Source organism: Phocoena phocoena, chromosome 19, assembly GCF_963924675.1.
Source record: "Phocoena phocoena chromosome 19, mPhoPho1.1, whole genome shotgun sequence".
Lineage (NCBI taxonomy): Eukaryota > Metazoa > Chordata > Mammalia > Artiodactyla > Phocoenidae > Phocoena > Phocoena phocoena.
Genome location: NC_089237.1, coordinates 20,648,098 through 20,784,638, shown reverse-complemented (window position 1 = coordinate 20,784,638; position 136,541 = coordinate 20,648,098). Strand labels below are relative to the sequence as shown.

The window sequence follows — 136,541 nt, the reverse complement described above, 5'->3', positions numbered from 1 at the left end:
GTGGACAGGAAAAAAAAGATCATGCTCACCAACCTATACATATTTTTTATAGACGTGGAGTTGTATCATAGCTGATGTAAAATATATAGCTACAGTCTGAAAAACTAATTTTGCTAATTATTTAACAACTAATCATTTTTCCCATCATCTGCCTTTATTTCCTGTAATTAAAGAACCATTTGTTAATGCTTATTAATAGTTGATTATATGCTTGTATACAGTGTAGATAGCACCACAAATGTACATCAGAGGCTTGATTTAAATTTCATTTGACTTTCATGCGTATCATTTACGCATTACGTATCAGTGCAAATATTAATGCACTGAGGATTAATACATATAAAAATTTATATTCTGGGCTTCCCTGGTGGCGCAGTGGTTGAGAGTCCGCCTGCCGATGCAGAGGACACGGGTCGTGCACACGGTCCGGGAAGAATCCCACATGCCGTGGAGCGGCTGGGCCCGTGAGCCATGGCCGCTGAGCCTGTGCTCTGCAACAGGAGAGGCCACAACAGTGAGAAGTCCGCGTACGGCAAAAAAATAAAAAATAAAAGAATTTAAAAATAATAAAAATTTATATTCTGACCTAAAAAATAAAACTTTTAACCAAGGCTTTGAAAATACTAAAAATTTATAAGTGTGACATGAGTAAGATGGTGGCTCTGCAGTGGTAAATTTTTTCGCTGTGCTTACTTGCCTTGTAAAATTGTTCAGATGTGCCAAATATTCTGTTATGTCAATAGTCTCTCAAATAGGTAATACTTTGCAAATAAACTGATAGTGCTGTGAGACAGAACTCAAGTTAGTAAAGTGTGTTATGCTCAACTTTAAGAAGCAGCACATTTGTTGTGAAGAAACAGTTTACTGTAGGAATTGCAGTGCTTCACTGTAACACTGCAGAGAATGTAGCAAAATTTTTAAAACAAACACCAAAAGTTAGATTTCACTACATCATTTTGCCCAGAGTAGAGCCAATATTGGATTAGAAAAAGATAACAGTGTTCATACTGTGGGATTTATCCAACATTCCAAACTCTTCTATCAACCTTTAACAGCACCTCTGACGAATTAACCAGCAAAATTAACTAGTTTCCATGTCACTATTTTCTTCACTATCTTTACCATAAAGCTGAACAAATAAATAGTCAAATGACCAAACACACAGGCAACCTCATTCATTAATTTATTCAATAAATATGACTACAGTCCTACTATGTGCTAGGGACCAGGCTGGGTACTAGTTATCACTGGTGATAAAAAGATCCTACACTTTGGAACTTCACAGTCTAGATGGGGCTATAGGTGTACTAATGACCAAAATAAGCAAGAAACCTAGATAAATAATCCCTTAGATAATTAAGAGTTAAGAGTAGAAAATACTGTTACGTGCTATTTCATCAGTGATGCTATTGGAAGTGTTTTCCATTTCTCTTATTTTACAAAAGTTTCTTTTATAAACCTACAAATAACCTGATGTGCAAAAATGTCATCTCTAAGAACACCTGTTAATAAATACAATTTGTGATATGCTGCCAGGTAAGCTGATTCTGAATTTTGACAATGAGTAAAAAGTACTGCTCCCAAAATGCTTTTATTCTGTTTCATATCCCTTATTAAACACTTAGTTTTTTTATATTTCCTAGATGGAACACATATCCAATATAATATGGTATCAACTCCAAATTATTTCGATTTACCCTACACCACTCTGGACTCTAAGAACTTTAATTTTGGACGCAAAAAGCAGATTTCAATTAAGGCTGAAAAAATGATCTCATTCAGGATCACTGGGGATTAAAATATTTTGATAGATTATATAGCAATAATAATTAATAGTTATATATAGATCACTTTTCAAATAATCCACATATAACAGAAATATGATTATTGTTTCATCATTTCATCCTTTTTAAAAAGTGATTCAAAAGGCCTTAGGGTCATCCTTATGATTTCTAATTACTATGAATGTACCAGTTAATGAGAGAGCTGTGTTTTTAAAAGGCTTGATAGCAGAGTATACTCTGTGTCCTTGTGATGTTTAGAGTCTCTTTTCACAATAATTAATGAGTATTTAGCACACCCAAGAAGCATTTCTTGGGCACTTACTACAGGCCGGTTTCTGTGTTAATCACTCAGCTCTTCTCATACACGGTCTAGAACTACAGCTTGAGTCAGCAGCCTATTAATATTGGGTGTCTGATAAAAGATCTACCAATAATCTTTTAGTCCTAAGTAAGTGTAAATATATACATTTATACACTGATGACAAGCTTATAACAATGTATTAAAAAAGGTATCACTGGAAAAGTGTATGCTAATTTTATAGCACCATCTATATATCTTATTGATTGAGAAAGAAAGTTTCCCCTCATATTTGATCCATATTCTAATGGACTAATATGTGATCCTGAAACCGGCCGATGTAAAGATAAGATTTAGCATTAAGTGATATTCTAGCCTAAAAACCAATAACATTTTTTTTCTAAGTTTTCTCTTTTTGTTATACCACTTAAGTACTTTAAAATTTTTCTGAGTTCTAACAAAGAATTGCTAGCACCAATCCCTTACTCACAAAAATTAATTAAATAAAAGGCATCACAATAAACATGAAAATTACTTTTCAGCACCATTTTAAAACCTGAATGCAACAAACTCTGAAGGTCTTTTATGAACCAGAAACTGTTCTTAGCACTGAGCATACAAAAATAAGACACAGTTTCTGCCCTCAGAAGCTTAAAGACCAGTGGGGGAATAAACACTTAAATTAATAAATAATTTCAATACAATTGGCTGAAGTATGCACAGTAAGGAAAGGTCCTTAACCTAGCTGGAGGGAGGTGACGGGACTGAGTAGAATGACCACCAGAAGAAGTGGTGACCACTTTTCAAAAAAATGACCACCAGGGAAAGTCATGAGAAGGAGGTCCTTCACAGTGATAATGCCTCAGAAGAGTCTCGAAAGATGAGTAGGCATAACTAGGTAAAGAATGGGGTGAAATTTTTAGCAAAGACATGGAAGTGTGAAATAGCATATTGGATTATAGGAAGCACAAATGGGAATTTTCTAAAATTATGTTCTACGTGGACCCCATGGCCTTTCTGGGGCTTTTGTTCCTTTGAATTTTACCATTTCAACGTTCACATGTTCATAATACAGGGCTAGTAAACTCTACCATCTGGAGGCTATATTTCTGTAAATCCCAACCATCCAGGACATAGAAAGAAACCCAGAAATGAAAAATGGCTACCACGAAAGTCATGTGGTGAGAAGCTGACATCAAGAAGGAAACAAAAATTACACAATAACCTGGGAATATTTAGTGTAGGGGCATTCAGCTCTACACAGTTCAAAACCCCGTGAGAAAATACTATAGAACAATACATTACCTGATGGTCAAAATAGTGAGCATGGGTCACCAAGATAAAGTTTTCTCTTGTGGACCTTGTTTACAAAGCAGGGGGCTGTGTAATAAATACTCTTAGAAAGACTTCTATCCAATATTGTTGAAATAAAAGGTCACATATTAAATGAGAAATATGCCAATACCTGTAAAATTCATTATTTGTGAACCACCCATTTCTCAACCATATCAGACAGAAGGGATATTATTGCAGCACAAATAACAAAATTTAGTAACATAAAGAATCTCTGGATAGAAAATATTTAGGATCACAAATTGTGAGAAAAGAAAAAAATTATAGTTTTTGATTTATTATATGCATTGTCTTTTCATTTTTACATGACAAGCTTTCTATTTCAAAAGCTTATTTCATCTGACATCTTCACACATAGAAACTCTCAATAAATGTCTGGTAATGAATGAAAAAATGAATGAATTTTTAAAAAGGATTTTATATGCTGAAGGAATGACTGACTATATAGCCTCACATTTCACAATAAACTATAGCATATTAATTTGACCCCCAAATTAGGCAGAAAATAAAAGTATTCCATAAAGTGCTCTACTTGCTTATATTGCCAAGAAATGAGAGGTATACACTATAGGTCAAATTCTAGATTAAGACCAAAATATCAAGATAATATGAAAGTACTTTATTTAAGTATCAAATACATGAGCCAGATTAGCCAATCTTGGGTGGCTATAATGAACCAGATATTTTGCTACATCAAATACTCTGGTCCTCAAGGACCTGATTAGAACAGCCAAATTCACATCACTAACCTTTTTGTTAATTTTATTTTTTGATTTGTGTTGAAGTTTTTGCATTAAGCATACCATATAACATCTATCTGTATGGACCTATTAATATAATCTCCTCATCTAAACTCACAACTTATCACTGATCCAATTCTATATTCTACATATTTCCATTTATAGTCTGTTCATTTCAAATCAAATTCTACACAAGTTTTCACTCCCTTCTTATTCTGACTTATCTAAAAGCCTTTGTTAGGGCTTTAATATCTTAAATTATGCTATTTAGTTAATAATTTCTTTATTTCACATTAAATAAATGAATTCTGAAGTCTTAACATTTACAGAGAAACATTCCAGTTTCCACTGTCTTACAGTATTCTGTATGTTATTCTTGAGAAGTGAAATGATTAAGACTAGGAAAAAATAGTGTTAAAGTATTGATCTATAACTTCACAAAAACAAATTCAGCAATTCATTTGTAATAATTAAAGCATGAGAATTTTTAAAATTATTTTTTCATACTGTACAGCAACCTAATTTTTTTCCTGTTCTTGGCCAATGAAATCTTTACAGGTTAAAAATTACACATCATAAACCATTTTTCAAATAGTCAAAGTGCAAATTTTTCAGAGTTATTTTCAAACCTTGATAATTTTTAAAAACTTAAAACAGAGAGAGTTTTGCATAAGAGAAAACACGAAGTATTATTCAATAATGGCCATTTAAAATTTTCTACATACATACTGTTCATTGACTTATCATTTGGCATTCTACTTAGAGGGGAAAAAAAATGTACATAAGGGCCAAGTCAGTTTTAAAAAATTATAAACATACCCACGTGCAAATTGAGGATTTAAGACCACAGTATTGCACTCAATTATACTGTGAAACAAAATTTATCTCATGTCCTAAAGCATTCAGTCAAGTTTTAATAACTTCATATACCCTAGACCTAAAGCTGCCAAAGATGAAGGTTCATTGGCAATAAGAGAGCCTTCGATTATTATGAAGAAAATGTCCATGCTATTCGTAATATTTATCAAGTTAACATTTTAATCACGTGTCAGTATCTCATTTATTAATAGAATGAATACATTTCTCACAAATTCTGACTTTCTGTTACCACCTCCCCCCAACTTGAGATGCGTCTGCCATTTTCAAGGTTTTAGAAACACTTGTTGAAAAGACAGACCACTGGAAAGTTTACTATAGTAGTGTGAAATTTTAATTATCCCAAGGAAGTACATAGTGAATAATTTTTAAGAAGCGAGGATAGTTTTATGACTTTCAAAATTAATTCAAATGAAACAACGTGAGCCTGATTTTTGCTTTGAGTAAAGAAGTTATCATTAGAAGATCGAGTTCCAAGGGAACCACAAGCGCCAACACTGTAAAATTTACCTTCCCATATGACAGCCTTTACCCTTAGAAGAAAAAAGTCACCTTTCATTCTAAAGAAGTTACTCAGGTTAGCCTAGTTCCAATAGACAGTGAAACCATGGACGAAAAAATCATGCAAAAGGATTAGTTATTCCAACTCAGGTTTGCTGCCATTTCAGGGACACCCCATAAGTACTCTTCCTCTGCAGACTTAGAGTTGACCCCTGACAACCCCTAAGAAATAAAATTGTGGAGAAGTTATCACTGTCCAAAGCTGGGGGGTGGGGGAAGGGGAGCAAATGAGAGATGTATGAGAACCGACACGCTTTGCCCTCCGAAATGCCTCATATTTACTTTTGACAAAAGAAATAAATAGAAGCAAAACCGAGATTCAGAAGGAACTCTCTCTGCTGCGTGCACCGGTAGAGCATTTTAAAGACCCTTTAGAAAAGAAGCGGGCTGGAGGCTCACCTTCCATCTCGCCGCGGGGCTGGGCTGGAGCTGCCGGTCTGGCTACCCGGCCTCTCCACGTGCTCCTGCAGTCGCCGGGACGCAGCGCGCAGCTGGCGGGAGATTCCCAGCGCGGGGAGTCCCCGGGATCCGGCCGCCGCTTCGGCGCAGATTGAAAGGGACAGGAGCCGGCGACCGGCCGGTGCGCGGGGTTACAGCGGCGCTGGCTGGCGGCGGCTTTAAAGGACGCTCACCGCGGAGCGCCGGAGGTACCTACCGTGCCTCCAGCCTCCTTTTGAATGTCAAAGCCAAGAACCCCGATAGGATGGAAACGGTGCGACTGTAAATTGTCTCAGAATGTCTATTTTGGAAGGATAATGGATGGGAGAGTAATATCACGTGGCGGAAGGGAGGATCTGGATTGATTCCTTTCAAGTATAAAAGAGGTTTGTCTTAAATTGAGCAAAATCTGGAACTTTGGGTCTAGATTCAGGGATGATAGCCATGAGTGCCATCGATGAGAATTCACTTCATTCGATGTATTATGTTTTACTTTTTCAGTTTTTCATTTCACATAATAAAAGTTCTTGGTCCAAGTTTTCAGAAACTTCTGAGACAGTTCCGGAGTATTTTGGCACTTTCATCAGCTCAACGTTTTCATTTTTGGAAGCAATTCTCTCACTTTGTTTTCCCTTCTGGGAACTGCTTGGTTTATTTGCCACCACTCACAAAATACTACACACTCTATTTATGTGTGTTTATTTTCTGCTACCTTGCCTTCCTCCAAATAGGATCTGAAACAGCTTACAAAACTACGTATATAATGTATCAGTGCTAAGGGGTTGGGGTTGGGGAGACACAATAAGAGTAAAATTAACTCAAAGATGTTAGTACACATCTTTTCCCAACATCCTTCCCACTTTATAGAGGTCAAGCACGCACTTGACTATAGGGAGAGGAAAGGGAAGTGACCACATAATTTTTCAAAACAGAATTTTTCTTCACACTGAGGTCGAAGGGACATTGTTCAGGTGAGTCCTCAAAGTTACCCAGTGTGCTGAACTGGACAACATGTAAATGATCCTCAGAAAGACCACTTTCACCCTTGTTAGAAACTTACGTTGTTGATATATATAAATATATTTGAGACTTAAGGTTGGGAGTTTGTGCATCAGCAGGCCATATCAGAATAAACCCACACTTACCAGTTAAAGAACGCATGTTGTAATTTTATGAATTTTAGTTTATTTTAAATATGCCTTGGTATAGGAGATACGTATAGATATAGATATAGGTATATAATTTTTAAATGAGTTAATAACTTGTATTGGCTTTGTTTTAAGATCATGGCACCGCGATAGCATCTCTATAGCTTGTATGGGTTGGAGTTTTACAGGATAATATCAATTTCAGAGAAATACTCTAAACACTAGGTCTAATTTTAGTATTGAAAGGGGAAATTTGTTGTTTGTTAGTTTCTAAAAGCAAAAATAGCACATCAAAAGTAGCAGAAGAGGAACTGTAAATTTTCACAGGGATGGTGTAAGGATGAATAGTTATTTGGTTATTAAAGAGTTTTAGAAAACGTTTAGTTTCCATTACAATGTTCTTTATGCTTAGCAATGGAATGTGTTACTACTTGGTAAATAATTAGTTCAGTATTGAGTATTTCAGACTCAAGAGAATGACACTTAACGGGATAGATAAAAAGTAAACAGGTAAAATAATTTATGCAGCTATTTTGCCCTCAAGGAGGTGGAGCATAAATCCCCACTCCTCAAGTGTGGGATTCACGTCTGGGAGTTCCCTGGTGGCCTAGTGGTTAGGATTCTGGGCTTTCACTGCTGTGGCCTGGATTCAATCCCTGGTCGGGGAAATGAGATCCTGCAAGTCACGTGGCGTGGCCAAAAAAAAAAGATTAAAAAAAGTGGGATTCACACATAGTGACATCCTTCCAAAGAGTACAGTATGAAAAAGGAGAGGGCGGAGAGTAACTTTATATTACAGAAACCAGACAAACACTACCTCAGCCAGGTGATCAAGGTAACATCCACAATGATATAAGGCATGCTGATAGTTTGTACCTTGATACAGTGTGGTGAGTATGGCACTTCACCTCTGTAGTTTTCCACCCATAAACCTGTAGCCCCAGTCTAATAATGAAAAAAGAAAAGCAGAAAAAGTCCAATAGACAGGCATTCTGCAAAGTGTCTGACCAGTTAAGGTCAGGTCAATGTCATAAAAACTAACTGTCAAGGTCATCAAAACTAAGAAATGTCTGAGGAACTGTCACAGCCAAGAGGAACCTAAGGAGACTTGACTAAACGTAATGTGGGATCCTGACTGGGATCCTGGAGCAGAAAAAGGCCATTAGGTAAAAGCTAAGGAAATCTGAATCAAGTATGGACTTTATTTAGTAAGGTATCAGTATTGGTTCATTAACTGTGAGAAATGTACAATAACTAATGTAAGATGTTAATAGCAAGGAAATAGGTGGGTGTATGTGAGAACTCTTTGTACTATCTTCACAGTTTTCCTTAAATCTAAAACTATTCTAAAAGAGTGGATGGATACTTTGAACAAATTACTACTCACTTCCTTAGGTGTCTTCTCATAGTATTCAAAGTTGATCACACAGCGTTTACAAGGATCAATTACTTATAACTGGGAAGGTAATAAAACACTGTGGATTTATAATGTACTTTGACTAAAACTTCCAGGGAATCAGAGATGATGCCTAAATTTGTCTTCATTATCATCACTTTAAGAAGGGTACAGTTGAGACTAAACCATGAATCTAGACACGGTAACTGACATGGGTGGATCTGACTCACCGAATCACATTTCATGGCTTATGCTATGTAGGTAAAATTAACAGTGACTAAAACTGAAATCACTGACAAAGGTTGCTCCCAGACCATCTGAGATAGCCCAAGTACTGACTCGGCTCAAAGGAAATAAAACTGAAAACTCTTGATCTCAGCCCAAATAATCATTCTGCACCCTGTCTGAACCTTGGGCTCTCTACCCACCAGCCTACTCAAAACCACAACTGAGGGTGTCCCGCTGCTAAGAAACAGACAACACACAGGGCATTCCAGGCCATCAAATTAGGAGCCAAGAAGGAACCATCAAAGACGCTGGCATGGTCCCCTTGGGAGCTCGCTCATCTTGACTTAGCATCCCTCCCCTCAGGAAAAGCATTTGGGGATCTCGCCTTTCAATTGGGCCCTTTCTTTAAAACAGTCTTACTTCACAACCCTGGACACATCTGCAAGTGGGGTCTCTCAATGCCGTGTGATACTCGAAGTTGAAGATGAAGATTAAACGTTCCTCTAGAGTGTGAAGGCCTGGAGATGCCTTATTGGTGCACTAGCGGTTCTTCATTTTGTGGGTAGAACACAGTTGGGTAAAAATCGGGTGTTAAGAGTTTGAAAAAGACTGTGCACACAGTTTCAGACAGTTCATGAGAAGAAAGGCATAGGAAATTACCACGTGGGGCTCTCTGCTTCCTGTGAAGTGTAAATTTTCACAAGCTTCTCCCTCCTCAGGTCCTCATGTAATCGCATTCCTACCCACCCTATCCCACTGGGACCACCATGTTCCTCTCGTCGATCTCTTCAGCCCCTAGACTAAGGAAGTGACCGAAACGCGAAGCCTTACGTTCTTTCTTCTTCTACTCTTTTCTTCTCTCAGGGATTGCCCAGAGAAAACCGAGCCACCGACAGCGCGGGGGAACGGCGCCAGACTCGAGGCGCGAAGCATCAGAACCATCCGCATGACGGCAGCCGCGTGCGCGCGAGGGGGCGGGGCGCTCGCTTCCCGCGCACCTGCCCAAGGCCCTGCCCTCTGCCCGCGCCCCGCCCCCAGCCCCGCCCAGGCGCCCAGCTCGGCCCACGCGCGCGAGGCTCCGGTTCACGCGAGCGTTCTCCTGCGCGTCCGCTCCCGCTGTAGCGTCGGACAGTTAGGGGAGTCGACCCCCGTCGGTTTGCTCCTCTCGGTGGAGGAGAGATGGGGAGGCGTTGCGCTGGGGCTGAGGTAGGAAGGAGCCCGCTCCTCGACGCTAGCCCCTGAGCCGTGATGCGAGCGTGGGTCCTGCTCTCCGCGGTGCTCTGGTACCTCACAGGAGGTGGGGATCCTCCCGCCAGGTCCCCTGGCCTCTCCCATCTTCTCCGTCCTGCCTCCTCCGCCCCGCCCCGCCCCACTCTGAGCCCTGGCTTCTCTTCTACGTAAAAAGTCAGTGGTTTCTTTCCTCCGCAGTTGGATGGCAGCGTAATTCCGAGCGCACTGAGAAAGGCTTCATTTATGGCAAGCCGGGACACCCAGGTAATAAGGACCTCTTCACTCCTAGAGTCTGCCCAAAGAGCCGGGGTTCCGTGGCTCTGCTAAGGTTCTTCCCGAGGAGGGAAATGGAACAAACATGTATTGAACGTATACTGTGTGCTCTGCACTTCCCGTAGGTTGTTGCATCGTTTCATCCTTACAGCGACGCCACTACGCGTCAGTTGAATCACCTTACCTAAAGCTGCATAGCTCGGTAGGAGCTAAGATTCCATTCAGATCTCTTTCTCCGATGCCACCTCACTTCCAGGTGTCCCCGCTGCTTTGCAACATGCGAGGCCCCCTCAGAGGAGTGATTTCCGGGGCTGGAAGTCCCTCTGTTTGGAATGCCCTTATCCCTTCCCTTGTTAACTAGAACTCCTACATATCCTTTACGGCTCAGCTCAAATGTCATTTGTCACTGTGATGAAACTTTCTCACACTCGCCAAGGAAAATTAGTCACAAGGCTCATTTTAGATAACTTTGGGCCGGTTCATAGCATTGGTCTGCTTTGGAATCTCTCCGTGTTTGGCGGCCCTCCCCTTCCCTGCCACCACCAAATTGTAGGACACTGTCTTCTTTATATGTTCAGAGCCTGGCATTCAGTAGGCTTTAAAATTAATATCTTGTGGGACTGTATTTGTTCCAAGCACATTGTTGCTGCTTCCATCAAATCCGAAACAGAATAGGTACTGCAGAAAATCTTCCTTGTCTGTCCCATTTAATTATTGTTCCTAACAGAGGAAATTTATAGTTAAATATCATGTTTGCCTTGCGGATGACAACGATCATCTTTAAAATAGTTTTGCAACCAAAAGATCCTTTTCTGATCTTTAATTTGATTCCACTAACCCTTCAAATTTTTTTTATTCTAGTTAGTTCTGAATGCGTACATCAAGATGTATTATGTACATTTTAGCAACTAAGACGTGGCACAGCCAAAATAAATAAATAAATTGATAAATATTAAAAAAATAAAATGTATTATGTACATTTTTATAAACAACACTATAATATCACAGAAAAAAAAATATCGACTCTGTAGCAGTCTAGAGTTTTAAGATCTATGAGAAGCAGAACGGACTTTAGCATTCCAAATGTTATAATGATATGCTGATTTTTAAAATAGTGAAATCCAGAAAGAACTAATCAAAGTAACTTTGGGAAAAAATGGTAGGAAGTGTGTTTCTTAATTTTGCTATATAATGTAGTTATATATTGTTTTATTTTTGTCACAGTGAAATTATATGTAAAATTACATCACAATAGCCCAATCCTTGTCTGTATGGATTTGAAATGCGCTGAAAAAGAAACAGTGGACCCCACCTACTTATGGGTTGGGCCTAATGAAAAGCCATTAACAGGTAAGTTATTCGATTTTAATATCTTCTTTTCTTAATGATGCAAACATTTTTTAAGAAAAGCGCTGTCATTTATTGGAATGAACAAATTGAAATTTAATTTTAACTACAGATTCACTTACTCCATATTTAGACAATCATATTATATCTTGGTCTGTGCCTTATTTTCTCCTTAGGCAAAAACTGAAGCAGTAATTTTTGTACCTTACTTCCCAAAGCTGTATTAGTTCAGAAGTTCTTATAAAACCTAAAATTTATCCTTGCAGCACCTGTTATAGGAGATGAGGTAACTAATAATGTAATTTTTCACGATGTTAGGAGGGTGTCTTATAATATGAGCATTGTTAAATTTCTGTCTTATGTGAAGAAATTGCATAGAACTATAAGGCAGTGTGATCTCACTTACACAATTACTGGCATAAATCAATTGAAATTAGATGCCAAGAAATGAATTAAAGAAAACCAAAATATATTTCAAAAGTGTACTTATCTCATGTGGTTTTCCATTGAGTAATATGACAGAGTTACGATTTTGTTGAATTCTTGAAGTTAAAATAGTCCATTAATTTTTAAATTTTTGTATTTATTTGTAACCCCAAGTTTACTAAATACTGTTTGAATTGTTACATGTTAAATACCAAGCAATTTACTCTTTCTGTTTAGGAAATAATAAAATAAATATAACCAAAACAGGAAAGCTGATGGTGAAAGACTTTCTGGAGCCTTTGTCTGGACTTTACACATGCACTCTTTCTTATAAGACTGTCCAAGCAGAAACCCAAGAAGAAAAGGTAGTAAAGCAGAGATATGACTTTATGATCTTTGGTAAGAATATAGGCACATTTTAACTTAAACATTTAATATGGATCAGAATTAAGTATATGGTTTCTTCATTTAGTGAAAATGAGTCTTATATATAATCATTATGACTTATAGAGTATTTTGGGTGTATTTGACTAGGCAAACTCTTAAACTGACATCAAAATAGTGTGTCCTAAATAATCCTTTTTCAGCCTCCCACTTCCCACTGTAGGTATGCAGGCACAATCTACATTATCACAACTTTGCCAGGTAATTTAAAAACTTATGTTTAATTCCATAAAAGCAAATTAATGATCCTTTTCACTGGACTGTGCTGACAGCAACACTTCTGTAAATTAAGACCCTCACCATCAAAATCTTATTTTTTTCTTGAACCTTTTAACTTACATATATAGCCAGCCCACAGAAACCATACAATCTCTTGTACTGAGTGGGTAATATATCAGATGAAAATAACCTTTTTCATTAAAGTTATTCGTTTTATATCTTTTTGTGAGGACAAACTGTTAAAACATTTTATTAGAAAAAATAAAATACCCCCAAAAAACCCATTTTATTAGATAAATTAAGTTTCTGTGCTGGTTTGCAAGATTGATGGGATTAACTATTACATGTTATTTGGAAATTAATGCTAGGCACAATTGTTTTATTCTCATCTTTTTTAAAGCCTACCGGGAACCTGACTATTCATATCAGATGGCTGTACGTTTTACCACAAAATCTTGTGTAGGGAAGCATAATGATCTGCTTTTTAGACTGCTGAAGAAAATCTTGGATAATTTAATCTCTGATTTGTCATGCCATATCGTAGAACCATCATATAAATGCCATTTTGTTAAAGTCCCAAAACATGGCCTCATTCCTGAGCTATTTATAGCCTTTCAAGGTAAAAAAAGTTTTAATATTTCTTTCGTTTTATGTGTTTAATCTTAATTACACAATTAATTGCCATATTATTATAGAAAGCTTATAAATAGTAGGCCTTAAATGTTTGTTAAGCACTAAAGTATGTTGTTGGTCGTAACCTGGTTGTGGTTTTAAAAATTAACACATTATTTGCCTTCAGCTATGATATATTGTTGCCTGTCTTTTAGAACTTACTATCATTTTATAAATATGGGCTTTAATTATGCAGCTAATATTTAACTTATAACTTCTTATAGAATTTTAAATTGTATGTTTGAGAACTTAACAAAAGGGAGAAACCAAACCAAACCAACCCAGAATTATTACTATTCATTTTAAAGCCTTGTAGTTACCTCCATTAGCCCCCAGATGGAGTGAAATCATAATGTATAAATCATTCAAATTGTGCACCTTTACTTTATTACTAGAATTACATAGATGAAACACATGCACACATGCATACTGAATTCAGCATTTGGAGCTTTATTGGAATGTTTGGAACTTTTTGGAATCTTTCTGTGAAAATGTTATTTTTCCCCCTCCAGTTAATCCTTTTGCACCAGGGTGGAAAGGTAAATGCAATGAGTCTGTTGACTGTCAAGATAACACTAACCATAATATCCTCCAGGTGAGAATTTCAGTGTAAGGGGAAAGTATTTGAATAGTATACAAAGCTATTTAAAAACTGAAATATGAAGTATTATTGATTTTTGGTTTCAGTTTAATAAACTGAGATTGTTGCAATCTTGGCTATTTTAAAATGTTTTGTTGTGGAAGAGTACATCTGGAATGTTATATAGCTCCCCAGGTTAATATTATGTATTTTTCCTATGACAGAAGGATGGATCACTGGTCTTTGTTCGCCAAATGTAACTAAGCAGCAGCTTGAAGAACCACCTTACAATCATGTCAACCTAGGTTAAAACAGTGGTTCTTCCAAAATTGTATCTGTACTGATCAAAATAGTTGCTCTCTCCTCTGCCTCCTTAGAGGCTAAGGACATAGTCTAAAAAATCCTTTCACTCTCCCCCTCTATCCCTGAGCGCATACCCTTAATATTGTGCATGGTTTGTGGGTTATTATTAGTTATTATTTAAGCCCCATGCTCAAAAAATAAAACAAAATTTACACCATTAGCCTGTAATGCTGATTAGAGAAAAGTTTTGGTTTCCATTTTGCTTGGCTTTTTTTTTTTTTTAATTTTATTTATTTATTTTTGGTTGTGTTGGGTCCTAATTGCTGCGCGTGGTCTTTCTTTAGTTGCGATGAGCGGGGGCTACTCTTTGTTGTAGTGTGCGGGCTTATCATTGCGGTGGCTTCTCTTGCTGCGGAGCACAGGCTCTAGGTGCGTGGGCTTCAGTAGTTGGGGCACGCGGGCTCTAGAGCACAGGCTCAGTAGACGTGGCACACGGGCTTAGTTGCTCCGCGGCATGTGGGATCTTCCCAGACCAGGGCTCGAACCCGTGTCCCCTGCATTGGCAGGCGGATTCTTAAGCACTGCGCCACCAGGGAAGCCCCTTGCGTGGCTTTTTGGAATTAGAAATAATGAACTCCCGGTTATCTACATATGGAATAGACATGATGCAAATAATTCAAAACAAGTGCTTTTTAACCTCAATTTAGTTTTTCTTAACTGTTGTGCATAAAAATTGACAATAATCGATAAGGTCAAGGCTAAACTAATTTTAGTATTAACATGCAACTTTTCGGGAATTCATCTGTTGTGTAAAGCAATGGCATGTTTGTATTACGTTTCATTGCCTCTGATACAGGAGGAGAAATTTGGTTCATAGTTTAGTAATTGTACTTCTCTCTGGTGTTTTTAAATCTTAGGCAAGAAATCGAATAGAAGAATTTTTCCGGAGCCAAGCATATATTTTCAACCATAATTTTAATAACACTCTACCAGCTATGCATTTTGTGGACCACAGTTTTCAGATAGTACGAATAGATAGCTGTCATCCAGGCTTTGGAAAAAATGAAGGTCTCCACAGCAATTGCGCTACCTGTTGTGGTAATTATAAAATATAAATATCTAATTATTTAGGTTATATAGTCAGAATTCACTTAGCATAATTCAGTTGAATATTTTTAGTGGTTCTCTTTACCAAAAGAATATGTTTAGTTGAAGGGAAGTAAAAATTCAAAGCCCAAATTTCTAAATATACTTATCTTCATGTATATGAATTCTGCTAATGTAATCTTTTGTATTACAAAATATTTCTGTAGTTTTTTTTTTTTTTTTTTTTGGCTGCGTTGGGTCTTCGTTGCTGCGTGCAGGCTTTCTCTAGTTGTGGTGCGTGGGGGCTACTCTTTGTTGCGGTGCGCGGACTTCTCATTGCAGTGGCTTCTCTTGTTGTGGAGCACGGGCTCTAGGTGTGGGCTTCAGTAGTTGTGGTGCATGGGCTCAGTAGTTGTGGCTCGCGGGCTCAGTAGTTGTGGCGCACGGACTTAGTTGCTCCACAGCATGTGGGATCTTCCCAGACCAGGGCTCGAACCCGTGTCCCCTGTATTGGCAGGTGGATTCTTAACCACTGCGCCACCAAGGAAGCCCTTCTGACTTAAGCTACTATACTATGAAAGAAAACAAAATGGTCCTGCCTAGAAATTGTAAATAGGAACTAGAAAACAAGAAATAGGAACTCATAAATGAAGCAATGCAGAAGACACTGTAAAATGCTGATGCTAAAGGAAAAAGATAAGATTCTAACTCTTTTCTGTCTTTAAGATGATCAGACAACAATGTCTAAAACTTATAAATGGGGAGTTCCCTGGCGGTCCTGTGGTTAGGACTCTGCGCTTTCACTTCCGTGAAATCCTGGGTTCAATCCCTGGTTAGGGAGCTAAGATCCTGCAACACGCTCAGTGCAGCCAAGGAAAAAACCTCATAATAATCTTCCACACCTTAACTGGCTGAACATTACTCATAGTATAACATAGATATAGAATGTCAATGGTGTGACATTAATGGCAATTTGTATTATTGGTATAAGATACCTCTAACTGAAATTATAATAATCTACTCCATTGTGTTTTCCTCTGCAGTGGTTTGTGGTCCTGGGACTTTTAGTCCTGATGTTGATGTTACATGTCAGACCTGCGTTTCTATCCAAATCTACGGAGCTAAATCTTGCCCATAAAACTTCAAACAAAAACTGCAACGTGAAGACTAGAGGTGAAAGCATTGTTACTTGCTTGTGGAGGTGGCGAACATAAGATGATTTGTTCACATCCCAGAGTGTCATAGATAGTTCCAGTAAGTAAGATCAGTAAGACCAAAACATTGGAAAACATACCTTTTAGAAACCCTAAAAAGATAGTTGACATGGCATTTCTAAGAAGGCATTTAATATCTCCAGTGTGCAAAGGAAAGTGTAAGTATGAGTGGATGAGTTTTATTGAAATATGTTTTGTTGTTTACAAACAATCTGTTTCCGTGTACCTAAGACTATATTAAGGTAAAGAAAAGTAGCAAAGTATAATATAATAAAAACGTTGTACTTTCCATGTATTATTTTGTTTGATATCACTCTTATATAAAGGCATATATATTACCTTTATAATTAGAACCAAAAAAGTTATTTCTTTTGGTGTCTTTGCTTTCAGTTTGTTTTTAGAATAATAGAATTTATTAGTATAGTTTTAGGTTTACAGAATAATTGAGCAGATATTATACAGGATTCCATATACCCACTCCAGCCCACACCCTCATCCCTCCCCAGTTTCCCCTATTAACATCTTGCATTAGTGTGATGCGTTTGTTACAATTAATGAACCAATGTTGATACATTATTATCAACTATAGTTCATAGTTTATATTAAGGTTCATTCTTTGTGTTCTGCAGTTCTATGGGTTTTGACAACTGCATAATGACATGTGTCCACCCTTAAAGTTTCATACAGAATAGTTTCACCACCCTTAAAATGCCCTATGCTTCACCTATTCATCTCTCTCCCTTACCCCAGAGCCATTGACAACCAGTAATCTTTTTACTGCCTCTATAGTTTTGCCTTTTCCAAAGTGTCATAAACTTGGAATTGTACAGTATGTAGACTTTCCAGACTGGCTTCTTTCACTTACCAATATTCATTTAAGTTTCCTCCATGTCTTTTTGTGACTTAATAGATCATTTTTTATTGCTGAATAATATTCCATCATATGGGTGTGTCAAGGACATCTTGGTTGCTTCCAGTTTTTGGTGATTATGAATAAAGTTGCTATAAATATTTGTGTACAGGTTTTTGTATGGGCCTAAGTTTTCAAGTCAATTGCGTAAATACGAAGGAGCATGTCTGCTGGATTGTATAGTAAAATTATGTTTAGTTTTGTAAGAAATTGCCAAACCGTGTCCCCACTTGGTCTCCCATTTTATATTTCCACCAGCAATGGATGTGTTTCTTCTTGTTCCTCATCCTCACCAGCTTTTGGTATTTTCAGTGTTTTTGATTTTGGCCGTTCTAACAGGTATATAGTGATATTTCATTGTCATTTTAGTTTTAAATCCCCTAATGACATCTGGTCTGAGCATCTTTTCATATGTTATTTGTCATGTGTATATCTACTGTTCAGATCTTTCTCCATTTTTTTTATTGGATTAGTCATTCTTATTGTTGAGTTCTAAGAGTTCTCTGTATATTTTAGATACAAGTTCTTTATCGGATATGTGTTTTGCAAATATTTTCTCCCATTTTGTGGCTTGTCTCTTTATTCTTCTCACAATGTCTTTCACTAAGCAGAAGTTTTTAATTTTAGTAAAATTCAATTTACCAATTTTTTCCCCATGGATCATGCTTTTGGTGTCATACCTAAAAACTCATTACCAAGCCCAAGGTCATCTAGGTTTGCTCCTGTTGTATTCTAGAAATTATATAGTTTCGTGTTCTTTGCATATGGATGGTTCCAGCGCCATTTGTTGAAAAGACTATCCTTCCTCCATTGAATTGCCTTTGCTCCTTTGTCAAAAATCAGTTGACCGGGCTCCCCTGGTGGCGCAGTGGTTGAGAGTCCGCCTGTCGAAGCAGGGGACGCAGGTTCGTGCCCCGGTCCGGGAAGATCCCACATGCCGCGGAGCAGCTGGGCCTGTGAGCCATGGCCGCTGAGCCTGTACGTCCGGAGCCTGTGCTCCGCAACAGGAGAGGCCACAACAGTGAGAGGCCCGCGTACCGCAAAAAAAAAAAAAAAAAAAGTCCACATCAAAAAAAAAATCTTAAAAAAAAACAATAAATAAAATAAAATTAATAAATCAAGGGACTTCCCTCATGGTCCAGTGGTAAAGATCCACCTTCCAATGCAGGGGACTCAGGTTCCATCCCTGCTCGGGGAACTAAGATCCCACATGCCGTGGGGCAACTTAGCCCGTGTGCCACAACTACAGAGCCCACGTGCCCTGGAGCCCACACACCACAACTAGATAGAGAAAACCTGCACACCACAACTAGAGAGAAGCCCGCATGACACAACGAAAGATCCCGCATGCCTCAAGGAAGATCCTGCATGCCGCAACTAAGACCTGATGCAGGGAATTCCCTGATGGTGCAGTGGTTAAGAATCCGCCTGCTAATGCAGGGGACACGGGTTTGATCCCTGGTCCAGGAAGATCTCACATGCCATGGAGCAACTAAGCCCGCGAGCCACAACTACTGAGCCTGCACGCCACAACTACTGGAGCCCGCACGCTGCAACTGCTGAGCCTGCGTGCCACAACTACTGAAGCCCACGCACCTAGAGCCTGTGCTCTGCGACAAGAGAAGCCATGGCAAGGAGAAGCCTGCACACCACAACGAAGAGTAGCCCCCACTCGCTGCAACTAGAGAAAGCCCACGTGCAGCAACAAAGACCCAACACAGCCAAAAAACAAAATTTTTTTTTTACGTCTTTATTGGAGTATAATTGCTTTACAATGGTGTGTTAGTTTCTGCTTTACAACAAAATGAATCAGTTATATATATACATATGTTCCCATATCTCTTCCCTCTTGCGTCTCCCTCCCTCCCACCCTCCCTATCCCACCCCTGCAGGGGGTCACAAAGCACCAAGCTGATCTCCCTGTGCTGTGCGGCTGCTTCCCACTAGCTATCTACCTTATGTCAAAAAACAAATTTTAAAAAATTAAAGGGCTTCCCTGGTGGTGCAGTGGTTGAGAGTACGTCTGCCAATGCAGGGGACACGGGTTCACGCCCTGGTCCGGGAAGATCCCACATGCCGCGGAGCGGCTGGGCCCGTGAGCCATGGCCGCTGGGCCTGCGTGTCCGGAGCCTGTGCTTCGCGGCGGGAGGGGCCACAACAGTGAGAGGCCTGCTTACCGCAAAAAATAAAAAAAAAATTAAAAAATTAAAAAAAGACCCAATGCAACCAAAAAAAGAAAAAAAAACCTTTAAAAAATAAATAAAATTAATAAATCAAGAATAAATATAAGAATATCATGTTTAGTTGTAATAAAAACTAAAACTGTTAATATGGGTGTCTCAAGGAAGTGGGACTAGGTTATAGGGTTCAGGGGTTTGAAAGGAAACTTAATTAGTTTATATTCTTCTGTACTGTTCAAATATGTCCTCACATGCATATATTATGTTTTTAAAGTTTTTATTGAGATAAAAACTCACAGTAAAGTGCGCAGATCTTAAGTGTTTAGCTTAATAAAGGTTTACACATGTAAACGTGGTTACACATCCATGTAACCACTATCCAGATCAAGATATAAAATATGTCCAGTGCCCCAGAAAATTCCCTCATGCCCCTTGCCAGGCAATACTGCACCCACTGAGATAACCACTATTTTTTTTTTCTTTTTTTTTGGCTGCACTGGGTCTTAGTTGTGGCAGGCAGGCTCCTTAGTTGCAGCTCGAGGGCTCCTTAGTTACGGCATGTGGACTCCTTATTTGTGGCATGTGAACTCTTGGCTGCAGCATGCATGTGGGATCTAGTTCCCTGACCAGGGATCAAACCTGGGCCCCCAGCATTGAGAGCACAGAGTCTTAACTACTGTGCCACCAGGGAAGCCCCAGAGATAACCACTATTCTGACATCTACCACCATCATGTAGTTTTGCTTGTTTTTCACTTCATTTACATGGAGTTATATACTGTGTGTTTTTTTAAGACTTTTATTGGTGTATTGAATATAATACACTTACAGTAACATATACTGATCTTAAATGTTAGCTCAGTGAATCTTGATATATTTCCAGCACTCCAGAAGATTCCCTCATGCCCCTTCCCAGTCACTACTGTCCCCACTAAGATAACCACTATTGTGACTTCTACCCCTATTGCTTGCTTTTGCCTGTTCTTGAGCCTCATATAAATGGAATCATACAGTATTGTAGTGGCCACGGAGGGTACCACCCGGATTTTCTTTAGGAGAACCTGCTGTGGGAAGCAGAGTTGACCGAGAACCTCTAGCTTACCCCGCTGCAGATCTGTCTTCTGAGCCCCAGCTCCCCGGGGCTACATCCAGCCACAAGCTGAGTATGAGGTACTGGAGCCTGGCCCTTCTGCCTTGATGGGGGGCCCTCCGGCAGACCACCTTTGCTCAGGTTGGCTTGGCTGAGACCCTCAGACTGTGCTGCCACCTGAGACCCTTCCTACTTAGTCTTTCCCTCCTCCTCTCCATTCCCAAGTTTTAGACCTTCATTGTGATTTGAAGGTTTGCCATGCCGATTCCTGCTCCCTCCCTTTATTCTTCACGGGCTTTCCCCCTATTAAGTCCCTTGCATATCTGATTCCATTTTGGCACCTACTTCTCGGAAGACCCATGTGTTTTTGTGTTGGCTTCACTTGCTCAGCATTCTGTCTGTGAGAACCATCCATGTTGTTATGTGTAGCAGTAATTTGTTCTCTTTTACTGCATAAGTGTACCTCAGTATATGTATCCATACTAATATTATTGGACATTTGAATCGTTTTCAGCTTGGGGCTCTTATTTTAACGTTTCTGTGCATGCAATCTTATGGTGAAAACGTGCATTCATTTCTCTTGGGTATATGCCAAGGAAGTGGAGTTGCTGAGTCATAGGTATATGTTTAGCTTTAGTAGATACTGGTAAACAGTTTTCCAAAGTGGTGGACCAAGCTACACTCCGACAGCACTTATGAGAGTTCCTGTTGCATATAATATTTTTACAAATTTAAATGTGAAAGTGACTAGTTCAAAAGATAGATACAAAACAAATGTATGCTATATCATTCCTAGTTTAATGTTTAAGTTACCATTTTTAAAACTGCTCCATAGAAAAAATGTTCACATACCCCAAAGTGTTAATGGTGGTTATATTAAAGGGAGAAGGGAGATCACAGGGTGCCTTCACCTTGGGACTTTGAGAAATATCTGAAATGCTTTACAACAAATATATATTTCTTTTGCTTTTAATTACATTGTCTTGAAAAATGTTACATAGAACTAAAAGGCTTATGATGAAAACCAGCAGTCTCCTCCTACACTCCTACGCATCCCTCAGTCCCGTGTCTCCTAGCTTACACTCCTATAATTGCTTCCTTCTTCCAAAGATGTGTTGAAATCCCTTATCTGCTGCCTAATTCTCTTTATTCTGTGGGTTTCTATCTTTTCCATTGCTTTATTTTCATTTAGTGAGATTTCAAGAGGGAGAGGAAATTAATATGATCAATCTGCCACTTTTAATCATACAATCCAGGCTGATTTTTGGACGTTATCATGGTAAATGGGATGTATCAAAAAATAGCGGCTTGTTTTAAAGACATCATTCTGGTGATTGGGAATAGGGATGGTGAGAATGGACTGGGGAGGGCAGCACCCAGAGGCTTGTGGGGAGAATGCTTAAAGAGCTGACAGGAGGGACTTCCCTGGTGGCACAGTGGTTAAGAATCCGCCTGCCAATGCAGGGGACACGGGTTCGAGCCCTGGTCTGGATCTTTCCCACATGCCGCGGAGCAACTAAGCCCGTGCGCCACAACTACTGAGCCTGCGCCCTAGAGCCCGCGAGCCACAACTACTGAGCCCGTGTGCCACAACTACTGAAGCCTGCACGTCTAGAGCCCGTGCTTCGCAACAAGAGAAGCCACCACAGTGAGAAGCTCGTGCACCGCAAAGAAGGGTAGCCCCCGCTCGCACCAACTAAAGAAAGCCCGCGCACAGCAACAAAGACCCAACGTAGCCAAAAATAAATAATAAATAAATAAAGTTATTTTTAAAAAAAGAGCTGACATGGTATTAGGAAGACACAGAGGTAGAATTCTCACCCAGCTGCAGCAGGATGGAGACAACAACGTAGAGGGCACGGAGAGTCCATGCCTCAGGGTCACAGCCCACGTCACGGGGCTGCTCACCCTGGTTCTGCTCCAGGATAGGCTCCACCTGGAAGGAAACCCACCAGACTGTAAAATCTAGAAACAAGGAAATATGCCAGAAATGGCAAATATTTGGCTGCACTCCTCAATCCTGAGCCCATGGCAGACGTAGCAATCCACCACGGCACTCTTGCCTGGAGACCCTCAAACTCGCAACATAGTGACCGGCACTGCTGATCAGTCAAGGTGGGGCCAACTGCCCTCCTGGGACTAACAGTTTTCCAACCCCCTTTCTTGCCCATAGGCAAGCAACAGAGCCTAAAAAGCCCATCCTAAGTTGTCCTGGAAACTATATATCCGGGGAATTGCCACAAACCAGCTGCACAGACAGCTGGCAGAGGACTATGAAGTAGGAAGGGACTCGTCACTGGGACTTCTGGATCCTTGAGAGCACAGGCATTCACTTCCACTAGGACCTGGGCCCTCAGCCCAGGCTGTCTTACCTTGTCCTTCAAAAAGGGCAGGGTCCCCTTAACTAGGGCCTCAGCAACAAGCCGCCCCTCCTCAGACAGCTCAGGGGGCAAAAAGGAGGGTGGCTGGTAGAGAGGCGAGGCACATAGTGGGACGGGGCTTCACTGTCTGGTGAGAGCTGGGACAAGCATCAGAAGTTCCAGAGAGCCCCAAGGAGTGCTAGATGGAGGTTCTTCCAAAGGGCTCCTGCTTTCCTCTTAGCCTGCAGGAGGTCGTAGGGGAAGAGGAGGCTGTCCCTCAATCCCTGGCCTGGGAAAGATGGCCAGTGTCTGAAGTGTGAAGTTCTATGCCTCACAAAATGTAAAAGGCAGTGTATACCCTCTTCCTCCCAAGATTTGATTCCCCACAGGCCCCTCTGCTCAGCATTTCCTCCACACCAGCTTACATCCAAACCCCTCCTCACCCATCAAGTCATCCAAGAAATCCGAAACGGCTTCTGTGTGCTCCTCTATCAAGATCCCAGCAGCGTATATACAATGGAATATTACTCAGCCATAAAAAGGAACGAAATTGGGTCATTTGTAGAGACGTGGATGGACCTAGAGACTGTCATACAGAGTGAAGTAAGTCAGAAAGAGAAAAACAAATATCGTATATTAACGCATAAATGTGGAATCTAGAAAAATGGTACAGATGAACCTGTTTGCAAGGCAGAAATCAAGACACAGACGTAGAGAACAAACATATGGACACCAAGAGGGGAAAGCGGGGGTGGGGGGGTGGGGGGATGAATTGGGAGATCGGGATTGACATGTATACACTAATATGTATAAAGTAGATAACCAATAAGAAACCGCTGTATAAAAAAAATAAAATTCATTGTTTCAAAAAAAAAAAAAGATCCCAGCAGCGTTAAAAAGGCTGCATGACAGAACCTGCTGGGCCTTCCATCTGTAGCTCCCCGGAGCGCCGGACCTCAGACACCTAGGACCAGGAGATGGGGGAGATAAGCCCACTCCCATTATAGCAGGTTGTCTCCGCACTGGCTCCTCCCTCTCTCTGCCCCAGTTCTTCCTTGGGCCTCTTACTCTTCGCTCTAGATCCTGCAGCTCTTCATCCTTGCTGAGGCACTTGGTGAAGCAGCTTAGCACCTCTTTTCGCTCCTCAGTCGGATTCTGGAGGACTCGCACCATGTCCTGCATCCTCTCCTTCACGCTTGGGAAATCCTCCAAACTCAAGGACTTCCCAGTAGAGGCAGAAATTAAGAACCCCACCCACCTAGCCTAGCAATCTCCATTACCAAGGCCCCCCAGACGCCATTCTTTATCTATCTTTCTTCTGGAGACCACCTCTCTGTATATTCCCTTCTTCTAGTCTTTCCCTGTTAAAACATCCTTCTTCCCAGACGCCCACCAGCATTGCCTCCCGCTGACCCCACTTCCACCTCCCCAACTCACCCTCAGTCTTATACCAACCCCCAATTCTTCTCCATCTGCAGGAAATCAAAGCTTATGCTGTCCTTTCCATTCAAAGTGCAAGCTTTGGGCCCCAGCAGGAGTAGTGAGGATTTAGAGGAAGTTAGAGCAGTGGTTCTCAGCCTCGACTGTGCATGAGAATCCCCTGGGGAGTGCCCAGACCCGATGCCCAGACCAGGCCACACCCCCAGATCACTTAAGTCAGAATTTCTAGAGGTGGGACTCAGGTATCACTACTTTTAAAGTTCCCCCCAGGTATTGTCTACAACCCATGAGAATCACTGTGTTTAGAGGAGACAGATGCACTCTCCAGACTGAAGTTGAAACCTGCTTTGGGCACTGTCCTACCCTTCTCCTCCCAATGAGCTCCACTGCCACACACACGTATGCACACACACTCACACGCACTCAGCTGCCCCACTTGAGCTGCGCTTCTTGAGGCCAGAGGGCTCAAGAGTGAGGAGCGCAGCTACCCTGAACACAGCTGGCTTCCATCCTTACCTAACCAAGATGAACCGCCATCTTTCTCTGCAGAGAGGAAGAATAGTCTCAGAGAGTCTTCAGGTCACCTCAACCCACCTGTGGACCTTCTTGTCCCAGTGGTGGAAGTTTTCAATTCTGGACTCTGAGCCCTCACTGCCCATGCCAGGGAGCCTGCATCCTCATCGTGTGTAAATGACAAAGCACTGTATTTACAGACCCCTTCCTACACCCTCAGAGACAGCAGGCGTAGGATTACGCCTAGATGATTGAAGGAGAAATGGAAGCCCAGAGAGGGCCGCTCAGCAAGTTTGGATCAGGGCAGGAACTGGAATCTATCCCCTGACTCCTCTGTTATGGCACTTTAGTCTCTTTTGAGCTAGCAAGACCTTGCCAGGACTGAAACTGCAACTTCTACAACTTCCAGAAAATTTTTCTTGAATTTTCTGCTCCATCTAGACTTCTCTCTACTCCTTCACAAGGCCTTTTAGGCAGTAACAACCCTTACTGGATTCAGGGAAAGACTCTGAAATTCCAGAGGAAGCCACGCGGTACGTGGGCCTCTCACTGCTGCGGCCTCTCCCACCGCAGAGCACAGGCTCCGGACGCGCAGGCTCAGCGGCCACGGCTCACGGGCCCAGCCGCTCCGCGGCATGTGGGACCTTCCCAGACCAGGGCATGAACCCGTGTCCCCTGCATCGGCAGGCGGACTCTCAACCACTGCGCCACCAGGGAAGCCCCCTAGTTCATTTTAACGTCAGCATAACCGTGGCTCAGGAGGCTGTAGAGCTAGTGAGTGGCAGAGCCAGGACTAGGCCCTGAGACCGTCTGACTCCTAGTCCAGTGCTCCTTTCAGTGCTAGTGCTATTGTGTGAGAACTGGCCAGGCAATTCAAGTGTGCTTCCTAGGCCAGTAACCCTTCAGTAAGGGCTGTGAGCCCAGGATCCAGCACACTGACCTGCACAGAGCAAGTCAGAGTTGGCGGAGCCTGGAAACCCTAGGTCAACATGCAATCCAACCTACTTCTCCAACAGGCAGATTTTTCTCCTGCCCTTACCACAGTTCCCACCTGGGTGCATCCTATTACATTCTTAGCACTAAGAACTCTATAATCCCAGGCCATTTGTTATCCTCTTTGTAAAAATAGTATCCTTGCCCATTCTGGAATGATGAACAGGAGGCCCAGAAGCTCACTCACCTTCTGGAAAGGATTTTTCTTTTCTGCCCGAGAAAACCTAATACCTAAACCAGTTTGTAAAAAGAGAAAGAGAGAAAGACCAGTTATCAAAAAGCTCCGTTCTGGGACTTCCCCGGTGGCACAGTGGTTAAGAATCCACCTGCCAATGCAGGGGACACAGGTTCGTAACACTGGTCTGGGAGGATCCCACCTGCCGCAGAGCAACTAAGCCCCATGCACCACAACTACTGAGCCTGCGCTCTAGAGCCACGAGCCACAACTACTGGGGCCCCCATGCCTAGAGCCTGTGATCTGTAATAAGAGGCTCACGCACCGCAACGAAGAGCAGCCCCCGCTCTCAGCAACTAGAGAGGGCCCACGTGCAGCAATGAAGACCCAGTGCAGCCAAAAATAATTTAAAAAATTAAATTAAAAAATAAAAAATTAAAAAAAAGGAAAAAAAAAAATAAATAAAAAATTGTTTTTAAAAAAAGAAAGCTCAGTTCTCTTTCTGTAAGGTCCTCTTTCTCCCCAACCTTCCCACCCTGCCCTCCAACAGAAAAAAAAAAATACTGGGAGAGAGATGGGAGTTAACACCTTCTAGGGAAGAATTAGTGTCATGCTGGGGCAAACCCTGGGTCAGTGGTGTCTGAGCAAGGACCCTTCATCACCCTTCTTCTCATTCCCTGGAACTTCCCCCCACCTTCCAGCTCACCAGGGCCCCTCCAGGCTGACATAGACCCCAGCTGAATCAACCCCCACCCTACTCATGTGTTCAGGCTCCCCCATCCACCCCGCCCCACTAGGCCTTGCTTACCCATAATCTCTGCGTTGGGGAAGACTAGCTGCTTTACTCGATAGCCCAGGACCTTCTCAGGGGTGATGGTCACTTCCGTTTGGTGCTAGGAAAAACGAGCTCAGGTTGATTGATCCGTAAGTGCTTGACATAGTTATCTTGCCTGATCTCCCAAACAATCCTGGGAGGTAGACATTTTTATCCTCATTTTACAGATGAGAGAACCGAGGCTCTGAGAGGGTCAGCAGATGAGCCCGTTTCACAGCCAGTATAGCTGAAATTTGAACCCGCATCTGACCCCAAAACTCATGTTGTTTCCACTTCATTCAACAAATATTTATGGGGAATTCCCTGGCCATCCAGTGGTTAGGACCTGGCGCTTTCACTGCCAGGGGCCCGGGTTCGATCCCTGGTCAGAGAACTAAGATCCTGCAAGCTGCGTGGCGTGGCCAAAAAAAAAAAAAAACTTATAGAGGACAAAACATGCCCGTTTTGTTCCAGGCATCGTGGCTCCTGCCCTCCTGCCTCCCGGAAAGCGAGGAAGACAATGAACAAGCAAAAAACACCCGAGTAACTATGAACCGTGGGAAGCGCTATGAAGCAAATGAAGACAGAGCACCACTAGAGAGTAACAGGGGAGAGGCTGAGTGATGCCACACAGACTTTGTTGGGGCAAGAAGAGAAGTCGTAAGAAGGCCAAGGAGCAGGCAAGACTGCTCAGAGAGGTCTAAAGGAAGAGCTGAAGAGTGTGGCGGCTGGAAGGCAGCCCCTGACCTGCAGTGGGTGAGCCGAGCTGGCTCTCCCACAGTCCCCACCTCCCAGGACCCTAACCTCGTGTTCATATCGGGGGCCAAAACATTTCACGGGGTCCCAAAAAATATATTGCTTTTCACTTTTCAGGATTACAGTCTTTGTCGCCTTCAGAGTTTCCATCACTAGATAAAGGTCTTCTCTCATCGCCTGGACTGATTGGAACGTAGGGGGCTCTTTACTCCTCTTCAGCTTTCTGGAGGGAGTAGAGGGGCAATGAGAGGGGCCCCACCTCCCAGGGACATTTCTCCCTCTCCAGCAGCTCGTTTCTATTTGAGATTAAGTGCCTCTGAGGCCGGAAGACCACAGCACCCCCGTCCCAGTTCACTTTACCCACTGTGGGCGGGAACGGGGTGCAAAGTGGGAAGGGAACCCGCTAGCATTTCTGGAAGGTTACAGCGTACCAGCACTGTGAGATACTTCACGCGTCATTTCATTTAACCCTCACCGCCCCGCTATGATGTAGGCAGGATTGCATCCGTTTTTCATATGACGAAATTGAGGCTTAGAGACAGGTCGTGAATGGTCCAAGTTCACACAGCTAATAAGTGTATAACTGGGATACAAACCCCAGTCTGTATGAGTCCAAAGCTTGTGCCCTTCCCATGGCACTGAGATAGGTATCTGCCCAGTCCACAATACCCCCTTCTCTGAGAAGGGGCTCCAGCTCCCTGCACTGGTCTCTGGGGCCTGGTTGAATTGTCTACCCTTGGGGGTCCATGAGGCATCTCTGATTCCACAAAGAAATTCATTTGGTGACTTAAAACAGCCTGATGGAGGACTTCCCTGGTGGTCCAGCAGTTAAGACTCCACGCTCCCAATGCAGGGGGCCCGGGTTCAATCCCTGGTCAGGGAACTAGATCCCGCATGCATGCCGCAACTAGACCCCAAGCGGCCAAATATAAATGTATGTATAAACCTCCCTCCCTCCCTACCTGATGGAACTTCTGGTATTCGCAACCAAAAGACCCCCAAGAAAGTCCTACATCCTTGCCTGAGCAGATCTTCCTCTACCTACCCTCCCCCCCACAACTCTATTTACACATTCCACATAGCTTCACTCTAGAAACAACAGGCTTGCTAGAAAAATTGAGTTCCCTCAGAAAAACTGCAGAAGCCCCCTCCCTAGCAATACCGTGATGGGTAGGGGTAGATCAAAGGACCAGTACAATTTCACTGCAAGGCTTTCAGTTTTTAATTAAAGAGGAAAAACAAAAGGCATCCACCGTGCTCAGGGAGGGCTAGCCCAGGAGAGCGGTGGGGCCCCTTCCCCCGACCCATCCACACTTTCCAACAATTGCAGCTAGGGAAGAAGACACCGATACCGACCACAACATGACTGCTGAGGAGGAAGGCTGGTGATATCCCTCTAAGTCTCTTGGAAGGACCATGCCCTCAGCTATCAGAACTTCTGTGGCACTTGATTGGTGCCACCCTGGTGGGGTGGGCCGGTGGCACTTCCTGTGCAGGAAATGTTCAACGGGGGTGCTTTGATTTCACTGGGCTTCACTTCAGCTCTCTTACCAAGTACTTACCATGTGCTGGGGATAAACAGAGAGGTTAGTAAAGTCAGTCCCTGGTCACAAGTGGTTCTGAGTGCAGTGAGGGGAGGGAACATGGAAACCACGGGCTTGCCGCAAGGCAGAGTGAAACAGGAACAAAACACAGATTTGAGCAGCACAGTATAGGAAAACAGAGGACAGTGGCCTCTTGAAAGCAGCCAGTTTTGGTCCAAGCCCAAGAAATCAATCACCCCGGAGGACAGCAGGGAAATGAGTGAATTGAGGACCTCAGAAGAAGGGCTCCTGGAGGCTGATCCTGGAAGAATGAGAAGGCTTCCTGAGGGTGGAGAAGAGGAGGGCATGCTTGAGTGAAGGAGTGGGACGGGGAGAGCTGGGAGTAGGGAGTGGGAGGCTGCACCAGCCAGGGGCCCCCCACCTCAGATGCTCTTGGTGCCCAAAATGGGCTTCTCCCTCCCTCCCTCCCCCTTGCTGCCCGCATCCAGCCTCACTTGTTCTTAATGGAATCCAGGAATTTCTGGAGTATCCGGGTCTTTGATAACTCGATGCCCTGCTCCAGGGACCTGGAGAATGTTATTCCCACGTCAAGTGTTTTTTCTTTGGGTAATTTCACTGTCAAACTTCCCTTTGAGTCTACGCTGTCCATAACTTGGGACTTAACCTCTTGACCTGGAAAGAGAAAGGTAAACGTCACACTGAGGCTGACCCCAAAAGATCTCTCTCTAGAAAATCCTCCCTGGTGCATCCCGTCCTGGGCTCCCCTCCACGATCCCCTTCCCTTCTGAGGAATTCTTCCAGCTGTGGCTCTCCAGCCAATGCTGTTCTCACCAGAAGTCATCATGCCTGGAGCCCACTCTGCCACCTTCTTACCAAATGACCTTGGATAAGTCACATCACCTCTGAATCTGTTTCCTCATCTATAGAAGGAGAATTTTTTTTTTGTTTTGGCTACGGCCTGCGGCATGTGGGACCTTAGTTCCCCAACCAGGGATCGAACCCGTGCCCCCTGCAATGGAAGCTCGTTGTCTTAACCACTGGACCACCAGGGAAGTCTCTATAGAAGGAGAATTATTAATAGTACCTACTTCCCGTGCTTGAGGAAATTAATAAACTAATGCAGTTAAGCACTTAACAAAGTGCCTGGCACACATACTAAATGTTCAGTAAATGTGAGCTAGTCCTATATAACTATTTGAGAGGCTGAAATGAGACAAGGAAAAGTAAAGTGAAAGAATTAGGAGGCCCTGACCTTTGGGAAATAAAAGTTAAGCAGAGTTCAGTCTCTGTGTTTGTGTGCACTGTGCAGGTGTGAAGTGAGGCAAGTCTGGAAAGTTGCCCACCCAGGTGGACTCTGCCCAGCCTTGCATAAGGCCTTGCATAAGCGCGTGGACTCCAAGTCAGTTGCTGCCCTGGAGCTAGTGGAGCATATGTGGAGATGCTGCCAGGCTGCGTGTCCTTCTCTCAGACCTCCCAGTTCTGAGCCTACAGAGCAGGGAGAACTTCTACTGCTGGATTTGGGGGGCAGGGCCAGATTTACAGAGAAGAAATGCATTTTGAAACCGGTGGAACTATGACAGACCTAGAAATAGTGCCTGAAATCAGTCCTGTGTGTGGGACGCTAATGTCTCAGGGCCCAATTGCTTCTTGAGTAACGTAAAAGTTTGTGGGTACTTTATCAGAGAGAAAGAAAAATCAAACCTTATGCACACAAAGAATACAGTATGGGGGAATTCCCTGGCGGTCCAGTTGTTAGGACTCTGGGCTTCCACTGCAGGGGGCATGGGTTCAATCCTTGGGTCAGGGAACTAAGATCCTGCAAGCCACACGGTGCAGCAATCAATCAACCAATCAATGAAACAGTATGGAGGAGGAGCAGGGGGAAAGAGTAACTTGACAGTGGAGAAACCTGACAGGCAGTACCTAGGCCAGCTGACCAAGGTCAACATCAACAGTGAGAAGTCATGTTGATAGTACATAACCCTGATATGATGTGATGGGGACAGCACTTTACCTCTGCAGTCTTCCTCCCCCAAACCCATTACCTAGGTCTATCCATAAGAAAAAAATCAGACAAATTCCAATCAGAGGGGTGTCCTACTATATGCCTGACCACTACTGCTCAAAACTGTCAAGGCGGCTTCCCTGGTGGCGCAGTGGTTGAGAGTCTGCCTGCCGATGCAGGGGACGCGGGTTCGCGCCCCGGTCCGGGAAGATCCCACATGCCGTGGAGCGGCTGGGCCCGTGAGCCATGGCCGCTGAGCCTGCGCGTCCGCAGCCTGTGCTCCACAACGGGAGAGGCCACAACAGTGAGAGGCCCGCGTACCGCAAAAAAAAAAAAAACTGTCAAGGCCATCCAAAACAAGGCAAGTCAAAGAGGAGCCAAAGGAGACGTGACAACTACATGTAACATGATGCCCTGGATGGGATCCTGGAACAGAAAAGGAACACAACATAAAAACCAAGGAAATCTGAATAAAGTATGGACTTTAGTTAATTAAAAACAACAACGATGTACACCATCTACACCATCTAGTTAAAAAAATAATAATCTGTTTGAAAAGGGAGCAGGCCAAGTTGCTGAAAATCAATTTAAATGACCAGTTCATCTGATTCTTAAGGACTTTTTTAGTTTGGTTTCATCTCTCCCTCTGAATTTTTTTATGCAAACAGACAGACTTTCCCTTAAAGCAAGTTAACTGACTTAGTCAAATTTTTTTTTCCATAATTAAACTTGCCCCTGCCCCCTGGGGAGTAAGATGATCATTGCAAAACATTCTAGTCCTGCTTTAAAGTTTTCTTCTGTTTCCAGTGAACTTGTCTTTTTTTTTTTTTTTTTTTTTTGAGAATTAGCTTTTAGTAAATTGACTCTTGGCAATTCTCGTTTCAGAGATTTGACTCAGAGTCTTTGAAAAATACTAATCTGAAAATTTCCTAAAGTCCCTTGCTTACTTAAACCCCACTTGTGGAAAAGCCCACCACCTCAGAGTATTCTGTGCACTGCTCTTGGTCACATAACAGCAGTACCAGGCACGTGGCAGGTGCTCTAAAACTATACACTGGTGTCGTTAGAATTCTTTTCCATCTCTTGGTGAGATCCAAATGGGCTTTGGCAGAGATGTCTGAGCTGTAAAACTCCTCACCATGAGGCGTGAGATGCTGCAATAAGTCTCCAAGTGAGGGTTCATCAACACCTATCCTGGGGCTTCTGAAACCCAAGAAACCCCAGGAGTTGCTGAGCTTGGAAGCAGGGGGATGGAACAGACTTCTCTACTAAGGCCTTTGAGCCCTTAAGGGAGTTCTGCTCACCAGCAACTTCCCATTCAGCCATGATCTCCAGGAACAGGAAGGGATAATAATAATAACCGCCACCAGTAGAATGATTGAGGCGAACTTTTATTGAATGCTCCTTCTTGCATGCACTGTGGTAAATGATTTATGTAATTTATCTCTTTTGATTCTTGCAACAGTCTTCTTGAGTTGATAGACGAGGAAACAAACTTAGATAAAACCACTTGTCCAGAGGTCACCCAGCTGGTAAGTGTGGCAGAGCCAGGTTTCGAAGGCAGATGCCCCCAATTCTAAAGCCTGAGTCCTTTCCTAACCACTAAGCTAACTGCCTCCATTTAATTATCCGTTTAAATGATAAACATTATAAACACACAAGAAGACCTCGGCTAATTTAAAAGCGAATTATTTACAAAGGAAAAAAATAGGAAAGACGACTATTAAAGAAGAGTTTCCAATAAAAATAAATTTCCATTTCCCCTATTCCCTTCTCCCCATGCAGCTCTCCCGTACATTTCTTTAATTGAGGTGTATGGACGTGTACATACAAATACCACGGTTCCTTTTTTGACTGGCTGACCTCATTGATAGCAATGGGGTGTTGACAGTGGGGTAGCGTAGGCGTAGACAAAGTCTCTCACCCACCTCATACGGACCTTGGAGCCCAGGAACCAGCTTATCAAACAGCCCTTCACCCTTGTCCATCTCCAGGATGTCCTACAGGGTGAGGTCTCTCTTATATTGGTATCCAAAGAAACGTCTCCTCTCCTTCACCAGATAGAAGCAGTGGAATCTGTCAGCATCAATGAGGCTTCTGACAGCGATCATATCCCCACCAGTGTCCATGTGTTTGACCACAGCTCTTGCGATTTTCTCAAATACCACGAGCATGGTACCTGGACCAACTGGGAAAAGGAAGCCCATTGCAGTTTGGGGGAAGGAAATATTGGTTCAGGTTTTTAAATCTTCTACCTTTGGCAGCTTGGGGTCAAGAAAGATCCAAAAGTTCTAGGCCAACCAGAACGGTTTGCCTTCCCTGTTTCCAGAAGGTGTGGTGGTCACTACACACTAAGGTGGGATGGCCATCACAAATGCTGGATTCTCCTCTGCCCCTTGTGGAAACTTTCTGGAGGAAAGCTGGAGTGGTGATTGCCCAGAAGGAAAGCGAGATCTGTTTTCTGCATCTCCCACAGCAGAGTTGCCCCTTGTTCAGAGGGGCCTGATGGGTGGGAAGGTAGGCTCACCATCCCCAGCCAGACCCTCACCAGTGCTGATGAAGAGGACCCAGGAAGAGATGAGGGGCATGACTGCCAGACCTCACATTACCAACCGCAACAGATGACTCGCTTCGCTCTGACCCCTGGGCCACCCCCACTTTCCTGTTCTGCAAGGCAGTTGGATGGTTGCCCCTACCAACCATTTCCCAGTGAGATGGTCATAAACTGGCCTCAGAAGGAAACAAAAGAGAAAAGGTAGTACTCTACCTTTGTACTCAAGAGTGGCTTGGAGCTAGGTGCTCTGGACAGCCCCTCACCCCCAAGTCCTGTCTCCTCAGTTTCTGGTCAACTTCTGAAGGGTCCCCTTATACTTGGTAAAATAAAATGAATCCCAAAACCCCACCTGGGGCATCTCCCTCCACCCACTCTCCCCTTCACCCTCTCCTGGTCTACTTTTGTCTCCATCTTGCCTGCCCTGCGGGACCCTCCACGGGCCCACCACAGGGCCAGCCTGACACAGCTGCTCCTCCCCCATTTCAGTTCAGCAGCAGCTCTTGTGTCCCCACCACATTGGACCCTTCGGGCTCTCTTTCCTCCAAATCCTTCTTACTCTTTCCCCTTCCATCAATCATTCCACATCTCCTTCCCTTTCTTCAGGCTCCTCTGTCACCCTCCTGAGGCCAGATCACCCCTCACAGTCTTCCTGGCCACCTTCCCCTAAGTCCCTTCTGGCTAGCCCAGGCACCTACTCACCCATGCTCCCTTCTCTGCCCCTGCCCCCATCATGGTGGCCAACTCTCCACTCACTCCCCACCTAGGAATTCATCTGGTTATATGGAAAGGCTGTGCCCAAGGCCCACAGTCCATCTCAGGGGCCACCCACCTCTTTTTTTGTCCTCAGCTACTCACCAAAAATGGAGGTTGAAAGAGTCCCCTCTGTGTAAGATCTCTGCACGGTTCCTGGCCACTGTGTCTCAGGAAATTATAATACAGGAATTGAAAAAAAAAACAAAAAACCCCAAAAAAACTGGAAAGCTAAGTGCCCCACCTCTCAGGCTTTTAGATAAGCCACATTATAGCTAGGGTGGAGGCAGACAGGCCAAAGGTAAGAAACCAACCCTTCCCTCCTCCTGGACCCAGGGAGCAGGTGGGAGATAGATGACAGACATACACAGATGATAGATATACACAGATGACAGATATACAGATGACAGACATACACAGATGATAGATATACACAGATGACAGATATACAGATGACAGATATACACAGATGATAGATATACACAGATGACAGATACACAGATGACAGATATACACAGATGATTGACAGATATACACAGATGACAGATATACAGATGACACTGCACTGAATGTGCTGTAAAGACTCCTCCCTCTCCTGGTCATGTGAGCCTCAGTAAGTCCTATTCCCTCCCACTCATGCTTATGGTGGGGAGAAGGAAGCAGGAAGATTCCTCTGAAGACACAAAGGCCAGGAGGAGATGCAGCCCTCCAAGGCAAGGAAGAGAAGTGAAACAGGGCAGGAATTCAGAGGAAAGGACTGGGCACCCCTTGGGGCTCTGCCTTCTACATGAAGCCATTGCTGAACTGACCTCCTCCCTGGCCGTGTCACAAGCTAAGCCCAGAGGTGTAAGTTCTGTCTGAGGACCAGCCAGGCGAAGTCCCAGAGCAAAATGCTGCTCTCTGGCCGGCTTACTGCCTCTGCCAGTTCCCCGCCAGCCCCTCCAGCTTGCTCTGCTGGAGGCAGCAGGAAAAGCAGAGGTCCCAGGGGCCCTCCCACCATCCAGGCAGAGGGTCAGACTGATGCTCCACACTGGCCCGTCTCCGCCCCCTCCAGGAAGCAGAGGCCAAACTCAGGGGAAATAGGAACACACTGTCCTTTATTTGTGTTTCTCAGAATACTGTACAAAGGGAGTAAAAATCCTATTCACACACTTTGCTTAGAAAGATTTTGAGGTCAAAGTTCCTTATGATACGTGGGGCGGGGGTTGGGGGGACCAGGATGCAGAAAACAGGGCCAGTGACGCCACCACCGCCGCTGCCACCGCTCCCTCAGCGCCCTGGCACCCACACCTTCTCAGAAGTAACACGGACCCCAGTCAGGCTGGGGAGGGGAGAAGGCGGCTCCTTCCCGCCCCTGCAGGTCACTCCCTGCGCCTGCCGCTGTCCCGCTTGAGAGGGACCATGCGGGACTCTGCAGCCCACCAAACCCCTTTGGAGGTGGCCTGATGGCCCCAAAGGTGCATGCCACACGAGAGGCCCCGCCCCAGCACAGTCTGCACAAGGAGGTTACCGGGTGAAGGGCTGCAGAAGGGCCCCACCATTCATCATGTCTGTCCCACGTCCCCGCGGCCCTCACACCACCGCAGAGACGGGCGTCAAACTGGACCTGTGCTTACAATGACGCACAGGCCCCTTCCACCCATCTCCACCCCCTCATGCCAACGCAGGAGCTTCAAACCCATAGCAGCCTCCCTTCCCGTTACCCCCACCACGCTGTGGGTAAGTGACCCTCCAAGACTGCCCCCTTCCCTGACCACTTCCCAAAGAATGAGGTTGGGTCTGTTCCCCCCCACCACCCCACCCCGCATCTTACACGAATCCCCGCTGCTCTGCGGCCCCGTTGTTTTCAGTCTCAATTCACCCTCCCCACCCCTGCCCCCAGCCCCCTCCCCAACTCCACCAGGGCCAGAAGGCTGCAGCCCTGGCCCCCCACCTCTGGGACCAGGCCATGCACACTCAGCCCCGTCCCCCCACATCTCCTTACCCTCCCCACCCGCACCTAGTACCCCGGGGGCGCTGCACGGGAGCTGTCTGACTTGAATTAGACAATTCTCTACCCAGAGGGACGAGGCACTCTCACACAACTGTTTCGTGTGTGCAAGTACACGCTAAGCGTCATCCTAAAGACTCAAGAATTAAAGTGAAACAAACTAGAAGCTGTACCGTTCCCTCTGCCCTGCTCACGGGGGTTAAAGTGCTTTAGCAGGTCAAGGATGCGCGAGCGAGCAGGGGGCTTCCCTGGCCTCTTTTCCCAACCTCATAGGTCTGTGTTCAGCCCTGGAGCCCAGCCCATTCCAGGAGCACCCCCATGAGGCAAAAGGAAAAGATCAAAAGAATCAGGAGGGGTCAGAGCCCCGGAGGGGGGGCCCACCCCAAACTACTTCAAGTCTGCTACTGTGGGAAGTGAGGGGGAAACTAGGGCCCAGAGGCTCAACCCCCAGCTCCGGAGGTACCCGGCGGCTCCTTCTGTCTTCAGCGTCACAGCACAGGCTTCTACCCCTCCCCTGCCATCCCACGCAGGGGAAGGGGCTGCACCCTCAGTACTTATTGATTCCAAAAATCCGGACTCCATGGAGCTGCGGCAGCTTGGGGATGAGCACGCTCATCAAGGACACAGTGTTGAGGATGAAATGGATCTGATCGTACTTGGTGTAGAAGCTGGTGAGGAAGTACCTGGGTGGGGAAGGTTGGGGGCAGGTATAAGACGCTGTTTGGAAGATGCCTTTCTCCCTCACTCCCTGGTCGGGGGAGGCAGATTCCTGACAGCCAAGGAGTTATGGGAAAGACCCCCCCCAGAACAGAAGTAGGGTGGCAAGATCCGCGCAGCTGAAGAAGCCCCTGCTGACCCAGTCCCCTTGCTCTACCCCAAGCCCATGGGCCAAACTCACTGGCAGGAAGAAAGCCCCAACCGAGGAAAGACAGGACCAGGGAGGCAAACCTGAGCCCAGTGTGAGACCCAGGCACACCCCAACCTTCCTTCCTTTGCTCATTCCTATGCCAAGAGCCACAGCTGGCGAGGGGTTTAAGCCTTGCAGGGCCCCAGGGTCCCCCAGGCCTTGGCCTTCCTGCTGGCGTCCCCCTCTCCCTAAGGCACTCACAGCACGATGGGTGTGATGGTCAGGAATTTCCGAGATGCCGTGAACTGGACTCCATAGTCCATCTGCTCCCAGTGGGTTAGCAGCCTCGCCTTGCCCTGGTCTGGGGTCTCAAAGGGGGTCCCCTTCACCGTGTGCAGGAAGATGTACATGCCCTGGAGGGAGGGGCCTTTGTTAGAGGATGCAAAAGGCCAAAGGCCCTCCAGCTCAGCTCCTCCGCCCCAGTCACAGACGTGGGCTCCTGGTGATCTGGAACCCCCTCCGCTGGGCAGGGGGATGCGGGCTGGAGGTCAGGTGGGAGGAGCTGGGAGCCTGGCCAGAAAATAAGGGGACCCACCAGATGAGAGGGCAAGCCTGGCATGAGGAGAACTCCCGGGGAGGTGTCAGCCACAGAACCAGCATGGAGACGCCACCCCTCCAGCCCAGGGCTAGGCTCCCTGTGCCTGCCAGCTGGCAGGGGGCAAGCAGATGAGAAGGAACGAGGCCCCTGCTTGCCCACCGGATACCAGGGAGCAAGCAGGTAGCAAGGGAGCAGAGAGGGGCAAGAGGAAAAGATGCTCTGAGATCCTAACTCGGGAAAGAGGCATTTCTGCCCCAGACTAGGACCTGGGTCCCCTGGACTCTTTAGGGCCCTTAGTTCAGCTCTCCGTGGCCCATCTTCCAGGTCCACAAGTCACCACATCCTAGAAGAGTGGACATATCTGCAGATTTTATTCCAATAAAGAGGAGTGGGGCAGAAAGAAGAGGGTGGGCGTCTGGGCTCTGGTGACACGTGCCGTCAGCACGTCACCCTGACGTCTGGCCCATGTCTGGCGGGCTCCCATCCTCCCCAGCCCCACCAAAGGCAGGCAGCAACAGGTCCTCACCATGTTGTGGATGAGGTTGGTGAGGGTCCAGACGACGGGGACGCTCACAAAGGGAATGCTGAGCAGCACGACGTGGAGGAGCCCGATGGCCAGCACGTAGGAGAGCCAGATGCCGCGGCTGTTCATCACCCGCGTGTTGGGGTTCACCTCGCTGTGTGCTGTTCCCACATTCATCCTGCTGCCCCTCTCCTGCCACTGTTCTGCAAACAAGCAGCACAGGTAAGACAGGTCACACCACTTTCCCTGCCCTCTCACACCCTCCAAATCCTGCAGGGAAGGAGGCTCTGCTGTCCCCAAGAACTCCAAGCAGGTCTACCATTCTGATTCTCAAGCGAGAAGGCCAGAGAAAGTCCATGCAGACTTAACTCTATTCATTTCTCACTGCTGGGCTGGGATAAACGCCAGGCTGCTCCGCACACAGTCCAATCAGGACAGTGCCCTTCCAGGCACTGGGACTGCCTGGGTGGATAGGTCACCAAGAGGCATGGAGCCCCAGAGTAAAGAAACCACTGCCCATCCCGCAATCTCACCCTCCAGAGGGTCCTCTTCCCACGAAGCCCAGGGGAGGGGAGAAGAGGCCTGTGCCCTAAGAATCACTCAGCATAACCCCTGCTGGACTCCGTCTTGCTGAGGGTCTGATATAAGACACCTCCACCCCTGAGCCCCCCGCCCTCCCGTTACAAGGAATAAAAGGAGATGAGAACAGTCAGTAGTGGATAAAATGTTTGGGGGTCATTGCTTCTACCCATCTCCCCTAATTCTCCAATCCTGGGTATGACTGGCAGGGTAGAAAGAGAGGGAAAGGGAAGAAAAGAGAAAACAGACTAGAGACAAACTTTGCCCAGACCTGGAAGCTGCCTTCTTGGTGACACAGAACAACCTATCCAGATGTTTTATCCATTTGGCAGCCACTCAGGCTAACCCTCGTGATGCCACCCATTTTGCTGCCAAACTACCAGGGCCCTTTTCCCCACCAGAGGAGAGGCAAGGATAGAGAACATAGCCAACATCTACAGCTCCCACGGGTGGCTGGAGCCCACATCAACATACCTCTCCCAGGGATACAAAACCACACCTGTGGCCTCTCTCCTACCCCCCCCCCCCTTTTCTCTCTGCCCACCCATCGTCACCTGGGCCTCCTTTCCCAGCACCTGTTTCCAGGTGTAAGTTAGCACCATGCCTTCCCCTGCCCAGCTCTAAGGGCAGAAGCCCTGCAGCAGGAGGAACCAGGAGGGCTGCCCTTGATGCTCATGAAACAATGCAGCCCAGCTGCATTCCTGGATGCAGGTAAGGAGGGGAACGAGCAGCCCCATGTCCAGAGCTGAGCTGTCCCCAGATCCCTGAGGGCCCTGTGACCAGCAGGAGGTGGGGACAGATGGCACCTTTGTACTGGCTCTCCTCCCTAGCTGAAGGAAGATCCTGCCTGATAAAGACCCTAAGGTCATCACCATGATAACAGCCCCATCTTTCCTGGGGATACAGATGAGGGCATCCTGGAAGTGCCCAGAAGGTCACCTCCCTCACCCTGCTGCAACAAACCCCCTCAGAATCGGTTGCCCTCTATCTCTGGCTAGGATCACAGAGTCTGCAAAGGAGCCGATTCTCAAGAATCAGTTCCCTACTTCCAGGATAATGGGAACAAGTTTCCTCCTTTCAGATGGCTCCAAGCTTAAAGACCTCAGGGGAAATGTGACCCACAACACACTTTCCCAACATACAAACACACGAGATGGCCCAGGGTGCATCCAAAAGTAGCGATGCTCCTGGGGCCCACCAGCTCAACCCATTAGGCTGGATCACTGGACCTAAGAGAAACCCAAGGAACTAGAAAACCAGGAGTGGCTCAGGTGTTTACCTTCCCAGGGCCTTAGGGCTTCAGTTACCCTAACAGAGCTCCTGGGACACCTACTGCACAAAAGCCTCCACCTGGTGGACAGGGTGGTCGGGGAGACTTGGCTAGGAAGTGAGGGCTCTGAAGAACTTCATTACTGACGAAGGAGAGAGAAAGAATTCCCCAAGTTGACCAGAAACTGCTAACCCCTCCCCACTTCTCCCTAACCTAGACCCTCAAGGGTGTAGCAGTAGCTAGACCTCTAGCCCTCCCTAGTGTTTTGTCCAGGAGTGCTAAGAGCCTTGCTGAGTTCCAGATCATCCTACACTCCTTTCTGGCTGTATCAGGGCATCCAACGAAGCCTGATGAGTCTAGGAGGGGCCCAGACCTATGACTTAAATGACACCCTGGGAAGCTTCTTCCTGCCTGAACACTAAGTGCCCTGAGAACAAAACATCTCAGGAGCCCACCCCCCCAAAAGAGGCCCCCCCAAAAAAAGAAAAAAACAGAAGAGGTCAATAAACTAAGAAAAAGACTGGAAGCAAGAAGCACTCTTGAGACTTTTGTGTGACTAAGGGTACATATCACCACTGCTAGTGAAATAACCAACTGCCCCTGGCCCAGAAGGGGAGAAATGGAGACAAGAAGCTGTTGGAGATAGAGTAGGCGCACAGCCGCTGAGCCTGAAAAGTTCTGCTGCCACCGCTGGCAGCTGGCAGGTGGCTGCCTGTGTCAGTCCCTGATGTGGTTTCACAACCTGCCTCAAACCAGAGCCTGCAGCAACTTTGTTCTGTTAACTACTTTCTTGCTGGTAACTCTTTCCTACTAATTCCCTCCCTTCCCCTCTGGCTCCGCATACAAATATCTCTGCCTAGCCAGTCTGTCAGACACCTAAGCCGAGACCACAGTGCCAGCAGCCAGGTGAGCGCTTCCTAATCTCTCCCCCAAGTAAGGGCAGCAAATCTTTCGCCTTCTGGGTTGAGGAGCACAAAGCCTGCAACCTGGACGCCAACGGGGAGTCCCTGGCAGCACGCCACAATACCATTTTCATTCCGCCCAGCCCGCAACCCGCAGGGCCACAGTCGTTCACCTCGCAGCTCCGGCTCTGCCTCCCGGACTCGGGGTGGCGGTGGGAATGGAAAACCGGCGAGTACAGGAGGGAACCCACACTAGCACGGGGAGAGGGTGAAGCGAGGAGGCGGAGTTTTCACTATTGTTGGGGTTTTCTGAGTGGGATTTCAAGCCGAAGTGGGGAGCCTCCGCTCCGTTCCCCAGCCTGGGACCTTGCACTCGGAGCCTGGCCCGGTCCGGAGCCCCACCCCCACCCCCACGCGTTCACCCAGCCCTGGAAGCGAACAAACCTTTATCCCCGAAGCCCAGCCTCTCCCCGCCCCCCACCCCCAGACCGAGCACTCCTCCTCTACGCCCCATCCCGGGCCTCCGCCCGCACTTTCCCCTTTGGGCATCCCTTCGACTGATGCACGCCCCCCCACGCCCCCCGCTCGGCTGACGCACCCCCTCCACCTCCGCTCACCCTGTCCCGGTCCCCTCCAGCCACGGGCGCCTCCCCAGCAGCCCCCACCTCCTTTCCCGTCCCGCCTCTAGCCCCAGGAGGTTCCCGGTTTGGCCACTCCGAAGCCGCCCGTCCGAACTCACCGTGCGCGGCCGGAGCTCGAGGCCCGGGAGGGGTGCCCGGGGGCGAGGGCCGCTGCTGCTCCAGCAGCTGTAATAAGCCGCGGCGGCAGCCACCCCGCTGGCAGCCCCGGCCGAATCAGCGAACCGCGCCGGCCCCCATTACGTCACCGCCCAGCGCCGGCCCGCCCGCCGCCTCCTGGGAGTTGTAGTTTTTTTTTTTAACCCCTGCTCCAGCCCAGGCCTCGCTGGGGCCGCACGGAGCTTTCAATAGCAAGAGAAACAAAGATCAGATGGTATCGCTTTGGCGCATAGCAATACCTGTTTCGGCGTCTGCGCGCTGCTTGTGGGGTTTACTCTTGCCGGTTTTGCTGGCGAGGAAACTTGGAGTTTTAAGTAGCTTGCCACAACCCCCGGCTGGGTCCCCCCCCAGAAATAATGACCTCAAGTCAGAGTTTTTCATCTACACCTCGCTGCCTCTGCCCTGGCCCTCCAGAAATCGACTGGTTCAGCCGGTGCTGGGCCCTCCTGGAAGCGGGTTTTTCACAACGTTGCTTAGGATGAGAGTCTGGAGGGCAGAGAATGCAGTCCACAGCCTGTCTGCTCCTCAGTTACACCTGACCCAGGCTGGCCTGGGCCAGGTCACATCCTCGGCCTCCCCACATTAGAAGTTGGAAGAGGACTTGGGAAGGCGACCTGATGAATAGCCAAGACCCTGAGTCCAGCCCCTGGTCAGCTGTTTGGCTTTGGGTGGGAGGCTCTCGGATCTGCACTTTCCACCTCTGCAGGCTCTAAAGGCAAGGGCACAGATTTTCCTGTCAGGTAGACTTAGCAGGCACTGCTTCACCAGCAGTGTCACCCTGGGCAAATAACTTGTCTTAATCTCCAATTCCATACCTGTGAAAACCTACCTCCGAGGTTGTGGGAATTCAGAAGAATGTATGTATAGCAACTGTTGCGTGGTAGGAAGCTGTTGCTGTAGGAGGTTGAACTAAACGACTCTTGAGGTCTCCTGGGTCACTCCCACTCTCCGTGTCACCAAAAGTGCCTTGTTTGAGGAGTTTCCAATTCCCCGACCCAGGTTCTAAGTCCACTCTATGCACAACAGGGCTGGAATAGCAGCGGGTCAGGTGATGTCATGACACGCCAATCTGACTGGCTGTAAACACACACTGAAGGTGAGAGGACAAAAAGGAGAATGCTGGCCCAGCGAACCTGGGGAGCACTCCTCTGCGACCTCACCCACCCCTCCCCAAGGGAGCTTCCAGGGAACAGCTGTCACAAAGCAGGAGTGGGGCCCCCAGAGGCACCTAGTGGGCACAAAGCAGGTGGGTATCTGAACCACTCAGAGCAGAACAGGCAGCTTCTCGAATATTTCCAGGGCCAGTAGCCCAAGAGCACTCAGCCCAAGACCTAAATGGTCACCCCAGAGTCTGAAAAATTTTTGCTGTGTCTTACAGAAGTTCCTACTGGTAGGGAGAGGCCCCTTTCCTTACAGTCAGCCTTGTGAAGAAATAAGCAAAAACTGAGTTGTCCTTTCCTTAGAAGCCTCCCCGGTATTGAGGCAAAAAAAAAAATCTCTTGGGCTTCCCTGGTGGCGCAATGGTTGAGAGTTTGCCTGCCGATGTAGGGGACACGGGTTTGTGCCCCGGTCCGGGAAGATCCCACATGCCACGGAGCGGCTGGGCCTGTGAGCCATGGCCGCTGAGCCTGCGTGTCCAGAGCCTGTGCTCCGCAACGGCAGAGGCCACAATAGTGAGGCCCGCGTACAGCAAAAAAAAAAAAAAAAAAAGTCTCTTATTTTTCCCAAAGTGAGCCTACTTGTCTCCTTCGACTTTTCTCTGGGATTCTTCCGTCTTCCCCGAAGTTGATCAAGCTCTCTGATCTTTGCCAGTTTCCTCACTCTCTGTGAAGTTCAGTGACCCAGACTGGATCCATGTCTCAAATAAGGGTCTGACTAATGCATAGTCTTAACAGAAAGATTATTGGACATGCCATGCCCTATTAATAGCTCCTGTTATCAAGGGTTTGTTGTTTTTTATTTTTCACAACAGGAATGAACAGAGTACTGACTCACTCTAGGTTTGTGGTAAATTGTAGATCACTTTCTGTTTGATTTAGCCTGAGTCCCTGTCATCATCTTTCTCCTCTAGCTCTCTGCCTTCTTAATTATCATGTCTTCACCAAACATCCTTCAGCCTTGAATAGGCCTAAGTACTTAGAATGAGTGACAGCACTCTTGTGTGGTGCTGGGGATGCATAATCCCTTGGACAAACACTTGGCGATCTGTGCCAAGAGGCTGAACGATTGTTCAGGCCTCAGAGCCATGATTCCATTTCTGGTAGCATATCCTAAGGAAGTACGTACCATGCACTATGCGTGAAGATCTTTAGTCCAACGTTAGTTATAACAATGGAAAACTGAAAGCAGCCCGAATGCCCAAGAAAAAAATAATCGTACTATATCCATTGGGTGACATAGTAGGAAGCCATATAATAAGCAGTATAGGAAAATGTTTGCTAAGTTAGATGAAAAGATCAGGATACAAAATAGCATGAGCTGGGAGTTCCCTGGCGGCCCAGTGTTTAGGACTTGGGGCTGTCACTGCCGTGGGCCCGGGTTCAATCCCTGGTCAGGGAACCAAGATCCCACAAGCCCTGCCCCACAGCACGGCCAAAAAAATATATATGTATATAACCTGAGCATTCTCCAGGGGTGCAGTCAGCAAAACAAACACAATTCCCTCATTAACAAATAAATTGGAAGAAAAAAAGGAAAGGGAGAGACTTACACTTAAAAGAAATTAAGAAATCTGTCAACCAAAAGCCTTATCTGGGTCCTCATTCAAGCAAACCAACTTTTAAAAATATATATATTTTATTAAATTATTGAGGAAATTTGAATACTAACTATTCAAATTGATGATCTTAATGAAATATACATTTTAAGGCATGATATGGTACTGTGGTAATTTTTTCCATAAAAAACCTCGGGCTTCCCTGGTGGCGTAGTGGTTAAGAGTCCGCCTGCCAGTGCAGGGGACACGGGTTTTAGCCCTGGTCCGGGAAGATCCCACATGCCGCAGAGCAACTAAGCCCGTGAGCCACAGCTACTGAGCCCGCGTGCCACACTGCTGAAGCCCCCGTGCTTAGAGCCCGTGCTCCGCAACAAGGGAAGCCACCACGATGAGCAGCCTGCACACCACAACGAAGAGCGGCGCCCGCTCGCCACAACTGGAGAGAGCCTGCGCACAGCAGCAGAGACCCAATGCAGTCAAAAATAAAATAAATACATTAAAAAATAATAATAATAAAATAAATAAATAACCTCCTTATCTTTTGGAGATAAATACTAAAATATGTGTGGATGAAATGATATGATGACTGGATTTGCTTCAAAATCATCCGGGCTGGGGATGGGGGAAGGGAATAAAAGAAACAAGTTGGGCCATGAGGTGATAATTATTGAAACTGGGGGAGGGGAACATGAGATTCTGTTTGAAATTGTCCATAATAAGTTTTTATAAACCTGCATATGCATTAACGATTATGATGAGACAAAATAGAGTAACACTGGTAAGATCCTGGCCCCAGACTGCCAGGGTTCAACTCCCATCTCCTGTAGTTACCACCTGTGTGACCTTAGGCAAGTCACCGAACCTCTCTGTGCTGCAGTTCCTAAAAATGAAGGATGTTGATGATCATGGTGATACCCACCTCATGTTGTTGTGAAGATCAAATGGGTCATTAAGTGTGAAGCATTTAGAACAATTCCTGGCACATAGTGAGTACTCTATATATGTATCAACTTTTGTTAATCCGTTCCACATTTGAGTGATATCTGAGCATTTACTTTACTAGGCTGTGGAAATTCAATAAAATAAAAACAGATCTTGTGTTAGGATGGAGGGTTTGGGGGTGATCTTTTTCATTCTCTAGTTTCAAACTTTGTGTAATGTGAGATTATTCGTTTTAAATTTTTTATGAAAACTGTTTGTGTTTTTAAAACAGAGTGAGTCACCTTTGCAGGCTCTCCCTGTCCTCTGGGAGCTCCTTAGTCTGCTCAAGTAGACGTGTTCCCAGCCTTGGGGTATTTCCATCTGGCAGGGTGGTGTGGCCTCTGCTTGCCACAGATACACTGTGTGGGCCAAGATAGCAAACACGGGCAGGGTAATAAGCTGGGAGTACATTCCTGGGGTGATGGTAGTGGTGGGAAGTGAGGAGGTGGGGCATCAAGAAACAGAGCCCCTTCTTCTGACTCCTGGGGGAATGAATGGCACCCCTCCATTCTTACCACCTCCTACTCCGCTCCAATTCATTCCTGCTACCCTCCGGCTCCCCCCACCTCACCTCCCCACTTCCCGAAGGGGAGGTTTTGAGGTCACACCCAGAGCAAGTGCGATGAAGCAAGGAGCTGTTTATTTCATTGGCAGTTGTTTTTCTTTGGGTGGGGGTACCATGGGCGTGTAGTGGCGGCGGAAGGGAGGGGGCAGTGATGCTGAGCAGACAGAGCACTGAGAGTTACCAAGCTGATGAGAAACAGGAGGAGGTGCCGGGACGGGCAGCATTGCCAGTGGGCACTCCGCTCTCCTCCCCTCGCCCAGCCCTGTGGTTAGCTATTTTGGGCTGCAGAGGGAAAGAGTCAAGCCTGCCAGGGCCTCCAGGGCCAGAGCCAAGGCCAGAGAACCAGAACCTCCCTCTGGGAACCAAGAGCGGCCTGTTCTTTAGGAACCCCTCAATCTGCATATTCTCTGATACAGACAAATGAGATTTTCTCTCATGAAATAAAACCAGTTTAGAAAACTGTAAATATTACAGATCAAAAGGGCAATGGATATAAAAACAGTAGCTTCAGGAAAAGCTCCCCTCACATCCTTCCAATCGCATTTCCACCTTTAGCAGGCCTCACCTCTTTAGAAATTCTGGGCGGTCACTGCCCCAGATCAGCTTCCTCCTCTTCCTAACACAGCTCCTCCTTCAGTGACAATCACAGCCAACATTATGAGCGTTTGCTGTGTTCCAGGCACTGGGCAAAGGCTTTTACGTACCTAAGCTCTCTTAATCTTTAAAACGGCCCTGCAAAGTAAGTATTTTTATTGTCTCCACTTTACAAATGAGGAAACTGCCGCACAGTGAGTTTAAATATTTTGCCGAGGGTCACACAAAAAGCAGTGGCATTTCTCCCCAAAGTCAATCCTGGACACAAACACTCCTCCAACCATGAGTCCCTCATGTTTCCACAGGTGCCTCGTAAAGACTTCTCTCCTGGGCTTCCCTGGTGGCGCAGTGGTTGAGAATCTGCCTGCTAATGCGGGGGACACGGGTTCGAGCCCTGGTCTGGGAGGAGCCCACATGCCGCGGAGCAACTGGGCCCATGAGCCGCAACTAGTGAGCCTGCGCGTCTGGAACCTGGGCTCCGCAACAAGAGAGGCCGCGATAGTGAGAGGCCCGTGCACCGCGATGAAGAGTGGCCCCCACTCGCCCCAACTAGAGAAAGCCCTCGCGCAGAATCGAAGACCCAACACAGTCAAAAATTTAAAAAAATAAGTAAATAAATAAATAATATTTTTTTAAAAAGACTTCTCTCCTACACTGAGGGTGCTGTATTCAAGTTACCTGTTACACATCCGCTTCCCCTGGAGGCTGCCTGCTTCATATTTCTTACTCATATTTGCATTTCCTGCATATACTGAGTCCTCAGTGAACATTAGCTGAGGGAGGTAATAAACCCATACATCCCAAACTACAGTCACACCAAGCCCCTAACCATTCTCAGAACACACCTTACCCTTTCTTGCTTGTGTCTCAGCCTACAATGCCTTTGTCCATCTGGTAGACTCCTACTTGTCCCGCAAGGCCACCCCTCACTTGTCACCTTCTCTGTGAAGCCTTCTCCAACTGTCCAAACAGAATCCACTGCTTCTCCTCTAGGCTCCTCTGACGCCTGCAAACACCTCAACTAGGACCCACCCTAGGCTATCAGGGGGCTGTGTTTGTGCCCACATCCATCTTCACCATTGTCTGGGGGCTGTTCTACTTCTCTCGGCATCCCCAATGCCTAAGAAGCCCAGGAGGTGTGTGTTGAACAAATGAGAGAGTACATTAGAGGATGGGAGCAGGAGGTGTATACAGCTTTGTCAGTTTCCACAAGGAACACGAATGGCAGAGGCCTTTGCTGCCCCTCCAGTCCACACTGCCTAGGACACTGGCGTTAGATGGGTCCCTGGCTGACATGATGGGTAAAGTAGCCAGCCCTCCTGCTTTCCTTTTGACACCCCTCTACCCATGCTGGATCTGGGAGCTTCCAACATCAGGCAGATAGGGTCCTAGAAGCCTGCTGAACTTCCTTCCAAGGTCACATCTTTGGGGCATGGAGTTACTCCCCTTGGAGGAAGGAGTTGTGACTCAGTCGCCCCAGGGTGGGGGCCTGAAGGACCTACTTTCTGGGACCCTGAACTTGGGAGCCAGGCCCTGACGGTGCCTCAGCCTCTTCCCTGTCCCACCATCATAGACACATTGAACATCAGGCTGGCAGGGATCTCAGAGGCCATGAGGTCCAGAGAATCGAAGGCCCAAGGGAATTGGGAAGGGATGTGCCCAGTGGCACAAATGTCTGATGATCTTGGGCTCCACCAGGCATAGCTCCTTCAGTCCCATGCTCTGGCGTCCACCCAGGCCCTCATCACCTCCCACCTGGACTGTTGCAGTAACTGGTCTCTCTTCCACCAATACATCCCTCACACAGCCAGCAACGCGATCCAAGTGTCAAAGGTAATTTTAAAAGCCTTCAATCGGGCTTCCCTGGTGGCGCAGAGCCCATGCTCTGCAGCGGGAGAAGCCACCGCAGTGAGAAGCCTGCACGCAGCAACAAAGACCCAATGCAGTCAAAGATAAATAAATAAATTTATTTAAAAAAAATAGCTGTCAATCCATCAGCCATAGAACCAAGTCCTAAATCTTACATGGTGTATAAGGCCACAAGGACCTGGTCCCTTCCCACTCTAACTGCAGCCTTTGACACCACCCCTTCTGCTCTACTGTCTAGGAGAAGCCAAGCCTTCTCACGCTCCCTTGACCCTGCACATACTCTGCTCCTTCATCTGATGAACCGAGCCTTAAAGACCCAGCTCAAATGCTACTCCTTGGTAAAGCCGTCCCTAACATCCTGGAAAAGTTAGTGTATCAGGTAGGAATGCTCTCAGTTAAAAGCAACAGAAAACCCAAGCAAAGGAATTTTTGTGACCCTAGGTTGCCATCAGAATCTCTTAAGGATCTTTAAAAAGTCCCATCACTGTACACATGCCACATCAAATTAATCAGAATCTCTGAGGCGGACCCAGGCATCCGTAATTTTCAAAACCTCCCGTATTCGAATGCGCAGCCAAGTTGAGAAGCACTGAAAGAAGCAGGAGATTGTTTTTCTCACATAGTGAGTCCAGAGGTGGGCAGCTGCCTGTGTCGGCTGAGCAGCCCAGCAATATCCAGGCCAATGTCTCAGTGATACGCTTCACCTTTCCTTTCGGCTTTGCTGCCTCAAGGTCACAAAAGACTGTAGCTGACCCTTCATGTTCAAAGCCTGAAGAAAGCTGTACGGAGAAGGGGAGGGCCCAAACCACCCTCTTTTATGAGCCAATCAAAGACTGTCCTAGAAACCCCTTTAACAGACTTCTGTTTAGACGTCATTGATCACAGTGGACCACGCCCAGCTGCCAAGGTGTCTGGGAAAGTGGACGAGATTTCTGACAAACTGAGAGGACCAATCAATCAGCTCTGTCATGAGGGACGGAGCACATTGCTACTCCCAAAACAGTGTGTGTTATCAAGGAAGGAGCTTGAGAATGGATACTGAAGGGTGGCAGAATACACCACCCCAGGGGCTTCCCTGGCGGTGCAGTGGTTAAGAAGCCGCCTGCCAATGCAGGGGACACGGGTTCGAGCCGTGGTCGGGGAAGATCCCATACCCCGCGGAGCAACTAAACCCGTGCGCTACAACTACTGCAAGCCCACGCACCTAGAGCCCGTGCTCCACAACAAGAGAAGCCACTGCAGTGAGAAGCCCACGCGCAGCAACAAAGAGTAGCCCCCGATCGCCGTAACTAGAGAAAAGCCCACGTGCAGCAACGAAGACCCAACACAGCCAAAAATAAAATAAATTTATAAAAAAAAAAATACACCACCTCAAAATATGCCACTTAGGCTTAAGGATTATTTTGAGCAGATGCAAGAAGAGCATTCTAATCTCCCCTTTTCTTCCAGAAAACAGGAGACCAAACCCCCATGTGAAAGATGCCCTCCCCGTATGGGGAGAAAAGAAACATTTTTCAATGGAGAATCAAAGCCAAGAGAATTCTGTACAAACAGGTCTTGTTAAAATAGTTTTTCCCTTCCTTTAAGCTCCCTGTATATTTTAGTCACTTCGCTATAATCACTGCTCTTTATTCAACCTAGTATAAAAGTATTAATGTTTTACCACTTCCCTAGGTCTTCATTTCCTTATGAGGGCTCCCGTGTCATTAATATAAATTTTTTTTAAATGTTTTAATTGAAGTATAGTTGATTTATTTTGGGGGGGGGCTGCACCACACACCTTGCAGGATCTTAGTTCCCCGACCAGGGATCGAACCCGGGCCCCCCTGCAGTGGAAACACAGAGTCCTAACCACTGGACCACCAGGGAAGTCCCATTGAAGTCAAGTTGATTTACAGTGTTCCAGGTGCACAGCAAAGTGAATCAGTTACACACACAGTAGGACTTTACGGTAGGACCTTGTTGTTTATCTTTTTTGTATATAGTAATGTATATCTGTTAATCCCAAATCCCCAATTTATCCCTCCCCCTCCAAGACATATAAATGTGTACACTTTTCTACTGTTCACCTATTTTATGATACTTTAATTCCCAAGCCCACCTGAAAAGCCCTAATTGGGTAGAGGTTAAAATGTCGCCCCCCCCTCCCCCGACAACACCAGCAGATTCTGCCACAGTGACTTAACCTCTCTCTGGGCTTCATAGCTCTGGGCTTCACACGTTGGTTCTGGCAGACATCACATTAAAGGCACTGTGCAGACGTGTGTCCACACGTCCATGTCTCCCTCTAGACTGGCAGTTCTTTTTTTTTTTATTCTTTCAAAATGGCACCACACTGTTTTATTTCAGCCCTCAAACAACATAAAGAGGTAACAACTTCTGATGCCATGCAACTAACAAAAAAATATTTTATTTTTTTATTGGAGTATAATTGCTTTACAATGTTGTGTTAGATTCTGCTGTAGAACAAAGTGAATCAGCTATATATATATCCCCTCCCTCTTGGACCTCCCTCCTCCCATCCCACACCTCTAGGTCATCGCAGAGCACCAAGCTGAGCTCCCTGTGCTATACAGCAGTTTCCCACTAGCTATCTATTTTACACATGGTAGTGTATATATGTCAATGCTACTCCCTCAATTCGTCCCACCCTCACCATCACCCCCTGTGTCCACAAGTCCGTTCTCTACATCTGCATCTCTTTTCCTGCCCCGCAAATAGGTTCATTGGTACCATTTTTCTAGGTTCCACATCTATGCGTTAATAGACGATATTTGTTTTTCTCTTTCTGACTTACTGCACTCTGTATGACAGACTCTAGATTCATCCACATCGCTACAAATGACCCAACTTCGTTCCTTTCTATGGCTGAGTAGTAAGGGAACGAAAAACATATTAGCAACAAAAACACAGTCTTTGAAAGGCTGCTCACAGCAGTAGGTTGGCAGCAGTGGCAAGTATTCCTGGCCAATGGCTTCCAACAAGAGGGGTCTGAACGAACCCCCTCATCTCAGCAAAAGAGCTCCCACATTTTCCCTCGATAGTTTACATACTCTGCGTCACGAGTGCCACGCCACTACACTCACCAGACTTTTGGAATTCACATCTTAAAACATGTTGTGTGTAATCGCAACAAAAACTGAAAACAGAAGTGTGGCAGAAAAGTAAACAAATCCAGTGTTTCCAGTAAGGCATCAGGGAATCACTGCTGGCTGCGCCCTTCATTTCACCAGTTTAAAGAAAAGTTTGATTTACATGTCTCAGCAAACCCAGTATTCAGAAGCTTAACCAGCAGCCTCAAGTTAAAAGTTTAAAAGACAGTCCTCCTTTCTTTTGGTAAATGGTCCATATACAACATGAAATCAAGTTCTACTTTATAAAAAAACTGAGTATTTTTAACAGCAAAAATATATATGTTTGTATTTCTCTTTTTAAAAAAGACATTTAATAACAATAACTCAGAGGACAGGATTTAACCCTCAACCCCCCACCCTGCCAAGCTGTCTACATGGCACAGATACTTTAAGGCAAAGGCTCCTGGAGAGGCATGTCCGCCTCGGCGGTGGCCTGGGGACGTGAGGGGAACACACTCCGCTCTTGCAGGGCCACTTTAGAAAGGCTTCTCCCTCATGTTCACCGAGCCGTCCTGCTTCCCAAAGTAGACTCTCTCCGCCATGCTGATGAACAGGCCCGTGTCCACCACACCTGGGATCATTTTGATAGCTGTGTTCCCTTCACTCCACTTGTGGACCCCGTCAAACTTCCAGTCCAGGATAAAATTCCCATTACTGTAAGTGCCCTACATACGAACCTTCAAGTTGCGAACTTTCAAAGATGCGAACGTGCGTTCACGTGTCCAGTCACACAAGCTGGTTCACGTGTCTGGCGCACATTGTCACGTGCGTGCATCCTCTGTGCTTTTGCGTACTTTACTGTACAGCACTGTTGCTATGCAACATGAGGAGCTCACTCACGAAGACCTGGTGGAATTGGAGGCCCAGAGAAAGGACAAAGAGAGACAAGAGGAAGAAGTACCTAAAGAACCGAAGAGAGTCGGGATGCAAGAAATGGCAAGGGGTTTTTTTTTTATTTGAGGAGGCACTGTTAGTTTTGAAGCACGGGACCCGAACGTAGGAAGGTTCACGAAGGTTGCAGCTGCCGTTCAGGATGCAATCCAGTGCTACCATGTCATCTATGATGAGAGAAAAAGAGCTACTACCCAGACATCACTGGATCATTTTTTCAAGAGGGTAGATAGAATTGAATCCAGCAAGGAATCAGAACCTGTGCCATCGACATCAGGCATGAGTGGAATTGCAGCTTGCCCTCCGTCTCCTATTGTTGACGATCCTTCAGCTCTACCGTCTCCCACCTCCTCTCCCTCCTCCAGTCAGTAACTCTCCTTGCCTGTTCACTCGATGCAGCCCCTGTATGCCAGCTGTTGTGCTGTACCGCTGTACTTTTCAAGGTCCTGTACTGTAAGATTAAAAACGTTTTAATTTTTGTGTTTGTTTCTTATGTATTATTTGTATGAAAGTACTATAAACCTATTACAGTACAGTACTATACAGCCGATTGTGTTAATTGGTACCTAGGCTAACTTTGTTGGACTTATGAACAAATTGGACATATGAATGCGTTCTCAGAACGGAACTCATCCATATGAGTTCTGTTCCTATGGATAACAGGGGACTCACTGTTATCCATCACCAAGGGATCTGCCTTGTTGATGGCCATTCGAAGTTCAATCACGCCCCCAAACTTCTGGGTCACAGCTCGGCTCACTGGGACATAGGCCATCGGGATGACCTTGATGGGGGTTCCCCTTGTGCTACTGATTCCCTGAGGTTCTTTGAATCTTTCCTGAAATTGGTGAGCACGATGAAGCAACTGGCATTGCCAGCCACAATTTTCTCCTGAGTCAGGCAGCCTCTACTGCCCTTGATGAGATTGAGATCAACATCTACTTCATCAGCACCATCCATGGTGAGGTCAGTCTCTGGGTGTCGGTCCAGGTCACCGAGAGTTCAGCCATACTGCAGGATGAGCTGACGGGCCTGGAAGGAAGTGGGAATACAGACGGGGTTCAGATTCTCTTGTTTCACCCTTCCAGCTATGTACTGCACAGCGTGGACAACAGTAGAACCATTCCCAATTCCCAGCACTTGGTTATTCCTCACGTGGTTCTCCACCGCTGCACGGCCTGCCAGCTTCTCGGCCTCCTCAGCCTTGGACGTGACAGAGGGGGCCAGGCAGATGCTGTTAGTGTCCCCGCCAACAGTACTTGTCTAGACCGGCAGTTCTTAACGTAGGCTGCACGTTAGAAATACCTGGGGAGCTTTTTAAAATGCACCAGGGCCTAGACCCCACCCACAGAGATTTTAACTAAGTTGGTCCAGGTAAACCCAAGCATAACTAATTTCAGAAGCTCCCCCAAGTGATTCTCATGTGCAGACTGGGTGAACCACTGGGTTAACCACAGCCATCTGAGACCCTCAGAACAGGGGCTGAATCTTGAGCACGGTACCACTTATAACATGGGGCTCACAGGAAACCCTCACTGAACGAATGGATGAATGAATGAATGGCAGGGAAGAACTTCTGCTCCGACCTTGTCAACCCCCAGTCTGCACTGTGCACCGTCCTGAGTGTGGTTCCTCCCTCCTCTCTGTTCTCCCTTCTCTACTGAGCACTGCACTGAACCACCCTCAGTGTACCACGTCCATGAGCCAGCTGGACCTTCCTAGGTGAGCAGACTTCCTACTTCTCCAGCAGCTGCTGTGCTGGAAACCCCAGTCCCACCCTTTCCTCGTAGCTGGCCTAGTCGGAGAAGGAGATAACTCACCTCTTGTGCCTTAGTTAAAGCCCCTGCCCAGTGTGACGCGAGAGCAGTGGGAGGGGTAGGCTTCCGTGTGCTTCCTCTTCTGCTTTCAGGCCCAATCCCAAAATGGACTCCCAAGTATTCAGTGGCAGAGTCCCTGGCCTAACTAACAAGAAACCACAGACAAAATGTTCACTTCTGCCCAGATGTAAAAAGTGTGTCTTATCTGATTCCTTGGACAAATGGGGGTCTGAGAAGTGACCCTGTTGATGTCACCAGAATGAGTCAGTGGTAAATACATGCCCACAGATAACATCATCTAGTATCCTACCCTCTGATTCTGGCTTCCATCACGCGTCTGAAATTGCTCGTCCAAAGGTCACCTACAGGGCCAGCTTCAGCGGCCTGCGACCTGTGCAGTCCCACAGGGCCTCACGCCCTGCATTCAGAAGGGCCCTGCACCCGGTTTTACGATGTGCTGTTGTTGCTGTCTTGAAATTCTTAACAGTTCTGAATAAAGGAGCCCCACATTTTCATTTTGCACTGGGCCCTCACTTCTGTTGTCGGATCCTGGTCACCCATAGTCTCTTACAAAATCCAGCAAGGTTTTCCTTCTCAGAAAGGTCTCCACAGCGTATGACCTCAGTCTCCTTTGTGCAAATCTCTGTGACACCCAGTTTTCTGTTCCCTTCCCTTACATTGGAAAAGGGTGGTGTGATGGGGTGGCATGGATGCACGTGATGGTAGGGATCAAAAGACCCTGGGGAATAAGTCGTACAAGCCCTCCTTGGCTCCCGGGCCTGAAGGAGAGTTAACAGTACCAACTTGGGAGCTCAAGGCCCCAGCAAACTAAGAGAATCTGAGTCAGCTCCAATCCAGAACAGAAAATCAGCATGAAAACTTGTAGATGACTGTACTGGACTTCAGAAACCTTGAAGAACCCCTTCCAACTCCTTGAGGGGCAGTCTACCAACAGTGCAGAGAACTAACGCAGTGCCCCCTGCCAGGCAAGGAGGTCGGGTACCCTGCGAGGAGCCAGGAGATGAGGTCCTCTGCAGAGAGAGAGACAAGTTTTCCAAGGAAAAGGCTGAGGAAAGTTTGTTCACCATGGGAGACGGTGCACTGTAGGAGGGCAGAAGGGAGGTATGGAGCTGAAGGGAGATGAGTTCAGGAGACAGTGGATGTGAGAGGGGGCCCACCCCAGTTCTGCCCCCCAAGCCTGCCAAGCAGGGATCCCTCTGCTCAGCCAGGCTCTGGGCAGAGGGCAGAGGTTCTAAGAGGCAGAGTTTTAGCCCCGGCTGGGAGAGGAAGGATGGAGGATAGCATGTCAAGGCCTTGGAAGGGGAGCCTGAGGCAGGGAATGGAATTGGGGCCCAGTCTTCCCAAGGCAGAGCTCATCAGGGTCCGGGATCTGCCCTCTCTTGGCATCGCCTGGCCAGGCCATGGCTCAGGTATCCGACACCTGGGGCCTGGAGTCATATGCCAGGAAACCCAACACTCTTGGGCCCCAGCCCCCAACTTCCAGCAGCTACAAGCGAGCGAGCAAGGCTTCTGGAGGAGGAACCGGGTCTCCAGAGCTGAGCAGCAGGGAGGCTACTTCCGGGGAGACGGCAGCGCAGGAGAAGGCTCTCCCACCAACAGGGGTGAGAGGCTGGGAGGAGGAAGGAGAGGACAGGGAGGAAGAGTGGGGCGGAGAGGACAAAGCCGGGACGGGCAGAGGGGCAGACGTTCCAGGAGAAAGGGTGAACGGGTATGGAAGCTGGGGCCTGAATCACCTAGCCTAGCTGGATGCTGCAAAGCCCTGTTGCTGATCGGGCTCTCTGGGGCCTACCTGGCCCATCTGGCAGCCATCCAGGTAGGCTGGCAGGAAAAGCCTGTATTCCAATGAAGGAAATCAATACATGAGCAGAAGCAGACACTGAGAAGCCCCCAGACCCAGAATGACCAGTAGGGCTTTGGACCAAGAGACTTCATAGATTAGCCTTCCAGAATCAAAGAGACCCTAGAAGAGTCTCAGGCCCAGGGGACCCTCTACCCAAAGGGCTCAATAAGGAGTCTTGGACCCCAAAGAAGCAAAAAAGCCACCCAGGCCTGAGAGAGCTCCCAAAGGAGAGGCCTCGGCCCAAAAGGAATCCACAGGGGGACTTCAGGAAGAGAATGCTGGCCGTGGGAATGGAATTCTCTGGATTCATTCTTCATTTACGGGGCTTTTTCTTCCCCAGATCCTACTTCACTCCAGGACTATGCCAATCTGTGGCCATGCTCCCACCAGCTGGTCACCTCCTGTCCCTGCTGCTGGTGATAGGCACAGGGGGGACTGTGCCCAGCCCCCGGCTGGCTCCCCAGGGCTGCTACGTGGCAGAAGAAGCTGGGGAGCGGACATTCCGCTGCAGCCAGGCAGACCTGAGGGCTGTGCCCACCGGCATCCCTAACGACACCCGCAAGCTCTACCTGGATGCCAACCAGCTGGCATCCGTGCCGGCTGGGGCCTTCCAGCACCTGCCTGTCCTGGAGGAGCTGGATCTATCCCATAATGTCCTTGCCCATGTCTCAGGGGCCGCTTTCCAGGGCCTGGCGGGCACGCTGCGCCACCTCGACCTCTCTGCCAACCAGCTGGCCTCGGTGCCCGTGGAGGCCTTTGTGGGGCTGCAGATCCAAGTGAATCTGTCTGCCAACCCGTGGCGCTGCGACTGTGCCCTGCGGGAGGTGCTTCAGCGGGTGAGGCTGGCACCAGGCACTGAGACGGGCATCGTCTGTGGCCCGGGAGCCCGATCAGACCTCGTGGGGCAGGAGTTCCTGCCGCTGGTCGAGGAGGAAGAGCTGTGTGGGACGGGGCGGGGTGGGGCCCGGCACAGCACCGACGTGGCCCTGCTGGTCACCATGGGGGGCTGGCTGGTGCTGGTGGTGGCTTATCTGGCCCAGTACGTGTGGGAGAACCGGGATGGGACCCGACGTCCCCTCAAGCGGGCCCCCGCGCTGCCTGTGCACTCTGAGGACTCCTCTACCCTCAGCACCATGGTCTGATGACCAGGGCTACTCTTCCGACCCTGCACCCCACACGCCTGCTCCTATGCCCTCTCCTCTCCTCCCACCCCTTCTGCCTCCTCTGCAGCCCCTTCCCACCCCCCAATTCCACCTCCTTCCTCCTCTGTCTCCCCGAAACACCTGATCTCTCTCACTCCACCAGCACCATCTTTGGTGCCTGGGAGTTTTGATGCCGACTCTGGGTCTGGGTTGTGCTAGACTCAGACTCAGAGCTTCTGAGTCTACAGTTATGGGGGGACCCCAGAACAGAGAACGATGGTAGATGGTCACGTATGCCAACTTGGAGGTAGGAGCAGGCAGCTTGAGAGCGTGGTGGAGGTGATCTCAAAGCCTGCGCTATGGATGTTTGAAATGACTCTGCAAGAATGAGGGGGGTTTTGGGCAGAAGAGGGAGGCCCCAGCTGAAAGATGGTGGACCAAGACGAAGAAGATGTAAAACAACTTCGAATGTCTGAGCAGCGGCAGGACATATCTGGGGGCTGGAGAAGAGGACGCATAGAGGGGCAAGGGGATGGCGGGACCAAGCTGGCAGTGAGGTCAGAAAGGACCCCATGGGCTCTTCCTCTCTTCTCCCGCAGCCTCTGCCGAAAAGCTCCCCTCCCCGCCCCCTGCCCCATGCTTCTTGCCTCTCTCACGGCCCCAGGCTCTTCTCCCTGTACCTTCTATTGTGACCCCCTGGCTTAGAGTTCCCTGCTTCCTTTTCCAGAGATTCCCTATCTCTCTGCTCTCTCCTTTTTACCCAGAAGGGCTTCCTGAACCATTTCCCTTGGGGGAGAAGAACTTTCTGCGCTGCCTGAGCTGGGGATGGGTCACTAGAGAGCTGGAAGGGAGGTGGGGAGGTTTCCCATCCCCAGAACATCACTGGACAATACAATAAAGCCCCTTTATTAATGCCCCGATCTTTTTCTTATCATTCAGTTTGTTGAACACATGTGGCCCCGCAGTGAAGAGTGGGAGGGTGTTGAGACCTTCTCTGCTACCTCCACCACCCCTTTGGTGCAGGTGCTCCCACTGGGCTGGGTGCCAGCTCCTTTCTCCCATGCTACCTCCCAGCTCCTGACACCAGAGCCTGTCTGCCAGGCATGCCAGGGCCTATGCATTAATGATGATGGAATGGAAGAAGGATGGGGAATGGAAGGGGACATGGAGGGAGGACAACAAGGGAGGAGGGAAGGGGGCCAAAGCCCAGGCATCAGTCTCCAGCCTGCTCGGGGTGCACAGGAAGCAAAGGAAGAGGGAGCCGGTACTCTCTTAACTGTCTGTCCCTTCTCTCAGCAGGAGTCTGAGCAAGGGGTAGGGAGAAACTAGATGTGCCCAACGTTAGTAAAAGAATTCCTGGGCAGAGGGGGAGGGCAGAGACCAGGTTGGCTGAAGGAGGGGGCCATATGAGACATCCCTATCACCAAATAGGCTTTTCAAGGGACCCAAAGGGGCCAACACTCCCGGTCCCTTGCCCACTTTGGGAAAGCTCTTGGAACCCGTAGTAGAAACTGAAGATAAGAACCACTGAACCAGGGTTCCACCCAACTTACGGCAGAGCCTGGGGCAGACTAGGAGGCCACTCAAGGAGTGGCAAAGAGGAATCCAGTCACCTCCCCTCGTCCCTCTGACTTCCCTGTCTCCTTTCCAGCCCTGCCCCCTCCTCTCTCGATCCCTGAGGCTCTTCCCACCACTCCAACGCTGAGCCTCCTCACCTCATCCAGGAAACCTCAACTTGACTCATCTCAGAAGAACATGGGACAGCCCCCCATCTTCTTTTCTCATGGGCCTCCCTCTTCATTTCCAGAGGTGCTCAGGGATGGAGGAAAGAATTTGGATGTGGGAAGTTTCAGGCTGTACCTTTGACCGTCCACCCAGCCACATCCTGGCCTGGGCCTTAGAATCCTGGCCCCATCCCTATCAAACCCTCCGTCACTCCCTCCCCTGCCACTCTCAGAATCTGTCCCACTCTGCTCATCCACCCCCTTCTGGAATCGGGCTGGGACTCATCTCCCTAGGTTCTGGGAAATAGATTGTGGAGACCCACGGGGGTGGGAGAGTGGGGGTCGGGTGGGGCACCGTGTCCCTATCGTTGATGCCCATTCCTGGAGGCTCATTCAACTTCCTGTCATCCTGAGCAGCGGAGATAGCATCTTTAAGGTCTGCAGAGAGTGGGTTCCCCTACCGTCACCCCTAACCCCAATGCTCAGAGGTAAGTTCAGGATGGGAAAGGATCCAGGGAGGGAAGCTTTGCTTGGAGCCCAGATCAGGAGGGGTCCTGGAGCCCTGGATAATAAACGTCCCACCAGTTATCATTATGGCTCCCCTCTGGCTCAAATTTCTTTCCCTCTCTGGAGCTAGGACAGGAGGGAAAGGAGAGGGAGGACAAGTGGGGCAGAATATGGGGGGTCAGGGTAGGGAGGTGGCAGACAGGTGCTTCACCGGCTCTCCTCCCCAGGGAGAGACCTCTTCACCCGAGCCAGTTGGGGTCTCTGAGTCAGAACTTGGTGTGAGGGGGGTGTCCAACGCAGTAACTTCAGCTCAGCCCATCACAGGAGACTGGGCAAAGTGGGGCCCCCACAGCCTCAGAGAAGCTCCTGCTAGGACAACAGTTACTGAACTGTAACTGTTCAGGGTTCCCTACCATCAGCACCCTGGCCTCTGGGTTGTGCTTGTCCTCTGGGCAGGCAGGAAGGGGTGGCATAAGTGGTTTCAGCCCCATCCTTATCTCTGCCGGAGACCAGTGATCATAGAACCAGTGTTCCGAGACGCCACGTGGGCCCTGGCAAGGCAGCTGGATGGCCTCGTTTTGGTTGCCTGCTTCTGGACATTCTGCCTGGTACAGAGGAAAGGGGGACACATTAGGTCAAGACCAACCTCTCCCATCGGGATGTGCTGGAGCCAGGAACAAAGCTGCTTCCCTGGTGGAGCAGTGGGTAAGAATCCGCCTGCCGATGCAGGAGACACGGGTTCAAGCCCTGGTCCAGGAAGATCCCACATGCCGCGGAGCAGCTAAGCCCGTGCGCCACAACTACTGAGCCTGTGCTCTAGAGCCTGTGAGCCACAACTACTGAGCCCGCGTGCTACAATTACTGAAGCCCGTGCGCCTAGAGCCCGTGCTCCGCCACGAGAGAAGCCACTGCAATGAGAAGCCCGCGCACCGCAACGAAGCCCCCGCTCGCCACAACTAGAGAAAGCCCGTGCGCAGCAACGAAGACCCAACACAGCCAAAAAAAAAAACAAAAACAGGCTGCCAGCTACCAAGAGAGCCCAGCTACATGCCTGGTCCAGCTCTGATGCAAGAACCCAGGAAGGCAGATCCCAGCTTGTCATCCATGGGCAGCACCCTGGAGCCGGTGGTCTGCGGGTGGAGGTGGGAGGAGAGGAGAGTCCCTCACTCAGCCCTTCCACCACCAGCTTCTGGAGCAGCAGAGAAAGCAGATGCTGCCCTCAGGGAGCCCCAGTCTGAGGAGGAGAGCTATGACCCTATCTCTCAGGGAACCCCCAGACTAATGGAAGAAATAGGGTCCTTTCTCTTTGGGGAGCTCTGATGCTGGTGAGACCAAGACATCCCCCAGACACAGAGACTGAAGCACGTACAAAGCCTAGTTATCTACTAAAGGAAGTGGAGAGAGAACAAACCGAGTACAAGGGAGCTAAGGGAGGCCGTTAGTGCCCCACCCTTCTTGTCCTGGGCTCCTGTGCAGACATTCCGAGTGCAACCCTGAATGAGGGGTGTCAGTATCAAAACCAGGACAACCCAGGCAGCTTCTTCCAAGTACCTCCCCCATTAGATTATGGGGAGTTCCAACCAGAAACAGTTTCCCCTCGTTTCTCTGGGGTCCTGTTATCAGCAACCTCGGTTGCCTGTAAGGCATGATTTCCCAAACCAGGAAGGCAGAAAACCAAGCAGACAGAGCAAGGCATCTTAGCTGCCAAAGCACATGCCACCAGAAGTCCACTGGCTCGTTCAACAAACATTTATTGAGTTACTACTACATACCAGGTGCTGCAGATTCAAAGATAAGGAAATTGTGGTGCCCATCCTTGGAAGACCTGACAGTTAGTGATGACAGCCCGGGCGACAGAGGTGGGCGCAGGGGCCACGTGAGCCCAGAAGGGGCATCTAAAGCAAAGGTTCAGATACTTTGTTCACAGGAGCACTCACTCAGAACCCATTTATTTTGCCTATGTTTTAAAATCTTATTTTACATAGAGTTCTAATAATTTTAGAACTATGGCTTCCTTGATACAACAGGTTAGAAGCAGTATATTTGAAGTAGGAAAAAAGTTCTCTACAGATAGAATAATAGCAGGGAGTATCAACAGCCTAACAGCAGGGAGAGACCTTACTAAAGGTATTTTTAAGAACTCAAAAAGCAATGCAGTAGGGCCCTGTAATGTCTTCTTTTTTAAATTTTATTTTATTGAAGTACAGTTGACCTACAATGTTTTGACAGTTTCTGGTGTACAGCAAAGTGATTCAGTTATACATGTATATACATTCTTTTTGGTTTTTTAATATTTATTTATTTGGCTGTGCCGGGTCTTAGTTGCGGCACGTGGGATCTTTTTAGTTGCAGCATGCAGTATCTTTAGTTGTGGCATGCAAACTCTTAGTTGCGGCATGTAGGATCTAGTTCGCTGACCAGGGATCAAAGCCGGGCCCCCTGCAATGGGAGCATGGAGTCTTAGCCACTGGACCACCAAGGAAGTACCTACATTGTTTTCCATATTCTTGGCCATTATGGTTTATCACAGGATATTGAATACAGTTTCCTGTGCTATACAGTAAGACCTTGTTGTTTATCTATTTTATATATAATAGTCTGCATCTGCTAATCCCAAACTCCTGATGCATCTCTCCCCCACCCCTCCTCCTCCTTGGCAACCACAAGTCTGTTCTCTATGTCTGTGAGTCTGTTTTTATTTTGGAGATAAGTTCATTTGTGTCATATTTTAGATTCCACATATAAGTGATATCATATGATATTTGTCTTTCTCTTTCTGACTTAGTACAATAATCTCTAGGTCCATCCATGTTGCTGCAAATGGCATTATTTCATTTCATTCTTTTTTATGGCTGAGTAGTATTCCATGGTATATATGTACCACATCTTCTTTATCCATTCATCTATTGATGGACATTGAGGTTGTTTCCATGTCTTGGCTATTGTAAATAGTGCTGCAATAAACATGGGGGTTCATGTATCTCTTCAAATTACAGTTTTCTTCAGGTATATGCCCAGGAGTGGGATTGCTGGATCATATGGCAACTCTATTTTTAGTTTTTTGATGAACTCCATACTGTTTTCCATAGTGGCTGCACCAATTTACGTGTAGTGTCTTCTAAATGACCCTGTGTGGACAAATTATCCTCCCCGCCCCTAAGGGGCCTATGGATGTTGGCAAAATGCATACTATTAATCTCACTGACTTTGAGTTACCTGCAAAAAAGGTCAAATCTTGGAGTGTCCACTTTCAGGGACAGGGAGCCCGTGATGCATTTGAGAAAGTTTCCCTCCTATGAGGGCAGAAGTAAATAATGCAGAAAGACTATTGGAAAAATGCTTGTTCTACCAGGGCTGCCTCCTTGTTCCTTCCTCCACGGGACCAAGATCTGCCCTGAGGCTGTGCAGAGCAGCCCAGTCTCTCCCGGAAAACGACAGCCCTTTGAATGGGTGAAGATGGCTCTCCAGCACCTGATTCAGCACATCATGGCCCTTCTCTGTTCTTGTCTCTCTGTCCCCGATTAATGTCCCACAATCATCACCACACCCACACACCTGCCTCAGGTCCCTGGAAAATCCAGCTTATCTCCTCCCAGTCACAACACTCATTTCTGCACTTATGACGATTACGCTCTTCCTCCTTCAGAAGTTTTAAAAAAAAAACAAAAGGGCTTCCCTGGTGGCGCAGTGGTTGAGAGTCCGCCTGCCGATGCAGGGGACGCGGGTTCGTGCCCCGGTCCGGGAGGATCCCACGTGCCGCGGAGCGGCTGGGCCCGTGAGCCGTGGCCGCTGAGCCTGCGGGTCCGGAGCCTGTGCTCCACAACGGGAGAGGCCACGACAGTGAGAGGTCCGCGTACCGCAAAACAAACAAACAAACAAACAAAAAACTCAAGTCCCCACACTAAAACTAATGTCTGAAGTCAGCACTCAATTTTCATTCATTTTAGGGGTCGGGGCAATTTATCATGCAGAGTCAAGCCATCAGGGAAGGTTCTCTCAAAGGATGTATGGGAACAAGCACCATGGCATGGTGTCTGTCCTGGAGAACCAAGAAAAGACTCCAAGATCACCAAGACTGCAGTCGTAGGGCTCCTGGTGAATATCTCTGTCACAGTCAGCAGCAAATGTCAAAATTCCATGGACATCCAAAACCTCAGCATTGTGAATGATCTGGAAAACCTAAGAAGGGGTGAGCTGCTGAGTGAGGTGGGGAGGCAGGTTGAGGATGCCAGGGCAGCCAAGGGGGCTGGCACCAAGGGGCATGCCCGCACCCAGAGGGGTTCAGGCTATCAGAGATGGCAGGGGTCTTCACTTTACAAAAAGGCCCAGAGAGGGATGGTGAGTTGTCCAAGGTCACACAGGGAGTCAGGGAAGAAGCAAGACTAGAACCCACAGGTCCCCTGTCCCTCTGAGACACACACACACACACACACACACACACACACGCTTCCTTCCAAGGGAATGGGCTGAGGGAAGGGTAGACCTAGGGGTGCCACTAAGGGAGCTGGACATGGATCGGAAGAGAGCCCCACCCACTCAGAGCCAGCTCCACCCCCGCAGCACAAGAAGCTAAGAAGCTTCAGGAGCATGGGGAAAACCTGTCTGTACATGGTGACCGAGGCTGTGAGATGCTGAGGGAAGCCACCCTGGAGGAGGGGAGCGAGACTGGAGGGGCCATTCCATCCCCCTCCTCACTGCTGCTGGATTCAGAGTTGGGAACCTCCAAGATGCTTTCCATGCCCCACCCCATCCATACACACGCTTGCCCCCACTCCTTCCCTCCCACAGCCCTTGAATCTCCCCTGCATCCTTGCCCATCATTAGGGCATCCTAATGTACCTCTCTCCCGTCCATACCTGCTTCTCATCCATTTCCCCTAATAATGGCGTCTTCATCTTTTATAATACCGCTCTTCTCTTTTCTAAGGATTTTTCCATCTATTATTTCACATGAGATAGGTAGGCTACTTGCTATTGCAATCCCCATCTCACATGTTTAGGAAACTACCTCAGAAAAGTCCATTGGCTCACCAGCTACTCAGTGGGCAATCTGTGAGCAAATCCCAGGCTTTGAGACTCCAGCCGGTGCTTTTCCCTCACAGCTCCAGCCCCTGCCAGAGTTCTCACCTCCCTCTGCCAAGTTCCCCCTCTTCATTTCTCTTCCATCTTCCCCACCACCACCTGCCCCTTGACGACCTGTCTTTCCCCAGGGCTCTCTCAGTCCCAACACCACCATCAGCCTACCCCAAGCAGTAGTCACTGGGTAGAGCAGGGGGGTGCCCTGGATGGAAGCCGGGTGAATGTGAAGGAGAGGAGGGGAGGCAGACAGCCCAGGGTTGGTCCCCCAGTCTCAGGGCTGAAATCTGGGCGGTGGGGGTCTTCCATTCCTCTTTAGGCTCTGTTCCCCAAACCAACTGATGACCCCAGCCCCTGCCTCAGGCCCTTCCAACACTTTCTGTGCAGCTCCCTAAGCATACACCTCTCACCACTCCTCCCCTCTCGGAGATCACACTATGTGGGTATGTGTGGTGAGGCGAGCTGGCCAGGAAAGGCAAAGAGGAGTAGGGAGTCAGTGACAGCCAGTGCCCCATTTCTGAGCCCTCACAGACATCCTCCCGTTCAAGGACCAGAACCTGAAGCTGTTCCCCTCCAAAGGTGAGAGAAGCTGAAGGACTCTTCTTCCCTCCACATCCCATAATGTGATGGGGGCTGGGGAAGGGGGGACAAAGTCTCAGAAGGCGAGAGGGACACAAAGATCCCCCTTCTCCAGCAAAGGAAAGAAACCGGTCAAGTGAGGAATTCAAGCCCAGAACCCTTTCTCAAAACCCTGGGGTGGTGGTGGGTGGGATGCAGAGGGGCCTCTCAGGATGCAGTGATGACAGGCATCCCAGCCACGGGTTTCCTGGGCCTTTAAGTGCATCCTCCCCCTGCCCCAGGCTCTTCTAGGCAGGATGAGGCTGAACCCACCCGGGGCTGCACCAGCGGTCAGGAGGACGCCTCTTCCTTTAGGGCTCTCAGTCCTCCTTCTTTGGTCACAGTCACCCGTGGAGTTCCTTTCCCCTCTGCAGGGTCCTCAACGTCCATCAAAAAATACTGTAAGGAGCTGAGCTCCCCCGTCACCCTACTCCAGACCCTGCCCCGATCCTCTTTCCCTGGGGAGGGGTACTTGAGGGAGACACAGGACACCAAGCCTCAGAAGGGGGCCTCTGTGCCTGGGGGTGGGGGGACCCTCTGGGTGAAGTTATGTGAAGGCAGACGGAGCAAAGTAGGGTCTTAGTCACCACTGTCCTGTCCTCATAGCTCTGTCTGGGCCTGAGCCGGTCCCCCGGGAGCCCAAGAGGTTTCGGGAGCTACTGGCTTAGGTGGAGGAGGAGCTGCTGGTGCTGAAGGGCCTGACCCGGAACAGCAGACCGCGGGGCTGAGGGAAGGATCGGCGCTGCTGGGCCAGGGGCGGAGGCTGCAGGAGCTGTGGGACTCGGCGGGGGCGGGGCTGGGGCTCCTGGGGGCGGGGCCGGGGCTCCTGGGGGCGGGGCCGGGACGGAGTGGGCGAGATTGCGGGAGGCTGGGGGCGGGGTGATGAGGGAGTTCCGGAGCACGCTGGAGTGGTGACTGCAGGACTAAGGGGGCGAGAGGCGGGGCTTAAACGGCTGGCGGGGGTCCCTGGGAGCGGGGCTAAACTGGTGATGGCCAGACTGTCCGCCGCGGGGGCGGGGCCGGATGGTGAAGGCGGGGCTACGGGAGCGAGGGGAGGGGCTTAACATGGCTGGGGGCGAGAGTGGGCGGCCTGGGGCGGGGCTACGGGTTGCAGGGGCCAGATGCAGGTTGGATGGAACGTGACTGGCCTCCTCCAGGGAGATCTCAGCCAGCATGTCCACTCGAGGGAGGATTCTTTATGCTAAGGGAGAGACTAGGCTCCTGCCCTGAGGGAATCCTCACTCTGAGTGGGGAGACCTGCTCCCTCTCCGTCGGGGAGCTTTCTGTCTCACTAACTGCAAGAGTATCTAGCTGATCACTTCCCATCTCTCTGCCAGGTAGATGGGGCCCTGGATTTTAACAAGCCAGAGGTTCTGAGAGTCCGAGGGGCGGGCCTGGTTACTCAGTCCTCGAATGACTACAGGAGACTTCTATAGCAAACTCAGTTCCATACTGGCTGGATACATCCTCTGCGTGCTGGAAGTTCTGAGTGATGAGGGTCGGGAGTGGGGATGGGGTCAGTCTCCGTTGTGACTGATGGGCCTACTGGGTTGGGCCCAATTGTACCAAGAAGGATGTGCAACGTAATTTACGAGTCCCATTGCAAAATGAAAAATACAGGGCTCCTTGTTAAAAATTTATTAAGAAATATTCAAGATGACAACAGCAGAGCGCTTAAACCAAGCATGGGACCCAGTGCAACTGCATAGGTTGCATGCCCATCAAGCCAGCTGTGGTACCAGCTACAAAGCAGAGTGTCTCAGGGTCCAAACCCACGTGTCACCTCCGAGGAAAAGGCAAGAAGTGCAAGCCTTTCTACTCCACCCACCCACCCATTTTTCCTAAAAGAAAGGGGAATGTATCCTCTTAGGAATCTTCTCTTATCCTCTCCTGGAGGGAATTGAATCTGCTGCCCCCAACACACACACACACACACACACACACACACACACACACACACACAACACACACACACCAACTACCAGAGCTGCCTTACAATCTGCTGCCCACCAGAGGGAGAGAGTGTGCCCCTGTCCCTCACGTGGTCTCCACTCCTTTACCCTCCGCAGAGCTGAGCAAGGAGCAACAGCAGCTACTAGCCATGTTCATGGAGAAAGTGCTCCTTCCCCAACAGACAGAGCTGATGAGGATCTGAGGGTCACAAGATGGGTGTCAGGGATGACAACTAGGGTAAAATTGAACACTAGAAACGATGTGGGAGCGCATCCAGCTCCACGCCCTCTCTCACTGATGAGCACTCAGGACCAGAGAGCAGAAGATACTTCTCCAGGGCCACACAGCAGGCTCTTGGCAGAGCTCTCTACAGAACTCAGGTTTCCAAATTCTTAACCCATGCCTATTTTTTCCTCTGCTCTAGCACTAATGGGTAGAAGGGGTCAAGGATGGGGGCAGGGGCTGAAATTTAAAATTTTACTGCAGGGACTTCCCTGGTGGTCCAGTGGGTAAGACTCCATGCTCCCATTGCAGGGCACCTGTGTTCCATCCCTGGTTGGGGAACTATATCCCACATGCACGCCACAACTAAGAAGCCCACATGCAGCAACAAAGATCCCACGTGGGGGCTTCCCTGGTGGCGCAGTGGTTGAGAATCTGCCTGCCAATGCAGGGGACACGGGTTCGAGTCCTGGTCTGGGAAGATCCCACATGCCGCGGAGCGACTGGGCCCGTGAGCCACAACTACTGAGTCTACGCGTCTGGAGCCTGTGCTCCGCAACAAGAGAGGCTGCGACAGTGAGAGGCCCGCGCACCGCAATGAAGAATGGCCCCTGCTCTCCGCAACTGGAGAAAGCCCTCGCACAGAAATGAAGACCCAACACAGCCAAAAATAAATAAATAAATAAATAACTAATTAAAACTAAAACAAAAACAAAAACAAAAAAAGATCCCACGTGCCACAACTAAGACCTGGCACGGCCTAAATAAATAATTTAAAAATAAAATAAAATTTTACTGCAGACCACCTCTGAAGTTGGTAGCTCCCCAAATGCAAAGCATCTTGTGATGTTTATTCTCTACTGTGCAGGTGGTGATCATCCTGGACCAAGTTTTCCAGGGGGATGCAGTGCTCTTCTGTCTTCACTTCAAGCTACTCAGGGGCTTTTAGGGTGAGGAGCTGAAGGTCACCCAGCCCTAGTCGGACTCTGCAGCCTTGACATACAAGGGGATGGACACCATTATACCCGGGACCCCAATGCCTTGTCACCATTCTGCGCCCTCCATGCCATCCTCGCCGTATTTCAGGTGTAGCCAACAACACCTGGCTTTCCCCAACCAGAACTGGGGAAAACAGAGTGGGGCTTGGCGCAGGCCTGGGGGAGCTGGTGAAATGGAGAGGAGCTTCGACTCCAAGTTCTCCTGGAAGCAGAGCTTCAAAGGCTCCATCTGGGACCCAGTCTCTTCAACAAGGATCTGGGACCTCTGTCCCATCACGAGGGCCTAGCAGTCACAGCTGAGGAGGAAAGCTTCTCTTTCGTCAGCTGTGAGTGGACAGGAGCTCCAGCACCTGGCGCAGCTGCTTCTTCAGCCTAACTAGGGGTAGGGGGCCTGGCAGCAGAGGGCTAGGGGCAGCGAGGGCACCTTGTAGTTTGACCTTGAGTTTGACGTACTTCTTCAGTGATTCAGCATACTTTGAATAAGTGTCACAAGCCACTGACCAGTGTCTGCTCAGCCAGGATTTTGGAGATGTCTTAGGCTCTAAAGCAGATTTGAGAATTTGGGAAGAACATTTTTTTAGGGGATAAGAAAAGAGTCTGGGGGTTTTACTCCATTCAGAAAAGAAGTATAGTTTATTTATGGAAGTATAGCTCACAATCGGCAATCCACACCCCAAAACTTCCAACCTCCCATGAGAGATATAATTTTTTTTTTTGGCCTCGCATGGAGGATCTTAGTTCCCCGACCAGGGATCGAACCCGCTCCCCATGCTGTGGAAGCGCAGAATCTTAACTACTGGGCCGCCAGGGAAGTCCCCATGAGAAATATAAAATGCAACGTCCTCACAGCACATTCTTCCTGCTTCTCCACCACTCCAGCCTGTCTTCATCACTAGCTAGTCCACATCCTTTTACTCAGCAAAGGTCTGGGAGTATGTCTGTGCAGGGGGTCCCGTCCCCCAAGTACTCCAGGCTTCCCACACCCTACAAATTGGCTCTGTCTGCTACAGGCACGTTCTTTAAGCTCCTTCCTGCCCTCATAACTCCCAGGGTGTCAGCTTCTTCCCATTCTTGCCAGGATCAGTGCCTTCCACCCTCCTGAACCTTCCTTCCTCTTTGGCCCCTTCCTGAGGAGAAAATTAAGAATAATAAAGAAGGACTTCCCTGGCGGTCCAGTGGTTAAGAACCCACACTTCAAATGCAGGGGGCACAGGTTCGATCCCTGGTCGGGGAACTAGGATAACACATGCCACGCAGCGTGGTCAAAAAATAAAATAAAATAAAATCTACAACAGAAGGAAACCCCATCCCACCCCTCAAAAGAAGAAAAAAAACTGTAAAAAAAAAAAAAAAGGAGAATAAAAAAGAAAATGGGTAAGTAAATAATGCCCCGTCCCAATGTCTGTGTCTGTCTTCAGGGTCTGCAGTGTACTCTGTGGGTCAGGGTCTTAGAGAACAGGTGGCTGGGGCTTCCTCCCCTAAGTCGATTCCCTTGCCTGACCCCCATCTCCTAGCAACCACACACAAATCACGAGATTGGAGCAAAACTCGGGGATGATTATCGCCCATTACCTCCCTTAACTGACCACCAGAGGGAGATACAGAACAAAGCCTGTTGCCTGCATCAGCGCCATGCCCTACCCAGGCTCCTGTTTCAATAAATCACTATTAATTGACCTGAAGAGTACTTACACGTTAATCCAACTTAAATTTCCTCCAACACAATTTGAATTGTGTCCCAGATTCCCCTGAACATAAACAAGGACTCTGAGGAAAAGAAGTCGCTGGACCCTAAAGTGATTCTGTGGCCTGTCCCTAAGGACTTTACTGGAGGTTTTCTTGAGGAGCTGGTGCTGAATGGGGTAGAGGGTGACAAAAAGACAGGATATGCTGGGTGGGAGGAACAGCACTGGGACAAGCCTGGCATGGAGGTTTTTATTCCAAAAGCACAAGACCTTCCAACCTGACTGACCTCACAAGCCCTTATTTCTTCTCTGTGGCTCGAACCCTCAAAGGCTCCTGCTTGGAACACCATCATGCAGTTGGGGGGATGGTGCGAGGGGGTGAAGGTGGGGTGGGAGCAGGACAAGGAGAATAAGGACAGGCCTGGTAGAGATCAGAGGGAATGAAAGAGGGCAAGAGAAATAAAGGAGCAAGATTTCTAGGTCAGAGGAGAGAAAGCTGGCTTGGTGGGCTTTCTGGGTCCTCAGGAAGAGCAGAAACAGGTGTGACTTTTTTTTTTTAATATTTATTTATTTATTCTTGGCTGTGTTGGGTCTTTTTTTTAAATAAATAATTTTTTTTTTTGGCTGCGTTGGGTCTTTGTTGCTGCATGCGGGCTTTCTCTAATTTCAGCGAGCGGGGGCTATTCTTCGTTGCAGTGTGCGGGCTTCTCATTGCGGTGGCTTCTCTTGTTGTGGAGCACGGGCTCTGGGCACGTGGGCTCTAGAGATCAGGCTCAGTAGTTGTGGCGCACGGGCTTAGTTGCTCCGCAGCACGTGGGATCTTCCCGGACCAGGGCTCGAACCCATGTCCGGGCAGACTCTTAACCACTGCGCCATCAGGGAAGCCCCTGTGTCGTGTCTTAGTTGTGGAACACAGGATCTTTTTGTTGCGGCACTCGGGCTCTCTCGTTGAGGCTCGTGAACTCAGTAGTTGTGGCACTCAGGCTTAGTTGCCCTGTGGCATGTGGGATCTTATGTCCCTGACCAGGGATGAAGCCCTCATCCCCTGTGTTGGAAGGCGGATTCTTAACCAGTGGACCACCAGGGAAGTCCCAGGTGTGACTTCTTGAAATCACTATTCTCCAAGTCTTTGGAGGATGAGCTGAACTGGAAACCTTGGCTTGCAGTCAGTGGGAGGAAGACAGACACTAGGAAGAAACTCCCAAAAGTCTAGCTGAGGCAATGGTGGGCTGGGAAGAGGGTGGGGAGTGGAGCCTCCTTCTCTGGAGCTGATTAAAGGATGGGAGACTGCACAGCCCAGGACCACATGCTGGATTGCTGTCGTATCACATCAATGTGCTGAATAAGAGATACAGAGAGGAAGAGATGGGAATCCAGGAAGAACCAGGAAAAGAGAGATGGAAAGGTTATTACACAGACACACATTTCTGCATACATGTGCAATTGTGACAGGAACCGCGTGACTAATGGCAGCCTTCCGCCACGCCCAATCTCCCATCCCACCGCCTAAGGAGAAGGGATGTTTGTTGAAGGTAATGGTTAGAGCTGTCGAAGGAGAAGGTATTAGATAGCTGCACAAGACGAGCCCAGGGTGGATGGGAAGGGAAGTGAACCAAAAGATGGGGGCAGGGACCAGAGGCCCAGCAGGGGCAAAGTCTTGTTTTGTTTCAAGACAGGGGAGAGAGATTTGGGAGCAGCTGTCATACTGAATGAGACTTTGGGGACAGAGGAGGAACAGTCAAGTCTTTAGGACTTTTGCTGTGTGTTATGTGGTCTAATCTCCCCCATTCACCACCAGCCCCTCAAGAAAACCTCCAGTAAAGACCTTGGGACTTCCCTGGCGGTCCAGTTGTTGAGTCCGCGCTTCCAATGCAGGGGGCGTGGTTTTGATCCCTGGTCAGGGAACTAAGATCCCGCATGCTGCGCGGTGTAGTCCTAACTTACTGTTCATAGCCTTCAAGGTCACATTTCATTTTTGATGGGTGATACTGAGGAGACCCTAAAGGTGAGTGTATGAAGCCTCAGTGGTATTCAGGTTATACATACGGATGCGCAGACACATATCCCAACACCACAGGAGCCTTGCTTGTAAATGTCTTGGTTTGTCATCTAGAGATCTGCCATGTGTGTAAAGTCCCCTTTAAAATTCCTTCCAGGCAGGGATTTAAGATAAGAGCAAGACCTTGGTAGGGAGGGATAAATTAGGAGTTTGGGATTAGCAGATACAAACTACTATATATAAAATATATAAACAACAAGGTCTTACTGTATAGCACGGGGAACTATATTCAATATCCTGTAATAAACCATAATGGAAACGAATATGAAAAAGAATATGTACATATATGTATAACTGAATCACTTTGCTGTACACCTGAAACCAACACAACATTGTACTGGGTTGGCCAAAAAGATCATTTGGTTTTTTCTGTAAGATGGCTCTAGTAGTGCTTAGTGGTCTTTAACTTCATTCAAAACAACTTTGTTAGATTGTATTGTGACAGCCGTCATATCAGCGTGCATTTAAAAAAAATCAAAATTGGTGAATTTTTAGAATTATTTATTTATGGCTGCGTTGGGTCTTCATTGTTGCGCGCGGGCTTTCTCTAGTCGTAGCGAGTGGGGGCTTCTCTTGTTGTGGAGCACGGGCTCTAGGCACCCGGGCTTCAGTAGTTGTGGCACTTGGGCTCAGTAGTTGTGGCTTGCAGGCTCTAGAGCGCAGGTTCAGTAGTTGTGGCGCACGGGCTTAGTTGCTCCGCGGCATGTGGGATCTTCCCAGATCAGGGCTCAAACCTGTGTCCCCTACACTGGCAGGCGGATTCTTAATCACTGCGCCATCAGGGAAGTCCAAAATTGGTGAATTTTTGTGTAGCCATTTTAATATTGAAGATGGAAGAAAAAAAGCAACATTTTCTGAATATTATGCTTTATTATTTCAAGAAAGGTAAAAACGCAACTGAAATGCAAAAAAAGATTTGTGCAGTGTATGGAGGAGGTGCTGTGACTGATCGAACGTGTCAAAAGTGGTTTGCGGGGGCTTCCCTGGTGGCACAGTGGTTGAGAGTCCGCCTGCCGATGCAGGGGACACGGGTTCGTGCCCCGGTCTGGGAAGATCCCACATGCCGTGGAGCGGCTGGGCCCGTGAGCCATGGCCGCTGAGCCTGCGCGTCCGGAGCCTGTGCTCCGCAACGGGAGAGGCCACAACAGTGAGAGACCCGCGTACAGAAAACAAAAAAAAAAACAAACAAAAAAAAAAAACGAGAGAGACCCTGGAAGTGGAGATGCTGAGCCCAGAAGGGAAGAGCTCCCTGCTCAGCTCCCTCAGCAAACTCTTAGGGAAGAAAAAGGAGCTAGAAGACCTGGAGCTCATGGAGAGGACCCAAGGGAAGGGTAGGAGATGCAGAAGAAGGAAGGCTTTTGGTGGAGCTGTGTGTGGCTATCTGACGGATCTGGCAGAAGGTGGGCAGTAGCTAGAGGAATCGACAGTGGATGCCTTCCCCAAGGCTGGTCAAGTGTTCCCCAGGCTGCCAGGGTCGCCACTGCTCCCTGTGTCCCTCTGGAGAAGGGCAAACAGTGCAGATTCCCCCGAAGCACCTGCTCCCTCCTCATGGACAGAGGGTAGGCTCCCCCTCCGTTGGAAGGGGGCTGGACCTTTCCTTTCCAGAGTCCAGGGCTCAGACACCAAGGAACCCAGGAGTCCAACACTTTTCAGGGCTTGATACCTTGAAAAAGAAACAAGGAAATGGAGATAGTTAGCACATCTCAAGGGAGTGCTATGTGCCAGGCACTATGCCCTTTAACTGTGTTATCTTAAATAATCACCCAACTTTCCCCACAGCTTGAAGGAGCTCTAGACAAAGGACATGAAGTAACCCTGGAGGCACTCCCAAAAGATGTCCTACTCTCAAAGGAGGCTATGGGTGCTGTCCTCTATTTCCTTGGAGCTCTAACAGGTAAGTGGGGAGTGAGGTCTTCATTTATATACCTATTCAGTGGTAGGAATGAGTCACTAAATGAATTTCCAGATGAATAAATGAATGAATGAATGAGTAAATAAGTAAATGTCAGGCAAATTATACTACAGTTAAGTAGTTTATATCTACCTTTTTAAAAGTTGGTTTCATTCCTAAGGATTCACTTGGTCATCATAGCGTAGTCTTGCTAACAGAGGTTGGGAAATAACCCTAGTTTTATCAGCCATATATTTAAAACTTCTACATATAGCTAAGCTCACCACGTTTATATCGATATCTGTTAGTTTTAATTCGAGGATAACATCTTCTGATCTTGCCCCTGAATTCTCTTCTTCCCTCTGCAAGAAACATTCCGCCACCTTGAAAAACTCTCTGGACCTTCACGTGTAAGCTGAGGTGTTTGTTCCTTCACCAAGCCTGCCCTCAAACACCAAGACCAAAGTAGACCCTCAGCTATGGCTCCCGTAACAGGCTGATTATAATTGCACGTTACTTTGTCTTCTCCACTAGACTGCAAGTTCCTTGAGTGAAGAGAGGATGATTTTTACCTAACACATCCAGCAAAGGTGCCTGGCCTAGAGCAGGTATTCAACCATGGATGAATGTATGAATCAATGGATGCCGACATTCTGGAAATACACCCACTGGGAGCCTGTAGTCCCCTTTGCACCCACACATCTCTTTCTCTGCTTTTCTTCTCCAGAGCTCAGTGAAGCCCAACAGAAGCTGCTGGTACAATCCACGGAGAAAAAGATCTTACCTTTGCAGCTAAAGCTGGTGAGAAAAAATGGCAGATGTTGGGGAGAGTTTGCGAGGGAGTCAGCTAGAACCAGTGGAAAGACACAATTTCGCCTAATGACAGAACCATCCTCCAGGGCCTCTGTCTTATCCCAGGAGCTCATGCCCATTTTCATTTCTCTCCATGTTTCTTCCTGTTTGCTATTTCACAACTAGAGGGAAAAGAGTGCCCTTCTGGGCAACTATCTGGGTTTTTCAACCTGATCCTAGTAGAAGAGACAGAAAACTCTGACTTGGTTTATTCCTAGCCAAGGGATGTGAGCAAGTCTTAATGTCTCTGAGTCTGCCTCAATTCACTCCTCTGTCAAACGGGGCTAAAAACAAATTGCCGCTCATCATTCAGGGTTATTAAAAGGCCCAGACAGAGTCATCATGTAATGTAACAAAAGGGGTTATAGTAAAAGAACGGTAGCCCTCTTCATGGTTTTTTTGAGTTAGGAAAAAGGAAGAGAGGTTTCTAGTTCTTCCTTTTCATACTACTTTGGTTCCTTCCAGGTGGAGAGCACAATGGAACAGAATTTCCTCCAGGATAAAGAGGGTGTTTTCCCCCTGTAGCCTTAGCTGCTTTCCTCTCTTGGGGAAGAGGAACTGACCCTCACAGAGGCCCTAGTGGGGCTGAGTGGCCTGGAAGTGCAGAGATCGGGCCCCCAGTACACATGGGACGCAGACACCCTTCCCCGCCTCTGTGCCCCGTTACGCTGGCCTCTCCCTCCTGCAGCTACTGACCAAGGCGTCCTAACTTGCCTTTTCCATTGGCTTCCTGCTCTCCTAAGGCCTTCCCTACTTTATTGTGCCCTGTCCTGACATGCAAGGGCATTTGGGAGCCAGCAGGCTGAGGATGATGGAAACCTTAGCTGATTACCCAAGAAAATCAATTTCCACTTGTCCAACTCTGTATGTCCCCCTGCCCCATGGCTCCACAACCCATCTGCTGATGCTTAAGTCCTCTAAAAGTGGAAACACTCAGACTTTTAAAACTATGACCCATTTCAGCAAAACCAAAATTAAACAGTTTCCTAGCCCAACCCTTACCCCTTTAGAACCCCCTATCTAATCAAATATCTGAAGTCTTCTTTTTCTTTATACATTTTAGGTGTTCATCCATTTGTTTCACTGTTCCACTGTGCTAAATATTTAGCAATGATTATAATCTATGGAGTGTGGCTATGGACGTGTTCCGCCCATATGATCCAAAACATAAGACTGAAAATGTTCTCTCAGTTCAGGAAATGCTTTATCCAGTTGTAGATCTTCCAGCGCATCATCTGGGTAAAACCCCTACCGCTTATGATTCCAAAAAATCAAGCTTTACGGGGATTGATGAAAAAAAGATTATTTCACCTTGGGTGAGATGTCTTTTGGAGTTTTTCTTTGAAGAACGTATCCTAAGGAAATTCTTAGTTTGTGCCAGGAAAAAATAAATAAACATTATCATACTATGTATAGATTATATGTACATGAATTCTATCATGTGGTCCTCAGACCACCTGGAAAACGTTCAGAGAAGAACTGTGAGGGTGTGGAATATGGAGTCTAGATTCTAAAGTCAGAAGATGGGACTTCCCTGGTGGTCCAGTGGGTAAGACTCCACGCTCCCAATGCTGGGGTCCCGGGTTCGATCTAAGATCCTGCAGGCTGTGCGGCGCGGCCAAAAAAAAAATAAATAAAATTTCTTTAAAAATGCAGATAATAAAAAAAGAAATGCAGATAAGTAAAACTATATAAATAAACGGTACCCAAGAATTAGACTGATGCAAAACTTTAAAAAGAAAGTGTGATATTATCTTCTCATTTCACCTTTCCTTCTTCTGCCCCCAATTAGCGTGGTTGTCATATGGGTAGGTTTGGCATGCGGAAGGGCTAATACAGACATTCAGTCTCATAAAACTGTTGGGTTCATACCAGCCTCCTCTGCCTAAAGCTGGGTTTTAACATCTTCCACCAATCTCTTTTAAAATAGTTTTATGGGTGGAATAATCTCTGCAAGGTTTTTGGCCCCAGGACTCAGACTCTCCCCATTCTTAGCCACCCCCTACCCAGGCTGCTTCCCTCACTCACCAAGAATTCATGACCCACTGACAAAAGCTTTGCGTTAAGCCATCCTCCCCCATTCCGGGGCATCTTCCAAGGCCTCGCTATTTTGCTCAAGGACATACTGGGTAGTTACCTGCTCACTTGATTGTTTTTCCCTTGTGATGTAAACTTAACAATGAAGTGAGCTAACACCGTAACTATCCAGAAGGGTAACCTCATGAAGATGAACAACAAAACCTGTCGGTTTTCTTCCTTTACCATTCTCATGCCCACCTTCAGTTACAGATATGGTGTTACAAAGAAGAGATTTTCATGAGTTTATTCCAGTGATGATTCAAAAGTCCTGTTATCCTTCTCCCAGTCCTAGGGGGCAGGGGAACAGTTAGGGAGGAATTGGCCAAGGCATTTTTCCCCTAAAACTGGAACACACACTTTTCCATTGAGTGGCTGTTCAGTGCAAGGAGCCATTCGCTGCAATAGTGCAAAAGAAGGAATACAGAGAATACCCTCTTCTCTGTATAAATATAAAGGAGAATATAGTCAAAACATATTCTCTGCCCTTTAGGACCTTACAACAGGGCTAGGTTGTCTTGCAGGGTCTGACCTGGTCTAAAACTTAAAACTTCCATTTATGGAAGAGATAAAAGTTCCAAGATAGGAAGGGAGTTTTTGTTTTGTGTCTTAAGAAATTGGAACCTGTATCCCCCTCCTGCAGAATCGCTGGAGGATTCCTTTGAAAGATAAGTGGCCAGGGTTTCAGGTCCAATTTCTTTCCCTTGGAGGATTCTTAGGTGCTCCTTAGGTGTACTATTATTCTGTTCCCCCATTTCACTACAGTGTCTGTCTGGATGCATAAAGGCGCCCCAACGTACTCCCTGAAGCCTCTCTCTTTCCTCCGGCCTCACAATACACAGCAGCCCAGAGCAAAGCTTCCAGCAGACTACATTCTGGCGCTGTTTTTTTACCACCCCTCCCCCTGAATGTGTTAGCCCTGGGCCTCACAGAGTGGACCCCTAAATTTTATTAAACTTAAGTAATCACACACAAATGCACTCTGCCCCCATCCGCACTCCCAGGCTGCAGAGATTTTATGCCTTATTTTCAGCACGAGCTAAACTCGGACAAGGAAGTCTGAATCCCATAAGGTTCTTCCTTGTCTCCAGTTTGGTTTTATTTTAAGTCGTCCAACAACCTAGTTCCACATCCCTTCGGGCGGCGGTTGAAGACCAGCCTCCTGGATATCAAAACGGACCTCTTGCCAGGCGCAAATTGAGCGAGTTTAGGCATGAAACCCGCCCAGCAACTCGTGGCGTCATCACGCCCTACGTTCCGATAGGCCCTACCCACTCCACGCGGGGTGGGGTGCTCTTAGAGTCCGCGGTAACCCAGTTGGAGCCTGAGGTGACCTCTTGTGGACATATACGGAAATGCACTCGAGAGGCGCAAGAAAAAAAATCAACACACAGGAGCAGTCCAAAGCAAGCCCCGCAAACTCATAAAGGCTCCTCCCCGCTCTTTCTGCGAATATCCGCCTCCATCCTGCATCTCGGCGGTTGACTTTTTTCCCCCTTTGATGACTCGGCCATCGGCCAGCCCGGCCTGGCGTTTCCCAGAAGGCCCAGCGCCGGGAAGGGGTTTGCGGGTGCTCCGTCATCGTGCGGCCCGACGCGAGTCCGCGCTCGTGTGCAGGCCCGGCTCGGTTCCTGGTCTCCGGTGCGAGGGTTCACGCGAGGCCCCGGCCTCGGTCCCCGGACTAGGCCGCGACCCCGGGCGCCATGAAGCAGGAGGGCTCGGCGCGGCGCCGCGGCGCGGATAAGGCGAAGCCGCCGCCCGGCGGAGGGGAACAAGAACCACCGCCGCCCCCGGCGCCCCAGGATGTGGAGATGAAAGAGGAGGCGGCGGCGGGTGGCGGATCAACTGGCGAGACCGATGGCAAGGCGGCGGCTGCGGCGGCTGAGCACTCCCAGCGAGAGCTGGACACCGTCACCTTGGAGGGTAAGAGAGCCCGGGCCGGGGACGTGCCATTATCACGGGTGACAGCGCAGCGGTGATTCACTCTCTCCTTGGGATCCCAGCGCAGCCTCTACCACCTTGACTTGAGGGTTTCTTGGGATTACCCCGAAATGCCTGCCCCCACTACCCTGACACTCCCGACCCCAACCCGGATAACTGAACATTTTCTCTAGGCTCAGGACTCCTCCCTTCGCACACACCACCCCCCACCAGGGATTGCATCTAGAAGTAGGTCTCACTGAGCCCACAGACTCTTCTGAGTTTTCTCCTCTGACCTTATTACTCCATTTACATCCCACCGGACTGATTCTAGTGACCCCAGTGCACGACTGATCTCTCTAAAAACCAGTGTCTGTATTTACGTTTGAAGGGGGTCAGAATGACGCCAAATACTAGCCCCTGCATTTTAAGAATGGTTTCTGTTGTCTTAACTACCTTTAGCAAACTTCCCTAAAAGAGCCCTTTCTACCTAGTATCTTGCTTCCTTGTTGCTGTAATTGAGGTGCCCAAACGATCCCATTGCTCTTTTTCTTTTCCTGCAAGCCCTTACTCTTACTCTGTTTCTAAAGAGTTTAAACACATTACACGCTTCAACTTTTTAGGTGTCGGATGTGTGAGTTCCTAATCTTCACCTTCCACCTAAACTATATACCAATACCATTTCTTTTCTCCTAGGTGCCTGTTCCCTGTTTCCTATCATCCTCTTGTTCCTCCAAGTTCATATTTCACTTTTCCTACTTAGAGCATCCTGTCCGCATTTGGAGTGGGTAGAGTGAGAGCTTCCCACTGTGACCCTGGTGCTTTTTTCTGGTTCTGGATCAAGTAGGACCAGAGTATTTATCGGGTTTTCTCTGTACTTAACTGCACGAGAAACTAGCTCGAAAACATTGAAATAAGCAAAGTTAGGCTCCTGGGTGGTGATTGGAGGATGTGGTAGTGCTGACTGCATCAGCTTCTACTCTGAAGTTGGATAGCAGGCTCAGTATCTAATAAAGATCATTTTACATGAAATAACAATAGTCAACCAGTGGCAAAGGTGCCATTCAGCATTACCTACTGGGTCTATACATATGTTTCTTATAAACATTTTAATATGAGAGGTCTAAAGTGGGGGGAAAAAAAACCCACCATGGTTAACATTATTTCCTATGAATTTTTGAGCTGCTCTCTCATAATTGAGATCAAGTTTATATATACAGTTTGGAACAAGACATAACTAAATACAGATGATTTTGTGTGCCTTCATGTAACATATCCATAAACAAAACATTCAATGTATTCCAGAAACATTTATTGAATAATTGATATGATGGCTAAGAATATACGCTCTGGGATTAGTTTCCTCATCTCTATAAGTGAAAGTAATAGTACCTACTTAATTGGGTTGTTGTGAAGATTAAAATGTTTACAACTGTGCCTAATATGTGATGAAAACATAGTAAAATCCTCCATAAATATTAGCTGTTATTATTATTATATCGTTAATGTGACCCCGGCACCCTATGCTAAAAATACAAAGGTAACTAAGAAACGACCAATTGATTGCATTCCCTTATTTCTGGATATTTAAGTTGTGTCTATTTTTCTCTGTTACAAATAGCTTTGCAGCCGTCATCTCTGTGCCCAAGTGTCTGGTCTACCTCTATAACTATTTCTTCATTAGAGATCCCTGAATTGAACGGGTATTTACGTTTGTTTTTAAGGTTTTTGGTAGTTACTGTCCAGAAAAACTGTACTGATATACATTATATGAGCAGAAATGTCTTGCTCACCCCTGTACTCTATATGTTATCATTTTTTAAACACCACTAGAATGGTAATTGAAAAATGTTTTCCCTTGTGATTATTTGAATACTAGTGAAATACACTTTTCACGTCTGTTATTTGTCATTCGTCTTTTTGTATTGTCCATTCATGTTCATTTTTATTTATTGTAATCCTTTATACGAGCTCCTTGTAGAAAAACAATATGAATCTCTGGTCACATGTGTTGCAGATATTTTTCTTTTGTTTACAGTTCTCAGAAGAATTTTAGAAGTCTTTTCCTATTTGACGATACGCTAAATCTCCACATGTTTTTGTTTTTCATTGTTTTTTTCTTTTTTCTGTCACCCTTTACTGCTTCCCCCACCCCAGCTTTATTTTTCTTTGTCTCTTGGTTATGTCTTAAAATCAATGTATGGCATCCATAACTATTGCTCTTAGGGCAAAAGCGGTGATTGGCCACATCCTGCCATTTGTAAGAGGCTTACTAGGACTGCTTGGCTGGAGTGGGGGGGGTGGGGGGAGTAGGAGTTGGAATTAACATTTTTCTCCCCTCGTCCTCCACAGACATCAAGGAGCACGTGAAACAGCTGGAGAAGGCAGTCTCAGGCAAGGAGCCCCGGTTCGTGCTGCGGGCCCTGCGGATGCTACCTTCCACATCACGCCGCCTCAACCACTACGTTCTGTACAAGGCTGTGCATGGCTTTTTCACCTCCAACAGTGCCACTCGAGACTTCTTGCTACCCTTCCTGGAAGAGGTAAGTGAGTCAGGCCAGCGTGAAGGGTGCAGGCTTGGCTTGACACACACATTCCACCCTGTGTAACTGTTTTCTGTCCTGGAGACCTGTCTTGTTACCTGCCATAGCAGAGACATGAAGCAAGACAGCCCTTCTTAATACTCATTTGCCCTCTAACAAGGCGACCATCCTTCTGCCCTGTAGAGTCATTCTTCTGAGTCAGGAAGAAGAGCCAGGAATCAGGACCCTTCCAGCCACACTCATTTCCCACCACCCCCAACAGGGGGCCTATTCCACTGCCTTTTTGCCTCCGAAGCTTCACCATGAAGGATGTATAGAACAGTGGTTAAGGGACTTCCCTGGTGGTCCAGTGGTTAAGATTCCTCGCTTCCACCACTGATTGGGGAACTAAGATCCCACAGATCCCACATGCCACATGGTGCAGCCAAAAAAAAAAAAGCAACAAAAAAAGGAACAAAAGAACAGTGGTTAAGAGCACAGGTTTTGGAGGGGGTGTTGAATTTGAATCCAAACTCTACCGTTTGGTATCTGTGGGACTTGGGCAAATGACCTAACCTCCTTGTGCCTCATTTTCTTCATTTGGTAAATGTGATGAACAGATTTGGGGGGGCGAGGAGGAGGGGGAAAGCTCTTAGAACAGGGTGTGGTACAGAGTGCATGTTGATGAAGTTAGTTTGCTGGTGGCAGTGGTCTCCATGCCAGGAGAAACCTCTCCTTTTCCTTTCTGGCTGTAAAACTCCCCTTATCATCCATGATACAGTTCGGATCCTGCCCCTTCTCAAACCTCACTGGCCCTTCAGCCACCTTCATCTCCCTAAAATCCTGTATGCTTACAGCCTGTTTCATAGATGTAAAAACTCAGAAAACCCTTGAGGTGGACAGTGAAGACTTTACTGTCTGGGAAAAAGGAAAAGCGCCCCCTCTCCCAGCCCCACCTGGAATGTTTTTAACCTTTACATCTCTAAAGTAACCCACCATGATCGTCTTTTGATCTATTACACATTATTCCAGTTTTGGTGACTAGATCTGAAGGTAAGTACTATGTGTATGTCAATTTCCCCCCAAATTCCTTTGTTCCCACCAAAAAAAAAAATTTTTTTTGTTTCATTATTCTTTTTTTTTTTTTTTTTAATTTTGGCAAACCGCACGATTTGCAGGACTCAGTTCCCCAACCAGGGACTGAACCCAGGCCATGGCAGTGAAAGCCCAGAATCCCAACCACTAGACCACCAGGGAACTCCCTGACTCATTATTCTTGATCTCATCTCTAGAATTATATCCCTTTATTAACCCTGCCTGGTAGAATTTGCAGTGGTTCCAAGTATGGTGGTTTAATTTCTACTTAGATTGTAGGCTCTCTGAGGGGTCCTTACATCATCCTTTCTGTCCACATTATATTCTGCAAGGATGTTATACTCCTGTAACCCTTTTCTGTATTTATTGTATTGCCAGCCTCCTTGACTCCCTTCAGAAAGAGACTGTGTCATCTTTATTTCTGTACCCCCAGCACCTAGAAAAATCTTGGCGTGTAGTAGACACTTATTAAATATTTGTTGAAATACATAGTGAGTGCTTAATAAATTCTTGGTTGATTGATCTGACTGAGCTCTTCCACAGTAACTCATGTCCTCTCTAGCCCATGGACACAGAAGCCGATTTGCAGTTCCGTCCCCGAACAGGAAAAGCTGCGTCGGCTCCCCTCCTGCCTGAAGTGGAAGCCTACCTCCAGCTCCTCGTGGTCATCTTCCTGATGAACAGCAAGAGCTACAAAGAGGTAGCCGGGGCCCGTGCAAGTGACGGACGCGCCCCAGGCGGGGTGCGGGCTTAGTGGGGGAGGGTGCCTCTAGTGAAGAAATAGACAATCGCTGGGTTATTAACTGTCCCCCAGGCTCTTCCCCCGTGTGGGAATGCACCCAGCCCCACATCCGGGGAAGACCCCTCAGCTCCTGCTCAGGCTCTGGGAAAGGGCTGGCAGTGGCCACTCTGTACCCGTCTGTGGTGCGATCCCAGTATAGTGGATGCTTTCGAGAAGAGTAGGTCTGGAGACAGAAATACCTGGGTTCAAATCCCGTTTGTACCTTAGGCAAATTAATTTCTCCCAGCTGTGTGTAAAATGAGACAAACTGCCCACCTTACAAGATTATTGTTAGTATTAAATAAAATAATATATTTTAAAAATACTTAGCACAACGATCTGCACGTAGTAAGCATTCACAACGTTTTAATAAACGGTAGCTATTATTATGAAACTGAAAGACTCCATTTTGGATAGCACTCTTCTACCACGCCTTCCAGCCAGGGCCAGCTCCTTTGTCAGGCTTAGCTGCTGTCCCAAGAGCATGCCCCAAAAATGACAGGTCTCCTCAGTCCTCTGTTTTGTTTTTTCCTTGCTCTGCCACTGGTTGGCTTTTGTTTGGTTGGTTTTTAGGAATAATTCACTCCCTTGAAAGTGTACAACTCAGTAGTCTTTGCTATATTCACAAGGTTGTACAACCGCCCTCACTATCTAATTCCACACCAGTTTAATCACTGCCCCCCCCCGAAAAGCACCATACCTATCTGTAGTCACTCCTTGTTCTGCCCTCACCCCCGCCCAGTAATCTATTAATATTTTGTGTCCCATGGATTTTCCTATTCTGGGCGTTTTATCTAAATGGAATTATATGATATGTGCCTTTTGTGTCTGGCTTTTTTTTGTAGCATGATGTTTTCTAAGTTCATCCATGTTGTGGCATATACCTGTACTCTGTTCATTTTTAAGGCTGCGTAAAATTCCATCCTATAGATATACCACATCTTGTTTATCCATTCATTGGGTGATAGGCACGTGGGTTGTCTCCACGTTTTGGTTGTTGTGAATGATGCTGATACGAATGTCCGTGTGCAAGTTTTTACGTGAACGTATGTTTCCAGTTCTCCTGGACGTTTGCCTAGGAGGGGAATTGCTGGCTCCGTGTTTAACAGTTCTCCTGGACGTATGCCTAGGAGGGGAATTGCTGGCTCCGTGTTTAACGTTTTGAAACACTGACGCTTGATTCTCTTTTGGCTGCCTCCCCAGGCACAGAAGATCTCTGATGACCTGATGCAGAAGATCAGCACTCAGAACCGCCGGGCCCTGGACCTTGTGGCTGCAAAGTGTTACTATTACCACGCTCGGGTCTATGAGTTCCTGGACAAGCTGGATGTGGTGCGCAGGTACCGTGGCCAGCGGTCTGGCTCGTGGCCCATGGGGTCAGAGACATGGTCAGGCACTACCACAGAGCTGTGGACTTGCAGGGGGCTGTGGGCTGGTAGATGTAACGTGCCCAGCAGGAAGTGGGGGTAATGGGTGTGCGAGGGTTTGAGAGCGAGGGTTTGAGGGCGAGGCTGAGACTAGATGAGGAAATGGAGACGACCACTGGCCTGTTCAGTCCTGTTTCCCAGGCTCTTCCCTTCACCACACGTCAGGGGAGGACTCATTAGTGGGTCAGAGGTGCAAGCAAGTTCAGGCTGGAAAGCCTTTCGCTCCTCTGCTTGAAACCTGCAGCGGCTCCCCGTTTCCCTCAGGGAAAAGCCAGAGCCCTCATGATGTAAGCTTATAAGGCCCCACGGGGCCTGGCCCCCGTTACTGCCTCCTTGACTTTATTTCCACTGCTCCCCCGACGCTGGCCGCCTCGCTCTATCGCGGGCATGCCAGCGCACTGTTCCCTCGGCCAAGAACGCTCTCCTCCCTGCCTCTTTCAAGCCTCTGCTTAACTGTTACCTTCTCAGCGAGTCCTACGCTGACTGGGCTGTTTAAAGTTGCAGCCCCATCCTCCTCTCCTTCTGCGGTTCCCGTCGTACTTACCCTGCTTCGACGTCACCCCACCACCTTTTGTTGAGCTGCATGGTACGCTTATTCATCGTGATGGCTGTCTGTCTCCCCCCACTAGAATGCAGGTCCCCTGAGCAGAGTTCTGTCCTTCTGTACACCTGGACTAGTGCTTCATTTGTTGAGTATTCAGTGAATAACCAGAAAAGTAGTTTGAGTCACTTTTTTAGGAATTGAGAGAGAATGGAGAGGTCAGAGGCAGCTTGAAGAGTTGTTACGTGAAGGCTTTGACCTCCCGGTTCTTTCCTTCTTGAAGCTTCTTGCACGCTCGGCTCCGGACCGCCACCCTGCGGCATGACGCGGACGGGCAGGCCACACTGCTGAACCTCCTGCTGCGGAACTACCTACACTACAGCTTGTACGACCAGGCCGAGAAGCTGGTGTCCAAGTCTGTGTTCCCCGAGCAGGCCAACAACAATGAGTGGGCAAGGTACCTCTACTATACAGGTGAGCAGGGCCCGGCCCCCAGCCGGAAGGTGTCTCGGGCTCACTCGGGGCAAATTTGCTAAGAAAGTGGTGTCCTTGGTGCATAAGAGTGCGCATTTGGCACTCTGGTTTGCGGGGGGCCGGAGTTTGGATCACACCATCCTCTTGATCAGTTCTCTTCTTCTCCACACCCAGGGCGCATCAAAGCCATCCAGCTGGAGTACTCAGAGGCCCGGAGGACGATGACCAATGCCCTTCGCAAGGCCCCTCAGCACACAGCTGTCGGCTTCAAACAGACGGTGAGCGGCAGTTCTCACCCCTTTGACCCCCTTACTTGTCTCATACCATGTTAGTGCCGCTTCCGAATCTGAGGAGCCCAGGAGGTCCTTAATCTTCTTACCCTGAAGGTGGCATCACGTGTCTGTTTGCACGTGGCAGACGCTACCTGCGCCTCTGGCCGTTTCTGTCTCCAGTATTCTCCCCGGTGCGCAGGTTTAGAATATTCCTGATTCCCCAGAACCCCCTGTAGTCGTTCCAGGTGAGGGCCTGGATTGTGTTGATAAACCCCAGGCCCTTACCTGGTCCCTCACATGCCCCTTCGGGAGCAGTGTTGTCTGTGGCCAGGGAACCCAGAGCTCTCCCTAAGGCTGTCTGACTCAGGTGGAGGTAAACCTTGGCCGTGGCAAAGCTGTCAGTCACCAGGTAGTTTTTTGAGTGCTGACCTTCACGTTGGGCACTATGAGGGATAGAAAAGACGAATAAGAAATGGTACTTGCCCTCGAAGAGATAGATAAAGAACATTGACTCAGAAAGGCTTGATGGCCTGGGTAAAGGCACAGAGACTGGTAGCCAGAATTAGGACCCAGCTTTCCCAGCTACAAACCTCTGCTCTCACATTAACACATCCACCTCCTAGTGCCCTTGAAAGAGAGCGGGGTGAGCACGTGCAGTGATTAGCTCAGTGTGGTGGGAGGTTTGTTTAGTTTCAGTTCAGACGTTCAGAGAACGGCAGGTTCAGTTGTGGTCAAAGTAATCTTAAATAGTTAAATTTGATCTGGGTTTTGAAAGATGGGTAGAATTTTCATAGAAAGGAATGGCTTTTCAGACACATGGGGTACATTGCACAATGAGAGATTGCTTTTACAACGTAGCACACAAAGTCTTCTTCAAAAATTCACTAAAAATACAGGTAATTAACATATAGGCTGTGTTGTGCACCAGGGAGAGGTCTCGTGGGGTAAAGCGGTGTTTTCAGACCAGGTTTTACTATGGATGGATAAGGTTTCACAGTTTTCTGTGGTGGAGCCAGGTCGCCGGAAGAAGGAGCAGAGGGCGCTGGAGTACGGTCTTTGACCTGTAGACTGTTGGCCAGGGAGCCAGGAAGGAGGTGGGAGGGTTGCCTGAGAGGGGAAGGGGCAGAGTTGGGGAACTTGCCACCCAGAGAGACTTAAGCAAATAGGCGATGGGCCAAGGCCTTGAACAAGGTAGGAGGAATGGGATAGAGAGCCCACATGGAGAAGCCAGCTTTAAGTAAAAACAGGGAGAGAGAGAATGGGTAAAGAGAGACATCAAATTTAACTTGGAGTCCACAACAGAGCATGTTGAAAGTATCCATCTGTAGAAAATGCACATTCTCGCCTTGGGTGATTGCATTTGCCTTCATGGCTCAGCTGTGACCTCCATGACGCCTCACCAAAGTCCGTTATGAACTGTCTTAATATGCTGGGTTGCTGCCACAAGGCTGGGCGCGGCCTAAACAATAGGAATTTACCTCATCACAGCTTTGGAGGCAAGAAGTCCAAGGTCCGGGTGTCAGCATGGCCGGTTCTTTCCAGGGCTTCTCTTTTGCTTGTAGTTGGCCATCTTCTGACGTCTTCAAATGGTCTCCCCTCTGTGCACGTCTGTATCCTAATCCTTCTTATAAGAACCCCAGTCGTATTGAATTAGGGCCCACTCATATGACCTCATTTTACCTTAATTACCTCTTTAACGGCTCTATCTCCAAATCCAGTCACGTTCTGAGGTACTAGGGGGTTAGGGCTTCAGCATATGAATTTGGGGGTTCACAGTTCAGCCCATAATACAAATTCTGACCCCTTTCATGAAGCCAGACCTGCAAATCCGACTTCCCACCACGCATCTCTGTGTAGAGACTGCCTGACTCCTCACCCTCAGCTTGTCCAGACAGGCCCTTCTGGGCACCCCTCACCAGTCCTTCCTCCTGCCCTCCTGATCCAGACAGGAGCCTCCGGGCCATCTTGGATTCCTCTGCCCACCCCCTTCACCATCGCTGAGTCGTCTGTTGATTTGCCTCCATGGCTTTTGTATTCATCTCCTCTCTGATGTTACCAGTGCCCTTGTTCAAGCCGCTGACCCTGCTGGTCGCCATCCTCCCCTCCACCAGCCCAGCTTCCGCCCAGCTGCCTGACTCAGCGGAGCTCCAGGCCCGTCTGCGTGGCCCAGGAAGCTCGCATTTCTCCCCATTGTCTGCCCAGTAGAGTGTTGTAAGTCTTGTGAAGTAGGCAAGCCAGGTATTGTTGTTGTTATGCCCATTTTAGGGAGGTGGAAACCAAAGGCTCAGTTGCTCTGTGTTTCCTAGCTAGCAAGTACAGCCTAGCTAGTTCTGTCTCCAAACTCAGAACTCAGACTGGCATTCAAAACCGCACGTCCCCGGACGGGCCCCCGCTCATCTCTCCAGGTGGCCCCACACACACACCCTCCAGTATGCCGGCCTCTTCACCAGCCTCTTCCCTTGGCTGAAACGTCCTCCCTCCTTTTCTGCTTCATCAGAATCCTTAAGGCATGTGTTAACTTCTGCCGTCGGCATGGCTTTCCCCTCACTCGGGGGGTACGCCGAGGGCCAAGGGACAGGGCAGCCTCGTGGGTGTGGGTGGAGGAGCGAAGGAAGGGTCCTTGCCCAGGGGTGGACACCATCGGCCACCACCCATTTTAACCCCTTACCTCCCTCGTGACAGTTGCTGTCACGTGGTTTAGCTGTCTGTGCTCCTGTCCCTCCTGCTTGGTGGGAGGCTCCGTAACTGCTGGGCATCGTCCCCTCCACCGTAGCCGTCCTTGCATGGTGCTGAATCCACGGGAGCCGCCGTTGAGAAACACCCACAGTGGTATTTGGAGGAGGAGGGGCCCGATTTTCCAGCCAGCCGGCTCACTCGCTGAGGTGCTGCAGGCCCTTCCCTGAGCTTCTGCCTCTACCCAGATGACTAATTTTACACATAGTTCACCTCCCTACCAGCATCTTTGGCTGACTCACATTCCATTGCCTAGGCCTCTCGGCCCTGCTTCCTCACCATTTCTGAGCCATAGAACCTACCCATCTGCCTGTACTTTAGAACTTTGCCATTTCAGGGTGCTGTGCACCGATTGGCCAGATGAAATGCAGCTGAGGGCCTGGTGTGGCCAAAGGGTCAGAAGCTCACAAGGCCTGTCTCCCAAGGCAGAGCTTCAATTCCACGCCCGGCACAGCTTGAGGATTTTTTTCCTCTCTGTGGGCCTAGTCCCAGTGCCACGTTCCCTCTTTCCCTGTGTGTCTGACTGAATTGAAGCCCCATTTCATTCTCCTCTCCCACCCGGTGGGGCTCCCTGCCCACTGTGTTCCTGTGTCGCACTCTGCCAGGTGCACAAGCTTCTGATTGTGGTGGAGCTGTTGCTGGGGGAGATCCCGGACCGGCTGCAGTTCCGTCAACCGTCCCTCAAGCGCTCGCTCATGCCTTACTTCCTTCTGACCCAGGGTAAGGGCTGGTCCCCTCCCAGAGCTTGCCGGACCCCTGGCGCCGTGGCCCCTTTTCTGTGCGCACCCTGTGCAGCATCTGGTCCACTCCTCTCCCCACTGCAGCTGTCAGGACGGGAAACCTGGCCAAGTTCAACCAGGTCCTGGATCAGTTTGGGGAGAAGTTTCAAGCAGATGGGACCTACACCCTCATCATCCGACTGCGACACAACGTCATCAAGACAGGTGTGGAGCAGCGTCTGAGGGGCCCCTGGCGGAGCAGGACCCGGACTAGGCTTCTCCAGGGGCAGGGGCAACCCTGTGGGCGCCTGGGCGGGTGAAGGGTCTGTGCCCGCCCCATCTTCCCCACCGCTCCTTCCTCTCCCAGGTGTGCGCATGATCAGCCTCTCCTATTCCCGAATCTCCCTGGCGGACATCGCCCAGAAGCTGCAGCTGGATAGCCCAGAGGATGCAGAGTTCATTGTTGCCAAGGTGGGCCTGGCTCAGGGACCGCGGTTGTCACCTTCCTGCCTTACTTCAGAGATGGGGGTGGGAGGAGGTTGACCAAGGAGGGGAATGGGTAAAGCAGTGGCATAGTCTTTTCAGGGAGTGCCCCTCTTGCAGTGAAGCCAGGAAGTTGCCACACAAAGAGAGAGGGTGTGTGCGTGCAAGTGAGTGTGTGAGAGATCAAGGAGGACAAAGAGATGGGACAAGATGTTCTAGGACTTAGAAGATGGACTTTCTGGTGACTCTTCCTACCTTTGGGGCCTGCAGGCCATCCGGGATGGCGTCATAGAGGCCAGCATCAACCACGAGAAGGGCTACGTCCAGTCCAAGGAGATGATTGACATCTATTCCACCCGTGAGCCCCAGCTAGCCTTCCACCAGCGCATCTCCTTCTGCCTGGATATTCACAACATGTCTGTCAAGGTGCGGAGCCCTGGGCTGCAGAGGCGATGCTTGGCAGCAGCATGCCCCCCTCCACACCCACGGGTTCCTCAGGGAAGACTGGCTTGGTTTGGGGCGCAGTTCCCAGATGATCTCTGTAAAATCACTGGGTGTCCAGAAGGGGCAAAGGACTTTGCTTGTGGGACCACAGCACCTTCCCTTTGCTCTTCAGGGGTCTGGTTGCCAGGGAGGATCAGACAGGGATTCAGAGTGCAGTGTTCTGGATTTGGTTCCAAGTTTGAGTCATTTACCTTCTCTGAGCCTGTTTCTCCTGTGAAGCTGATAATGAGGTGTTACCTGCCCTGCCTGCTTCGCAGGGTTGACAGGATTACATGAAATCACTGTCTTGGGGCACTTAGCGAAGTCTGAATTGTGTAAAAGGTAGGGCTGCCATCTCGTTCCACAAAAGGCTCTTAAGCTTTTACCCTGTGTCAGGCGCTGGGTTAGGTGCTGGTACTGTTGGGCTGCCGATTTTTTTCCTGCTCTCTTCCCCCAGGAAACCAGGGATATAACTTCACTTAAAACCAGGCAAATGCTGTGCTCTGCTAGACAGGAAAGGCCCTTCGTGATCTGGTCCCCGGCGTCCCTGGCCTCCCCCCTACCCAGGACCTCTCCGCCGACCCCTTTCCTCCACCCCAGTTGGCCCCAATGAACTCAGGCCGGGCCTGCTCACACCCTGAGTCCTCTGCCTGCAACGCCTTTCCTCCACTCCCACAGCCCGTCCATTCTTCGTCTTCCTTCTTGCTGCAAGTCCCTCTCCTGGCCCGATCAAGAGGGTTAATCAGTTATACCTCTGGCTTCTTCTAATTCTCCATCTTCAGCACTTATTCTGTGGTGTCGCAGTAATGAATTAGTCTCCATGCCTGGCTCCCCCACTGGACTGAACTAGGGAGTGACCACCTACCCCGCGCGTACCCTGGCGCCTGGCACGCAGGAGTACGACGAGTGGGTGTTACGTTGTTGCCTCCTCTTCACCTTGCTCTCCTCTCTGTTGTGCTTCAGGCCATGAGGTTTCCTCCCAAATCGTACAACAAGGACTTGGAGTCTGCGGAGGTAAGCTGCCTTCTGCTTCGGGTAAGACTGAAAGATCAAACTTCCCTCTAGAAAGGGGAGAGGGGAGCTTTTTGCAAGGGCTGGGGCAACTCCGAAGCTTGGGCAGTCTCTGGCCCTGGGTGGAGACGGAGTGAGAGAGCCCGACCTGTCCTCAGCAGCCCGGCCCTCGCCCCCTCTGTCCCCAGGAGCGGCGGGAGCGGGAGCAGCAGGACTTGGAGTTTGCCAAGGAGATGGCGGAAGACGACGATGACAGCTTTCCTTGAGCTGGGGGGCTGGGGAGGGGTGGGTGAGTGGGGACTGGCTCTTTATCCTTCCCCGTTGGGGGTCCCTGCCCAGGGAACCGGCCCCTTTTCCCACACGCTGCACACAGACTGCATATGTGCAGGGGCTGAGGGGTGCAGGGAGCCAGTCACCCCCACCTCATCCCAGGGCCCCTCCCCAGCCGGTGATGTAGCACACGTGGGCAGGAGGGCGAGCAGGCAGCCTCCCCAGGGCAGGGTCCTGGCTAGCAGTGTGGGCAGCAGGATGGGAGGGACTAGCCCTGTGCTCTCCTCCAGGGAGGAGGGCACTGGAACTGGGACATGTGTTAGGTTGTATGTTTTTTGAAGCTTCAGTTGTGATTTTTAAACAATAAAAAGTTCTCCAGGACCCTTTGTGCATCAGTTAATTACTCTTATTTCACTCTCACATGTGCAGCGTTAACAGGCCCAGATTTTTTTTCTGGCCTGGGAGGGAACGCAGCTAGGAGAGGCAGAAACCCACGAGGCATCGTTCTGATAGCAGAGCTCGCTCAGCAGGAACGAAGAGTACGTGTACGGCAACGCCCCAGGTGCCAACCAGAGAGCATCAATGATGCAGAGGACCCAGTGTGGGGAGCATGACCCGAGGACCCGAAGCAGCTGTAGATGAAGAGGAGGCCGAGGGCTGGGTGGAGAGACTCTGATCTGGGATCAGAGGGCCTGGGTTTACTCTTTCATATCGAACTGGCTCTCAAATAACTGGCAGCTCTCCGAACTTCTCAGGCTCCTTTCCCATATCTACCAGATAAATGATTAGACTCAGTGACCTCCTGGCTCTAAAACTGGGAATCTGGGCTTCCAGTGGATCAAACACAAGGTGCGAGTCTGACCCTCAGGTGAGGTTCACAGAGGAGAGAAGGGTCTCCTGCAAGGCTGCAGCGGGTTGAGAGCAGGGTTCTGCCCAGTGGTCCTTATGGATAGGCTGCTCTCTGAGAGCAGAGTGGGGGTCAGGCGAGAGGGGGCTCCCTGTGGACCTCCAGCTGCATGTGGTGGGAAAATGCACCTGCCAGGGTCTCTGTAAGTCTCCCAGTCGCTGGCAGCGGTGCTCCCCACACTGGGTCCTTCGCATCATTGATGTTCTCTGGTTGGCACCTGGGGCGTTGCCGTACATGTACCCTTCGTTCCTGCCGCGCGAGCTCTGCTACCAGAACGATGCCTTGTGGGTCTCTGCCTCTCCTAGCTGCGTTCCCTCTCCTGTCCAGCTCTCGCTCTGCACCTTGCTGATTGCTACACATCTTCCAGGCATCGTGCCTCGCAGTGATTCAACTCCCTGGCGTCTGAGCCACTCACTGGATAATCAGATTCTCTTAGGAGGTTGTGGCTGTGAAAGCCTTATCCTCCCAACTAGATTGTAACTTCTTAAAGAGCATGAGGCACTTCTGTCCCCCCAGGGCCTTGCCCAGTACCTGGCATACGAGCTGGTTAACGTCTTGTTTGTTAGGAAGGGTACATGATGTGTTCATCACCAACTGCTGATTTTGATAGCCCGAACTTCCATCAAAGGCATGTTTTAGACTGGCCTTGCTTTGGTTTCTGATCCCACCCCAGCCTCGGTGTGATTTGGTATTGCCCACTTCCTTTAAGCTTTTGTGAAACCCAGGTAGTGAAACTTTTTTTTTTTTTTTGTCTGCATTGGGTCTTCGTTGCGGCACGAGCTTTCTCTAGTTGTGGCGAGCAGGGGCTACTTTTCGTTGTGGTGCGTGGGCTTCTCGTTGTGGAGCACGGGCTCTAGGTGCGCGGGCTTCAGTAGCTGTGGCACACGGGCTCAATAGTTGTGGCTCGCGGGCTCTAGAGCGCAGGCTCAGTAGTTGCGGCACACGGGCTTAGTTGCTCTGCGGCATGTGGGACCTTCCCGGACCAGGGCTCGAACCCTTGTCCTCTGCATTGGCAGGCGGATTCTAAACCACTGCACCACCAGGGAAGTACCTAGTGAAACTTTTTAAAGTTTGCTTTGTGAAACGGCACTTTTTTTTCCCAAGCTCCCCCCTTGATCTTTGTGGAAGATGTTATTATTCCAGCATCCAAACTTTCCTTTTTTTTTTTTTAAGGATTCAATCTTTTCCCCATTTTACAGGCCAATTCGAAAATCTAATAGGAGATCTTTTTTTAAATTAATTTATTTATTTTTGACTGTGTTGGGTCTTCGTTTCTGTGCAAGGGCTTTCTCTATTTGCGGCAAGCGGGGGCCTCTCACTATCGCGGCCTCTCTTGTTGCGGAGCGCAGGCTCAGTAGTTGTGGCTCACGGGCCTAGTTGCTCCACAGCATGTGGGATCTTCCCAGACCAGGACTCGAACCCGTGTCCCCTCCGTTGGCAGGCAGATTCTCAACCACTGCGCCACCAGGGAAGCCCTTAATAGGAGATCTTTAATTCCCTTCCAGGAAGGATGGGGACTAACGGTGAGCACCCCTCCGTGCCCCTTCCAGGCTTGTGAGGACAGGCTTAGGTGGGACTTGAACACTGGCCTACGTGATACCAAGTTCAGGTCACATTCTGTAGGCTGTGCAGCCTTCTCCCAGCCTCAGTCTGTGGCTCTGTTATCTGGTTGGTTGGTTGGTTGGTTTTTGTCCCTACATGGCTGTCCTTCTGGCCCATGACCACTTTACCTGACCTCTAAAATGACTTTCTGACTGTGTGATAATTAGTTGTAATTACTATTATTCCCAATGACAAATCTTAAAGTCAGCACCCAGCCCAAAGTGCCCCATACCCTTTCCTTGTTGGTAATGGATTGGAGAGTCTGTCATCCTGTTACACAGAGTTGGGGTCATTTGTCATGATTTCCTGGTTCTCAACCACCTTGAGTCTATAGACCATTCTTCTGCCTGCTCACGGTCTGGAAGTTTCTTATAATTCATTGCCACTGGCTTAGCTTTCTTTTCCTGGAGAAGTTCAGTGTTATTTTTATACTTGGAGAGTTCACTGTGTTCTCTACCTTCCGGTTTTGTTTTTTAATTAGAAAACTACAGAGAAGTACAAAGAATAACATAAGAAATACCCATGTACTTTCCACCCAATTTTAATAAATACCAACCTTTTGTTATCATGTCAAGCTTTTTCATGCAGATAAAACATGATATGTTAAAAGCCCATCTTCCTTCCCCAGGCCTCCTCCCTCCTTCCCTAAAGGCAGCCACTCTGATGAATTCAGTGGGTATCCTTCCAGTTTATGTTTTTATACTTTTACTACAAAATATAGTATTGTCTTGAGTTTTTAAATCTTTGTTAATGATGTGTCACATGAAAGTAAGTTCCTTTCACTCAGTGTGGGTTTTGAGATCTAATCATGTTTAAACCCGTGCCCAGCACTGTTCTAGGGACTAAGAGAAGAACTGAATGAGACAAACTGCTTTCCTCGTGGGTCTTCTGTCGTGGAAGGGTGGAGAGGCACATGTGGTATGAATGTGCCACAGTTTATTTGTTCATTAATTTATTGGTGGCCATTGGTTTACTGTTACAAACAGCACTGCCGAGGACATTTCTGTGTGTCCCCTTGTACGTATGTCCTGTGTACTCGTTTGCGAACTTTTCTTAAAGGGCCAGATGGTACGTTTTGGGGCTTGTGTACACAGCCACGTGCTCTTCCACAACTGCTCACTTCTGCCCTTCTCGAAAGGGGCCTTACATAAACGATACGTAAACAACTTATTTATGAACACTGGCTTCTCATGATATTTACCTGTGATAAAATACTCTTTTGGGACTTCCCTGGCAATCTAGTGGTTAAGACCCTGTGCTTCCACTGCAGGGGGCGAGGTCCCTGGTCAGGGACCTAAGGTCTCGCATGCTGCACAATGCAGCCAAAGAAAAAGAATCTTTTGATGTTTTTCCAACCACTTAAAACATGTAAAACCGATTCTTAACTCAGGGTGTACGTATCTTGGCCCACAGGCCAAGTCTGCAACAAAGGCATTACGCCGGAGCCTTCATAAGGACACTCCAAGCCCAGTTCCAGATGAAAACAGGAAGTGTGACTGGAAGCCACTCACCCACTCTGGCCATTGAGAAATAACTGGGAAAGCCTTTAGGAAGCTGGAAGGATGAATAACAGCTAGTGGGGGGTCTCTGGAGCCAGGACCTTTGCCAGATCATTTCAGTCTGGCTCAGCCCGCATGTGTCAGGACTAGTAACCGGGCTTTCTCTCTGCCTGGTCTTTATTCTCTCATGGGTGGGGCTGAGATCTGGATTGAGCCATCATCCAAGAAGTACATACAGCTCTCTGAACAGGAAGATAGTGTAATAGGAATGACGGGGGCTTGGGAAGGCTGATCACAGATCCTGCCTCGCTCTGCCCCCGACTTGTTCTGTGATCTTGGGCCTTTCGGTTCTCTGAGGCTGTCCCTTGTCTCTAATGGGAATAGTCCACACTTGGTTGATAGGATGAAAGACAGAAGTGTAATGGAAGGTGCCTGGCATATAAGAGGTGTCCAATAACTCCCAGCCAGCATTCGGATTTTCCCTCTATGGCATGGAGGCCAGAACACCTCCCCGGTCAGGCAGTTCACTTGGAAGTAGCCCACCCCATCCTCCAGCACCTCTGGCGGTTAGAAAGCTCTTTCCTTGAGCTGAATGCTGGCTAGCTGGGCTTCCACTCCCTGTCCCACTTCTAGCCCTTGAGACCACGCAACAACCTCTCCTCTTGACCAGACAAAATGGCGTGTTTTCTTCAAATCATGATCGCAAGTCCTTTCACCATTCTGGCCACCCTTGTTAGAAGTAGCATTTTCTGAGCCAAACCTCTGACACACTTGGACTGTAAGTGAAAATTAAAGTTTGGGTCTAGAGCTGGCCTGGTTATGGTTGAGGAAGGCCAAACATTGGTCAAGAGATTCAATGGTGGGCACTTCCCTGGTGGTCCAGTGGTTAAGAATCTGCCTTCCAATGCAGGGGACGGGGGTTTGATCCCTGGTCAGGGAACTAAGATCCTACATGCTGTGGGGCAACTCAGCCCTGTCCCTCTAGAGCCTGCACACTGCACCGAAATACCCTGCATGCCACAAGGAAGATCTCGCGTGCCACAACTAAGACCCGACGCAGCCAAATAAATAAATTTTATATAAATAATGAATGAATGAATGAAAGATTCAATGGTTAAGAGTTTAAGACTGGCACAGTGCAGACCTTGGGCCTGCTAGTTTGGGGCAAGCCAACCTCTCCAAGGTCAGATTCATCTTCTGTAAAAGGGGAAATGGTTCTGATACATTCCTCATGGGCTTATTGAAAACAATGCATTTGCCAATGTACAGGGCATGCTCTGCACAACATCTGGGGCGGGCTGGGTCCTCTGGAGGTTCTTAGTGGGAAGGAGAGGAGGCATGTTTGTGAGAACCTCTGCCATCCCCCCACAGCTCTGTTAAACCCACCCCTCTCCTCCCATGGAGGTGGGCGCAGAACTGGGCTTAATAGGGGCATGGTGGCCAGTTGCCTGGCCTAAGGTGGCGCTGGGGGCCAGGGCTGCCCGGCAGGACCAGGGACCAGAGGCAGGACGTGAATTGATTAGCAGGTGAAGGCCCTACCAGCTGTGGCCACCAGGGGGCACCCCCGCCCCAGAGATGGCCTGGCCCAGTCAGACACACCCACTCCTCATCCGAAGAGACTGTTCTGGCCCGTCCTGGGGTAGAACAACGTTCTGTTGGAACAGAACATGACAGTCTTGCGTGCAGTTGGTCAGACTTCCCCAGGCAGGCCCCATGGCCTGTGGAAAACTCTCAGGCCCAAGGCAGAGGTCTGGATTATAACTCTGACTCTGCTACCCATGACCTTGGGCAAGCCTCTTCCCTCACTGGCCCGGTTCACAGGGTTGGAACAGACTCCAAAGTCCCTTCCAGCGCTAAGAGTACGTGGTTCTCGGGTTTGAAGCCGGGTGGTTTCTTTTTTCTCACCCTAGCGCTTCTCCACTCAGGGCAGCACACACATGCCCGCTGGCAGTGAACCTGGCCAGGGAAGCCACCTGTCCCAGACCCTCAACTCCAAAGCACTGCGACACTAGCGGGGAGGGGTAGTGCGGGCGGGGTGGGGGGGGGGGTGCGGGGAGGAGGAAGGGCAAGGTCAGGTGAACCTGAACAGAGAGCCTCAATGGGTCTTGCTTCATTCGGGACAGACATCCGGTTTCCTCTGGTCTCTGCCAGGATTCCGGGGGCTTAAAGGAATGAGTCATGGGGGGGATTGGGGAGTTCCCAGCTAACCAGTTCGGGACAGGAACCAGGGTGATGCCTCTCAACATGTGCGGTGGGGACAGGAGGCAAGAGCCCAATGTTCCTATCTCAGGCCCCTGGCCCCTCAAGAGGGCACTCAGAGAGGCAGCCTCTGGGAATTGGGGGGGATAGAAATAGGGCAACTGGTTTCTTCCTTCTCAGAATTGGGGGCCTAGGGAGCAGGTGGCTTGAGAATCCCAAGGGATAGTGGCAAATGGGGCTATGTCCCAGGGGAGAGCGGGAGGGAGGGCCCCGCGGCCTAGGCCTGCCTCTTCCCCGGGGTCGACCTGACTCCAGCCTCCCCGGCTTTTATCATTGGCTCAGCTTTGGATCAGCGGTTCAGTTCAAACACTCTGGGGCAATTCAGACTTGGGTGGGGCTGAGGGGAGGAAGGGAGTTTGAGGGGGGCAAGACGTCAAAGAAGAATCAGAGATTCCACAATTTCACAAAACTTTCGCAAACACTTTTTTTGTCCCAACCCCCCTGCATTGTCCTGGACACCAAATTTGCATAAATCTTGGGAAGTTATTACTAAGCCTTAGTCGCAGCACCAGGTAATTTCCTCCCAGGCCTCCATGGGCTTGTGTATAAAGGCCCCTGGACCTGGTCCCTGACAGAACCCAGAACCTACAGACCCATCCAGACCCCCGGCTGAACCTGCTGCCCAGAGCCCCATGAAGCTGATGGGTGAGTGTCCGGGCCCCAGGAGGGAAGAGCTGCGGGGCCCGGAGCGGCAGAGGGCAGGGTCCCTGGGCTCCCAGAAAGGTCTGCACGTCTCCTGAGCCCCCGTCTGCTCCCAGCCCTGCAGCTGCTGCTCTGGCACAGTGCGCTCTTGACGGTGCAAGAAGCCACACCCCTCGGCCCTGCCAGCTCCCTGCCCCAGAGCTTCCTGCTTAAGTGCTTAGAGCAAGTGAGGAAAATCCAGGCTGATGGCGCTGAGCTGCAGGAGAGGCTGGTGAGTGAGGGCAGCCTGCGGAGGGACAGGGAGGGGACAGAGATACTGCAGCAGCGGGCAGGGAGGAAAGAAGGTGTGCGGGGCAGAGCTGAGGGGAGAGAGAGAAGCAGAGGGAAGCAAAGGGAACCATGGGGAAGGGACATGGGATGGGAGAGGAGAGACTCAGGGGAAATGGGAGGAAATTAGGAGAGGCAGAGCCCCGGCGGCTGGTGGGGAACTGGGGGAAGAACCTCTAGGGGACAGTGCTGGGAGGAGCTGGCTGGGGGCTTGGACGGAGGAACAGGGCTGAGAAGCCTGGCGGGACGTGGAGGGAGGGGAAGATGTGGATGTGGAGAGATGGGGCACTCGGGAAGGAGGAGCCGCCCGGCTCTGCCAGTCCCCCTCACTCAGCATCCTTCCCATCCCCAGTGCACCACCCACAAGCTGTGCCACCCCGAGGAGCTGGTACTGCTTGGGCACTCTCTGGGCATCCCCCAGGCTTCCCTGAGTAGCTGCTCCAGCCAGACCCTGCAGCTGGTGAGTGTCCAGAGGGGAGAAGGGAGATGAGGGGACGGGCGGGAAAGGATGACCTGGAAGGCTCCCCAGTCCTCCAGGCTCCATGCTGGGGCCCTGAGGGGAGCAGCCCAGGCAGCGTCCCCTGACTTTCCTATCCCATCTCCCAGACAGCCTGCCTGAGCCAACTGCATGGCGGCCTCTTCCTCTACCAGGGCCTCCTGCAGGCCCTGGCGGGGATCTCCCCAGAGTTGGCCCCCACCTTGGACATACTGCAGCTGGACGTCACCGACTTTGCCACCAACATCTGGCTGCAGGTGAGTCTCTTCGGGAGCAGCAAGCCTTAGGGCCCCGGACCGAGCTGGTCCTCAAAGGTGGTGCTGCCAGCCTGGGGACCCCGGAGTTCTCTAGGGCTGGGGCAGAAACATTCTCGGTGGGCTGGATGTAGGGAGCTACCACCTCATCCCAGGACCCTACCCCATCCCCCCTAGTTGAGGGCACTGGACCTTAAAGAGACCTGGGTTCGGTCCTGGCTCCACCATGAACCCTGGATCGTCTACAGCCCATCAGCCCTTTGCCTTTCCTCCCTGTGCTAACTACCCACTCAGCAGGGCCTGATTGCTGACCTCACCTTCCCCCACAGATGGAAGACCTGGGGGTGGCCCCTGCCATGCAGCCCACCCAGGGCCCCATGCCGACCTTCACCTCAGCCTTCCAGCGCCGGGCAGGAGGGGTCCTGGTTGCTTCCAAGCTGCAGAGCTTCCTGGAGCTCGCGTACCGTGTCCTGCGCTACCTGGCCGAGCCCTGAGCAAAGCCCTCCCCATCCAGTGTATTTATCTCTATTTAATATTTATGCTTATTTAAACCTAATATTTAAAGACGGGGAAGACAGAAAGGAGCCCCAGACTCCTGGATCCTTCCCTCCACCTCCAAGTTTCATTCTCCCACCTGTAGCAGGGAGAAAAACTCCCGTCTTCCCGTCCCCTGGACTGGGAGGGAGTTGGTAAATACCAAGTATTACTTCCTGTGACTCCTCCTTGCCTGGCTCCGTGGTGGGCTCTGGGGAGAGCCACAGCGAACCCCTACCCTGAGGGTGCCTACCTCGGGGCCCTTGGAATCATCGGGAAGTCTCCCACGTGGGAGATGAGACAGCCCTGTTTAATATTTAAACAGCAGTGTTCCCCAACTGGGTCCTTGCACCCCTGGCTCTGGCCTGACGTGGCTGCTTCCCTCGAGTCCCCTTTGCCTCGGGCACGGAGCCCATCAGAGGCAGCCGAAGCCGGGACGCTTGACCCTGGGGTCCCACGAATTTGCTGGGGAATCGTTTTAAGATTTTTTTCGGGCACGTTTTGACTCCTTGTGTGGGGAGCCCAGGCATCCATCAGCGACGTCTCGTTTTTCTGGACGCGCTACAGACACCATCAGTTTAGTGGCGCCTGCCCCACCCCGCCGGGGTCAGGGTCGGGATTCTGACCCCTTTTCAGGCTGGGCAGTCGTGTCTCTGCCTTGCTGGGTGGGACTGGGAATGTGGGAGGGAAAAGATGAGGGGGCTCGTGTGACGGGGTGTGAGAGGGACGCTCGACTGTTCACCTTCCCCCTCGGCCCGCACTTTCTCATTGTAGCCAAACTTCACGATAATAAAGTGTTTGTCTCCAGTAAATGTCCTTCCTCCTTCTTGAGTCCAGCTGGTGCCTGGCCAGGGGTCGCGGGCAGGGAGTTGAATGGAGGGCGAGGCCCGAAGGAGGGGAAGAGGAGGTGCACCCACTGGGTGCAGACACTGGGCCGGGTGCTAGGACACGGCAGTGAACGAGGCAGGCGTGGTCCCTGGCCCCGTGGAGCCACCGCCTAGCAGGGAGGACAGAAGGTAGATGGGTCACCCGTACCGGGGGAGGAGAGAGTAGGGTTGGGAGAGGGGGACTGGGGGGCTCAACAGTCCAGACACAGATGGACACGGGCCCAAAGTGAGGGAGGATTTAACATGTGCACAGGGCTTCAGTTTACCACCTTCCATAAACCTTCACCCACAAAGACAGAATTATGAAGGGCCTTTTACAGATTAGGAAGCTGAGGTCAAGGTGACAGCTTGGGTTGGACCCCACATTCCAGGCTCTGCACTTCTGTCCTTCGTCAAGCACTGCCTGCCTCTGATCTGGCGGGGAGCCCGCAGCCTTCCTACCTGTCTCGGGGCTAATGGGCTGAAGAGGCCTGAGCTAACACCTGGGGAGACCGGAGGGGCCGCTTCACAGCACAGATTCAAGAGAAACCTCTCTGTGCTCTCAGGTGAAGACGCACGTATGCTTCCAGGCTGCCACCACCAGACCAAGGACGTCCAGACGGCCAACCAGTCCCCAGGTCCCCTCCCGAGACTTCCCCATCCTCAGCTCCTGAGTCACTTCCCACTTCCCTTCCCCATCTGGTTCCTTAGAAGCAGGGTCGGGCTGAGTGGGGCTAGAACCCCCAGCTGCACGGCTCAGGGTCCCCGCTCTCTAGTTGGTCCTGAAGAACCGGGGCTTGGAGACGACCAGGCAAAGAAGGGTTAAACAGAGTTCCTGCCTCCATCCCCCCTCATGCCTCAGCCCCTCACCCCTCATACACCCAAGTCCTTACTGGAGAGGAAAGATCCAACTCCGGGCCAGTCAGACTCTGGGTGGGGCTTGGCCGGGCTGGGGAACATCAGAACAGGACACCCTACCCCAGCACCAGCGGGGCCTTTAGCCAAAACCTCTCCCTTTTCAGAGTAAGTCTGACTTTGCGAGGTGGGGGGAAGTGGCAGGCGGGAATGAGGAAGGCAAGCTGCTCCCGCTGCCCTGCCCCGCCCCTACTGAGCGCACTAACAGGGACCCTGAGCCCAGCCCTCCTCTGCGCCCTCCTGCTTCCTCCAGCAGGGCCTGCAGGGGTCCAAGGCGGAGCCAGCCGTTCCCCACCCCCATCGGACACAGGCACCAACAGCACCAACAGGCACAGAGGGATCCACGAGGTCTTTATTTACAAGCCAGCCGAGGTGAACACACCCATGTAAAAAGAGATTTTATATATATATATACACACACACACACACACACATATACACACATACCCTGCACCTGTAAAGTTCCCCGGAGGTAAATCCACTCTTGGAAGCAGGAGGCTCGCACAGGGGTCGGGCGGGAGGGCTGCAGTGAGACCGCCCGGAGTCAAGGAACCAGGCTGCTCACACGCACCAGGTGCTGGCAGTGGGAAAGGAAATTATGAAAGAAACTGGGAGCCGTCTTAGAGGTCAGAAGTCAGGAGCAGGGGAAAGATCTGGAAACCGACTGAGGGCAGTTACATCATGTGGATATGAGCAATGATGTCTCATCTTTCCACACGTCCTTTTCTGAGGCGCCCGGGGCTGGGACCCTGCCTGCCAGCCCCTGTGGTCACTCCAAGTCCCTCAGAGGGCGGCAATGGCTTTGGCGGCCACCTGACGGCCCAGGGGCAGGCTGAGGTCCGTGATGGCCAGAACCACCTTGGGGCTGGACATGGCTGACACCTTCACCAGTTCCGATACCTGTCAGACAGACAGACAGTTGCTCAGCAAGGTAATGGTGGGTGTGACGTCCAGGAGGAAGGAGCCCTCCCTCCTGGCTGCCGGACCCCAAGCTCTCCTGCGACGTGCTGACCCGCTCTGAGCTGGAGGGTGGGCCAGCGGCCTGGGGGCACAGCACTCACGGTGGTAAAGGGCATGAACTGCAGGATGCTGCCTCGGCCGCCCTGTTCCAGGCAGTCCACGCAGCCCTCCATGAACCACTGCGCAAACTGCGTGTGGGGGCCGGCGGTCCGAGAGCCCAGGATGGAGGAGATGAGCAGGAACAGGTTGGCTGTGAGGAAAGGGTGGCGGGGGGAAGGAGAACTCCATGAGAAGGGTTTGGGAAGAGGTCAGATTCTGGGAGAAGAAAGAAGTGCTAAGGGTGTCCCCCCAAATGGGGACGTCAAAAAGAGAAAGCACAAAGGAAAGTTGGGGGCGAGCCATAGAGGGACGCGACGGGGGCCTGGGGGAGACAGGAGAGCTTGCAATCAGGGGGGACGGAGGGCAGAGGGGAGGAGGGTGGGGAGCGGGGCTGGGAGGCCTCACCCAGGACTCGGTTCAGCGGGTCTCTCATGTTAACCGTGTGAAGCTGGGAGGCTGACAGGTTGCTGCTCATGGACCGGTCCGCTGTGGGGCAAGCGAGGGGCACTGAGCCAACGGCCTCCCACGGGAGCCCTCACCTGTCGGGGGTGGAGGGCCCGGCCGGAGAAGATGCTTGGGTCCAGTCACACGGGCCCCAAATACAGGCTTCCCCACGAGCAGGTAAGAGAGAACTACCATCTGGTCACGCCAGGTGCCAATCTGTGGGCTGCATACGGCTGAAACCGCTAATCCTCACGTCTCCATTTTACAGACAAGGAAGCTGAGGCTAAGATTTGCTAAGTAACTAGCCAAAGGTCATGGCATCTTTCCTCTGTTCAAGTGCACAACTGGTCCCCTAGTCCCTAAAAGACCTCAGAGAAACTTCTAGGCTCGGGAGAAATCTCTGGAAACAGGAAAAATTAAACACCACGGAAGAGCCCTTAGCAGGGAGAGGCGATGACATCTAGGGAAGCAGGTGGAGTTGGGGTGCTCTCCAGGCAGGAAGAGTGGGGAGCAGTCCCAAGTACCAGCCCAGGCCTGCTCCAGGTCTCGGGGCCTGCTTCAGGGGAAGGAAGGTCAGAGCTGTGAGTCAGTGGCACAGCCTGTGACCAAGGCAGTGAACTCACTGCCGTGAGGAGTGAGGCAGGGTCAACTATGCACCCCGGGCTGGGACGGGATCTGGGCAGAAGAGCTTCAGCCCTTAGGGAGTGATCCACAGCAAGCTGTGGTCGCTCGAGGATAGGAAACATAGCATCTGCAGGGGACGGAATGCGGCAGACTCCTACCACAGCCTCTCTGACCAGCCAGCAAGCTGCACAGCGGCTCTCGGGGGTGAGTTCCCGGGAAAGGAAACAGCCCGCCCGGCCCGTCCACACACTCACCGGGACTCGAAAGGATGTTTGCATCTTCCTCATTGGAGCTCAGCAGTCGCATCAACTTCGAGGGCTGCATGTCATCCAAGGGGAAGAGGCTGATGTAATCCTGGGGGGCAGGAGAGCCACTGTTACCCACAGCTGCATCCCCAAATCTTCCAGGACTGGAGCTCAGTTTGGAGTCAAGCCCCCATAGGCCGCAGGCAGCATCTCCAGGGGGTCAGCTTCCCTCGCCTCGCCTCTCCCACTACCCTAGGGAGAGACCCTCCCACACAGTCACCCCTGACACAGTGGCCCAGAGGCAGGGACCGTGCCTGGCTGCCTGTGCCGGGAAGGCGCCTCTCACCAGCAGAGGCTCGGTGAACATCTGCTGAGCACGCACCAGGGCGATGAACGGGGGAAGGGCCCCATCCTACCTCGATGTCTTCGCGCTGTCTCTTCTTTTGGCGGGAGGACGCCTGCCCCTTGTGGGAAGAGTAGGAACTCAGGGCACACCAGACGGCCAGCCTGGCAAAGGGGTCCAGGAAAAGGGGGTAAAATCAAAGAGGCCCCAACGCGGTTTCTGTGCCCATGCTGATCAGGCCCCACCCGACAGGGCTTCCCCACAGCCCAGCTTCCTGGGTGGCCCAGGCAGGGTGCCCCACTCCAGGCTGGGGGGACTTAAGGCTCTCCACAAAATCCTACTTGGCGAGAGCGGTGCCAGGGGGGTCCATGAGGCTGTGCCACTTGGAGGAGTCGGTGAGCAGACCAGGCAGGATGTGGCCCAGCAGGACCAGGGTCACTTGCTGCATGTCCAGACAGAAGATGGAGTACAGCAGCTCCACCGCCCGCAGCGTGTGCTCCTTCCGCGTCTCCTTCAACAGCTCCTGGAAGGACGGGGCAGAGGAGGACCGAGGAGCTGAGGGCCCTCAACGTGGGCAGTGACGTCCTGCAACTCCCTTCAGACCCCAGGAGCTCCCGAGGCGAGGACCGGCCTCTGGAGTCCAAGGAATCTTCTCTGCATTCAGTGGGCCTCGCAGAGAAGCCCGGCCGACTGGGCTGGGGGTTGAGAAGCCAGAGGACCAGACCACGCTTGGTCCCGTCAGGCGTTTTCTCAGCTGTCTCCGGCGGTCTGAGGACGCCTGTTCCCCCCAGCCCACCCCCACCCCCGACCCCAGTACCTTAATCAGGTTGTTGCAGAGCCAGTAGACGCCTCCCATGTGCAGCAGGGTGTCAAAGATGTGGATGGAGCGACTGTCCACCCATCCCTTCTCCAGCACCTTAGCAAATATGTCCGTCAGCACCTCCTTGATGGGTCGCTTGGGGGGCAGCAGGTTCCAGTAGGGCATGGTGTCCATGCCCGTGGACGGGAACTTGATCTGTGTGGCCGTCTGCTGCAGCACGTCCGCACACATGTGCTCCAGGATGGAGCTCATGATCACCACCCTGGTGGGGGAAGGGAGGCGGGAGGGCCTGTGGTTCAGGCAGCAGCAGCTTCAATAGCTGGGGTGGGGGCAGGAACGGGCAGGCCCGACTCTTCCCAGGACTTGGGGTACGGAATTAACCCCATTCTATGCTGAGGGAGGAGACAAGGGGAAGTCGCAAACCCCTAGGAGACCTGACCCCACGAGTCCGGCTCCGGCACCAGCCTATGGGGGGCCGGGGCACTTGCCTCCCCCAGGTCATTCTAGCAATACATTCATTCATACTTTCTCTCACTCTCTCTCTCCAACTTCCTCCATCCCCCAGGCCTGGGCCCTGACAATCCTCTGGCATAAATAAATACAATCACTTCCCTCTAGGCTGAGTGCTTGCGGGGGTTCCCCACCCAGCCTTGGCCTCCTCCCAAAGTAGCTGTTACTTCCAGGACAGGGGCCCAAGGACTGCCCCACAAGACTTTTCCCGGCCGTTGGTAGCTGGGCAAATATAAATGTATATCCAGGAATTTTCTCATGAAGAGTCTTCGACAAGAAATGCAGGCCTGGGCCTGAGCGCGAACCGTTCGGGGAACACTGGGCGGCTCTGGGAAAGTCACTATGACTTTCACGGCCACTATTTCCACCTGCATGGTGGAGCCACAGATTTCCCAGACAGGAGTCAGGGTGCTTTGAATGGATTACGTCACAGAAAACAGTCCATGACTTTTGCGGGGAGGACGCTGAGGGAGGGGAGGAATAAAGAGGAGACGGGATTTTACAGATCCTCCCAACCTCATTTCAGCTCAGTGTTTCCACTTCTCTTAAAAGACATCCTGATGGCTACCTTGTGGGTCATCACTCGTAACTCATTGCTTGGTGCTTGCCCACGTTCACAGCAGCACTATTTACAAAAGCCGAGAAGTGAAAGAAACCCACGTGTCCATCAACCAAGGGATGGATAAGCAAAATGTAGTATATACATACGATCCAGCCTTAAAAAGGAAGGAAATTCTGACACGTGCAATGACATGGTTGAACCTTGGGGACATTACACAAAGTGAGATTTGCCCGCCACAAAAAGACAAACACTACATGACTCCACTTACACGGGGTACCTAAAGAAATCAAATTCATAGAAACAGAAAGTAGGACGGTGGTTGCCAGGGGCTGGGGGAAGGACAGGAAGGGGTGTTGTTTAACGCGTCCAGGTTCAGATTTGCAAGATGAAAAAGTTCTGGATATCTGTTCCACAACAGTGTGAGTATACTTAACATACTACTGAACTGTGCCCTTAAAAATGGTTAAGGTGGCAAACTTTATGTTATGTATTTTTCACCACAGTATTTTAAAAAGCTTATTGGATGGGCAAATGAACCAACACCACTGAACCCAACACAGCTGAAGTCGCTAGGGAGGTCCTCAAGTCCCTGAAAAGCCCAGGCAGGAAAATGGCACAGAAGATAGCTGGGCCTGGAGGGGCAGGGTAGGGAGGGGGTGGACAGACCCAAGGCCTATAAGATCTACAGATGGGCTCACAGTTCCCTAAGAGTGACAGAGCTACGATAACCATTCCATTCTGGCAAGCCAGCTCCCCAGGACTCGAGCCCTCTGAGGGCAGGAATCATAGCCATGTGGGGTCTGTAGCTCTGGCGCACACGCAGCGGGTGCTGGATAATAACACTCCCGGCACGGAGACACACACTAAGCGTTGCTGAGTCAGTGAGTGAAGACGTGATTGAGAACGTGAGTGAGTGAGGAAGAGACTGAGCAGGGGAGCGGCATGTCTGGGAAGGTAAGAGAAGAGGAAGAGAGTGGTTTCCGGAGGCGCTGGCTCTCAGGACAGACCTGCAGAGTTCCAGAAGGGAGGGGATGGGCCGCTGACCTCTCGTTGTAGAACTGCAGGGTGTTCTCGCTGTACAGCGGCCCTGCCAGCTGGCGGATCATCTGCAGCGACTTCTCACGCTCATCCAGCCCCAGCATCCGCACGTGGGCCACAAGCCAGGCCACAGCACACACTGCCAGGCTGCACACCTTCCCCTTGATGTTATCGGTGATTTTCTGGGGGGGGGTGGGGGGGGGGAGGGTGACGGGTCCACCCTCTCCCCTTCCCTGGCCACCACCCGCCCCGGCCTCCGTGGGCAGTTCAGCGCGGCAGTGGGACCCAGGGCCATGTTCCACACCTCTTTTCACCACAGGTCTGATTTTCCCCAAGTTCCCTGCGGGGGACAGAGCAGCTAACACTATGTCTACGAGAAAGATCAAGAGCCACACACAGGCTCCTGGATTAGGGGCCTTTTCGTTCTTACGAAATCCTACAAGCTATCGAAGACTGCCTCTGTGTCTCAGGGAAGAGAGAAGGCCGCTGGAAAGGTGGGGCTACCTGGATGGACTCAAAGGCCAGCACCCCATTCTCCCAGGCATTGAGGATTTCCAAGATGGCCGCCGAAATGTTGAGACAGGCTTCATGCCACTTCATCTGCCTACAAGAGGGTGGGAATGGGAGAAGAATCACCACTGGGGGGCGTGGGATGGGCTGAGGGAGAGGGTCTGGGCCCCACCCGTACTACCACCCTTGGAGTGGGCGCCCAGGCCACTGACACCAGCTTTATCTCCGAGGAATTGTTGAGCAGCGCCACCAGGGACTCCACTTTGGTGGAGTCGGGCCGGAAGCAGGGGTGGTCAGGGTTCAGGATTTTTCCCTCCTCGGGCATGCAGGTCTGCATCCAGGTCTCAAAGAAGAACACCTCTCCTCCCGTGTTTGACTCGGACAGGATCACCTGAGAAAGGAGGGGGTGGGGAGGTGCAGCACCCTGCACCTCTCTTCCTGCCCAGTGGCTTCCCCGCTCCCAGCCTGAAGAACTGGGGACAAATTCGTCTGAGGGGGCAAGACAGGGGGCTATGCTGCCACCTAGTGGTGGGTGTGGAACTGAAGGATTCAGGACATGACAAGGGGGCATCTATTGACTTGGGGTGGGGGCATCTGATTTCTGCAGCCAGGAGAACTAACTGGCTTGGGACGTTGACGGGGGTGGGGTAGGGGTGCGAGGTGGGGAGAGTCATTGGCTGTTACCTTCCCCTTTGTCCCAAGTGCCCCAATCCTGACTGCTCCCCGTCACACTCACCTCTGAGCCATAGGTCTGGGCCACGTGGCACAGCATGAGAAAGGAGATGTCAAAGAGCAAGGCTCGAACTGAGGCCGCCTTGGCTGTGAAGGATGAAAAGGCTGACCCCCAGCCTAGGGCAGGGGCCCAAAGGCCTTGTCTGGGTCGGGAGGGGCTCAGGATCTGCCGCAAGGAAGCTCAGGGACCGAGTGGCTCCTTCAAAGCTCTGAGGCTCAGAACCCTTTTCTTGAGTCTCAGTTGGAACATCATCCCTTCCTTGGAACCAAAGACTCCTGAACCCTCCTTTCCCCCAACACCTGACCAAATCGTAACGGGGCATGGAGAGAGACAAAGGGTGGTTTGGGGAAGAATGCTTTTCCCAGCATGACCCTCTTTCAAGGCTCCCCAAAAGCTTCAGTCGGTCATCCCTAGGGGAGAACACAGCCTCCCCAGGATGAGCAAAAGTGTCCTCCTCCCTCCCCTGTTCTCTCCCTCCACACCCCTCCTTCAGCACCACTGGGCCCGGGGGTGTGTGGAGCTGACTTACTGCTTTCTTCACTGCGGTGTGTCGTGAATTCATTCAAACTGCAGAAGGAATGGAGACAGGTTGCATCAACCAGGGCAAGGGCTGGGCAGCGGCTGGGGTCAGGGGCTCTGCCCACTCAGAGAGGCGGCCACTAGAGTCTGAATTATGGGTTCAACTTAAAAGGAACACCATTGCTACAGAAACAAGAACTCTTTCTATTTTTAAAAGATTTCCAAGGCCTAGAGAATGGCTCGCTGAATGGAAGAACATTCTACACATCAAATTCCAGGTCAATCCAAAAAGTCAGCAGAATTTGAGAGTCCCTTATTAATAAGTGGGTATGAACACCATCCCCCCACACCTGCTGTCCAACACCTCGTCACCTTGCCAAACACCTGCACTCCATCCTCAGCTGAAGGGAAAACAGCACTTCAGGTCCAGAGAACGGGCCCTTCCCCCAGGTCTCCAGCTGGGACGCTCTGCCTTGGCATCTCTGGGGAGACTCAGACCCCAGTGCCTCGCCCTTATTCTGCCACCTCCTCCTTTGTTTTTTGCTTTCTTTCTTTTTAATATTTATTTATTTATATTTGGCTGTGCCGGGTCTTAGTCGCGGCACACGGGATCTTCACTGCAGCATGTGGGATCTTTCAGTTGCGGCATGTGAACTTAGTTGTGGCATGTGAACTCTTAGTTGCAGCATGTGGGATCTAGTTCCCTGACAAAGGATCAAACCCGGGCCCCCTGCATTGGGAGCACAGAGTCTTAGCCACTGGGCCACCAGGGAAGTCCCCACCTCCTCCTTCACACATGCCTCCCAGACCCTGGTCAGGGGCTCAGGCTTCCTTACTTGATGAATTTCCGGGCAAAGGACTTAAGCTTCCCAGTGGCCGCAGCAGCAGCCAGCAGCAAGTCCAGGCTCTTCCCAGACAGCATGTGGCCCAGGACCCCCAGCAGCCCCTCCGGGGACTTGGAGTGGTCTGCATCCATTGTCTGGGGACAAGACAGGAAACCAAGTCCTGAAGAACACTGAAGACCCCCCCAGATACAGCCTAGCCACAGTTTCTCTCTCTGCATGTCTCCATTAAACGGGATACCAGGACCTGCCATTTAATCGACATCTGACTCCAACCTGGAAATCCGTTCCTTAAATTCTTTGCTCTCCGATCCATTCCTCTCCACTAAACTGGGACGATGGCGCTGGAGTCAGGATGGGCGAGGTCTCTGCTATGCGATTCAGCGCTGTTTCCACACCCACCACAGCGCCTGGCTGACCAGTGAAGCTCAACAAACACTTGTTTCCAGGGGCGCTTCCCTCACCTTCCCCCTTTCTCTACTTCCAAAGTAACCAGAAGAGAGAGAGGTCCGTGGCCTATTTACTTATCTGGAAGAAGAGGGAAACTGGAAAGAGGGAAGGTATGCCCCTGGTGGCAAGGGAACAGCGCACTCACTTTGAGGATGTTGGTGACGGTGGGCTCCGCGCGGAGGATCAGCCCGGGGTTGGGCTGGATGTTGGCATTTTCATCTGATTTCAGCTGGGGTGCGTGCTCCCGGTCTGCTTTGCTGTGGCCACAAGAGAAGGTAAGGGAACAGAGATGAATTCCTGACACGCTCCTTAGTCCAGGCCCAGGAGCAGAGGCACAGAGAAGGCACGAAGCACATAACCACCACGGGCTCGGGTGATGCCTATGAAAGTGCGTCCAGTATCGCAACTGCTTCAAATCGTCTCTAGTCATTACATCTGTTTTGAAAGTTCATTTAAGACTGAAGGAAGTCTTACAATTTCTACTTGGATCACAAAGGAGGGCAAGAGTTAAAGCCCTAACAGTGCAAAACCCTGGTCTGCAGAAATCAGTGTCTCCTGTCCCTGGTAACCCTAGGTGTGGTTCCCATCACCCACACTCAAACCCTCGACAGGAGGGAAAAGGCACCCAGCAGCCCAGTCTGGACATGAAGTGGGTGGTCAAGGGGCCCTTGGGCCAGCCCGGGAGTTCATACTTACCGCTTGGCCATGAGGTTGTTCGTACTGGCTTCAGACAGAAGCCCCTGCTTGCTACATTCTTGGAGTAGGAAATTTGTACAGTCACAGCTGTGAGGGAAAAAGATGATGGGGGGCCTAGGCATACTGCAGGGATTATGGAGGGCGAGCCGTGAGGCCCTGCCCAACATCCTCCCTCCTTTAGGGTGAAGAACATTTAGAGTGCCTGCGGGGAGGCAGAGGGGCTTGGGCACTCAGCAACCACGAGGCTGCTGCCTCCTGCCCCTGCCGAGAGGAGGAACACGGAGCCGGTCCCCAGTGCTGATCTGGCACAAAGAGCAGGGGAAGAGCCGGAACTCCTTCCAGTACAGCGAGGTGAGCAGGGGACCTCATACTTGCAGCGCTGGTCGGCTTTGTCCAGCAAGGGTGTGAGCTTCAGCAGGAACTCAAAAGCAGAACTGACATCCTCGGTAAAGTCCTGCAAAGAGACAGAAACTGCTATCTGGCTTCCAGGTCCTCCGCCCACCCGTGGCCCGTGATGCAGGCTCACAATGACACCCTGCTGGGTACAGCAGCCTACAGGTCGGCCGTGCCCACTGCTGGCTTCCAGCGACTGGACGGGGACAGCATGGGGCATCACTGCTCCCTGCCATCTCGGCCCTGGTCATCCCGGCACCCTCGCCTCCGGAGCAGCCTGGCTGCCTTCTGTGCGTGGATGCCCGCGGATGCTCGGGGGATACCCCCGCTTCCAGCCCTCCCCAGCACAAGAACGCACTACCGCCCAGGTAGGGCCAAGTGACCCTTCCCTTGCCCTTGTTTCTCCAGAGCTGTAACAAGGATTCACCTGTTCCCATGCCAACTCCCCATCTCATTTCTTTAACTTACCTTGTCCCCATGGGAGTATTTCTTCAACTTCACCAAAACCTGTGGAATCTACAGGGTGAGGCAGGGGGAAAAACAGGAAGCTCAATTTCTTCTCTCTTTCACCCAGAACAAAAGGCATCCCTTCCGCCCCCTGCTCTGGGTTGAGACAGGAACACTCCTGCCCTGGAAGTGAAAGCGCTCAAAGAGCCAAATGCAAAAGCTGACGTCTAGCCAAGCGCCCACTAGCCCTCAGCCCACAGGGCCCAGGAACCCCGGACTTCCATGGCTCAACAAGGAAATGCTCTAAGTGAAAGTGGGCTCCTGGAGCTGCCCCGTGCCAACATGGCTGATGACCAAGCTCCCAGCACCTGCGGGCCAAGACATGGCAGAGGCCTGCCAAGCAGGCTGAACAGCCCTGGGACCTTCAGGGAAAATCAGGGCAACTTGTGCTGGGGGACCTGGCAAGCTGAGCATGAAGTCAGCGGGGAGAAATGCGGGGCAAAGGTCCAGGGTGTCTCCGCTCTTCCTGAGAACCATTCTGAGACTGGCTCTCCATGGCTCCCACGTCCCAGGTACCTTGAGGAAAGTGAAAGCTGTCCACTTGAGCTCCCCCGTGCCCTCAGGAGACTCGATGAGGCCCACGAAGCAGGCTTTCCAGATCTCCAGGACAAAGAGCGGGGTGGGGATATGCTGTGGGAGACCCAAGGGAGAGCATAAGAGGGCGCCCACCCCTCTCCCGTCTCCTGACCCCCGGGGGTCAGTGGGTCACAGGAGGGCAGCACAGGCACCTCCCCGACTCTTGTGCAAGAACCAGGGACAGCAGGTGACGTGGCAGAACCATTCCACCTGACAGAACCATGCACGTTCCACCACGAATTAGGAGAAACCCTATTTCTCCCTTGAAAGACCAGAAGAATCCTCCCTCCCGCCCCCGCACAGCCGGCCCGCCCCGGGGACAGAGAAGCAGCCCTGGCCTCCCACCTGCATGCGTTTCACCATCATCAGCTGCTCCACCAGGGGCTGTGTCTCGCCGGTCAGGTTCATGGTGCCCTCAAGCAGGACCACCGCGTGGACTGTGGGGAAGCCAGTCTTGTGCAGCTGCTCAGAGTGCACGGACAGCATGGTGGGGATGCTGAGGGCACACAGAGGGGACAGTGTGCGGGCAGTAAGGGAGAGTCAGGGAGGAGGTGAGAGCAGAGGGGTCAGGGCCAGAGGCCACACCTTCCCCCCATACCCGGGCCTTTCCTCTCTCCCTTCACCGGATCCCCCTGCGGGCAGGTACCTCGTAATGAGCGTGCCACACTGCTCAGCCTGGCTCCGGAGCTGGGGGCTGCTGAGATTGGCCAGGATCTCCCCAAGCTTCAAGAGACAATGCTCGATGGCAGTCCAGGAGGCTGGCAGAGAAAAGAGAATGCAGAGAGTCATGGGGAGCAGAGGGGAGAGAGAGACTGGCCCCAAACTCCTTGACTCGGCACCCCCTGGGCCCGCAAGAACCACGCAGGGAGGCTTCCCCCGAGGATGGCATGGAAGCTAGGGGCCTGAGGGCGGCATGCACTGTTTCCAGAAGGGGGGTGAGCACCAATGATGAAGCCACTAGAAACAATCCCCAGAAGCCCGATTCCTTAGGGGTCGCCCACAGCTGACTTCAGAAACTAGGTACGGCAGAAGACAGGCAGTGACAGAGAGAGGCCCAGGGGGCTTGCAGTCCAGTGGCCAGAACAGGGAGGTGACCACAAATCATTTCGAGTGGGCCAGCTTTGCAAGCGGCCACCGCTCTCCACCGCAGTCAAGCTGGATTCCTAAACAGCCTTCTGTGTTCACCTGCTCCCTGTCTGGGCCTTTGCTCTCGCTGTTCTCCCCTCTGAAAAGGCCCTCCTACTCACCTTCTCCCCTCACACTCTCACTACCCTGCGAGTCTATGTTCAAGCCCCAGCTCCTTTAACAACTTACCCAACTGGTCCAACCCACTGACCTCTTACTCCTAAATGCCTGAACTCATGGTCTATACCACATAGTTTGGCACTTATAAGTCACTTATCCTAGTTACACTTCCAGAGGGTCAAATGATGAATAATGGCACCAACTAGCCCATTAACCTCCATGTAGCATAGGGGAAAAAAAACAAAAAGATAAGACCTGAGATCCAATAAAATTAAGTTAAAAGTTCATTCACTTTTCAGCCAATAAACATTTGTCAAGCGCTCAAAATAGACAAACTGTCAACATAGCCCACTTTTACATAGTGATCATCTTCCTGGACTTTTCATAGCCAATAGCCATATTTTGAGAAGTAATGAATATACCAGTCCTGTAACAAGTTCTTCAACCAGGTCCTAGAGACCTGGGGGTAACCCACCCCAGCATTCTCGTTACTGGAGAACAAGCGATCCTTACGTGGCCCCGAGCCTCATTAGCAAGACCGTGGCCTTCAGGTCCCACGTCCAGAAATACCCATCTTCCCTCCCACCAGGTGATCTGTCTGATCCCGGGCTCTGGAGGGTTCCAACGTTTAATATCTGCACTTGAGTAGAGAGGCGTATGGCTCAACAGGCCTGGCAGCAGGCAGGCACTGCATTTAAAGGGATGTTTTAGGCAGTACTCAAACACAAAAGTTATTTGCTTTCAGATGAGTAACATGGAGACAAACACAGCGATGGATGGCGTGCTTGTCTTGACCTCTCGTTTTTTCCATGTATATTAGGTACTAGCCTTGCTCCCCACTAGCACGTACACTTGTTGAGGGCAGGGACCCTGCCACATGCCCCTTCGGTAGCCCCCCGCCCCCAACCCCAGCACCTGGCACAGTGCTGGGCATACAATAATGCTCAGTAAATACCTGTTGGTTGATTGGCTCGGGTGCCACCCTGCCCAAGTCCCTGGGATGTATGCAATGCTTATGGGGAGAAAAAAAAGGAAGTGGGATGATTTCAGATCCTCCTGGAAAAAAGTGGGATGGCATCCTGCCTCTCCCCTCTCAATTAAAGAACCGGCTATGGAGCAGTGACGGGTGGGGCTCGGGGAACCAGGGGACATACAGGCCTCCTCTAGTTTGGCGATGTGGAGCAGGGCCCGGTTCTTGGTGCTGCTGAGGGTCTTCTCCAGGCGCTGCAGGCACATGGCAAGCTGCTTCTCACCAGCCGCTGGGGTGCCGGCCTCCAGCCCCTCCCGGAGCCGCTCTGCAGAGGCTGCAGTGCAACGCAGCAGCCAGTGGAGGGCACTGAGAAGGGCCCGGCACAGCCCGATGCACTCCTCTGCTTTGCCGTGACAGCTACCGGGAAAGGATGCAAAATCTGTCTTTGATCCAAAGGCTGAAATCCGACCCACACCCATGTTCCCCAGGGTGCCTGGCACTCCCTTACTAGGGAAGAAAGTTGGGAAGCTTGCAAAGTCCTGGGGAAGACTGCCCTGTTGGCTTTCACTGGATAAGATTTCAAATGAGTTACTCCAAATAGAGAAGAGGCACTTTAGTCCGAAGGCAGTAAGTAGAAAAAGACGTGGATGGGTGGGTGCAGACGAGCAGGTGGGAAGAAGTGTGGGAACCAACAGAGGTGGTCTGAGCCTATATGCCGGGAGCTTCTCCTTTACACTAAGATAATGCTGGAAGGTGGTGAGCTCCTCATCCCTGCCATTACCTCAGTCGGTCACAAAACATGTCCATGATATCCAGCAAAGCCTGGACACACAGGTCCCGGGAAAAGTCATCGAACTGTGGAGAGAACAGTGGCGATGCGACGGGGTGTCCCAGTCACCCCCCAGTCTCAAACATGAGGCAGCTGGCGCATTCAGGAGTCCTGCTCATCTTTCCTCCAACCCCAGGTTTCAGACTCGGCAGCCTTTCAACATTGGAAATCGGCTCCTAATTGCCGGTGCCCACTTCCGAGGATCCCCCTCCCTCTAATGGGAGGCAGCCATGCCAGCCAGAGGCATGCTGTGCCACCTGCCCAGCCACAGAGGCCACTCTATCAGAGCAGTCAAGGAGGTGGGGCCCCATCTGTCACTATCATATCTCTGTCCCCCCATCCCCCATCTAGCTTGTAAGTATCTATGGTCATACCTTACTGATAGCTGTGAGGACGGAGGAGTAGGACACCATCTGGAGGGAAAGAAGAAAGATAAAGTTCAGAAAACTGGTGTCTGAGAGGAACAACACAGTTGAGAGGAACAAAACACAGACACTTAAAGTTGCTCCTAAAATCTCAACCCCTTCAAGAGGCCTTCCACAAGCCCAGAGGCAGTAACACCAGGCACTGTGCCCATCCCTGCTTCCATCAAACTCACTATGATTGACAGCACCAGCATAAACCCACTAAGAAGATGATTTGGGAGTATTCAAAAGCGCCATGTTTCATGTTCACCTGCCACACACTGTCCACCGTATAGTACAAGGTTCGACTGCCGGTGGGCAGAAGAATGGACACGAGTGAGGTCAGTTACTCTACTCCTGCAACTCCTACCAAGGGTGATCTTATCTGGACAAGAACTGGAGACATACGAACTGCTCTTGCAATGAACAGGTAGTAACTCCACTTTGAAGTAGGAAGTGAATTTCAATACATACTCGTTCTCTAGGATACCTCCAGGACACCACCCAAAGCTGAAATCCTTTCTCGGTGCTCCAAGTAATCCCCTTAGACCCATCATTACACAGTGGGTACCTGCTGCCCCCACCAAACTAGGAGCTCCTTGAAGACCAGGGTGCTTAGGGAGGGTGGGAGGGAGACGCAAGAGGGAGGAGATACGGGGATATATGTGTACATATAGCTGATTCACTTTGTTATACAGCAGAAACTAACACAACGTTGTAAAGCAATTATACTCCAATAAAGATGTTAAAAAAAAAAAGACAAGGGTGATTTTACTCAGTGACCACCATCAACTTGTTGATGTTTGTAGAATGAATAAGTAAAACACACCTTTAGATCAATATTTCTCAAAGTAGCTTCCAAAGCTGCACTGTCCAATAGGGAAGCCACTAGCCACATATGGCTGCTTATGTTTAAATTAAAGTTAAATAACATTAAAAATTCAGTTCCTTAGTCGTAGTAACCACATTTCACGTGCTCAACAGCCACATGGGGCTAGTGGCTGCTGTACTGGACAGCGCAGATACAGAACATTTTTATCACTGTAGAAAGTTCTATTGGGTGATGCTGTTCCAAAGGGTCCTCAAGATGTTAAAAACTTTTACACATGCACACATACACAGAGCTTCTGTGTGATACGAATTTGAGAAACCCTGAAATAAACATATACAGAGAGCTTTTCTTAAGGGTTCTTTTAGTAAAGAGCTTTCTTTACTGTAGGACTGCTCTTACCCATAATAATATACTTGTATACAATGAGACTCTCTAAGATCACTGGAGATGAAGCAAGCAATATTTTTCCAATTTACTTGACCAAGGAATCTCATTTAACTAGTACCTGCAAAACACATTTCGCAAAATGCCATCTGAACAGCAAGATCCCTGAGAACAGAAATAGTGTTAAATTTATATGTTTCCCTAGAACCTAGTCTGGGGCCTACCACATAGTAGGACTGCTTTGGTTTGATGAATTCTAGTAACTAGCATTCTGAAAAAAATTTTACCATAACACAAATTTCTATTAGTAAAACCTATTATCACCATTATAAGATTGGAGATGTAGTTCAAAAGAAATAATCTGTCCTGAATGAAATCAAACCTAACAGAGAGCTTTTAAGTTGTCATATTTTTAAAAAATAATTATAGCGGGCTTCCCTGGTGGCACAGTGGTTGAGAGTCCACCTGCCGATGCAGGGGACACGGGTTCGTGCCCCAGTCCGGGAAGATCCCACATGCCGCAGAGCGGCTGGGCCCGTGAGCCATGGCCGCTGAGCCTGCGCATCCGGAGCCTGTGCTCCGCAACGGGAGAGGCCACAACAGTGAGAGGCCCGCGTACTGCAAAAAAAAAAAATAAAAATAATAGCATGCTGATCAAATATGAATAATACTATAGAAAATAGTTACAACTCTATACTCAAAATCAGTGGCAAAATATACCAAAATAAAAAGCAGAATACAATGCCAGAAACTGTCAGGATAACCACCTGCCTCATAGGTTGTCTTCACTAAAGGAAAAGAAATTTCCAAAGATTTAAGAAGAAAGCTAGGGCTTCCCTGGTGGCGCAGTGGTTAAGAATCCGCCTGTCAATGCAGGGGACATGGGTTCGAGCCCTGGTCTGGGAAGATCCCACATGCCGCGGAGCAACTAAGCCCATGCACCACAACAACTGAGCCTACGCTCTAGAGCCTGCGAGCCACAACTACTGAAGCCCGCGAGCCGCAACTACTGAAGCCTGTGCACCTAGAGCCCGTGCTCCGCGGCAAGAGAAGCCCGTGCACCGCAAGGAAGAGTAGCCCCCGCTCGCCGCAACTAGAGAAAGCCCGCGCGCAGCAACGAAGACCGGATGCAGCCAAAAATAATAAATAATTTTTTTAAAAAAAAGAAGAAAGCTAAGTCACTCTCAATGACTCAGTATGGCAAATTTTACATGCTTGGCAATGCCTTCCATGTATAATTTCTCCCTCACATGAACAGGCTGCTCTCTGTTCAGACATTTTTTAACCAGTATTCTTGGATAAAGAGGAGCAAAACACACAGAGGACTTAAATACACAATTAGTGTTTAGTGCCACTCTCAGTGGGTCATGCTGTGAAGCACTAGCTGGTGTCTGACAGGGACCAGAAAGTTGGGAGCCTGCCTGGCAGGATGACCATAGCATTCCAGGCGAGTGTTTGTTTATTAATAACTGATGTCCCCATAGCAAGAGCTTGGAAGTGAACTGAACCTTGTTGGATACCAACCTGAAGGGGGAGCTGGATGTTTCCACTAGAAACTGACCCCAAACTACCACAAGAGAAAGTCCCAATTCTGTATGTTCTAAGGGATGTTGTTAGTTACTATGAATTTATTGTCTCCAAATTCAGAATTGTGTTCAGTGAATTTCTAACAGTATCGATAAAGCCCTCTACTCTAAAGACCTAAAAATACTTTCCACGTGGTGAACTGTTTTTCACAGCAGGACTTATAACTTATCTCAGTCCTACTATATCTATCAACGTAGAAGCTCTGAACTACCACCAGCCCCCGAGGCTGGAGCCCACTGATGCAGCCCAGTGCACCCCTGGCCAGCCCAGGGAGACCCTGCAGCTGCTCTCTAATCCCCCCTCCCTTCTTCATATTCTATGCCTTCAGCTACTCCTAAGGGCCCTCTACACGCACAGCACTGGACCAAAGAGCCTCCTGACTCCGAAGCAAGAATGAATTACTAATTTTGATAGCACTCTACAAGTCATGGAGGTCTTGCACATATATTTATTTCTCACTCACTGGTACTTCAGCCTCTTCCTCTCTCTTGCCTTTGCCACCAGTTTACACATCTCAAGATTCTTCTCTTTTTAAAAGAAACTCCCGCAGACGCTATACTTCCAATTAACCACCATGCTCTCTTCACAGTCATAGGAGTTCTCTACACTCTACCTCCCCACCTTCCATTCACAATGCGACCCACTCCAATCATTTGTCCTTCCCACCACATGAAATCTCTCATTAAGCTCATCAACAAACTTGTTAAACCCCATGGATACTTCTCAGTTCTGATCTCGCTGACCTCTCAGCAGCATCTCACACCAGGAAACACCTCCTCATCCTTCGGTCCTCTCCTCCGTGGGCTTTTCTTTTTTTTTGGCCACGCCTTGAGGCATGCTGAATCTTAGTTCCCCAACCAGGGATCGAACCCCCGGCCCCTGCATTGGAAGCATGGAGTCTTAACCACTGGACCGCCAGGGAAGTCCCCCCTGGGTTTTTCTTGATACCACACTCCCTTGTTTTCCTTCTCCCCTCACTGGCCCCTTCTTTTCAGACTCCTATGAGGAATTCTTTTCCTATGTGCGTTCCTTAAATGTGACTGGTTCCTTAGAAACATGGTTTGGGTCACTTCTTTGCTCCCTCTGCATGCTCTCTCTGGGTAAATCTCATCCATGCCCATAGCTTCAATTACCACCTGCGGCTGACAACTCCTAAACCGTAGCTCCAGCCCTGACCTCTCCTCCTGAGTCCCAGACATCGATGTTCTACTGCCTACTGAGTGTCTTCTCTTTGACAGCCCACACAGGCGCTTTCCATGAAACAAGGCCAGAATCAAACAAGGCATCTCCACCCCTCATCTGCAATGCTAACAACAGTCCTGCTCTTCTCCCACCATCTCCTTACGATCCCATCAGCCATCCGGATGTCCAAACCAGACACCTAGACACTGGCCTTGACTTCTTCCTCTCCCTCACACCTTTCATCCAGCTAATCACCAAGTCCTCGCAAGGCCACTTCCTAATTTGTTCTTGAATTCACCTTTTTTTTTTCTGCTGCCACTTCTCAAGTTTATGCTAGTATCATCTCTTACCTGAATCACTGCAACAGCCGACATCAGGGGCAAGAAAACAACAGTTCGCAAGCCGAATCCGGCTCATCACCTTTTTTGTAAATAAAGCTGCATCAGGACACAGCCATGTCCACTTACTTCTGTATCGCCTACATGTTATAGGGCTGCTAACAGAGACCATACAGCCTGCTAAGCTGAAAGCATGTACTATCTGGTCCTTTACAGAAAAATTGTCTCCCTGCTTTCTGTCTTACCTCCCTCCAACTCATTCTTCAAACTGCAATCAGAGTGATCTTTCTAAAATTGATCCACAAATCCCCCAAATCCACAAAGTCAAGGAAACCCCAATCAAAATGCAAAAGGCCTTTTTAAGGAACTTAAGTCTAAAATCTGTCTGGAAAAGAAAATGCCTGAAAATAGCCAAGAAAATTTTTGAAAACTAAAACAACTAAGGGAACACTTCCCTAACAACATATCAAACATACTATAAAGGTATAGTAATTAAAACAGTAAAGTACTGGTACAAGAAAAGACAAATATGTCAATGAAATATACTAGAATGTCAAGAAATAGACCCTAGTCTATAAGAGAATTTAAGATATGACAAAGAATGGCCTATTCAATAAAGGCAGTTGAGCCAATTGTCCATCTATTTGGAAAAATAAATAAATTTGGATCTCTTCCTCACACCAGAATAAGTTTTAAACGGATTAAACAAAGTGAAGTGTTGGCAGAAATTAAAGACTATATTCTGATCCTTGGAGCAGGGAAGCCCTTATGCAAGACAAAAGCCATATAGAGGAAAAGATAGTTAAACCTGACAACAAATACATATTTAAAATTCTTGGGAGGGACCTCCCTGGTGGTCCAATGGTCAAGAATCCGCCTTCCGATGCAGGGGACGCAGGTTCAATCCCTGGTTGGGGAACTAAGATCCCAAATACCACGGGGCAACTAAGGCCGTGCGCTCTAGAGCCCGTGAGCCTGAACTAGAGAGAAGTCCACGCCCACAACGAAGATCCTGTGTGCTGCAACTAAGACCCGATGCAGCCAAATAAATAAATATTTTAAAAATTAATAATAAAATAAAATTCTGGGGAATTCCCTGGTAGTCCAGTGGTTAGGACTCCACGCTTTCACTGCCGAGGGCCTGGGTCCAATGCCCGGTTGGGGAACTAAGATCCTGCAAGGCACACTGTGTAGCCAAAACAAATAGAATTCTGCTAAAAAAATAAGATGATAAAGTAAAAAAGTGACAGAAAATTTAAAACATAAAAATCAGACAATGATTACAAGACAGAACATACTAAAAGACTGAAAAATCAGTAAGAATTCTTGGAGTGATGAAAATGTTCTAAATGACTGTGGTGATGGTTGCACAATTCTAGATACACTAAAAACCAGTGAATTGTACACCTTAAGTGGGTAAACTGTACGGTATGTGATTTATATCTCAAATAAAGCTGTTATTAAAACATTTAAGAAAACAAACTAATGACAGAAAAATGGGCAAATGATATTCATAAGTAATTCACACAATATACACAGAGAGCCAATAAACATGAAAAAATATGCTCAATATCACAATCATGGAAATACATCTTATAACATGGTGTCATTTTTTGCCTCTCTAGAAAACAATCTTAAAAGATTCAACCTTGGCAAAGGTGTGGGGAAATACTATCAAGCACTATGGGGCAGGTGTAAACTGATACAATCCTTTTTTTGAGGGCAGTCTGCAGGATCTACTATAATTTAGTATGTGTGCACTCTTCAAATCAGCAATTCCATTTCTAGGTATCTATCCTAGGGAAACAGTCCCAGATATGCAGAGGCAAGTACAAGAATGTTCAGTAAAACATTGACTGTAACAGTAAAGAATTTAAAACAACTTAAATTATACTACATATGGAACACTAGGCAGCAGTAAAAAAGAAAAAGGTAGGGACTTCCCTGGTGGCACAGGGGTTAAGAATCTGCCTGCCAATGCAGGGGACATGGGTTTGATCCCTGGTCCAGGAAGATTCCACATGCCACAGAGCAACTAAGCCCATGTGCCACAACTACTGAGCCTGTGCTCTAGAGCCCGTGTACCACAACTACTGAAGCCTGTGCACCTAGAGCCCGTGCTCCACAACGAGAAGCCACCACAGTTGAGAAGCCCGTGCACCGCAACGAAGAGTAGCCCCACTCGCCACAACTAGAGAAAGCCCGCACACAGCAATGAAGACCCAACGCAGCCAAAACTAAATAAATAAAAAATAAATAAATTTATTAAAAAAAAAGAACAAGGTAGATGAATATGTGCCAACACAGAAAGCAGACTTGATGCCAAGAGGAAAAAGGAAGCATAAGAGCCATGAGCCAGCTGAGGAATACTACTCAGCTATTTTTTTTTTTTAAGATTTATTATTTATTTATTTATATTTATTTTTGGCTGCGTCGGGTCTTAGTTGCGGCACACGGGATCCTTGTTGAGGCATGCAAGATCTTTTGTTGCGGGTGTGCGTGCTTCTCTCTAGTTGCGGCGTGCAGGTTTTCTCTTTGGTTGTGGCGCACAGGCTCCAGGGCGCGTGGGCTCTGTAGTAGTTGTGGCATGCAGGTTCCAGAGAGCGTGGACTCTGTAGTTTGCGGCACACAGGCTCTCTAGTTGAGGCATGCGAGCTCAGTAGTTGTGGCATGCGGGCTTAGTTGCCCTGCAGCTTGTGGGATCTTAGTTCCCTGACCAGGGATCAAACCCGTGTCCCCTGCATTGGAAGGTGGATTCTTTACTGCTGGACCACCAGGGAAGTCCCTACTCAGCAATTTAAAAAAAGAATGAAGGGCTTCCCTGGTGGCGCAGTGGTTAAGAATCCGCCTACCAATGCAGGGGACACGGGTTTGAGCCCTGGTCTGGGAAGATCCCACATGCCACGGAGCAACTAAGCCTGTGTGCCACAACTACTGAGCCTGTGCTCTAGAGCCTGCAAGCCACAACTACTGAGCCCACGTGCCACAACTACTGAAGCCCGTGCACCCAGAGCCCATGCTCCACAACAAGAGAGGCCACCACACCACAACCAAGAGTAGTTCCCACTCGCCCCAACTAAAGAAAGCCCACGTGCAGCAACGAAGACCCAACACAGCCAAAAATAAATTAATTAATTAATTAATTAAAAAAAAAAGAATGAACTACTGACATACACAACAACATAAAGCTCAGCAACATTTATGTTAAATAAAAAAAGACAGCATTAAGAGTTTATACTATATGAGTCCATTTCTATGAAATCCAAATATAGGCAATAGTAATCTATGGTGATAGAAAACACTTAGTGGACTAGAGAAGGAAAGATGGACTAGAAAAGGGTACAAGGATACTTTCTGGGAGAATGGAAACATTCTGTATCTTATTTTGGAAGTTAGTGACATGGGTATACACAATTACTAAAACTCAATGAATTAATCTTAAGAGTTGTACGTTAAATAGTATATATATGTATATATATATATACACATATATATATATATATATATATATATATATATATATATAAATCCTATCACACTATTCCTCCACTTAAAACCCTTTAAATGATTATTCGTCACCCTAAGATAAAGTCCAAACTCCTTAGCATCACCCACAGGTCACTTATGACCTAACCTCTGTCTTTCTCTCTAAACCATTCTCCTCCTTGAAGTGCTAACCCAGCAGTTATCAAAATATGGTCCAGGAGCCCCTGGGGATCTGTGAGGTCAAAACCGTTCTTAAAATACTAAGATGTCATTTGCCTTATTTACTCTTTTTTTTTTTTTAAAGCAATGGGATGCTTTGTGTGTGTGTGTTTATAAAAATTTATTTATGTATTTATTTATTTTTGGCTGTGTTGGGTCTTTGTAGCTGTGTTCAGGCTTTCTTTAGTTGCAGCGAGTGGGGGTTACTCTTCATTGAGGTGTGCGGGCTTCTCATTGCGGTGGCTTCTCTTGTTGCGGAGCACGGGCTCTAGGCGCGCGAGCTTCAGTAGTTGTGGCACACAGGCTCAGCAGTTGTGGCTCGCGGGCTCTAGGGCACAGGCTCAGTAGTTGTGGCTCACGGGCTTCGTTGCTCCATGGCATGTGGGATCTTCCTGGACCAGGGCTTGAAGCCGTGTCCTCTGCACTGGCAGGTGGATTCTTAACCACTGTACCACCAGGGAAGCCCCCGTTTTTTACTCTTATTCTCTCACAATTGTACAGTGGAATGTCCCAGAGGCTCCATGACATGTGATGACACTATGTAATTAAATGTGTCAACAATTAGAATATCTATATAACTTAGTAATGGATATTTACCAAATGACCAATTCACAATTTATAAAATCAGGCATGGGTAAAAGATCTATTCAAAGCGCAAGAGAGAGACCAATGGATTTTAATGTAACAGAGTATTAAAAGTTCATTGATGTGATTTCACATCACCTATTGAACTTTAGTGTAATGTCAAAGAATATCTACAATTATCTGAAAGGCGTATTAAAATGTTCTTCCCTTTTCAAACTAAATACCTGATGTGTGAGGCCATGTTTCCTTCATATACTTCAGCTGAAACAGCCTACTGCAACAACTGAATGCAGAAGCAGCTATGAGAATTCAGCTGTATTCTATTAAGTCAAAGTTAAAGAGATTTGCAAAAATGTAAAACAATGCCACCTTCCTCACTAATTTTGTTTGTTTGTTTTGTAAAATATGGTTATTTTTCATTAAAATTTTACTTATATTAATATATAATGGGTTTACTTTTTATTATTTTTAAATACATAGTTTTTACATTTCTCAGCTTTCATTTTTAAAGTAGTAAATATGAATAGATATAATACATCTAAACAAAAGCTCTGTAAGAGACTCAATTTTTAAGAATACAAAATGTCCTGAGACCAAAACTGCTACTCTAGCCATACCACATTATTTTCAGTTCCTAAACATCATGTGATGTTTGTCTCCCAGCCGTTGCATATGCTTTTCTCTCTGCTTTGTACACACTCATCAATCTGCCTGGCTAACTCCCACTCAACACTCACATCTTGGTTTAAACATCACTTCCTACCTGGTTGCTCAGACTGGAGTAGGTATCCCTCCTATGTACTCCCATAGTACTCTGTCCGAGCCTACATCATAGTCCCATCCTGTGACTGACTGCTTATTTACAAGACTGTATTACCCACTATATTCCTTGAGTGCTTGGATTAGACCTTGTTCACAGCTAAATCCCCAGAGCCTATGGCACCGTCTGGCACATACAAGCACCTGTGAATATTTACTGATAGAATAAGTTAATGTAATATTCATCATAACCAATGAAGCATTATTATTTTCACAAGAAAACAGGCTCAGAGAAATGATGTGTTCAAACAAATTCACCTAGAAAGTATGAGCTGACAACTGTATTTCAAGTCTTTTACCTTCAAACCCTCCTTCTCTGGCATAGGTAGAAGAGTTTACCTGGGAACTAATGGCATACTTCAGGTAGGACAGGATGAGAGGATTGGGGGAAGGTCCAATCATGGCCTGCTCCAGTAGTGCTTCTGCAAGGGGAATAACAAAGGAAGACTGAGTGGTTACAACAATTCTGGGTTTAGCCCTCCCATCCTTCCTTCCTACTTCACTTGAGACCTGCTAGGTTGAGAATGTCCCAGGTGGCTCCTTTGGGAAAGAATTTCTTCATGTTGATTGCCCACTGGTAGTCACTCCATCGCTCCTTCCAAGCTTGCAGAATGGCTTGCTTCAGGTTCACCACCTTCATGATTTTACTCTGAGGAGGCGGGGCCAGTGGCGGTCAGCCTTGAGGTGGGAGAAGTCGAGCTAGAGAAGGGGCTAGGGGATTCTGAGGAAAAGAACGGCGGGCGGGGGGAAGGGGTGTAGCACAAAGTTGAATGGAATGGAGAAGATACAGGAAGATTAAAGGGAGGCAGAACTAGAATGAGGAAAAGGAGAAAGGGGCAAAGTAGGGATCCTGTCAGGTTTTTCCCTCCTGAATCAACTTTCTCTAAACTGGAGCACTAAGAAGAGGGTGTCAAACGGGCTTAATACGAAGAATAAATGGGTACCAAGGGGTTAAGCCAGTTCCGGTTGCCTAAATACGCCCTTAGCTCTGGCTGCGTCCCTCAACCACTACCACCCCAAATCCAGATTCCCCCCACCCCCCCGCATTCCCTCCACCTTCCCCAACCCTAAAACTATAATTCCCTCTTTCCTTTTCATCCACCACCTCCCCAAATTGAAGCCTACCGGATAATCCAGTCCTAGATCCTAGGTACCGCCATTTTGGCACTTATCAAAGAGCTAATTTTCTATTGGCTGGGAGTAACAAACATGAACCAGTAGGAATGCAGCAAGAGACCGCTCGTGCCACGATGTCTTCTGGGAGTTGTAGTTCCTTGGACTCCGCTAGCGAGGACGCTAAGCGAGGAACCCAAGAGACGAAGCTGGTCAGCTCGCATTGTTTCTCTCCTTTAGGAAAAGACTACTAGGAGCTGAGGCATCCCAAAGACTCGGGGGGCTTAGGGAGAAAGGCTCTCGAAAGGTCTCCCGCTTATCAGGCATCGTCCAGTGATGTCACTATCGCCCGAGCATTTAAATCACTTTCCGACACCCTTCCATTACCCGTAGTTAGTAGGCACACCAAAGGTGTGGCATACGTTCAGCAATAGGTTTTCTCTTTCCTGGCCTCCTTTTGTTCTCCTAAACCCCTGGATCTACCTGAGTTCTTCTCATTTCCACACCTGTATTCCAGAAGTGACACTGAGTCTCTGTCAGTTGTACACACCTCACCCACTACTTCACCCCCAAATCTGGAAGTCCTCTCAGAATCTCTTGGCCCAGAATACTGCTTGACTACAGGGAGACGTAAGGAGGAAAATGAGGTTTAGGATATAGAAAATAAGGAAAGTTTGAGAAACTGTTACAGTCAAGAGGACCTAAGGAGACACAATGACTAAATGTAACTTGGTATCCTGAATGTGATCCTGAAACAGAAGAACATTAGGTGAAAACTAAGCAATCTGAATAAAGCATGGACTTTCGTTAATAAAAATGTATCAATATTGGTTCATTAATTGTAACATGAACCATACTAATAAGGCGGGGGGTTGGGTGTGGGGTACATAAGGACCCTCTACTATCTTCAAATTTTTTCCTATAAATCTAAAACTATTCTTTAAAGAAATGTTTATTAAAACCAATATAATGTCTCGCTTTATCCTATGGAACCATATCGTAGATAATTATGTCCAGTGTTTAGGGTATTAGCCCTTCTTCCTCCCCTCCCTGCAGTGAGAAGCCAAAAGCAAATGCTACCCACCTCTGACTCCAACATCTGTGCCTCATCTGAGCTTCCCTATACACAGGCCTCATCCCTGTCCTGTCCCGTGGACAGGTCATCGCTAACATTTACAACCAGAACAACATGGAAGCCTCCAGCCAGTGTCCTGCTACCCCTATTTTCAGCCCCCCATCCCATACTGTAAGGAGCCTCATATCCCCATCCATGAGTCCAAGCTCCATCCATATCTCCCAATAACCATTCTTTGGTCATACTTTCAGTGGCAAAATCAGTTCTCAGAGGGATGACTCTGGAAGAGCAGTCCACTAAGGCCCTGGAAGCAAACATGAGGCCCTCAGGGCAGAGAATCAGAGGATCCTGGGTATCTGGAGCATAGTCGAAACAGGGAGACAAGAACTCCTGTTCTGAAGAGGAGAGTGTACCTGGAGGAGAGCCAGATCACATCCCTCTAAGGTCATGACTGCCTATGGCCTTCCTCCATCCCCATAGCCCACCCACAACCCCTTCCATTCTGCTCCCTTTAGTGCCTGCCCAAGCGACACCACGGGGAAACTATGTTTATACAAAACAGCTGCCAAGTATGTGTAGCCAAAGCTTCCAAAGCAGGAAGGAGGGAGAACCCAGACTCCTCACACTTAACCTCCAAACTCCCCCCCACCCCACACACACACATATACTGGAGACAGCCACAGACCCTTTTTCTCAGCAGTCCCTCACATATCTGGCTCCCCTTCTTCTCCCAGGCCCCTCACTCTACCTTTGCCTCTTCCCTCCTCTCATCTCTTTGCTGTTACTGCAGCTTAGGGCTCCCCACCTTGACCCATCCCTGGATCCTGCAGCTCCTTTCCCATCCCTCAGAGCCCAAACTGCCCTCTTGGAGAAAAACTGTCAACTTTGTTACTGCTCCTGACTTAGTAGGTATTTGGTCCAGTCCACATGGGAGTGGAGAATGTTTGGGCCCTGAGGATAGTGATAGCCTGAACTCAAATCATCCCCTTCTGGGCTTCCCTGGTGGCACAGTGGTTGAGAGTCTGCCTGCCGATGCAGGGGACACGGGTTCATGCCCCGGTCCGGGAGGATCCCACATGCCGCGGAGCGGCTGGGCCCGTGAGCCATGGCCGCTGAGCCTGCGCGTCCGGAGCCTGTGCTCCGCAACGGGAGAGGCCACAACAGTGAGAGGCCCGCGTACCGCAAAAAAAAAAAAAAAAAAAATCATCCCCTTCTTTCAGGAAGCTGGCAGATCTCTGGGGGGCGCCTCCTCCCCACTTTACAGTGGCAGGGAGGTGGCTTCTGTGGTGAGACAGTCTGCCTTCCCTATCCCCCACCTGTCACCAGCAGCCCTTTCTCTTGGCTTGGTAGGATTTCCCCAAGGACTGGACTCCTAAGGGTGTAAAAGGACTCCCTTATTATTTTTTTTATTATTATTTTTTTTTTAGCCATGCCGCATGGCTTGTGGGATCTTAGTTCCCCAACTAGGGATTGAACCTGGGCCCTTGGCAGTGAAAGCGTGGAGTCCTAACCACTGGACCACCAGGGAATTCCCTAAAAGGGCTTCCTTAGTTCTGGGCAAGGGCTATTTCCAATTTCTCTACTTTGGCCTGACTCTCTAGTCTGTCAATTTCAGAGACAGCCTTTCTGTACACCACTGCTTCCCTTCAGACCAGAATAGCTTCCTAGGACTCACAAGCTCTTGGCTTGCCCTCCACAAGGACAGGACTCCATGATAATACTCCCGTGGATGAGAGCAGAGATGCCAACATCCCCTTTGTGTGTAGAAGGAAACCCACCCCACACACAGCCCCTCTTACATATTCCACTTTCCTTGGCTATCCTTTCCTTCTCCCTCAGCACTGATACAGACTGGGCTCCCACTTCTGCTGTCTTAGCCCTGAGCCCCAAGCTCTTCATCTTGTTGCCTGGTCTGGCTGGGGAAGGAGTCTGGCTGGAGAAGAGGGGCAGATAGGAGCCAGCCAGGCAGAGTGACATGGCGACACTGGGGCAGTAGCAGAAAAGGAACTAGGTCAGAGTGAGGACTCGGGGTGGGGTAAGAGGCTGTGAGGAATTGGGGTTTTGGTAACCAAGGACATGGAAACATTCCTCACCTAGGCTGTAAAGAAGTATAAGGAAAAGTGGCAAGTCTAGACCCAGAAACACTGAAATACTTGGTAAGCACAAAGGGTTTCATCTTCCCTTCTCTCTATAGGGTAACTGACTCGTTTCCCCTCCTCTAACTGGAACATTTTCCTTTGGATGCTTGCCTGGGTCCCCCCACTAAGGGGAGTTAATTGGCAGCAGGTGGGTGGGAAAGAAAGAGAGTTGTTCCCACACACTCATACACAGCTGGCTCCAAACCAGTTCCCTCCCCCCACCAGTCCCCACCTCAGAATCCCTGCTCTCTGTCTATCTGGGGAAGAGGAAGATGGGGGAGAAGGCTACGAGGTAGTTCCAGGGACAGCTCCTGGATGCCCACAGTTCCATCTCTGTCTTCCCACTGCCCCCAGGAGAGGTCCAGAAAGAGACAAGCCAGGACAGTGAAAGGCAGAATTTGAACCAATCCTTGGAGTTGTTTCCTCCCTAACACCCTGAAGGATGCCTTCCCTCTCCACACCCTCCAGCGCGGAGAAAAGAGTGCTGTGATCCTGAATCCTGGACAGGCCAGCTGCTCCTTCCTCCGGGCCCTGAGAGCCACTCTGTACTCTTGGCCTCCACATCAACCTGTCCCATCTCTCCTTTAACTGAAGGGGGAGGGCTGCAGTATGGTAGGTAAAGGAGACTGCCCCATACCCCTCCCCTCCTCTCTCCTCCTGGCAAAGCAGGACGAAGGGGATCCACACGGCAGAGAAACCAGAAGCTGGGCACGTTTAGGGGATCCAATACCTGGCATGTATTAAATGTTCAAAAAAAGTGTCAAATGAATGAATAAAAGTAGGAGAAACTCTGAAAGACAACCTGGAGAAGGTGTCAACTTGGTTTTCCATTTCCATCCTCAGATACCAAACGCAAGGCTCAGCCAGGCCCGAGTCCCTTCGCTGATCCTTTTTTGTGACCCATAACCAGGGCACGTGATGGGACAAATGTGGTCGATAGGGGGGCATTAAGTGGCCACTTTACTCTTAGCAGGACAATTGTTTGCTAATTTCCCAGTCTCTCATCTCTGCCAGCCACTTAATCCCCAATTCCCATAAACTGACCCCCCTTTCTTTCCTCCATGTCCACCATCTTTTCTTGATTAAAAAATTGGCAAGAGGGAGAAATACCTGGGTTTTAAGTTCTCTTAGTTGGTGATACCTCAGCTTCCTCTGCTTTCCAGAGTCTTTCCAGAACTCCCCAATAAGTGGGGCTGTGTCTGCAGAGTCAAGGGGTGTCTGCTGGACACCTCATCACTTGCTGACATCACCCAGAGCCCAGGAGGTCAAGATGAGATGGGGAGAGGAATTACTGAGGCCCAGGCCACTGCGCTAGTTCCAGGACAGGCTGGCAGAGGGCTTGTCCCCTGTTCCCCCAAACTGTTTGGGGCTTCTTGGCAGGGGTGGAGAATGCTCTGTGGGGTCTTGGCTTCCAGGCTTTTGGGGAAGCTATTCAGAAAGCAATCTGGATCCCCTGGCTTCTAGGGGTGGGACCCTTGAGAAATCTTGGGGTGCTTCCTAGCAACAGTCTGGGAGGGAGAGAAGGAAAGGGAAGGAAGAGAGGGAGGGGCCTGGGCATAGCTGTTCCAATGGGAGCCCAGAGAACAGGCTGTTCTTGCTGCCTCCTTGGCAACCAAAGTCTAAGAGGGAGGGGGCCGTCAGATGTATCCCCTTGCGGGGTCTCTATCCATCCTCACTCATGCCCCACCATTCTGTTCTCCCCTTGGACTCAGCGCTGAAGCAGGGGTGGCAGGGATGGTAGGAGCATCCCGGTAGAGGTTTCATGGCAAGGAGGGAACATGAGTTGGGGATGAAATGACCATGAGGCAAGCTATAAGCTTCAAGAAATGGGGGTAGGCAGGGTGAGTGCGGTGGGAACGGGAGTGATGCAACACAGGGCCAGGGGCTATAAGCACAGACTTGGGCTGGATCCTGGCATCTGGCAAGATGCCTGCTTTGGAGGCAGTATGCCCTTCACTTTGTCCTTGCCCAGGTCTGTTACCAGCCCACATCTGGAGCCAAGGAAAGGGAGAGAGGTAAGGAGAAGATAAGAATGGTGAACTTTCATCTTTGAATTCAAGGTGCTCACTCTGGCCCTGGGGAAAAGAGATGGATCAGGAGACACTTCATTTTCTATGGCTCTGGGTCTAGGATTTCAAAAAGTCTCCCTCATCCAATAACTTTAGGGCCTTTCATCAAAAAGATGTGGTGGGGGGCTTCCCTGATGGCGCAGTGGTTGAGAGTCTGCCTGCCGACGCAGGGGACACGGGTTCGTGCCCCGGTCCGGGAAGATCCCACATGCCACGGAGTGGCTGCGCCCGTGAGCCATGGCCGCTGAGCCTGCGCGTCGGGAGCCTGTGCTCCACAATGGGAGAGGCCATAACAGTGGGAGGCCCGCATACCACAAAAAAAAAAAAAAAAAAAGATGTGGTGGGGAAGCCAGAATGGAGGGGAGACAAAAACCATAGCACTTTCACCTTCTCGCTCTGGACTCCATCCAGATTGCTGCTAGACCTCTCCACTGCCTCCTGCTTCTGGCTGATGGATGCAGAGGACACAGCACCTCATCTCATAAATGTATCTTATGTACTGAGATTGTGTACTGCCTAACTCCTTGGGCAGCCCACTCCCAGGGGACTATCTCCATACATGGTACAGCCTGCACCCTAAGTACTGCACACCGCAGCCCTGCCCTGCGCCCCCCCATCAGCCAAACCCGATCACTGAGGAGGTGGCATTGATTGGCAGACAGCCACCCTCACTGCACCTCCCCCTGCATGCTGCCCTGACCCTGCGTGATCAGCTTCCTGCCCCATATTGCAGCTGTTGCATGTCCACCGTGAGCCCAGGCTGAACCCACAGGTTCATTTACTGCATGCTGACACTGCACACCCAATTCCCCACTGCAGGCTCCCTTCCCCCACTGCAAACCCCTAATCACCACCACTCCACTCTGCATCCCATGCATTTCTCATCCCCTTGATTCCAGGGGGTCCAAGAGAGTCACTCTCCCCTCTCCCATGCATTGCAAACCCCAATACCCGCTAAAAGAAGTGGCTCCAACAGAGCTGAGGTTGCAGGTGGCTGAGACTAAGAAGACCAAGGGCAGCCCAATTCAGATAGGCTGTTGGTCAGAACCCCACATTTGACAAGTGATTCAGTACAAACTGGGCAACTGGTAGAACAGCTCCCCTTAACACACACACATACACACACACACACATACACACACACACACACACACACACACACACACACACACACACACACACACACACCCCTCTCCAAGAGCAGACAGTGGAGACAGGGCCCCGCCCTGGGAGCCGTGGGAAGGCTATGGCCCCCACTGGTAAAAACTGAGCTAATGACAGCAGGTGAACCGGAGGGGTGGGGGAGGGTGCTGGGGTAATTAGGGCTCTGCCTGGCGCTGGGAGATCCTGAGATGAAAGGATCTGGCGTCACTGGGTTGGTTTTATGTCCATGAATGCAGGTGTGTGTGTGTGTGTGTGTGTGTGCATGAGGCTGGCATGATGGAGACCTCTCCTTTGGGGAAGGGGATCCATTTTTACACAGCCCACCCTCCTCCTTAGACTGGCCCTGTACATTTGGATTGGGGGGGGGGCAAACATGGGAGGAAAAACCACCTCTGTGAAGCTGAGAGTTGATGGGGTAGGGCAAGCCTTACCCCCTCCCCAGCTCAGCAAGAGGACCAGATTGTTGAGGAAATGACTGGTGACAGTGAATAGAAAAAGCCTATACTGGAGGAGGGTGACATTTGAAAGAGGAGGCAGTGGATCAGGTAATGATGTTAGAAATGAGCCTGCAAGGGAGGTAATGGGGAAGCATACCTCCAAAAGGATTAAAAACACAGGATGACTGAAGTTAAAAGGACCTCAGGGGTAACCGTGCACAATCCTCAAATTTTAAGGTTGAGGAAGCTCTGCCACCTAGAGCGGTGGTGATTTGTTCAAGGTCACACAGTGAGTTACTGGCAGAGAAGGGACCCGAACTCAAAACAAACTCTAAACCTCCTGGGGTTTGGTATTTAGACTTTCCCCCCGACTTCTAAGGTGCAGGCGGCTCGCCGATAAGCCCTTCTCCATCCCCGTGGTGCATCTCCCCCAACCCTGCAATTCTTCCAGCAAGGGAAGGCTATTTTCTAAATGACATCTCTTCCAAAATATGTCACCAAGTACCACTCCCGCCGGAGACGCCTGGAGTGGGGCGGGCAAGTGCGGGCGGGGCGGGGGCAGAGGCGGCCAAGGGGCGGCTGGCCGGGGTCCCGGGGCGCGGCGGGGGGCGGGGGGCGGGGGGCGGGAGGCGGGAGGAGGGGGCCGGCGGCGGCGGCGGCGTCTAGGCGGCCTGCAGGGAGCAGCCGAGAGCCGGCCGGGCGCGCAGAGCCCGAGCCCCAGCCAGAGTGGGGCGGGGGAGGGAGGAGCTAAGAGCGGCCGCCGCCTCTGCCGGAGGAGCCGCGGGGCCGCCACACTCGCCCCCCGCCCCCCCGCGCTCACTCGCACTCACACCCGGGCGCAGGAGGCGGGCGGCCCGGGCCCCACCGGCCCCCCATGGACGCCCCCGGCACGGGGCGCTGAGACCCCCGCGTCGCTGCCCAGCCCGGTCCAGCGCGCCACGCCGAGGTAAGGGGGAGGGAGCGAGGGGGCATTAATATGCAAATGTATCGCGATTGATTATGCAAAGCCGCGGGGCTCTCTGGCCAGCTCCCAGGTGGGCTGGGGGCGCCCGAGGGGTACCCGCTGCCAGCCTCAGCTTTCCCGGACGCCCCGGTGACCCTGTCACTGGCCGGGAGCTTGCAACTTACGCCCTGGGGAAGAGAGGCGTTGCTGGGAGGTCGGTGGGCCCCGGGGTTCGCCGGCGGAGATGGCGTCCGGGCCTCCCCCTCGAGGGCCCGCCCGGCCTCTGTCCGGCCCGTCCGCTGCGCATTCCCGGGCCCGGCCCCGCTGCCGGCCGCCGGAGCTCCCCCGCCCGCCGCGCCGCGGTTTGTTTACGGTGCGCCGGAGGCCTGCCCCCCCAGCTCCCACCCCTAGCCTCCCAGGCCGAGGCCGAGTGGCCTTTGCAAAGCTGCCTCCAGCTGCGGAGGGCGGTAGGAGTGGGGTGGGGGGTGGGCTTGCACTGGCCCCGGGAGGAGGAAGTCCCCCCCCTTCACCCGCCTCCCCAATTGAACATGGCTCTCTGGTTGCAACACTCCTAATTGCAAAAACGCGACTGGTTGGGGGGGTGTGTGTTCGGGGCGGGGGGGTGTATCTGAGGGTTCCTAGATGATTAAGGGAGTTGCAAGCTAGGGCGGTTAGGGAAGAGAGGGAGGAATGGACCCGTGTTGTGTGTGCCACCCGTTTCCCTCCCCTTGCAACGTGTCTCTGGTGCCCCTTCTCTGCCTGGGGCCTTCCCTAGTCCAGTGTGAAGGAAAAAGCCTGCGGGGTGGGGGATGATAGGGGCAATGGAGAGAGCCACGCGTTTCCAGGGGTGGAGGTTGCAGAAGGAAAGTCAGTGAGATGGGAGCCCACCTCTCAGTGCTGGCTCTGGCCCCAGGAGGGGGAAGGGATGAAGGGGGCTGTTGTCCAAGATGAGGGGGGAAGCAAACGTGACATGCAGACACACAGATGTGCCCACATAGACAGCCACATGCACACCCAGGGACACCCAGGCGGATTCAAGGACAGGAGCTGCTGGACACACCCACATGGGGACAAGGGAAGAGGCTGGCAGCCACTGCACAGGGGAGCTCAGAGGGGTGAGACACACCCACAGGAGACCAAGAGCAGGGAGACCAACCCATGCACATACCCATGCACAGGGTCACATGGAGATGCTGTCACACACAGCAAGGAGGAGTCGCTGTCACCCACACAGAAAAAGTCACTATCGCACGCTTGCATGAACACAGAGCAATTGCACACAGCCATACATTACAAAAGACCCTGTCACTCACAGGCACACACGTGCTCGCATGAGCCCAGTCACACAGGCATCATCTCCTTGCCGTATCAGTCGCTGTCACTCA

The 136,541-nt window shown here is 49.6% G+C and overlaps 9 protein-coding genes, 1 non-coding gene and 1 pseudogene across 12 annotated transcripts in view; 5 read left to right on the top strand and 6 right to left on the bottom strand.

Moving 5' to 3' along the window:
* Positions 1–6,229, bottom strand: part of IKZF3 (IKAROS family zinc finger 3) — an 82,504-nt gene extending 76,275 nt beyond the window's left edge. The window contains exon 1 of the mRNA XM_065897785.1: positions 6,012–6,229. Coding sequence (XP_065753857.1) covers positions 6,012–6,018 — 7 coding nt within the window. The 5' untranslated portion in view covers positions 6,019–6,229. The remainder of the gene's footprint in view (positions 1–6,011) is intronic.
* Positions 6,230–10,070: 3,841 nt separating this feature from the next.
* On the top strand, positions 10,071–16,911 carry ZPBP2 (zona pellucida binding protein 2). Its single transcript, XM_065897520.1, has 8 exons — positions 10,071–10,119; positions 10,251–10,316; positions 11,550–11,675; positions 12,336–12,497; positions 13,162–13,380; positions 13,946–14,028; positions 15,234–15,414; positions 16,446–16,911. Exons 1-8 carry the CDS (start codon positions 10,071–10,073, stop codon positions 16,538–16,540), a joined length of 981 nt encoding a protein of 326 aa, XP_065753592.1. The 3' UTR covers positions 16,541–16,911.
* A 5,675-nt stretch (positions 16,912–22,586) lies between these two features.
* On the bottom strand, positions 22,587–33,568 carry GSDMB (gasdermin B). The gene is given in 10 exon segments (XM_065897981.1): positions 22,587–22,730; positions 23,167–23,239; positions 23,600–23,681; positions 24,070–24,118; positions 24,223–24,385; positions 25,116–25,137; positions 27,084–27,168; positions 27,894–28,068; positions 29,884–30,061; positions 33,334–33,568. Coding segments are annotated over 10 exon segments (1,206 nt in total).
* A 3,667-nt stretch (positions 33,569–37,235) lies between these two features.
* ORMDL3 (ORMDL sphingolipid biosynthesis regulator 3) lies at positions 37,236–38,839 on the bottom strand. The gene is made up of 3 exons (XM_065897380.1): positions 38,660–38,839; positions 37,797–37,948; positions 37,236–37,371 (listed from the first exon to the last, which is right to left on the bottom strand). Exons 1-3 carry the CDS (start codon positions 38,831–38,833, stop codon positions 37,236–37,238), a joined length of 462 nt encoding a protein of 153 aa, XP_065753452.1. The 5' UTR covers positions 38,834–38,839.
* Positions 38,840–52,539: 13,700 nt separating this feature from the next.
* On the bottom strand, positions 52,540–55,332 carry LOC136139062 (ribose-5-phosphate isomerase pseudogene; annotated as a pseudogene).
* A 54-nt stretch (positions 55,333–55,386) lies between these two features.
* LRRC3C (leucine rich repeat containing 3C) lies at positions 55,387–57,774 on the top strand. The gene is made up of 2 exons (XM_065898090.1): positions 55,387–55,406; positions 56,973–57,774. Exons 1-2 carry the CDS (start codon positions 55,387–55,389, stop codon positions 57,772–57,774), a joined length of 822 nt encoding a protein of 273 aa, XP_065754162.1.
* Positions 57,775–70,921: 13,147 nt separating this feature from the next.
* On the top strand, positions 70,922–76,067 carry GSDMA (gasdermin A). Its single transcript, XM_065897979.1, is given in 6 exon segments — positions 70,922–70,940; positions 73,782–73,923; positions 74,391–74,509; positions 75,234–75,307; positions 75,824–76,018; positions 76,020–76,067. Coding segments are annotated over 6 exon segments (597 nt in total).
* Positions 76,068–78,967: 2,900 nt separating this feature from the next.
* Positions 78,968–92,543, top strand: PSMD3 (proteasome 26S subunit, non-ATPase 3). The gene is made up of 12 exons (XM_065896658.1): positions 78,968–79,357; positions 81,707–81,897; positions 83,534–83,671; positions 84,956–85,092; positions 86,004–86,194; positions 86,369–86,472; positions 89,805–89,919; positions 90,024–90,143; positions 90,286–90,389; positions 90,672–90,827; positions 91,848–91,898; positions 92,084–92,543. The coding sequence occupies exons 1-12, from the start codon at positions 79,138–79,140 to the stop codon at positions 92,159–92,161; spliced, it is 1,605 nt and encodes a 534-aa protein (XP_065752730.1). The 5' UTR covers positions 78,968–79,137; the 3' UTR covers positions 92,162–92,543.
* Positions 92,544–98,925: 6,382 nt separating this feature from the next.
* On the top strand, positions 98,926–101,038 carry CSF3 (colony stimulating factor 3). Its single transcript, XM_065897176.1, has 5 exons — positions 98,926–99,077; positions 99,191–99,345; positions 99,754–99,861; positions 100,008–100,154; positions 100,481–101,038. The coding sequence occupies exons 1-5, from the start codon at positions 99,065–99,067 to the stop codon at positions 100,643–100,645; spliced, it is 588 nt and encodes a 195-aa protein (XP_065753248.1). The 5' UTR covers positions 98,926–99,064; the 3' UTR covers positions 100,646–101,038.
* Positions 101,039–102,801: 1,763 nt separating this feature from the next.
* Positions 102,802–127,389, bottom strand: MED24 (mediator complex subunit 24). Of its 3 annotated transcripts, none has more exons than XM_065897724.1 (26): positions 127,343–127,389; positions 126,728–126,938; positions 126,557–126,639; positions 116,756–116,794; positions 116,334–116,407; positions 115,737–115,969; positions 113,984–114,095; positions 113,683–113,833; positions 113,278–113,391; positions 112,723–112,770; positions 112,233–112,315; positions 111,862–111,948; positions 111,311–111,422; positions 110,710–110,852; positions 109,884–109,921; positions 109,358–109,440; positions 108,834–109,012; positions 108,616–108,715; positions 108,118–108,293; positions 105,999–106,263; positions 105,523–105,704; positions 105,255–105,345; positions 104,848–104,947; positions 103,931–104,011; positions 103,528–103,676; positions 102,802–103,366 (listed from the first exon to the last, which is right to left on the bottom strand). In XM_065897724.1, exons 2-26 carry the CDS (start codon positions 126,855–126,857, stop codon positions 103,250–103,252), a joined length of 2,970 nt encoding a protein of 989 aa, XP_065753796.1. In that variant the 5' UTR covers positions 126,858–126,938; positions 127,343–127,389; the 3' UTR covers positions 102,802–103,249. The 3 variants fall into 3 exon arrangements, with proteins under 3 accessions (XP_065753796.1, XP_065753795.1, XP_065753797.1); XM_065897723.1 differs by lacking the exon at positions 127,343–127,389 and adding an exon at positions 115,538–115,594 and having other exon boundaries at positions 126,728–126,857; XM_065897725.1 differs by lacking the exons at positions 116,756–116,794; positions 127,343–127,389 and having other exon boundaries at positions 126,728–126,857.
* Positions 109,519–109,622, bottom strand: LOC136139609 (small nucleolar RNA SNORD124). Its single transcript, XR_010657128.1, has one exon. It is a non-coding gene; the product is annotated as a small nucleolar RNA SNORD124 (small nucleolar RNA).
* Positions 127,390–136,541: the final 9,152 nt, after the last annotated feature.

What these genes read in the sequence shown, in the direction of transcription:
- ZPBP2 (XM_065897520.1), top strand. Translation starts at nt 10,071, where the DNA reads ATGCGAGCGTGGGTCCTGCTCTCCGCGGTGCTCTGGTACCTCACAGGA. An exon ending in TAATGAAAAGCCATTAACAG is followed by an intron (nt 11,676 to 12,335) that starts GTAAGTTATTCG and finishes CTTTCTGTTTAG; the next exon opens with GAAATAATAAAATAAATATA. An exon ending in CAATTGCGCTACCTGTTGTG is followed by an intron (nt 15,415 to 16,445) that starts GTAATTATAAAA and finishes TTTCCTCTGCAG; the next exon opens with TGGTTTGTGGTCCTGGGACT.
- ORMDL3 (XM_065897380.1), bottom strand. Translation starts at nt 38,833, where the DNA reads ATGAATGTGGGAACAGCACACAGCGAGGTGAACCCCAACACGCGGGTG. An exon ending in CCAACCTCATCCACAACATG is followed by an intron (nt 37,949 to 38,659) that starts GTGAGGACCTGT and finishes CCCTCCCTCCAG; the next exon opens with GGCATGTACATCTTCCTGCA. An exon ending in ACCATCACACCCATCGTGCT is followed by an intron (nt 37,372 to 37,796) that starts GTGAGTGCCTTA and finishes TTCCCCACCCAG; the next exon opens with GTACTTCCTCACCAGCTTCT.
- LRRC3C (XM_065898090.1), top strand. Translation starts at nt 55,387, where the DNA reads ATGACCTCAGTCTCCTTTGT. An exon ending in ATGACCTCAGTCTCCTTTGT is followed by an intron (nt 55,407 to 56,972) that starts GCAAATCTCTGT and finishes TTTCTTCCCCAG; the next exon opens with ATCCTACTTCACTCCAGGAC.
- PSMD3 (XM_065896658.1), top strand. Translation starts at nt 79,138, where the DNA reads ATGAAGCAGGAGGGCTCGGCGCGGCGCCGCGGCGCGGATAAGGCGAAG. An exon ending in AAGCTGGATGTGGTGCGCAG is followed by an intron (nt 85,093 to 86,003) that starts GTACCGTGGCCA and finishes TCCTTCTTGAAG; the next exon opens with CTTCTTGCACGCTCGGCTCC. An exon ending in CTGTCGGCTTCAAACAGACG is followed by an intron (nt 86,473 to 89,804) that starts GTGAGCGGCAGT and finishes GCACTCTGCCAG; the next exon opens with GTGCACAAGCTTCTGATTGT.
- CSF3 (XM_065897176.1), top strand. An exon ending in CTGAGCTGCAGGAGAGGCTG is followed by an intron (nt 99,346 to 99,753) that starts GTGAGTGAGGGC and finishes TCCCATCCCCAG; the next exon opens with TGCACCACCCACAAGCTGTG. An exon ending in CCAGCCAGACCCTGCAGCTG is followed by an intron (nt 99,862 to 100,007) that starts GTGAGTGTCCAG and finishes CCCATCTCCCAG; the next exon opens with ACAGCCTGCCTGAGCCAACT.
- MED24 (XM_065897723.1), bottom strand. Translation starts at nt 126,857, where the DNA reads ATGAAGGTGGTGAACCTGAAGCAAGCCATTCTGCAAGCTTGGAAGGAG. An exon ending in CCGTCACCAACATCCTCAAA is followed by an intron (nt 110,853 to 111,310) that starts GTGAGTGCGCTG and finishes TCTTGTCCCCAG; the next exon opens with ACAATGGATGCAGACCACTC. An exon ending in TGGCCTTTGAGTCCATCCAG is followed by an intron (nt 108,294 to 108,615) that starts GTAGCCCCACCT and finishes ACCCCCCCCCAG; the next exon opens with AAAATCACCGATAACATCAA.